The sequence below is a fragment of the Somniosus microcephalus genome, unplaced genomic scaffold (assembly GCF_052327205.1).
Source record: "Somniosus microcephalus isolate GS21.2 unplaced genomic scaffold, FLI_Smic_1.0 unresolved_chr9, whole genome shotgun sequence".
Lineage (NCBI taxonomy): Eukaryota > Metazoa > Chordata > Chondrichthyes > Squaliformes > Somniosidae > Somniosus > Somniosus microcephalus.
In genome coordinates this window covers 42,595,026-42,730,082 of record NW_028225187.1, presented here as the reverse complement: position 1 = coordinate 42,730,082, position 135,057 = coordinate 42,595,026, and the positions used below count along the sequence as shown (strand labels likewise).

Sequence of the window (135,057 nt, the reverse complement as noted above, 5' to 3'; positions counted from 1 at the left end):
TATAGCATGGCCCTGAAACCGCCCAGAGACCCGGACCCCGCAGCACCCGTGTTTGCAGGCTGACATGGCTGCACGATGTCACAAGGACACTCTGTATTACGACACTGACAATGGGACACACACAAAATGACACACAGGAATCCGGAAAGGGTGTTTCTGGCCACACAAATGGAGGGACAGAGAAAGACACTGAAGAAACCAAAGAGAGAGAGAGACAGACAGAGCGATTAACACGAGGCAGAGACAGAGACTGAGGGAAAACCGAGACTGCGAGAGAAACAGAGAGGGAGGTAGACAGCCAGGGAAACGGAGACTGAGATGAAGAGAGAGACTTGCATGAAGGTGCGTTCTGCTGTGCAAAGAAATTCCCTGTAGTGCAAAGATGTTCCCTGTTATATAAAATTGGTCCCTCCTCTGTAAAGATGATCGCTGCTGTGTATAAATTTTCCCTGTTGTTTAGAGATTTTGTCTGCTTTGTAAAGATGTCCGCTATTGAGTAATGTGTTTCCTGTTGTGTAAAGGTTCTCCGTGTTGTGTAACGGGGTTCCGTTTTGTGTGAAGGTATTGCCTGTTGTGTAAAGGCCAAGAGCACCATCTGGTGCTGGCGACACGGCGCTGCAGGAATGCGTTGAGAGAAAGGGTAAGGCCAAGGCTGCTCCAAGTTTGCAGCATTTGCAGCTTATGTTGGTGCGAATAAAGTGTTTTGAAAGTTGTGTTGCAGGTTCTTGTGTTTTTTGCAAGAAGGAAGTTGCTGTAAGTAAAGCATAAATTGTGATAACAAAACCTGACGCACTGAGCCTGAAATTTATCATAATTTAAGAGAAGAGAACAATAGGAAAAATTTGCCCTCCTAATCACAACTTCCCCAGACTAATGGTATGAAAAACACATCTGACTCTCATCCTGAAGTCAGAGTCCAGATCCCCTCCCCACCCTTTTCGTTTGCAGAATGGATCTTCTCTTAACCATGTCTTAATGTAACTTTCGCTGTCTGGATAGGTTCGATTGACAAAAAGATACTGGTGTTAAATTAATTGGATTGCAGCACAGGAACAAATGGGAGGTGCTGTTGAACCGGCAAGATTGGAAGGGCGAACGGGGAAACGACGGAGAGATGACAGCAATGGGGGGCGCGGTCGATAGATTGCAAGAAATGGAAGAAAGAGTAAACGTGGTGTACATCTGAATAAGTGAGAGGCAGCAGGTGTGGGGACGAGTGAGTGAACGGTCTGAATTCAATTGGTTGGGTGACGGTGTTTGTAGTGTTCGGTGCGGGGTTCAGGCCAATTATGGAGCAGAGGAAATTCTGCGATTCGGATCAGCCTGTCAATAGCAACTGAAGGAAAAGGTGACCCAAAACCGGCATGCCTGCCTGGTTTACTGCTGGTGGTGAAGCGACGAAATTTATAAATGTCGCAATATCTGGCAGCGGTGGGATTCGAACCCACGCCCCCCCGAAGAGACTGGAGCCTTAATCCAGCGCCTTAGACCGCTCGGCCACGCTACCACGTAAGTGCGCTAAGGAATCTGAAACTAGTGACTGGTGATTGAAATGTGGCCTGGTCTTGTAAATAGCAGGGGAAACAAACGGAAATTAAATTCGTGGACGGCAAACTCACTTCTGATGCAACCCACTATATCAGAAGCAGCTACGTGTTCACAAGGCAACACTAATAAATAAAAGTTTGCTGCAACACACCCATTGTAAATTTCATTCAAAATTTATCCCTGTTGTGTGTTGCAAGCAGGAAGTTGGTGTAAGTAAAGTGTGATAAAATTAAGTGCGTTTGATTGGGGTAGCAATAGAGCATTTTATTGTTGGTGTATATAAGAATGCAACTAGCAGAAGAAGGCTTACGATCAATCGACCTCTGGGTTATGGGACCAGCACGCTTCCGCTGCTACACTCTGCTGTCGGTTAGCAAACAATCCCGGCTGGTGCTTAGGTTCCGATGCCCCACAGTGCTGTGTGTTAGCGAGACAAATTTCAGCATCCAGCCTGTGTTGAAAACTATAGCATGGCCCTGAAACCGCCCAGAGACCCGGACCCCGCAGCACCCGTGTTTGCAGGCTGACATGGCTGCACGATGTCACAAGGACACTCTGTATTACGACACCGACAATGGGACACACACAAAATGACACACAGGAATCCGGAAAGGGTGTTTCTGGCCACACAAATGGAGGGACAGAGAAAGACACTGAAGAAACCAAAGAGAGAGAGAGACAGACAGAGCGATTAACACGAGGCAGAGACAGAGACTGAGGGAAAACCGAGACTGCGAGAGAAACAGAGAGGGAGGTAGACAGCCCGGGAAACGGAGACTGAGATGAAGAGAGAGACTTGCATGAAGGTGCGTTCTGCTGTGCAAAGAAATTCCCTGTAGTGCAAAGATGTTCCCTGTTATATAAAATTGGTCCCTCCTCTGTAAAGATGATCGCTGCTGTGTATAAATTTTCCCTGTTGTTTAGAGATTTTGTCTGCTTTGTAAAGATGTCCGCTATTGAGTAATGTGTTTCCTGTTGTGTAAAGGTTCTCCGTGTTGTGTAACGGGGTTCCGTTTTGTGTGAAGGTATTGCCTGTTGTGTAAAGGCCAAGAGCACCATCTGGTGCTGGCGACACGGCGCTGCAGGAATGCGTTGAGAGAAAGGGTAAGGCCAAGGCTGCTCCAAGTTTGCAGCATTTGCAGCTTATGTTGGTGCGAATAAAGTGTTTTGAAAGTTGTGTTGCAGGTTCTTTTGTTTTTTGCAAGAAGGAAGTTGCTGTAAGTAAAGCATAAATTGTGATAACAAAACCTGACGCACTGAGCCTGAAATTTATCATAATTTAAGAGAAGAGAACAATAGGAAAAATTTGCCCTCCTAATCACAACTTCCCCAGACTAATGGTATGAAAAACACATCTGACTCTCATCCTGAAGTCAGAGTCCAGATCCCCTCCCCACCCTTTTCGTTTGCAGAATGGATCTTCTCTTAACCATGTCTTCATGTAACTTTCGCTGTCTGGATAGGTTCGATTGACAAAAAGATACTGGTGTTAAATTAATTGGATTGCAGCACAGGAACAAATGGGAGGTGCTGTTCAACCGGCAAGATTGGAAGGGCGAACGGGGAAACGACGGAGAGATGGTGGGTGCGAGAGTGACAGCAATGGGGGGCGCGGTCGATAGATTGCAAGAAATGGAAGAAAGAGTAAACGTGGTGTACATCTGAATAAGTGAGAGGCAGCAGGTGTGGGGACGAGTGAGTGAACGGTCTGAATTCAGTTGGTTTGGTGATGGTGTTTGCAGTGTTCGGTGCGGGGTTCGGGCCAATTATGGAGCAGAGGAAATTCTGCGATTCGGATCAGCCTGTCAATAGCAACTGAAGGAAAAGGTGACCCAAAACCGGCATGCCTGCCTGGTTTACTGCTGGTGGTGAAGCGACGAAATTTATAAATGTCGCAATATCTGGCAGCGGTGGGATTCGAACCCTCGCCCCCAAAGAGACTGGAGCCTTAATCCAGCGCCTTAGACCGCTCGGCCACGCTACCACGTAAGTGCGCTAAGGAATCTGAAACTAGTGACTGGTGATTGAAATGTGGCCTGGTCTTGTAAATAGCAGGGGAAACAAACGGAAATTAAATTCGTGGACGGCAAACTCACTTCTGATGCAACCCACTATATCAGAAGCAGCTACGTGTTCACAAGGCAACACTAATAAATAAAAGTTTGCTGCAACACACCCATTGTAAATTTCATTCAAAATTTATCCCTGTTGTGTGTTGCAAGCAGGAAGTTGGTGTAAGTAAAGTGTGATAGAATTAAGTGCGTTTGATTGGGGTAGCAATAGAGCATTTTATTGTTGGTGTATATAAGAATGCAACTAGCAGAAGAAGGCTTACGATCAATCGACCTCTGGGTTATGGGACCAGCACGCTTCCGCTGCTACACTCTGCTGTCGGTTAGCAAACAATCCCGGCTGGTGCTTAGGTTCCGATGCCCCACAGTGCTGTGTGTTAGCGAGACAAATTTCAGCATCCAGCCTGTGTTGAAAACTATAGCATGGCCCTGAAACCGCCCAGAGACCCGGACCCCGCAGCACCCGTGTTTGCAGGCTGACATGGCTGCACGATGTCACAAGGACACTCTGTATTACGACACCGACAATGGGACACACACAAAATGACACACAGGAATCCGGAAAGGGTGTTTCTGGCCACACAAATGGAGGGACAGAGAAAGACACTGAAGAAACCAAAGAGAGAGAGAGACAGACAGAGCGATTAACACGAGGCAGAGACAGAGACTGAGGGAAAACCGAGACTGCGAGAGAAACAGAGAGGGAGGTAGACAGCCAGGGAAACGGAGACTGAGATGAAGAGAGAGACTTGCATGAAGGTGCGTTCTGCTGTGCAAAGAAATTCCCTGTAGTGCAAAGATGTTCCCTGTTATATAAAATTGGTCCCTCCTCTGTAAAGATGATCGCTGCTGTGTATAAATTTTCCCTGTTGTTTAGAGATTTTGTCTGCTTTGTAAAGATGTCCGCTATTGAGTAATGTGTTTCCTGTTGTGTAAAGGTTCTCCGTGTTGTGTAACGGGGTTCCGTTTTGTGTGAAGGTATTGCCTGTTGTGTAAAGGCCAAGAGCACCATCTGGTGCTGGCGACACGGCGCTGCAGGAATGCGTTGAGAGAAAGGGTAAGGCCAAGGCTGCTCCAAGTTTGCAGCATTTGCAGCTTATGTTGGTGCGAATAAAGTGTTTTGAAAGTTGTGTTGCAGGTTCTTGTGTTTTTTGCAAGAAGGAAGTTGCTGTAAGTAAAGCATAAATTGTGATAACAAAACCTGACGCACTGAGCCTGAAATTTATCATAATTTAAGAGAAGAGAACAATAGGAAAAATTTGCCCTCCTAATCACAACTTCCCCAGACTAATGGTATGAAAAACACATCTGACTCTCATCCTGAAGTCAGAGTCCAGATCCCCTCCCCACCCTTTTCGTTTGCAGAATGGATCTTCTCTTAACCATGTCTTAATGTAACTTTCGCTGTCTGGATAGGTTCGATTGACAAAAAGATACTGGTGTTAAATTAATTGGATTGCAGCACAGGAACAAATGGGAGGTGCTGTTGAACCGGCAAGATTGGAAGGGCGAACGGGGAAACGACGGAGAGATGACAGCAATGGGGGGCGCGGTCGATAGATTGCAAGAAATGGAAGAAAGAGTAAACGTGGTGTACATCTGAATAAGTGAGAGGCAGCAGGTGTGGGGACGAGTGAGTGAACGGTCTGAATTCAATTGGTTGGGTGACGGTGTTTGTAGTGTTCGGTGCGGGGTTCAGGCCAATTATGGAGCAGAGGAAATTCTGCGATTCGGATCAGCCTGTCAATAGCAACTGAAGGAAAAGGTGACCCAAAACCGGCATGCCTGCCTGGTTTACTGCTGGTGGTGAAGCGACGAAATTTATAAATGTCGCAATATCTGGCAGCGGTGCGATTCGAACCCACGCCCCCCCGAAGAGACTGGAGCCTTAATCCAGCGCCTTAGACCGCTCGGCCACGCTACCACGTAAGTGCGCTAAGGAATCTGAAACTAGTGACTGGTGATTGAAATGTGGCCTGGTCTTGTAAATAGCAGGGGAAACAAACGGAAATTAAATTCGTGGACGGCAAACTCACTTCTGATGCAACCCACTATATCAGAAGCAGCTACGTGTTCACAAGGCAACACTAATAAATAAAAGTTTGCTGCAACACACCCATTGTAAATTTCATTCAAAATTTATCCCTGTTGTGTGTTGCAAGCAGGAAGTTGGTGTAAGTAAAGTGTGATAAAATTAAGTGCGTTTGATTGGGGTAGCAATAGAGCATTTTATTGTTGGTGTATATAAGAATGCAACTAGCAGAAGAAGGCTTACGATCAATCGACCTCTGGGTTATGGGACCAGCACGCTTCCGCTGCTACACTCTGCTGTCGGTTAGCAAACAATCCCGGCTGGTGCTTAGGTTCCGATGCCCCACAGTGCTGTGTGTTAGCGAGACAAATTTCAGCATCCAGCCTGTGTTGAAAACTATAGCATGGCCCTGAAACCGCCCAGAGACCCGGACCCCGCAGCACCCGTGTTTGCAGGCTGACATGGCTGCACGATGTCACAAGGACACTCTGTATTACGACACCGACAATGGGACACACACAAAATGACACACAGGAATCCGGAAAGGGTGTTTCTGGCCACACAAATGGAGGGACAGAGAAAGACACTGAAGAAACCAAAGAGAGAGAGAGACAGACAGAGCGATTAACACGAGGCAGAGACAGAGACTGAGGGAAAACCGAGACTGCGAGAGAAACAGAGAGGGAGGTAGACAGCCAGGGAAACGGAGACTGAGATGAAGAGAGAGACTTGCATGAAGGTGCGTTCTGCTGTGCAAAGAAATTCCCTGTAGTGCAAAGATGTTCCCTGTTATATAAAATTGGTCCCTCCTCTGTAAAGATGATCGCTGCTGTGTATAAATTTTCCCTGTTGTTTAGAGATTTTGTCTGCTTTGTAAAGATGTCCGCTATTGAGTAATGTGTTTCCTGTTGTGTAAAGGTTCTCCGTGTTGTGTAACGGGGTTCCGTTTTGTGTGAAGGTATTGCCTGTTGTGTAAAGGCCAAGAGCACCATCTGGTGCTGGCGACACGGCGCTGCAGGAATGCGTTGAGAGAAAGGGTAAGGCCAAGGCTGCTCCAAGTTTGCAGCATTTGCAGCTTATGTTGGTGCGAATAAAGTGTTTTGAAAGTTGTGTTGCAGGTTCTTGTGTTTTTTGCAAGAAGGAAGTTGCTGTAAGTAAAGCATAAATTGTGATAACAAAACCTGACGCACTGAGCCTGAAATTTATCATAATTTAAGAGAAGAGAACAATAGGAAAAATTTGCCCTCCTAATCACAACTTCCCCAGACTAATGGTATGAAAAACACATCTGACTCTCATCCTGAAGTCAGAGTCCAGATCCCCTCCCCACCCTTTTCGTTTGCAGAATGGATCTTCTCTTAACCATGTCTTAATGTAACTTTCGCTGTCTGGATAGGTTCGATTGACAAAAAGATACTGGTGTTAAATTAATTGGATTGCAGCACAGGAACAAATGGGAGGTGCTGTTCAACCGGCAAGATTGGAAGGGCGAACGGGGAAACGACGGAGAGATGACAGCAATGGGGGGCGCGGTCGATAGATTGCAAGAAATGGAAGAAAGAGTAAACGTGGTGTACATCTGAATAAGTGAGAGGCAGCAGGTGTGGGGACGAGTGAGTGAACGGTCTGAATTCAATTGGTTGGGTGACGGTGTTTGTAGTGTTCGGTGCGGGGTTCAGGCCAATTATGGAGCAGAGGAAATTCTGCGATTCGGATCAGCCTGTCAATAGCAACTGAAGGAAAAGGTGACCCAAAACCGGCATGCCTGCCTGGTTTACTGCTGGTGGTGAAGCGACGAAATTTATAAATGTCGCAATATCTGGCAGCGGTGGGATTCGAACCCACGCCCCCGAAGAGACTGGAGCCTTAATCCAGCGCCTTAGACCGCTCGGCCACGCTACCACGTCAGTGCGCTAAGGAATCTGAAACTAGTGACTGGTGATTGAAATGTGGCCTGCTCTTGTAAATAGCAGGGGAAACGAAAGGAAATTAAATTCGTGGACGGCAAACTCACTTCTGATGCAACCCACTATATCAGAAGCAGCTACGTGTTCACAAGGCAACACTAATAAATAAAAGTTTGCTGCAACACACCCATTGTAAATTTCATTCAAAATTTATCCCTGTTGTGTGTTGCAAGCAGGAAGTTGGTGTAAGTAAAGTGTGATAAAATTAAGTGCGTTTGATTGGGGTAGCAATAGAGCATTTTATTGTTGGTGTATATAAGAATGCAACTAGCAGAAGAAGGCTTACGATCAATCGACCTCTGGGTTATGGGACCAGCACGCTTCCGCTGCTACACTCTGCTGTCGGTTAGCAAACAATCCCGGCTGGTGCTTAGGTTCCGATGCCCCACAGTGCTGTGTGTTAGCGAGACAAATTTCAGCATCCAGCCTGTGTTGAAAACTATAGCATGGCCCTGAAACCGCCCAGAGACCCGGACACCGCAGCACCCGTGTTTGCAGGCTGACATGGCTGCACGATGTCACAAGGACACTCTGTATTACCACACCGACAATGGGACACACACAAAATGACACACAGGAATCCGGAAAGGGTGTTTCTGGCCACACAAATGGAGGGACAGAGAAAGACACTGAAGAAACCAAAGAGAGAGAGAGACAGACAGAGCGATTAACACGAGGCAGAGACAGAGACTGAGGGAAAACCGAGACTGCGAGAGAAACAGAGAGGGAGGTAGACAGCCAGGGAAACGGAGACTGAGATGAAAAGAGAGACTTGCATGAAGGTGCGTTCTGCTGTGCAAAGAAATTCCCTGTAGTGTAAAGATGTTCCCGGTTATATAAAATTGTTCCCTCCTGTGTAAAGATGATCGCTGCTGTGTGTAGATTTTCCCTGTTGTTTAGAGATTTTGTCTGCTTTGTAAAGATGTCCGCTATTGAGTAATGTGTTTCCTGTTGTGTAAAGGTTCTCCGTGTTGTGTAACGGGCTTCCGTTTTGTGTGAAGGTATTGCCTGTTGTGTAAAGGCCAAGAGCACCATCTGGTGCTGGCGACACGGCGCTGCAGGAATGCGTTGAGAGAAAGGGTAAGGCCAAGGCTGCTCCAAGTTTGCAGCATTTGCAGCTTATGTTGGTGCGAATAAAGTGTTTTGAAAGTTGTGTTGCAGGTTCTTGTGTTTTTTGCAAGAAGGAAGTTGCTGTAAGTAAAGCATAAATTGTGATAACAAAACCTGACGCACTGAGCCTGAAATTTATCATAATTTAAGAGAAGAGAACAATAGGAAAAATTTGCCCTCCTAATCACAACTTCCCCAGACTAATGGTATGAAAAACACATCTGACTCTCATCCTGAAGTCAGAGTCCAGATCCCCTCCCCACCCTTTTCTTTTGCAGAATGGATCTTCTCTTAACCATGTCTTAATGTAACTTTCGCTGTCTGGATAGGTTCGATTGACAAAAAGATACTGGTGTTAAATTAATTGGATTGCAGCACAGGAACAAATGGGAGGTGCTGTTCAACCGGCAAGATTGGAAGGGCGAACGGGGAAACGACGGAGAGATGACAGCAATGGGGGGCGCGGTCGATAGATTGCAAGAAAGAGTAAACGTGGTGCACATCTGAATAAGTGAGAGGCAGCAGGTGTGGGGACGAGTGAGATGAACGGGCTGAATTCAGTTGGTTGGGTGATGGTGTTTGTAGTGTTCGGTGCGGGGTTCAGGCCAATTATGGAGCAGAGGAAATTCTGCGATTCGGATCAGCCTGTCAATAGCAACTGAAGGAAACGGTGACCCAAAACCGGCATGCCTGCCTGGTTTACTGCTGGTGGTGAAGCGACGAAATTTATAAATGTCGCAATATCTGGCAGCGGTGGGATTCGAACCCACGCCCCCGAAGAGACTGGAGCCTTAATCCAGCGCCTTAGACCGCTCGGCCACGCTACCACGTCAGTGCATTAAGGAATCTGAAACTAGTGACTGGTGATTGAAATGTGGCCTGGTCTTGTAAATAGCAGGGGAAACGAAAGGAAATTAAATTCGTGGACGGCAAACTCACTTCTGATGCAACCCACTATATCAGAAGCAGCTACGTGTTCACAAGGCAACACTAATAAATAAAAGTTTGCTGCAACACACCCATTGTAAATTTCATTCAAAATTTATCCCTGTTGTGTGTTGCAAGCAGGAAGTTGGTGTAAGTAAAGTGTGATAAAATTAAGTGCGTTTGATTGGGGTAGCAATAGAGCATTTTATTGTTGGTGTATATAAGAATGCAACTAGCAGAAGAAGGCTTACGATCAATCGACCTCTGGGTTATGGGACCAGCACGCTTCCGCTGCTACACTCTGCTGTCGGTTAACAAACAATCCCGGCTGGTGCTTAGGTTCCGATGCCCCACAGTGCTGTGTGTTAGCGAGACAAATTTCAGCATCCAGCCTGTGTTGAAAACTATAGCATGGCCCTGAAACCGCCCAGAGACCCGGACCCCGCAGCACCCGTGTTTGCAGGCTGACATGGCTGCACGATGTCACAAGGACACTCTGTATTACGACACCGACAATGGGACACACACAAAATGACACACAGGAATCCGGAAAGGGTGTTTCTGGCCACACAAATGGAGGGACAGAGAAAGACACTGAAGAAACCAAAGAGAGAGAGAGACAGACAGAGCGATTAACACGAGGCAGAGACAGAGACTGAGGGAAAACCGAGACTGCGAGAGAAACAGAGAGGGAGGTAGACAGCCAGGGAAACGGAGACTGAGATGAAGAGAGAGACTTGCATGAAGGTGCGTTCTGCTGTGCAAAGAAATTCCCTGTAGTGTAAAGATGTTCCCTGTTATATAAAATTGGTCCCTCCTGTGTAAAGATGATCGCTGCTGATTATAGATTTTCCCTGTTGTTTAGAGATTTTGTCTCCTTTGTAAAGATGTCCGCTATTGAGTAACGTGTTTCCTGTTGTGTAAAGGTTCTCCGTGTTGTGTAACGGGCTTCCGTTTTGTGTGAAGGTATTGCCTGTTGTGTAAAGGCCAAGAGCACCATCTGGTGCTGACGACACGGCGCTGCAGGAATGCGTTGAGAGAAAGGGGAAGGCCAAGGCTGCTCCAAGTTTGCAGCATTTGCAGCTTATGTTGGTGCGAATAAAGTGTTTTGAAAGTTGTCTTGCAGGTTCTTGTGTTTTTTGCAAGAAGGAAGTTGCTGTAAGTAAAGCATAAATTGTGATAACAAAACCTGACGCACTGAGCCTGAAATTTATCATAATTTAAGAGAAGAGAACAATAGGAAAAATTTGCCCTCCTAATCACAACTTCCCCAGACTAATGGTATGAAAAACACATCTGACTCTCATCCTGAAGTCAGAGTCCAGATCCCCTCCCCACCCTTTTCTTTTGCAGAATGGATCTTCTCTTAACCATGTCTTAATGTAACTTTCGCTGTCTGGATAGGTTCGATTGACAAAAAGATACTGGTGTTAAATTAATTGGATTGCAGCACAGGAACAAATGGGAGGTGCTGTTCAACCGGCAAGATTGGAAGGGCGAACGGGGAAACGACGGAGAGATGACAGCAATGGGGGGCGCGGTCGATAGATTGCAAGAAAGAGTAAACGTGGTGCACATCTGAATAAGTGAGAGGCAGCAGGTGTGGGGACGAGTGAGTGAACGGGCTGAATTCAGTTGGTTGGGTGATGGTGTTTGTAGTGTTCGGTGCGGGGTTCAGGCCAATTATGGAGCAGAGGAAATTCTGCGATTCGGATCAGCCTGTCAATAGCAACTGAAGGAAACGGTGACCCAAAACCGGCATGCCTGCCTGGTTTACTGCTGGTGGTGAAGCGACGAAATTTATAAATGTCGCAATATCTGGCAGCGGTGGGATTCGAACCCACGCCCCCGAAGAGACTGGAGCCTTAATCCAGCGCCTTAGACCGCTCGGCCACGCTACCATGTCAGTGCGCTACGGGATCTGAAACTAGTGACTGGTGATTGAAATGTGGCCTGGTCTTGTAAATAGCAGGGGAAACAAAAGGAAATTAAATTCGTGGACGGCAAACTCACTTCTGATGCAACCCACTATATCAGAAGCAGCTACGTGTTCACAAGGCAACGCTAATAAATAAAAGTTTGCTGCAACACACCCATTGTAAATTTCATTCAAAATTTATCCCTGTTGTGTGTTGCAAGCAGGGAGTTGGTGTAAGTAAAGTGTGATAAACTTACACTTGCTACCCCGTTTGATTGGGGTAGCAATAGAGCATTTTATTGTTGGTGTATATAAGAATGCAACTAGCAGAAGAAGGCTTACGATCAATCGACCTCTGGGTTATGGGACCAGCACGCTTCCGCTGCTACACTCTGCTGTCGGTTAACAAACAATCCCGGCTGGTGCTTAGGTTCCGATGCCCCACAGTGCTGTGTGTTAGCGAGACAAATTTCAGCATCCAGCCTGTGTTGAAAACTATAGCATGGCCCTGAAACCGCCCAGAGACCCGGACCCCGCAGCACCCGTGTTTGCAGGCTGACATGGCTGCACGATGTCACAAGGACACTCTGTATTACGACACCGACAATGGGACACACACAAAATGACACACAGGAATCCGGAAAGGGTGTTTCTGGCCACACAAATGGAGGGACAGAGAAAGACACTGAAGAAACCAAAGAGAGAGAGAGACAGACAGAGCGATTAACACGAGGCAGAGACAGAGACTGAGGGAAAACCGAGACTGCGAGAGAAACAGAGAGGGAGGTAGACAGCCAGGGAAACGGAGACTGAGATGAAGAGAGAGACTTGCATGAAGGTGCGTTCTGCTGTGCAAAGAAATTCCCTGTAGTGTAAAGATGTTCCCGGTTATATAAAATTGTTCCCTCCTGTGTAAAGATGATCGCTGCTGTGTGTAGATTTTCCCTGTTGTTTAGAGATTTTGTCTGCTTTGTAAAGATGTCCGCTATTGAGTAATGTGTTTGCTGTTGTGTAAAGGTTCTCCGTGTTGTGTAACGGGCTTCCGTTTTGTGTGAAGGTATTGCCTGTTGTGTAAAGGCCAAGAGCACCATCTGGTGCTGGCGACACGGCGCTGCAGGAATGCGTTGAGAGAAAGGGTAAGGCCAAGGCTGCTCCAAGTTTGCAGCATTTGCAGCTTATGTTGGTGCGAATAAAGTGTTTTGAAAGTTGTGTTGCAGGTTCTTGTGTTTTTTGCAAGAAGGAAGTTGCTGTAAGTAAAGCATAAATTGTGATAACAAAACCTGACGCACTGAGCCTGAAATTTATCATAATTTAAGAGAAGAGAACAATAGGAAAAATTTGCCCTCCTAATCACAACTTCCCCAGACTAATGGTATGAAAAACACATCTGACTCTCATCCTGAAGTCAGAGTCCAGATCCCCTCCCCACCCTTTTCTTTTGCAGAATGGATCTTCTCTTAACCATGTCTTAATGTAACTTTCGCTGTCTGGATAGGTTCGATTGACAAAAAGATACTGGTGTTAAATTAATTGGATTGCAGCACAGGAACAAATGGGAGGTGCTGTTCAACCGGCAAGATTGGAAGGGCGAACGGGGAAACGACGGAGAGATGACAGCAATGGGGGGCGCGGTCGATAGATTGCAAGAAAGAGTAAACGTGGTGCACATCTGAATAAGTGAGAGGCAGCAGGTGTGGGGACGAGTGAGTGAACGGGCTGAATTCAGTTGGTTGGGTGATGATGTTTGTAGTGTTCGGTGCGGGGTTCAGGCCAATTATGGAGCAGAGGAAATTCTGCGATTCGGATCAGCCTGTCAATAGCAACTGAAGGAAACGGTGACCCAAAACCGGCATGCCTGCCTGGTTTACTGCTGGTGGTGAAGCGACGAAATTTATAAATGTCGCAATATCTGGCAGCGGTGGGATTCGAACCCACGCCCCCGAAGAGACTGGAGCCTTAATCCAGCGCCTTAGACCGCTCGGCCACGCTACCATGTCAGTGCGCTACGGGATCTGAAACTAGTGACTGGTGATTGAAATGTGGCCTGGTCTTGTAAATAGCAGGGGAAACAAAAGGAAATTAAATTCGTGGACGGCAAACTCACTTCTGATGCAACCCACTATATCAGAAGCAGCTACGTGTTCACAAGGCAACGCTAATAAATAAAAGTTTGCTGCAACACACCCATTGTAAATTTCATTCAAAATTTATCCCTGTTGTGTGTTGCAAGCAGGGAGTTGGTGTAAGTAAAGTGTGATAAACTTACACTTGCTACCCCGTTTGATTGGGGTAGCAATAGAGCATTTTATTGTTGGTGTATATAAGAATGCAACTAGCAGAAGAAGGCTTACGATCAATCGACCTCTGGGTTATGGGACCAGCACGCTTCCGCTGCTACACTCTGCTGTCGGTTAACAAACAATCCCGGCTGGTGCTTAGGTTCCGATGCCCCACAGTGCTGTGTGTTAGCGAGACAAATTTCAGCATCCAGCCTGTGTTGAAAACTATAGCATGGCCCTGAAACCGCCCAGAGACCCGGACCCCGCAGCACCCGTGTTTGCAGGCTGACATGGCTGCACGATGTCACAAGGACACTCTGTATTACGACACCGACAATGGGACACACACAAAATGACACACAGGAATCCGGAAAGGGTGTTTCTGGCCACACAAATGGAGGGACAGAGAAAGACACTGAAGAAACCAAAGAGAGAGAGAGACAGACAGAGCGATTAACACGAGGCAGAGACAGAGACTGAGGGAAAACCGAGACTGCGAGAGAAACAGAGAGGGAGGTAGACAGCCAGGGAAACGGAGACTGAGATGAAGAGAGAGACTTGCATGAAGGTGCGTTCTGCTGTGCAAAGAAATTCCCTGTAGTGTAAAGATGTTCCCGGTTATATAAAATTGTTCCCTCCTGTGTAAAGATGATCGCTGCTGTGTGTAGATTTTCCCTGTTGTTTAGAGATTTTGTCTGCTTTGTAAAGATGTCCGCTATTGAGTAATGTGTTTGCTGTTGTGTAAAGGTTCTCCGTGTTGTGTAACGGGCTTCCGTTTTGTGTGAAGGTATTGCCTGTTGTGTAAAGGCCAAGAGCACCATCTGGTGCTGGCGACACGGCGCTGCAGGAATGCGTTGAGAGAAAGGGTAAGGCCAAGGCTGCTCCAAGTTTGCAGCATTTGCAGCTTATGTTGGTGCGAATAAAGTGTTTTGAAAGTTGTGTTGCAGGTTCTTGTGTTTTTTGCAAGAAGGAAGTTGCTGTAAGTAAAGCATAAATTGTGATAACAAAACCTGACGCACTGAGCCTGAAATTTATCATAATTTAAGAGAAGAGAACAATAGGAAAAATTTGCCCTCCTAATCACAACTTCCCCAGACTAATGGTATGAAAAACACATCTGACTCTCATCCTGAAGTCAGAGTCCAGATCCCCTCCCCACCCTTTTCTTTTGCAGAATGGATCTTCTCTTAACCATGTCTTAATGTAACTTTCGCTGTCTGGATAGGTTCGATTGACAAAAAGATACTGGTGTTAAATTAATTGGATTGCAGCACAGGAACAAATGGGAGGTGCTGTTCAACCGGCAAGATTGGAAGGGCGAACGGGGAAACGACGGAGAGATGGTGGGTGCGAGAGTGACAGCAATGGGGGGGGCGCGGTCGATAGATTGCAAGAAATGGAAGAAAGAGTAAACGTGGTGTACATCTGAATAAGTGAGAGGCAGCAGGTGTGGGGACGAGTGAGTGAACGGTCTGAATTCAGTTGGTTGGGTGAAGGTGTTTGTAGTGTTCGGTGCGGGGTTCAGGCCAATTATGGAGCAGAGGAAATTCTGCGATTCGGATCAGCCTGTCAATAGCAACTGAAGGAAAAGGTGACCCAAAACCGGCATGCCTGCCTGGTTTACTGCTGGTGGTGAAGCGACGAAATTTATAAATGTCGCAATATCTGGCAGCGGTGGGATTCGAACCCCCGCCCCCGAAGAGACTGGAGCCTTAATCCAGCGCCTTAGACCGCTCGGCCACGCTACCATGTCAGTGCGCTACGGGATCTGAAACTAGTGACTGGTGATTGAAATGTGGCCTGGTCTTGTAAATAGCAGGGGAAACAAAAGGAAATTAAATTCGTGGACGGCAAACTCACTTCTGATGCAACCCACTATATCAGAAGCAGCTACGTGTTCACAAGGCAACGCTAATAAATAAAAGTTTGCTGCAACACACCCATTGTAAATTTCATTCAAAATTTATCCCTGTTGTGTGTTGCAAGCAGGAAGTTGGTGTAAGTAAAGTGTGATAAAATTAAGTGCGTTTGATTGGGGTAGCAATAGAGCATTTTATTGTTGGTGTATATAAGAATGCAACTAGCAGAAGAAGGCTTACGATCAATCGACCTCTGGGTTATGGGACCAGCACGCTTCCGCTGCTACACTCTGCTGTCGGTTAGCAAACAATTCCGGCTGGTGCTTAGGTTCCGATGCCCCACAGTGCTGTGTGTTAGCGAGACAAATGTCAGCATCCAGCCTGTGTTGAAAACTATAGCATGGCCCTGAAACCGCCCAGAGACCCGGACCCCGCAGCACCCGTGTTTGCAGGCTGACATGGCTGCACGATGTCACAAGGACACTCTGTATTACGACACCGACAATGGGACACACACAAAATGACACACAGGAATCCGGAAAGGGTGTTTCTGGCCACACAAATGGAGGGACAGAGAAAGACACTGAAGAAACCAAAGAGAGAGAGAGAGACAGACAGACAGAGCGATTAACACGAGGCAGTGACAGAGACTGAGGGAAAACCGAGACTGCGAGAGAAACAGAGAGGGAGGTAGACAGCCAGGGAAACGGAGACTGAGATGAAGAGAGAGACTTGCATGAAGGTGCGTTCTGCTGTGCAAAGAAATTCCCTGTAGTGTAAAGATGTTCCCTGTTATATAAAATTGGTCCCTCCTGTGTAAAGATGATCGCTGCTGATTATAGATTTTCCCTGTTGTTTAGAGATTTTGTCTCCTTTGTAAAGATGTCCGCTATTGAGTAACGTGTTTCCTGTTGTGTAAAGGTTCTCCGTGTTGTGTAACGGGCTTCCGTTTTGTGTGAAGGTATTGCCTGTTGTGTAAAGGCCAAGAGCACCATCTGGTGCTGACGACACGGCGCTGCAGGAATGCGTTGAGAGAAAGGGGAAGGCCAAGGCTGCTCCAAGTTTGCAGCATTTGCAGCTTATGTTGGTGCGAATAAAGTGTTTTGAAAGTTGTCTTGCAGGTTCTTGTGTTTTTTGCAAGAAGGAAGTTGCTGTAAGTAAAGCATAAATTGTGATAACAAAACCTGACGCACTGAGCCTGAAATTTATCATAATTTAAGAGAAGAGAACAATAGGAAAAATTTGCCCTCCTAATCACAACTTCCCCAGACTAATGGTATGAAAAACACATCTGACTCTCATCCTGAAGTCAGAGTCCAGATCCCCTCCCCACCCTTTTCTTTTGCAGAATGGATCTTCTCTTAACCATGTCTTAATGTAACTTTCGCTGTCTGGATAGGTTCGATTGACAAAAAGATACTGGTGTTAAATTAATTGGATTGCAGCACAGGAACAAATGGGAGGTGCTGTTCAACCGGCAAGATTGGAAGGGCGAACGGGGAAACGACGGAGAGATGACAGCAATGGGGGGCGCGGTCGATAGATTGCAAGAAAGAGTAAACGTGGTGCACATCTGAATAAGTGAGAGGCAGCAGGTGTGGGGACGAGTGAGTGAACGGGCTGAATTCAGTTGGTTGGGTGATGGTGTTTGTAGTGTTCGGTGCGGGGTTCAGGCCAATTATGGAGCAGAGGAAATTCTGCGATTCGGATCAGCCTGTCAATAGCAACTGAAGGAAACGGTGACCCAAAACCGGCATGCCTGCCTGGTTTACTGCTGGTGGTGAAGCGACGAAATTTATAAATGTCGCAATATCTGGCAGCGGTGGGATTCGAACCCCCGCCCCCGAAGAGACTGGAGCCTTAATCCAGCGCCTTAGACCGCTCGGCCACGCTACCATGTCAGTGCGCTAAGGAATCTGAAACTAGTGACTGGTGATTGAAATGTGGCCTGGTCTTGTAAATAGCAGGGGAAACAAAAGGAAATTAAATTCGTGGACGGCAAACTCACTTCTGATGCAACCCACTATATCAGAAGCAGCTACGTGTTCACAAGGCAACGCTAATAAATAAAAGTTTGCTGCAACACACCCATTGTAAATTTCATTCAAAATTTATCCCTGTTGTGTGTTGCAAGCAGGGAGTTGGTGTAAGTAAAGTGTGATAAACTTACACTTGCTACCCCGTTTGATTGGGGTAGCAATAGAGCATTTTATTGTTGGTGTATATAAGAATGCAACTAGCAGAAGAAGGCTTACGATCAATCGACCTCTGGGTTATGGGACCAGCACGCTTCCGCTGCTACACTCTGCTGTCGGTTAGCAAACAATTCCGGCTGGTGCTCAGGTTCCGATGCCCCACAGTGCTGTGTGTTAGCGAGACAAATGTCAGCATCCAGCCTGTGTTGAAAACTATAGCATGGCCCTGAAACCGCCCAGAGACCCGGACCCCGCAGCACCCGTGTTTGCAGGCTGACATGGCTGCACGATGTCACAAGGACACTCTGTATTACGACACCGACAATGGGACACACACAAAATGACACACAGGAATCCGGAAAGGGTGTTTCTGGCCACACAAATGGAGGGACAGAGAAAGACACTGAAGAAACCAAAGAGAGAGAGAGACAGACAGAGCGATTAACACGAGGCAGAGACAGAGACTGAGGGAAAACCGAGACTGCGAGAGAAACAGAGAGGGAGGTAGACAGCCAGGGAAACGGAGACTGAGATGAAGAGAGAGACTTGCATGAAGGTGCGTTCTGCTGTGCAAAGAAATTCCCTGTAGTGTAAAGATGTTCCCTGTTATATAAAATTGGTCCCTCCTGTGTAAAGATGATCGCTGCTGATTATAGATTTTCCCTGTTGTTTAGAGATTTTGTCTCCTTTGTAAAGATGTCCGCTATTGAGTAACGTGTTTCCTGTTGTGTAAAGGTTCTCCGTGTTGTGTAACGGGCTTCCGTTTTGTGTGAAGGTATTGCCTGTTGTGTAAAGGCCAAGAGCACCATCTGGTGCTGACGACACGGCGCTGCAGGAATGCGTTGAGAGAAAGGGGAAGGCCAAGGCTGCTCCAAGTTTGCAGCATTTGCAGCTTATGTTGGTGCGAATAAAGTGTTTTGAAAGTTGTCTTGCAGGTTCTTGTGTTTTTTGCAAGAAGGAAGTTGCTGTAAGTAAAGCATAAATTGTGATAACAAAACCTGACGCACTGAGCCTGAAATTTATCATAATTTAAGAGAAGAGAACAATAGGAAAAATTTGCCCTCCTAATCACAACTTCCCCAGACTAATGGTATGAAAAACACATCTGACTCTCATCCTGAAGTCAGAGTCCAGATCCCCTCCCCACCCTTTTCTTTTGCAGAATGGATCTTCTCTTAACCATGTCTTAATGTAACTTTCGCTGTCTGGATAGGTTCGATTGACAAAAAGATACTGGTGTTAAATTAATTGGATTGCAGCACAGGAACAAATGGGAGGTGCTGTTCAACCGGCAAGATTGGAAGGGCGAACGGGGAAACGACGGAGAGATGACAGCAATGGGGGGCGCGGTCGATAGATTGCAAGAAAGAGTAAACGTGGTGCACATCTGAATAAGTGAGAGGCAGCAGGTGTGGGGACGAGTGAGTGAACGGGCTGAATTCAGTTGGTTGGGTGATGGTGTTTGTAGTGTTCGGTGCGGGGTTCAGGCCAATTATGGAGCAGAGGAAATTCTGCGATTCGGATCAGCCTGTCAATAGCAACTGAAGGAAACGGTGACCCAAAACCGGCATGCCTGCCTGGTTTACTGCTGGTGGTGAAGCGACGAAATTTATAAATGTCGCAATATCTGGCAGCGGTGGGATTCGAACCCACGCCCCCGAAGAGACTGGAGCCTTAATCCAGCGCCTTAGACCGCTCGGCCACGCTACCATGTCAGTGCGCTACGGGATCTGAAACTAGTGACTGGTGATTGAAATGTGGCCTGGTCTTGTAAATAGCAGGGGAAACAAAAGGAAATTAAATTCGTGGACGGCAAACTCACTTCTGATGCAACCCACTATATCAGAAGCAGCTACGTGTTCACAAGGCAACGCTAATAAATAAAAGTTTGCTGCAACACACCCATTGTAAATTTCATTCAAAATTTATCCCTGTTGTGTGTTGCAAGCAGGGAGTTGGTGTAAGTAAAGTGTGATAAACTTACACTTGCTACCCCGTTTGATTGGGGTAGCAATAGAGCATTTTATTGTTGGTGTATATAAGAATGCAACTAGCAGAAGAAGGCTTACGATCAATCGACCTCTGGGTTATGGGACCAGCACGCTTCCGCTGCTACACTCTGCTGTCGGTTAACAAACAATCCCGGCTGGTGCTTAGGTTCCGATGCCCCACAGTGCTGTGTGTTAGCGAGACAAATTTCAGCATCCAGCCTGTGTTGAAAACTATAGCATGGCCCTGAAACCGCCCAGAGACCCGGACCCCGCAGCACCCGTGTTTGCAGGCTGACATGGCTGCACGATGTCACAAGGACACTCTGTATTACGACACCGACAATGGGACACACACAAAATGACACACAGGAATCCGGAAAGGGTGTTTCTGGCCACACAAATGGAGGGACAGAGAAAGACACTGAAGAAACCAAAGAGAGAGAGAGACAGACAGAGCGATTAACACGAGGCAGAGACAGAGACTGAGGGAAAACCGAGACTGCGAGAGAAACAGAGAGGGAGGTAGACAGCCAGGGAAACGGAGACTGAGATGAAGAGAGAGACTTGCATGAAGGTGCGTTCTGCTGTGCAAAGAAATTCCCTGTAGTGTAAAGATGTTCCCGGTTATATAAAATTGTTCCCTCCTGTGTAAAGATGATCGCTGCTGTGTGTAGATTTTCCCTGTTGTTTAGAGATTTTGTCTGCTTTGTAAAGATGTCCGCTATTGAGTAATGTGTTTGCTGTTGTGTAAAGGTTCTCCGTGTTGTGTAACGGGCTTCCGTTTTGTGTGAAGGTATTGCCTGTTGTGTAAAGGCCAAGAGCACCATCTGGTGCTGGCGACACGGCGCTGCAGGAATGCGTTGAGAGAAAGGGTAAGGCCAAGGCTGCTCCAAGTTTGCAGCATTTGCAGCTTATGTTGGTGCGAATAAAGTGTTTTGAAAGTTGTGTTGCAGGTTCTTGTGTTTTTTGCAAGAAGGAAGTTGCTGTAAGTAAAGCATAAATTGTGATAACAAAACCTGACGCACTGAGCCTGAAATTTATCATAATTTAAGAGAAGAGAACAATAGGAAAAATTTGCCCTCCTAATCACAACTTCCCCAGACTAATGGTATGAAAAACACATCTGACTCTCATCCTGAAGTCAGAGTCCAGATCCCCTCCCCACCCTTTTCTTTTGCAGAATGGATCTTCTCTTAACCATGTCTTAATGTAACTTTCGCTGTCTGGATAGGTTCGATTGACAAAAAGATACTGGTGTTAAATTAATTGGATTGCAGCACAGGAACAAATGGGAGGTGCTGTTCAACCGGCAAGATTGGAAGGGCGAACGGGGAAACGACGGAGAGATGACAGCAATGGGGGGCGCGGTCGATAGATTGCAAGAAAGAGTAAACGTGGTGCACATCTGAATAAGTGAGAGGCAGCAGGTGTGGGGACGAGTGAGTGAACGGGCTGAATTCAGTTGGTTGGGTGATGATGTTTGTAGTGTTCGGTGCGGGGTTCAGGCCAATTATGGAGCAGAGGAAATTCTGCGATTCGGATCAGCCTGTCAATAGCAACTGAAGGAAACGGTGACCCAAAACCGGCATGCCTGCCTGGTTTACTGCTGGTGGTGAAGCGACGAAATTTATAAATGTCGCAATATCTGGCAGCGGTGGGATTCGAACCCACGCCCCCGAAGAGACTGGAGCCTTAATCCAGCGCCTTAGACCGCTCGGCCACGCTACCATGTCAGTGCGCTACGGGATCTGAAACTAGTGACTGGTGATTGAAATGTGGCCTGGTCTTGTAAATAGCAGGGGAAACAAAAGGAAATTAAATTCGTGGACGGCAAACTCACTTCTGATGCAACCCACTATATCAGAAGCAGCTACGTGTTCACAAGGCAACGCTAATAAATAAAAGTTTGCTGCAACACACCCATTGTAAATTTCATTCAAAATTTATCCCTGTTGTGTGTTGCAAGCAGGGAGTTGGTGTAAGTAAAGTGTGATAAACTTACACTTGCTACCCCGTTTGATTGGGGTAGCAATAGAGCATTTTATTGTTGGTGTATATAAGAATGCAACTAGCAGAAGAAGGCTTACGATCAATCGACCTCTGGGTTATGGGACCAGCACGCTTCCGCTGCTACACTCTGCTGTCGGTTAACAAACAATCCCGGCTGGTGCTTAGGTTCCGATGCCCCACAGTGCTGTGTGTTAGCGAGACAAATTTCAGCATCCAGCCTGTGTTGAAAACTATAGCATGGCCCTGAAACCGCCCAGAGACCCGGACCCCGCAGCACCCGTGTTTGCAGGCTGACATGGCTGCACGATGTCACAAGGACACTCTGTATTACGACACCGACAATGGGACACACACAAAATGACACACAGGAATCCGGAAAGGGTGTTTCTGGCCACACAAATGGAGGGACAGAGAAAGACACTGAAGAAACCAAAGAGAGAGAGAGACAGACAGAGCGATTAACACGAGGCAGAGACAGAGACTGAGGGAAAACCGAGACTGCGAGAGAAACAGAGAGGGAGGTAGACAGCCAGGGAAACGGAGACTGAGATGAAGAGAGAGACTTGCATGAAGGTGCGTTCTGCTGTGCAAAGAAATTCCCTGTAGTGTAAAGATGTTCCCGGTTATATAAAATTGTTCCCTCCTGTGTAAAGATGATCGCTGCTGTGTGTAGATTTTCCCTGTTGTTTAGAGATTTTGTCTGCTTTGTAAAGATGTCCGCTATTGAGTAATGTGTTTGCTGTTGTGTAAAGGTTCTCCGTGTTGTGTAACGGGCTTCCGTTTTGTGTGAAGGTATTGCCTGTTGTGTAAAGGCCAAGAGCACCATCTGGTGCTGGCGACACGGCGCTGCAGGAATGCGTTGAGAGAAAGGGTAAGGCCAAGGCTGCTCCAAGTTTGCAGCATTTGCAGCTTATGTTGGTGCGAATAAAGTGTTTTGAAAGTTGTGTTGCAGGTTCTTGTGTTTTTTGCAAGAAGGAAGTTGCTGTAAGTAAAGCATAAATTGTGATAACAAAACCTGACGCACTGAGCCTGAAATTTATCATAATTTAAGAGAAGAGAACAATAGGAAAAATTTGCCCTCCTAATCACAACTTCCCCAGACTAATGGTATGAAAAACACATCTGACTCTCATCCTGAAGTCAGAGTCCAGATCCCCTCCCCACCCTTTTCTTTTGCAGAATGGATCTTCTCTTAACCATGTCTTAATGTAACTTTCGCTGTCTGGATAGGTTCGATTGACAAAAAGATACTGGTGTTAAATTAATTGGATTGCAGCACAGGAACAAATGGGAGGTGCTGTTCAACCGGCAAGATTGGAAGGGCGAACGGGGAAACGACGGAGAGATGACAGCAATGGGGGGCGCGGTCGATAGATTGCAAGAAAGAGTAAACGTGGTGCACATCTGAATAAGTGAGAGGCAGCAGGTGTGGGGACGAGTGAGTGAACGGGCTGAATTCAGTTGGTTGGGTGATGATGTTTGTAGTGTTCGGTGCGGGGTTCAGGCCAATTATGGAGCAGAGGAAATTCTGCGATTCGGATCAGCCTGTCAATAGCAACTGAAGGAAACGGTGACCCAAAACCGGCATGCCTGCCTGGTTTACTGCTGGTGGTGAAGCGACGAAATTTATAAATGTCGCAATATCTGGCAGCGGTGGGATTCGAACCCACGCCCCCGAAGAGACTGGAGCCTTAATCCAGCGCCTTAGACCGCTCGGCCACGCTACCACGTCAGTGCATTAAGGAATCTGAAACTAGTGACTGGTGATTGAAATGTGGCCTGGTCTTGTAAATAGCAGGGGAAACGAAAGGAAATTAAATTCGTGGACGGCAAACTCACTTCTGATGCAACCCACTATATCAGAAGCAGCTACGTGTTTACAAGGCAACGCTAATAAATAAAAGTTTGCTGCAACACACCCATTGTAAATTTCATTCAAAATTTATCCCTGTTGTGTGTTGCAAGCAGGAAGTTGGTGTAAGTAAAGTGTGATAAAATTAAGTGCGTTTGATTGGGGTAGCAATAGAGCATTTTATTGTTGGTGTATATAAGAATGCAACTAGCAGAAGAAGGCTTACGATCAATCGACCTCTGGGTTATGGGACCAGCACGCTTCCGCTGCTACACTCTGCTGTCGGTTAACAAACAATCCCGGCTGGTGCTTAGGTTCCGATGCCCCACAGTGCTGTGTGTTAGCGAGACAAATTTCAGCATCCAGCCTGTGTTGAAAACTATAGCATGGCCCTGAAACCGCCCAGAGACCCGGACCCCGCAGCACCCGTGTTTGCAGGCTGACATGGCTGCACGATGTCACAAGGACACTCTGTATTACGACACCGACAATGGGACACACACAAAATGACACACAGGAATCCGGAAAGGGTGTTTCTGGCCACACAAATGGAGGGACAGAGAAAGACACTGAAGAAACCAAAGAGAGAGAGAGAGACAGACAGACAGAGCGATTAACACGAGGCAGTGACAGAGACTGAGGGAAAACCGAGACTGCGAGAGAAACAGAGAGGGAGGTAGACAGCCAGGGAAACGGAGACTGAGATGAAGAGAGAGACTTGCATGAAGGTGCGTTCTGCTGTGCAAAGAAATTCCCTGTAGTGTAAAGATGTTCCCTGTTATATAAAATTGGTCCCTCCTGTGTAAAGATGATCGCTGCTGATTATAGATTTTCCCTGTTGTTTAGAGATTTTGTCTCCTTTGTAAAGATGTCCGCTATTGAGTAACGTGTTTCCTGTTGTGTAAAGGTTCTCCGTGTTGTGTAACGGGCTTCCGTTTTGTGTGAAGGTATTGCCTGTTGTGTAAAGGCCAAGAGCACCATCTGGTGCTGACGACACGGCGCTGCAGGAATGCGTTGAGAGAAAGGGGAAGGCCAAGGCTGCTCCAAGTTTGCAGCATTTGCAGCTTATGTTGGTGCGAATAAAGTGTTTTGAAAGTTGTCTTGCAGGTTCTTGTGTTTTTTGCAAGAAGGAAGTTGCTGTAAGTAAAGCATAAATTGTGATAACAAAACCTGACGCACTGAGCCTGAAATTTATCATAATTTAAGAGAAGAGAACAATAGGAAAAATTTGCCCTCCTAATCACAACTTCCCCAGACTAATGGTATGAAAAACACATCTGACTCTCATCCTGAAGTCAGAGTCCAGATCCCCTCCCCACCCTTTTCTTTTGCAGAATGGATCTTCTCTTAACCATGTCTTAATGTAACTTTCGCTGTCTGGATAGGTTCGATTGACAAAAAGATACTGGTGTTAAATTAATTGGATTGCAGCACAGGAACAAATGGGAGGTGCTGTTCAACCGGCAAGATTGGAAGGGCGAACGGGGAAACGACGGAGAGATGACAGCAATGGGGGGCGCGGTCGATAGATTGCAAGAAAGAGTAAACGTGGTGCACATCTGAATAAGTGAGAGGCAGCAGGTGTGGGGACGAGTGAGTGAACGGGCTGAATTCAGTTGGTTGGGTGATGGTGTTTGTAGTGTTCGGTGCGGGGTTCAGGCCAATTATGGAGCAGAGGAAATTCTGCGATTCGGATCAGCCTGTCAATAGCAACTGAAGGAAACGGTGACCCAAAACCGGCATGCCTGCCTGGTTTACTGCTGGTGGTGAAGCGACGAAATTTATAAATGTCGCAATATCTGGCAGCGGTGGGATTCGAACCCACGCCCCCGAAGAGACTGGAGCCTTAATCCAGCGCCTTAGACCGCTCGGCCACGCTACCATGTCAGTGCGCTACGGGATCTGAAACTAGTGACTGGTGATTGAAATGTGGCCTGGTCTTGTAAATAGCAGGGGAAACAAAAGGAAATTAAATTCGTGGACGGCAAACTCACTTCTGATGCAACCCACTATATCAGAAGCAGCTACGTGTTCACAAGGCAACGCTAATAAATAAAAGTTTGCTGCAACACACCCATTGTAAATTTCATTCAAAATTTATCCCTGTTGTGTGTTGCAAGCAGGGAGTTGGTGTAAGTAAAGTGTGATAAACTTACACTTGCTACCCCGTTTGATTGGGGTAGCAATAGAGCATTTTATTGTTGGTGTATATAAGAATGCAACTAGCAGAAGAAGGCTTACGATCAATCGACCTCTGGGTTATGGGACCAGCACGCTTCCGCTGCTACACTCTGCTGTCGGTTAACAAACAATCCCGGCTGGTGCTTAGGTTCCGATGCCCCACAGTGCTGTGTGTTAGCGAGACAAATTTCAGCATCCAGCCTGTGTTGAAAACTATAGCATGGCCCTGAAACCGCCCAGAGACCCGGACCCCGCAGCACCCGTGTTTGCAGGCTGACATGGCTGCACGATGTCACAAGGACACTCTGTATTACGACACCGACAATGGGACACACACAAAATGACACACAGGAATCCGGAAAGGGTGTTTCTGGCCACACAAATGGAGGGACAGAGAAAGACACTGAAGAAACCAAAGAGAGAGAGAGACAGACAGAGCGATTAACACGAGGCAGAGACAGAGACTGAGGGAAAACCGAGACTGCGAGAGAAACAGAGAGGGAGGTAGACAGCCAGGGAAACGGAGACTGAGATGAAGAGAGAGACTTGCATGAAGGTGCGTTCTGCTGTGCAAAGAAATTCCCTGTAGTGTAAAGATGTTCCCGGTTATATAAAATTGTTCCCTCCTGTGTAAAGATGATCGCTGCTGTGTGTAGATTTTCCCTGTTGTTTAGAGATTTTGTCTGCTTTGTAAAGATGTCCGCTATTGAGTAATGTGTTTGCTGTTGTGTAAAGGTTCTCCGTGTTGTGTAACGGGCTTCCGTTTTGTGTGAAGGTATTGCCTGTTGTGTAAAGGCCAAGAGCACCATCTGGTGCTGGCGACACGGCGCTGCAGGAATGCGTTGAGAGAAAGGGTAAGGCCAAGGCTGCTCCAAGTTTGCAGCATTTGCAGCTTATGTTGGTGCGAATAAAGTGTTTTGAAAGTTGTGTTGCAGGTTCTTGTGTTTTTTGCAAGAAGGAAGTTGCTGTAAGTAAAGCATAAATTGTGATAACAAAACCTGACGCACTGAGCCTGAAATTTATCATAATTTAAGAGAAGAGAACAATAGGAAAAATTTGCCCTCCTAATCACAACTTCCCCAGACTAATGGTATGAAAAACACATCTGACTCTCATCCTGAAGTCAGAGTCCAGATCCCCTCCCCACCCTTTTCTTTTGCAGAATGGATCTTCTCTTAACCATGTCTTAATGTAACTTTCGCTGTCTGGATAGGTTCGATTGACAAAAAGATACTGGTGTTAAATTAATTGGATTGCAGCACAGGAACAAATGGGAGGTGCTGTTCAACCGGCAAGATTGGAAGGGCGAACGGGGAAACGACGGAGAGATGACAGCAATGGGGGGCGCGGTCGATAGATTGCAAGAAAGAGTAAACGTGGTGCACATCTGAATAAGTGAGAGGCAGCAGGTGTGGGGACGAGTGAGTGAACGGGCTGAATTCAGTTGGTTGGGTGATGATGTTTGTAGTGTTCGGTGCGGGGTTCAGGCCAATTATGGAGCAGAGGAAATTCTGCGATTCGGATCAGCCTGTCAATAGCAACTGAAGGAAACGGTGACCCAAAACCGGCATGCCTGCCTGGTTTACTGCTGGTGGTGAAGCGACGAAATTTATAAATGTCGCAATATCTGGCAGCGGTGGGATTCGAACCCACGCCCCCGAAGAGACTGGAGCCTTAATCCAGCGCCTTAGACCGCTCGGCCACGCTACCACGTCAGTGCATTAAGGAATCTGAAACTAGTGACTGGTGATTGAAATGTGGCCTGGTCTTGTAAATAGCAGGGGAAACGAAAGGAAATTAAATTCGTGGACGGCAAACTCACTTCTGATGCAACCCACTATATCAGAAGCAGCTACGTGTTTACAAGGCAACGCTAATAAATAAAAGTTTGCTGCAACACACCCATTGTAAATTTCATTCAAAATTTATCCCTGTTGTGTGTTGCAAGCAGGAAGTTGGTGTAAGTAAAGTGTGATAAAATTAAGTGCGTTTGATTGGGGTAGCAATAGAGCATTTTATTGTTGGTGTATATAAGAATGCAACTAGCAGAAGAAGGCTTACGATCAATCGACCTCTGGGTTATGGGACCAGCACGCTTCCGCTGCTACACTCTGCTGTCGGTTAACAAACAATCCCGGCTGGTGCTTAGGTTCCGATGCCCCACAGTGCTGTGTGTTAGCGAGACAAATTTCAGCATCCAGCCTGTGTTGAAAACTATAGCATGGCCCTGAAACCGCCCAGAGACCCGGACCCCGCAGCACCCGTGTTTGCAGGCTGACATGGCTGCACGATGTCACAAGGACACTCTGTATTACGACACCGACAATGGGACACACACAAAATGACACACAGGAATCCGGAAAGGGTGTTTCTGGCCACACAAATGGAGGGACAGAGAAAGACACTGAAGAAACCAAAGAGAGAGAGAGAGACAGACAGACAGAGCGATTAACACGAGGCAGTGACAGAGACTGAGGGAAAACCGAGACTGCGAGAGAAACAGAGAGGGAGGTAGACAGCCAGGGAAACGGAGACTGAGATGAAGAGAGAGACTTGCATGAAGGTGCGTTCTGCTGTGCAAAGAAATTCCCTGTAGTGTAAAGATGTTCCCTGTTATATAAAATTGGTCCCTCCTGTGTAAAGATGATCGCTGCTGATTATAGATTTTCCCTGTTGTTTAGAGATTTTGTCTCCTTTGTAAAGATGTCCGCTATTGAGTAACGTGTTTCCTGTTGTGTAAAGGTTCTCCGTGTTGTGTAACGGGCTTCCGTTTTGTGTGAAGGTATTGCCTGTTGTGTAAAGGCCAAGAGCACCATCTGGTGCTGACGACACGGCGCTGCAGGAATGCGTTGAGAGAAAGGGGAAGGCCAAGGCTGCTCCAAGTTTGCAGCATTTGCAGCTTATGTTGGTGCGAATAAAGTGTTTTGAAAGTTGTCTTGCAGGTTCTTGTGTTTTTTGCAAGAAGGAAGTTGCTGTAAGTAAAGCATAAATTGTGATAACAAAACCTGACGCACTGAGCCTGAAATTTATCATAATTTAAGAGAAGAGAACAATAGGAAAAATTTGCCCTCCTAATCACAACTTCCCCAGACTAATGGTATGAAAAACACATCTGACTCTCATCCTGAAGTCAGAGTCCAGATCCCCTCCCCACCCTTTTCTTTTGCAGAATGGATCTTCTCTTAACCATGTCTTAATGTAACTTTCGCTGTCTGGATAGGTTCGATTGACAAAAAGATACTGGTGTTAAATTAATTGGATTGCAGCACAGGAACAAATGGGAGGTGCTGTTCAACCGGCAAGATTGGAAGGGCGAACGGGGAAACGACGGAGAGATGACAGCAATGGGGGGCGCGGTCGATAGATTGCAAGAAAGAGTAAACGTGGTGCACATCTGAATAAGTGAGAGGCAGCAGGTGTGGGGACGAGTGAGTGAACGGGCTGAATTCAGTTGGTTGGGTGATGGTGTTTGTAGTGTTCGGTGCGGGGTTCAGGCCAATTATGGAGCAGAGGAAATTCTGCGATTCGGATCAGCCTGTCAATAGCAACTGAAGGAAACGGTGACCCAAAACCGGCATGCCTGCCTGGTTTACTGCTGGTGGTGAAGCGACGAAATTTATAAATGTCGCAATATCTGGCAGCGGTGGGATTCGAACCCACGCCCCCGAAGAGACTGGAGCCTTAATCCAGCGCCTTAGACCGCTCGGCCACGCTACCACGTCAGTGCATTAAGGAATCTGAAACTAGTGACTGGTGATTGAAATGTGGCCTGGTCTTGTAAATAGCAGGGGAAACAAAAGGAAATTAAATTCGTGGACGGCAAACTCACTTCTGATGCAACCCACTATATCAGAAGCAGCTACGTGTTCACAAGGCAACGCTAATAAATAAAAGTTTGCTGCAACACACCCATTGTAAATTTCATTCAAAATTTATCCCTGTTGTGTGTTGCAAGCAGGGAGTTGGTGTAAGTAAAGTGTGATAAACTTACACTTGCTACCCCGTTTGATTGGGGTAGCAATAGAGCATTTTATTGTTGGTGTATATAAGAATGCAACTAGCAGAAGAAGGCTTACGATCAATCGACCTCTGGGTTATGGGACCAGCACGCTTCCGCTGCTACACTCTGCTGTCGGTTAACAAACAATCCCGGCTGGTGCTTAGGTTCCGATGCCCCACAGTGCTGTGTGTTAGCGAGACAAATTTCAGCATCCAGCCTGTGTTGAAAACTATAGCATGGCCCTGAAACCGCCCAGAGACCCGGACCCCGCAGCACCCGTGTTTGCAGGCTGACATGGCTGCACGATGTCACAAGGACACTCTGTATTACGACACCGACAATGGGACACACACAAAATGACACACAGGAATCCGGAAAGGGTGTTTCTGGCCACACAAATGGAGGGACAGAGAAAGACACTGAAGAAACCAAAGAGAGAGAGAGACAGACAGAGCGATTAACACGAGGCAGAGACAGAGACTGAGGGAAAACCGAGACTGCGAGAGAAACAGAGAGGGAGGTAGACAGCCAGGGAAACGGAGACTGAGATGAAGAGAGAGACTTGCATGAAGGTGCGTTCTGCTGTGCAAAGAAATTCCCTGTAGTGTAAAGATGTTCCCGGTTATATAAAATTGTTCCCTCCTGTGTAAAGATGATCGCTGCTGTGTGTAGATTTTCCCTGTTGTTTAGAGATTTTGTCTGCTTTGTAAAGATGTCCGCTATTGAGTAATGTGTTTCCTGTTGTGTAAAGGTTCTCCGTGTTGTGTAACGGGCTTCCGTTTTGTGTGAAGGTATTGCCTGTTGTGTAAAGGCCAAGAGCACCATCTGGTGCTGGCGACACGGCGCTGCAGGAATGCGTTGAGAGAAAGGGTAAGGCCAAGGCTGCTCCAAGTTTGCAGCATTTGCAGCTTATGTTGGTGCGAATAAAGTGTTTTGAAAGTTGTGTTGCAGGTTCTTGTGTTTTTTGCAAGAAGGAAGTTGCTGTAAGTAAAGCATAAATTGTGATAACAAAACCTGACGCACTGAGCCTGAAATTTATCATAATTTAAGAGAAGAGAACAATAGGAAAAATTTGCCCTCCTAATCACAACTTCCCCAGACTAATGGTATGAAAAACACATCTGACTCTCATCCTGAAGTCAGAGTCCAGATCCCCTCCCCACCCTTTTCTTTTGCAGAATGGATCTTCTCTTAACCATGTCTTAATGTAACTTTCGCTGTCTGGATAGGTTCGATTGACAAAAAGATACTGGTGTTAAATTAATTGGATTGCAGCACAGGAACAAATGGGAGGTGCTGTTCAACCGGCAAGATTGGAAGGGCGAACGGGGAAACGACGGAGAGATGACAGCAATGGGGGGCGCGGTCGATAGATTGCAAGAAAGAGTAAACGTGGTGCACATCTGAATAAGTGAGAGGCAGCAGGTGTGGGGACGAGTGAGTGAACGGGCTGAATTCAGTTGGTTGGGTGACGGTGTTTGTAGTGTTCGGTGCGGGGTTCAGGCCAATTATGGAGCAGAGGAAATTCTGCGATTCGGATCAGCCTGTCAATAGCAACTGAAGGAAACGGTGACCCAAAACCGGCATGCCTGCCTGGTTTACTGCTGGTGGTGAAGCGACGAAATTTATAAATGTCGCAATATCTGGCAGCGGTGGGATTCGAACCCACGCCCCCGAAGAGACTGGAGCCTTAATCCAGCGCCTTAGACCGCTCGGCCACGCTACCATGTCAGTGCGCTACGGGATCTGAAACTAGTGACTGGTGATTGAAATGTGGCCTGGTCTTGTAAATAGCAGGGGAAACAAAAGGAAATTAAATTCGTGGACGGCAAACTCACTTCTGATGCAACCCACTATATCAGAAGCAGCTACGTGTTCACAAGGCAACGCTAATAAATAAAAGTTTGCTGCAACACACCCATTGTAAATTTCATTCAAAATTTATCCCTGTTGTGTGTTGCAAGCAGGGAGTTGGTGTAAGTAAAGTGTGATAAACTTACACTTGCTACCCCGTTTGATTGGGGTAGCAATAGAGCATTTTATTGTTGGTGTATATAAGAATGCAACTAGCAGAAGAAGGCTTACGATCAATCGACCTCTGGGTTATGGGACCAGCACGCTTCCGCTGCTACACTCTGCTGTCGGTTAACAAACAATCCCGGCTGGTGCTTAGGTTCCGATGCCCCACAGTGCTGTGTGTTAGCGAGACAAATTTCAGCATCCAGCCTGTGTTGAAAACTATAGCATGGCCCTGAAACCGCCCAGAGACCCGGACCCCGCAGCACCCGTGTTTGCAGGCTGACATGGCTGCACGATGTCACAAGGACACTCTGTATTACGACACCGACAATGGGACACACACAAAATGACACACAGGAATCCGGAAAGGGTGTTTCTGGCCACACAAATGGAGGGACAGAGAAAGACACTGAAGAAACCAAAGAGAGAGAGAGACAGACAGAGCGATTAACACGAGGCAGAGACAGAGACTGAGGGAAAACCGAGACTGCGAGAGAAACAGAGAGGGAGGTAGACAGCCAGGGAAACGGAGACTGAGATGAAGAGAGAGACTTGCATGAAGGTGCGTTCTGCTGTGCAAAGAAATTCCCTGTAGTGTAAAGATGTTCCCGGTTATATAAAATTGTTCCCTCCTGTGTAAAGATGATCGCTGCTGTGTGTAGATTTTCCCTGTTGTTTAGAGATTTTGTCTGCTTTGTAAAGATGTCCGCTATTGAGTAATGTGTTTGCTGTTGTGTAAAGGTTCTCCGTGTTGTGTAACGGGCTTCCGTTTTGTGTGAAGGTATTGCCTGTTGTGTAAAGGCCAAGAGCACCATCTGGTGCTGGCGACACGGCGCTGCAGGAATGCGTTGAGAGAAAGGGTAAGGCCAAGGCTGCTCCAAGTTTGCAGCATTTGCAGCTTATGTTGGTGCGAATAAAGTGTTTTGAAAGTTGTGTTGCAGGTTCTTGTGTTTTTTGCAAGAAGGAAGTTGCTGTAAGTAAAGCATAAATTGTGATAACAAAACCTGACGCACTGAGCCTGAAATTTATCATAATTTAAGAGAAGAGAACAATAGGAAAAATTTGCCCTCCTAATCACAACTTCCCCAGACTAATGGTATGAAAAACACATCTGACTCTCATCCTGAAGTCAGAGTCCAGATCCCCTCCCCACCCTTTTCTTTTGCAGAATGGATCTTCTCTTAACCATGTCTTAATGTAACTTTCGCTGTCTGGATAGGTTCGATTGACAAAAAGATACTGGTGTTAAATTAATTGGATTGCAGCACAGGAACAAATGGGAGGTGCTGTTCAACCGGCAAGATTGGAAGGGCGAACGGGGAAACGACGGAGAGATGACAGCAATGGGGGGCGCGGTCGATAGATTGCAAGAAAGAGTAAACGTGGTGCACATCTGAATAAGTGAGAGGCAGCAGGTGTGGGGACGAGTGAGTGAACGGGCTGAATTCAGTTGGTTGGGTGACGGTGTTTGTAGTGTTCGGTGCGGGGTTCAGGCCAATTATGGAGCAGAGGAAATTCTGCGATTCGGATCAGCCTGTCAATAGCAACTGAAGGAAACGGTGACCCAAAACCGGCATGCCTGCCTGGTTTACTGCTGGTGGTGAAGCGACGAAATTTATAAATGTCGCAATATCTGGCAGCGGTGGGATTCGAACCCACGCCCCCGAAGAGACTGGAGCCTTAATCCAGCGCCTTAGACCGCTCGGCCACGCTACCATGTCAGTGCGCTACGGGATCTGAAACTAGTGACTGGTGATTGAAATGTGGCCTGGTCTTGTAAATAGCAGGGGAAACAAAAGGAAATTAAATTCGTGGACGGCAAACTCACTTCTGATGCAACCCACTATATCAGAAGCAGCTACGTGTTCACAAGGCAACGCTAATAAATAAAAGTTTGCTGCAACACACCCATTGTAAATTTCATTCAAAATTTATCCCTGTTGTGTGTTGCAAGCAGGGAGTTGGTGTAAGTAAAGTGTGATAAACTTACACTTGCTACCCCGTTTGATTGGGGTAGCAATAGAGCATTTTATTGTTGGTGTATATAAGAATGCAACTAGCAGAAGAAGGCTTACGATCAATCGACCTCTGGGTTATGGGACCAGCACGCTTCCGCTGCTACACTCTGCTGTCGGTTAACAAACAATCCCGGCTGGTGCTTAGGTTCCGATGCCCCACAGTGCTGTGTGTTAGCGAGACAAATTTCAGCATCCAGCCTGTGTTGAAAACTATAGCATGGCCCTGAAACCGCCCAGAGACCCGGACCCCGCAGCACCCGTGTTTGCAGGCTGACATGGCTGCACGATGTCACAAGGACACTCTGTATTACGACACCGACAATGGGACACACACAAAATGACACACAGGAATCCGGAAAGGGTGTTTCTGGCCACACAAATGGAGGGACAGAGAAAGACACTGAAGAAACCAAAGAGAGAGAGAGACAGACAGAGCGATTAACACGAGGCAGAGACAGAGACTGAGGGAAAACCGAGACTGCGAGAGAAACAGAGAGGGAGGTAGACAGCCAGGGAAACGGAGACTGAGATGAAGAGAGAGACTTGCATGAAGGTGCGTTCTGCTGTGCAAAGAAATTCCCTGTAGTGTAAAGATGTTCCCGGTTATATAAAATTGTTCCCTCCTGTGTAAAGATGATCGCTGCTGTGTGTAGATTTTCCCTGTTGTTTAGAGATTTTGTCTGCTTTGTAAAGATGTCCGCTATTGAGTAATGTGTTTGCTGTTGTGTAAAGGTTCTCCGTGTTGTGTAACGGGCTTCCGTTTTGTGTGAAGGTATTGCCTGTTGTGTAAAGGCCAAGAGCACCATCTGGTGCTGGCGACACGGCGCTGCAGGAATGCGTTGAGAGAAAGGGTAAGGCCAAGGCTGCTCCAAGTTTGCAGCATTTGCAGCTTATGTTGGTGCGAATAAAGTGTTTTGAAAGTTGTGTTGCAGGTTCTTGTGTTTTTTGCAAGAAGGAAGTTGCTGTAAGTAAAGCATAAATTGTGATAACAAAACCTGACGCACTGAGCCTGAAATTTATCATAATTTAAGAGAAGAGAACAATAGGAAAAATTTGCCCTCCTAATCACAACTTCCCCAGACTAATGGTATGAAAAACACATCTGACTCTCATCCTGAAGTCAGAGTCCAGATCCCCTCCCCACCCTTTTCTTTTGCAGAATGGATCTTCTCTTAACCATGTCTTAATGTAACTTTCGCTGTCTGGATAGGTTCGATTGACAAAAAGATACTGGTGTTAAATTAATTGGATTGCAGCACAGGAACAAATGGGAGGTGCTGTTCAACCGGCAAGATTGGAAGGGCGAACGGGGAAACGACGGAGAGATGACAGCAATGGGGGGCGCGGTCGATAGATTGCAAGAAAGAGTAAACGTGGTGCACATCTGAATAAGTGAGAGGCAGCAGGTGTGGGGACGAGTGAGTGAACGGGCTGAATTCAGTTGGTTGGGTGATGATGTTTGTAGTGTTCGGTGCGGGGTTCAGGCCAATTATGGAGCAGAGGAAATTCTGCGATTCGGATCAGCCTGTCAATAGCAACTGAAGGAAACGGTGACCCAAAACCGGCATGCCTGCCTGGTTTACTGCTGGTGGTGAAGCGACGAAATTTATAAATGTCGCAATATCTGGCAGCGGTGGGATTCGAACCCACGCCCCCGAAGAGACTGGAGCCTTAATCCAGCGCCTTAGACCGCTCGGCCACGCTACCACGTCAGTGCATTAAGGAATCTGAAACTAGTGACTGGTGATTGAAATGTGGCCTGGTCTTGTAAATAGCAGGGGAAACGAAAGGAAATTAAATTCGTGGACGGCAAACTCACTTCTGATGCAACCCACTATATCAGAAGCAGCTACGTGTTTACAAGGCAACGCTAATAAATAAAAGTTTGCTGCAACACACCCATTGTAAATTTCATTCAAAATTTATCCCTGTTGTGTGTTGCAAGCAGGAAGTTGGTGTAAGTAAAGTGTGATAAAATTAAGTGCGTTTGATTGGGGTAGCAATAGAGCATTTTATTGTTGGTGTATATAAGAATGCAACTAGCAGAAGAAGGCTTACGATCAATCGACCTCTGGGTTATGGGACCAGCACGCTTCCGCTGCTACACTCTGCTGTCGGTTAACAAACAATCCCGGCTGGTGCTTAGGTTCCGATGCCCCACAGTGCTGTGTGTTAGCGAGACAAATTTCAGCATCCAGCCTGTGTTGAAAACTATAGCATGGCCCTGAAACCGCCCAGAGACCCGGACCCCGCAGCACCCGTGTTTGCAGGCTGACATGGCTGCACGATGTCACAAGGACACTCTGTATTACGACACCGACAATGGGACACACACAAAATGACACACAGGAATCCGGAAAGGGTGTTTCTGGCCACACAAATGGAGGGACAGAGAAAGACACTGAAGGAACCAAAGAGAGAGAGAGACAGACAGAGCGATTAACACGAGGCAGAGACAGAGACTGAGGGAAAACCGAGACTGCGACAGAAACAGAGAGGGAGGTAGACAGCCAGGGAAACGGAGACTGAGATGAAGAGAGAGACTTGCATGAAGGTGCGTTCTGCTGTGCAAAGAAATTCCCTGTAGTGTAAAGATGTTCCCGGTTATATAAAATTGTTCCCTCCTGTGTAAAGATGATCGCTGCTGTGTGTAGATTTTCCCTGTTGTTTAGAGATTTTGTCTGCTTTGTAAAGATGTCCGCTATTGAGTAATGTGTTTGCTGTTGTGTAAAGGTTCTCCGTGTTGTGTAACGGGCTTCCGTTTTGTGTGAAGGTATTGCCTGTTGTGTAAAGGCCAAGAGCACCATCTGGTGCTGGCGACCCGGCGCTGCAGGAATGCGTTGAGAGAAAGGGTAAGGCCAAGGCTGCTCCAAGTTTGCAGCATTTGCAGCTTATGTTGGTGCGAATAAAGTGTTTTGAAAGTTGTGTTGCAGGTTCTTGTGTTTTTTGCAAGAAGGAAGTTGCTGTAAGTAAAGCATAAATTGTGATAACAAAACCTGACGCACTGAGCCTGAAATTTATCATAATTTAAGAGAAGAGAACAATAGGAAAAATTTGCCCTCCTAATCACAACTTCCCCAGACTAATGGTATGAAAAACACATCTGACTCTCATCCTGAAGTCAGAGTCCAGATCCCCTCCCCACCCTTTTCGTTTGCAGAATGGATCTTCTCTTAACCATGTCTTAATGTAACTTTCGCTGTCTGGATAGGTTCGATTGACAAAAAGATACTGGTGTTAAATTAATTGGATTGCAGCACAGGAACAAATGGGAGGTGCTGTTGAACCGGCAAGATTGGAAGGGCGAACGGGGAAACGACGGAGAGATGACAGCAATGGGGGGCGCGGTCGATAGATTGCAAGAAATGGAAGAAAGAGTAAACGTGGTGCACATCTGAATAAGTGAGAGGCAGCAGGTGTGGGGACGAGTGAGTGAACGGTCTGAATCCAGTTGGTTGGGTGACGGTGTTTGAAGTGTTCGGCCAATTATGTAGCAGAGGAAATTCTGCGATTCGGATCAGCCTGTCAATAGCAACTGAAGGAAAAGGTGACCCAAAACCGGCATGCCTGCCTGGTTTACTGCTGGTGGTGAAGTGACGAAATTTATAAATGTCGCAATATCTGGCAGCGGTGGGATTCGAACCCACGCCCCCGAAGAGACTGGAGCCTTAATCCAGCGCCTTAGACCGCTCGGCCACGCTACCACGTCAGTGCGTTAAGGAATCTGAAACTAGTGACTGGTGATTGAAATGTGGCCTGGCCTTGTAAATAGCAGGGGAAACAAAAGGAAATTAAATTCGTGGACGGCAAACTCACTTCTGATGCAACCCACTATATCAGAAGCAGCTACGTGTTCACAAGGCAACACTAATAAATAAAAGTTTGCTGCAACACACCCATTGTAAATTTCATTCAAAATTTATCCCTGTTGTGTGTTGCAAGCAGGAAGTTGGTGTAAGTAAAGTGTGATAAAATTAAGTGCGTTTGATTGGGGTAGCAATAGAGCATTTTATTGTTGGTGTATATAAGAATGCAACTAGCAGAAGAAGGCTTACGATCAATCGACCTCTGGGTTATGGGACCAGCACGCTTCCGCTGCTACACTCTGCTGTCGGTTAACAAACAATCCCGGCTGGTGCTTAGGTTCCGATGCCCCACAGTGCTGTGTGTTAGCGAGACAAATTTCAGCATCCAGCCTGTGTTGAAAACTATAGCATGGCCCTGAAACCGCCCAGAGACCCGGACCCCGCAGCACCCGTGTTTGCAGGCTGACATGGCTGCACGATGTCACAAGGACACTCTGTATTACGACACCGACAATGGGACACACACAAAATGACACACAGGAATCCGGAAAGGGTGTTTCTGGCCACACAAATGGAGGGACAGAGAAAGACACTGAAGAAACCAAAGAGAGAGAGAGACAGACAGAGCGATTAACACGAGGCAGAGACAGAGACTGAGGGAAAACCGAGACTGCGAGAGAAACAGAGAGGGAGGTAGACAGCCAGGGAAACGGAGACTGAGATGAAGAGAGAGACTTGCATGAAGGTGCGTTCTGCTGTGCAAAGAAATTCCCTGTAGTGTAAAGATGTTCCCGGTTATATAAAATTGTTCCCTCCTGTGTAAAGATGATCGCTGCTGTGTGTAGATTTTCCCTGTTGTTTAGAGATTTTGTCTGCTTTGTAAAGATGTCCGCTATTGAGTAATGTGTTTGCTGTTGTGTAAAGGTTCTCCGTGTTGTGTAACGGGCTTCCGTTTTGTGTGAAGGTATTGCCTGTTGTGTAAAGGCCAAGACCACCATCTGGTGCTGGCGACACGGCGCTGCAGGAATGCGTTGAGAGAAAGGGTAAGGCCAAGGCTGCTCCAAGTTTGCAGCATTTGCAGCTTATGTTGGTGCGAATAAAGTGTTTTGAAAGTTGTGTTGCAGGTTCTTGTGTTTTTTGCAAGAAGGAAGTTGCTGTAAGTAAAGCATAAATTGTGATAACAAAACCTGACGCACTGAGCCTGAAATTTATCATAATTTAAGAGAAGAGAACAATAGGAAAAATTTGCCCTCCTAATCACAACTTCCCCAGACTAATGGTATGAAAAACACATCTGACTCTCATCCTGAAGTCAGAGTCCAGATCCCCTCCCCACCCTTTTCTTTTGCAGAATGGATCTTCTCTTAACCATGTCTTAATGTAACTTTCGCTGTCTGGATAGGTTCGATTGACAAAAAGATACTGGTGTTAAATTAATTGGATTGCAGCACAGGAACAAATGGGAGGTGCTGTTCAACCGGCAAGATTGGAAGGGCGAACGGGGAAACGACGGAGAGATGACAGCAATGGGGGGCGCGGTCGATAGATTGCAAGAAAGAGTAAACGTGGTGCACATCTGAATAAGTGAGAGGCAGCAGGTGTGGGGACGAGTGAGTGAACGGGCTGAATTCAGTTGGTTGGGTGATGATGTTTGTAGTGTTCGGTGCGGGGTTCAGGCCAATTATGGAGCAGAGGAAATTCTGCGATTCGGATCAGCCTGTCAATAGCAACTGAAGGAAACGGTGACCCAAAACCGGCATGCCTGCCTGGTTTACTGCTGGTGGTGAAGCGACGAAATTTATAAATGTCGCAATATCTGGCAGCGGTGGGATTCGAACCCACGCCCCCGAAGAGACTGGAGCCTTAATCCAGCGCCTTAGACCGCTCGGCCACGCTACCACGTCAGTGCATTAAGGAATCTGAAACTAGTGACTGGTGATTGAAATGTGGCCTGGTCTTGTAAATAGCAGGGGAAACGAAAGGAAATTAAATTCGTGGACGGCAAACTCACTTCTGATGCAACCCACTATATCAGAAGCAGCTACGTGTTTACAAGGCAACGCTAATAAATAAAAGTTTGCTGCAACACACCCATTGTAAATTTCATTCAAAATTTATCCCTGTTGTGTGTTGCAAGCAGGAAGTTGGTGTAAGTAAAGTGTGATAAAATTAAGTGCGTTTGATTGGGGTAGCAATAGAGCATTTTATTGTTGGTGTATATAAGAATGCAACTAGCAGAAGAAGGCTTACGATCAATCGACCTCTGGGTTATGGGACCAGCACGCTTCCGCTGCTACACTCTGCTGTCGGTTAACAAACAATCCCGGCTGGTGCTTAGGTTCCGATGCCCCACAGTGCTGTGTGTTAGCGAGACAAATTTCAGCATCCAGCCTGTGTTGAAAACTATAGCATGGCCCTGAAACCGCCCAGAGACCCGGACCCCGCAGCACCCGTGTTTGCAGGCTGACATGGCTGCACGATGTCACAAGGACACTCTGTATTACGACACCGACAATGGGACACACACAAAATGACACACAGGAATCCGGAAAGGGTGTTTCTGGCCACACAAATGGAGGGACAGAGAAAGACACTGAAGGAACCAAAGAGAGAGAGAGACAGACAGAGCGATTAACACGAGGCAGAGACAGAGACTGAGGGAAAACCGAGACTGCGACAGAAACAGAGAGGGAGGTAGACAGCCAGGGAAACGGAGACTGAGATGAAGAGAGAGACTTGCATGAAGGTGCGTTCTGCTGTGCAAAGAAATTCCCTGTAGTGTAAAGATGTTCCCGGTTATATAAAATTGTTCCCTCCTGTGTAAAGATGATCGCTGCTGTGTGTAGATTTTCCCTGTTGTTTAGAGATTTTGTCTGCTTTGTAAAGATGTCCGCTATTGAGTAATGTGTTTGCTGTTGTGTAAAGGTTCTCCGTGTTGTGTAACGGGCTTCCGTTTTGTGTGAAGGTATTGCCTGTTGTGTAAAGGCCAAGAGCACCATCTGGTGCTGGCGACCCGGCGCTGCAGGAATGCGTTGAGAGAAAGGGTAAGGCCAAGGCTGCTCCAAGTTTGCAGCATTTGCAGCTTATGTTGGTGCGAATAAAGTGTTTTGAAAGTTGTGTTGCAGGTTCTTGTGTTTTTTGCAAGAAGGAAGTTGCTGTAAGTAAAGCATAAATTGTGATAACAAAACCTGACGCACTGAGCCTGAAATTTATCATAATTTAAGAGAAGAGAACAATAGGAAAAATTTGCCCTCCTAATCACAACTTCCCCAGACTAATGGTATGAAAAACACATCTGACTCTCATCCTGAAGTCAGAGTCCAGATCCCCTCCCCACCCTTTTCGTTTGCAGAATGGATCTTCTCTTAACCATGTCTTAATGTAACTTTCGCTGTCTGGATAGGTTCGATTGACAAAAAGATACTGGTGTTAAATTAATTGGATTGCAGCACAGGAACAAATGGGAGGTGCTGTTGAACCGGCAAGATTGGAAGGGCGAACGGGGAAACGACGGAGAGATGACAGCAATGGGGGGCGCGGTCGATAGATTGCAAGAAATGGAAGAAAGAGTAAACGTGGTGTACATCTGAATAAGTGAGAGGCAGCAGGTGTGGGGACGAGTGAGTGAACGGTCTGAACTCAGTTGGTTGGGTGACGGTGTTTGTAGTGTTCGGTGCGGGGTTCAGGCCAATTATGGAGCAGAGGAAATTCTGCGATTCGGATCAGCCTGTCAATAGCAACTGAAGGAAAAGGTGACCCAAAACCGGCATGCCTGCCTGGTTTACTGCTGGTGGTGAAGTGACGAAATTTATAAATGTCGCAATATCTGGCAGCGGTGGGATTCGAACCCACGCCCCCGAAGAGACTGGAGCCTTAATCCAGCGCCTTAGACCGCTCGGCCACGCTACCACGTCAGTGCGTTAAGGAATCTGAAACTAGTGACTGGTGATTGAAATGTGGCCTGGCCTTGTAAATAGCAGGGGAAACAAAAGGAAATTAAATTCGTGGACGGCAAACTCACTTCTGATGCAACCCACTATATCAGAAGCAGCTACGTGTTCACAAGGCAACACTAATAAATAAAAGTTTGCTGCAACACACCCATTGTAAATTTCATTCAAAATTTATCCCTGTTGTGTGTTGCAAGCAGGAAGTTGGTGTAAGTAAAGTGTGATAAAATTAAGTGCGTTTGATTGGGGTAGCAATAGAGCATTTTATTGTTGGTGTATATAAGAATGCAACTAGCAGAAGAAGGCTTACGATCAATCGACCTCTGGGTTATGGGACCAGCACGCTTCCGCTGCTACACTCTGCTGTCGGTTAACAAACAATCCCGGCTGGTGCTTAGGTTCCGATGCCCCACAGTGCTGTGTGTTAGCGAGACAAATTTCAGCATCCAGCCTGTGTTGAAAACTATAGCATGGCCCTGAAACCGCCCAGAGACCCGGACCCCGCAGCACCCGTGTTTGCAGGCTGACATGGCTGCACGATGTCACAAGGACACTCTGTATTACGACACCGACAATGGGACACACACAAAATGACACACAGGAATCCGGAAAGGGTGTTTCTGGCCACACAAATGGAGGGACAGAGAAAGACACTGAAGAAACCAAAGAGAGAGAGAGACAGACAGAGCGATTAACACGAGGCAGAGACAGAGACTGAGGGAAAACCGAGACTGCGAGAGAAACAGAGAGGGAGGTAGACAGCCAGGGAAACGGAGACTGAGATGAAGAGAGAGACTTGCATGAAGGTGCGTTCTGCTGTGCAAAGAAATTCCCTGTAGTGTAAAGATGTTCCCGGTTATATAAAATTGTTCCCTCCTGTGTAAAGATGATCGCTGCTGTGTGTAGATTTTCCCTGTTGTTTAGAGATTTTGTCTGCTTTGTAAAGATGTCCGCTATTGAGTAATGTGTTTGCTGTTGTGTAAAGGTTCTCCGTGTTGTGTAACGGGCTTCCGTTTTGTGTGAAGGTATTGCCTGTTGTGTAAAGGCCAAGACCACCATCTGGTGCTGGCGACACGGCGCTGCAGGAATGCGTTGAGAGAAAGGGTAAGGCCAAGGCTGCTCCAAGTTTGCAGCATTTGCAGCTTATGTTGGTGCGAATAAAGTGTTTTGAAAGTTGTGTTGCAGGTTCTTGTGTTTTTTGCAAGAAGGAAGTTGCTGTAAGTAAAGCATAAATTGTGATAACAAAACCTGACGCACTGAGCCTGAAATTTATCATAATTTAAGAGAAGAGAACAATAGGAAAAATTTGCCCTCCTAATCACAACTTCCCCAGACTAATGGTATGAAAAACACATCTGACTCTCATCCTGAAGTCAGAGTCCAGATCCCCTCCCCACCCTTTTCTTTTGCAGAATGGATCTTCTCTTAACCATGTCTTAATGTAACTTTCGCTGTCTGGATAGGTTCGATTGACAAAAAGATACTGGTGTTAAATTAATTGGATTGCAGCACAGGAACAAATGGGAGGTGCTGTTCAACCGGCAAGATTGGAAGGGCGAACGGGGAAACGACGGAGAGATGACAGCAATGGGGGGCGCGGTCGATAGATTGCAAGAAAGAGTAAACGTGGTGCACATCTGAATAAGTGAGAGGCAGCAGGTGTGGGGACGAGTGAGTGAACGGGCTGAATTCAGTTGGTTGGGTGATGATGTTTGTAGTGTTCGGTGCGGGGTTCAGGCCAATTATGGAGCAGAGGAAATTCTGCGATTCGGATCAGCCTGTCAATAGCAACTGAAGGAAACGGTGACCCAAAACCGGCATGCCTGCCTGGTTTACTGCTGGTGGTGAAGCGACGAAATTTATAAATGTCGCAATATCTGGCAGCGGTGGGATTCGAACCCACGCCCCCGAAGAGACTGGAGCCTTAATCCAGCGCCTTAGACCGCTCGGCCACGCTACCACGTCAGTGCATTAAGGAATCTGAAACTAGTGACTGGTGATTGAAATGTGGCCTGGTCTTGTAAATAGCAGGGGAAACGAAAGGAAATTAAATTCGTGGACGGCAAACTCACTTCTGATGCAACCCACTATATCAGAAGCAGCTACGTGTTTACAAGGCAACGCTAATAAATAAAAGTTTGCTGCAACACACCCATTGTAAATTTCATTCAAAATTTATCCCTGTTGTGTGTTGCAAGCAGGAAGTTGGTGTAAGTAAAGTGTGATAAAATTAAGTGCGTTTGATTGGGGTAGCAATAGAGCATTTTATTGTTGGTGTATATAAGAATGCAACTAGCAGAAGAAGGCTTACGATCAATCGACCTCTGGGTTATGGGACCAGCACGCTTCCGCTGCTACACTCTGCTGTCGGTTAACAAACAATCCCGGCTGGTGCTTAGGTTCCGATGCCCCACAGTGCTGTGTGTTAGCGAGACAAATTTCAGCATCCAGCCTGTGTTGAAAACTATAGCATGGCCCTGAAACCGCCCAGAGACCCGGACCCCGCAGCACCCGTGTTTGCAGGCTGACATGGCTGCACGATGTCACAAGGACACTCTGTATTACGACACCGACAATGGGACACACACAAAATGACACACAGGAATCCGGAAAGGGTGTTTCTGGCCACACAAATGGAGGGACAGAGAAAGACACTGAAGGAACCAAAGAGAGAGAGAGACAGACAGAGCGATTAACACGAGGCAGAGACAGAGACTGAGGGAAAACCGAGACTGCGACAGAAACAGAGAGGGAGGTAGACAGCCAGGGAAACGGAGACTGAGATGAAGAGAGAGACTTGCATGAAGGTGCGTTCTGCTGTGCAAAGAAATTCCCTGTAGTGTAAAGATGTTCCCGGTTATATAAAATTGTTCCCTCCTGTGTAAAGATGATCGCTGCTGTGTGTAGATTTTCCCTGTTGTTTAGAGATTTTGTCTGCTTTGTAAAGATGTCCGCTATTGAGTAATGTGTTTGCTGTTGTGTAAAGGTTCTCCGTGTTGTGTAACGGGCTTCCGTTTTGTGTGAAGGTATTGCCTGTTGTGTAAAGGCCAAGAGCACCATCTGGTGCTGGCGACCCGGCGCTGCAGGAATGCGTTGAGAGAAAGGGTAAGGCCAAGGCTGCTCCAAGTTTGCAGCATTTGCAGCTTATGTTGGTGCGAATAAAGTGTTTTGAAAGTTGTGTTGCAGGTTCTTGTGTTTTTTGCAAGAAGGAAGTTGCTGTAAGTAAAGCATAAATTGTGATAACAAAACCTGACGCACTGAGCCTGAAATTTATCATAATTTAAGAGAAGAGAACAATAGGAAAAATTTGCCCTCCTAATCACAACTTCCCCAGACTAATGGTATGAAAAACACATCTGACTCTCATCCTGAAGTCAGAGTCCAGATCCCCTCCCCACCCTTTTCGTTTGCAGAATGGATCTTCTCTTAACCATGTCTTAATGTAACTTTCGCTGTCTGGATAGGTTCGATTGACAAAAAGATACTGGTGTTAAATTAATTGGATTGCAGCACAGGAACAAATGGGAGGTGCTGTTGAACCGGCAAGATTGGAAGGGCGAACGGGGAAACGACGGAGAGATGACAGCAATGGGGGGCGCGGTCGATAGATTGCAAGAAATGGAAGAAAGAGTAAACGTGGTGTACATCTGAATAAGTGAGAGGCAGCAGGTGTGGGGACGAGTGAGTGAACGGTCTGAACTCAGTTGGTTGGGTGACGGTGTTTGTAGTGTTCGGTGCGGGGTTCAGGCCAATTATGGAGCAGAGGAAATTCTGCGATTCGGATCAGCCTGTCAATAGCAACTGAAGGAAAAGGTGACCCAAAACCGGCATGCCTGCCTGGTTTACTGCTGGTGGTGAAGCGACGAAATTTATAAATGTCGCAATATCTGGCAGCGGTGGGATTCGAACCCACGCCCCCGAAGAGACTGGAGCCTTAATCCAGCGCCTTAGACCGCTCGGCCACGCTAACACGTCAGTGCGCTAAGGAATCTGAAACTAGTGACTGGTGATTAAAATGTGGCCTGGTCTTGTAAATAGCAGGGGAAACAAAAGGAAATTAAATTCGTGGACGGCAAACTCACTTCTGATGCAACCCACTATATCAGAAGCAGCTACGTGTTCACAAGGCAACACTAATAAATAAAAGTTTGCTGCAACACACCCATTGTAAATTTCATTCAAAATTTATCCCTCTTGTGTGTTGCAAGCAGGAAGTTGGTGTAAGTAAAGTGTGATAAAATTAAGTGCGTTGGATTGGGGTAGCAATAGAGCATTTTATTGTTGGTGTATATAAGAATGCAACTAGCAGAAGAAGGCTTACGATCAATCGACCTCTGGGTTATGGGACCAGCACGCTTCCGCTGCTACACTCTGCTGTCGGTTAGCAAACAATCCCGGCTGGTGCTTAGGTTCCGATGCCCCACAGTGCTGTGTGTTAGCGAGACAAATTTCAGCATCCAGCCTGTGTTGAAAACTATAGCATGGCCCTGAAACCGCCCAGAGACCCGGACCCCGCAGCACCCGTGTTTGCAGGCTGACATGGCTGCACGATGTCACAAGGACACTCTGTATTACGACACCGACAATGGGACACACACAAAATGACACACAGGAATCCGGAAAGGGTGTTTCTGGCCACACAAATGGAGGGACAGAGAAAGACACTGAAGGAACCAAAGAGAGAGAGAGACAGACAGAGCGATTAACACGAGGCAGAGACAGAGACTGAGGGAAAACCGAGACTGCGACAGAAACAGAGAGGGAGGTAGACAGCCAGGGAAACGGAGACTGAGATGAAGAGAGAGACTTGCATGAAGGTGCGTTCTGCTGTGCAAAGAAATTCCCTGTAGTGTAAAGATGTTCCCGGTTATATAAAATTGTTCCCTCCTGTGTAAAGATGATCGCTGCTGTGTGTAGATTTTCCCTGTTGTTTAGAGATTTTGTCTGCTTTGTAAAGATGTCCGCTATTGAGTAATGTGTTTCCTGTTGTGTAAAGGTTCTCCGTGTTGTGTAACGGGCTTCCGTTTTGTGTGAAGGTATTGCCTGTTGTGTAAAGGCCAAGAGCACCATCTGGTGCTGGCGACACGGCGCTGCAGGAATGCGTTGAGAGAAAGGGTAAGGCCAAGGCTGCTCCAAGTTTGCAGCATTTGCAGCTTATGTTGGTGCGAATAAAGTGTTTTGAAAGTTGTGTTGCAGGTTCTTGTGTTTTTTGCAAGAAGGAAGTTGCTGTAAGTAAAGCATAAATTGTGATAACAAAACCTGACGCACTGAGCCTGAAATTTATCATAATTTAAGAGAAGAGAACAATAGGAAAAATTTGCCCTCCTAATCACAACTTCCCCAGACTAATGGTATGAAAAACACATCTGACTCTCATCCTGAAGTCAGAGTCCAGATCCCCTCCCCACCCTTTTCTTTTGCAGAATGGATCTTCTCTTAACCATGTCTTAATGTAACTTTCGCTGTCTGGATAGGTTCGATTGACAAAAAGATACTGGTGTTAAATTAATTGGATTGCAGCACAGGAACAAATGGGAGGTGCTGTTCAACCGGCAAGATTGGAAGGGCGAACGGGGAAACGACGGAGAGATGACAGCAATGGGGGGCGCGGTCGATAGATTGCAAGAAAGAGTAAACGTGGTGCACATCTGAATAAGTGAGAGGCAGCAGGTGTGGGGACGAGTGAGTGAACGGGCTGAATTCAGTTGGTTGGGTGACGGTGTTTGTAGTGTTCGGTGCGGGGTTCAGGCCAATTATGGAGCAGAGGAAATTCTGCGATTCGGATCAGCCTGTCAATAGCAACTGAAGGAAACGGTGACCCAAAACCGGCATGCCTGCCTGGTTTACTGCTGGTGGTGAAGCGACGAAATTTATAAATGTCGCAATATCTGGCAGCGGTGGGATTCGAACCCACGCCCCCGAAGAGACTGGAGCCTTAATCCAGCGCCTTAGACCGCTCGGCCACGCTACCATGTCAGTGCGCTACGGGATCTGAAACTAGTGACTGGTGATTGAAATGTGGCCTGGTCTTGTAAATAGCAGGGGAAACAAAAGGAAATTAAATTCGTGGACGGCAAACTCACTTCTGATGCAACCCACTATATCAGAAGCAGCTACGTGTTCACAAGGCAACGCTAATAAATAAAAGTTTGCTGCAACACACCCATTGTAAATTTCATTCAAAATTTATCCCTGTTGTGTGTTGCAAGCAGGGAGTTGGTGTAAGTAAAGTGTGATAAACTTACACTTGCTACCCCGTTTGATTGGGGTAGCAATAGAGCATTTTATTGTTGGTGTATATAAGAATGCAACTAGCAGAAGAAGGCTTACGATCAATCGACCTCTGGGTTATGGGACCAGCACGCTTCCGCTGCTACACTCTGCTGTCGGTTAACAAACAATCCCGGCTGGTGCTTAGGTTCCGATGCCCCACAGTGCTGTGTGTTAGCGAGACAAATTTCAGCATCCAGCCTGTGTTGAAAACTATAGCATGGCCCTGAAACCGCCCAGAGACCCGGACCCCGCAGCACCCGTGTTTGCAGGCTGACATGGCTGCACGATGTCACAAGGACACTCTGTATTACGACACCGACAATGGGACACACACAAAATGACACACAGGAATCCGGAAAGGGTGTTTCTGGCCACACAAATGGAGGGACAGAGAAAGACACTGAAGAAACCAAAGAGAGAGAGAGACAGACAGAGCGATTAACACGAGGCAGAGACAGAGACTGAGGGAAAACCGAGACTGCGAGAGAAACAGAGAGGGAGGTAGACAGCCAGGGAAACGGAGACTGAGATGAAGAGAGAGACTTGCATGAAGGTGCGTTCTGCTGTGCAAAGAAATTCCCTGTAGTGTAAAGATGTTCCCGGTTATATAAAATTGTTCCCTCCTGTGTAAAGATGATCGCTGCTGTGTGTAGATTTTCCCTGTTGTTTAGAGATTTTGTCTGCTTTGTAAAGATGTCCGCTATTGAGTAATGTGTTTGCTGTTGTGTAAAGGTTCTCCGTGTTGTGTAACGGGCTTCCGTTTTGTGTGAAGGTATTGCCTGTTGTGTAAAGGCCAAGAGCACCATCTGGTGCTGGCGACACGGCGCTGCAGGAATGCGTTGAGAGAAAGGGTAAGGCCAAGGCTGCTCCAAGTTTGCAGCATTTGCAGCTTATGTTGGTGCGAATAAAGTGTTTTGAAAGTTGTGTTGCAGGTTCTTGTGTTTTTTGCAAGAAGGAAGTTGCTGTAAGTAAAGCATAAATTGTGATAACAAAACCTGACGCACTGAGCCTGAAATTTATCATAATTTAAGAGAAGAGAACAATAGGAAAAATTTGCCCTCCTAATCACAACTTCCCCAGACTAATGGTATGAAAAACACATCTGACTCTCATCCTGAAGTCAGAGTCCAGATCCCCTCCCCACCCTTTTCTTTTGCAGAATGGATCTTCTCTTAACCATGTCTTAATGTAACTTTCGCTGTCTGGATAGGTTCGATTGACAAAAAGATACTGGTGTTAAATTAATTGGATTGCAGCACAGGAACAAATGGGAGGTGCTGTTCAACCGGCAAGATTGGAAGGGCGAACGGGGAAACGACGGAGAGATGACAGCAATGGGGGGCGCGGTCGATAGATTGCAAGAAAGAGTAAACGTGGTGCACATCTGAATAAGTGAGAGGCAGCAGGTGTGGGGACGAGTGAGTGAACGGGCTGAATTCAGTTGGTTGGGTGATGATGTTTGTAGTGTTCGGTGCGGGGTTCAGGCCAATTATGGAGCAGAGGAAATTCTGCGATTCGGATCAGCCTGTCAATAGCAACTGAAGGAAACGGTGACCCAAAACCGGCATGCCTGCCTGGTTTACTGCTGGTGGTGAAGCGACGAAATTTATAAATGTCGCAATATCTGGCAGCGGTGGGATTCGAACCCACGCCCCCGAAGAGACTGGAGCCTTAATCCAGCGCCTTAGACCGCTCGGCCACGCTACCACGTCAGTGCATTAAGGAATCTGAAACTAGTGACTGGTGATTGAAATGTGGCCTGGTCTTGTAAATAGCAGGGGAAACGAAAGGAAATTAAATTCGTGGACGGCAAACTCACTTCTGATGCAACCCACTATATCAGAAGCAGCTACGTGTTTACAAGGCAACGCTAATAAATAAAAGTTTGCTGCAACACACCCATTGTAAATTTCATTCAAAATTTATCCCTGTTGTGTGTTGCAAGCAGGAAGTTGGTGTAAGTAAAGTGTGATAAAATTAAGTGCGTTTGATTGGGGTAGCAATAGAGCATTTTATTGTTGGTGTATATAAGAATGCAACTAGCAGAAGAAGGCTTACGATCAATCGACCTCTGGGTTATGGGACCAGCACGCTTCCGCTGCTACACTCTGCTGTCGGTTAACAAACAATCCCGGCTGGTGCTTAGGTTCCGATGCCCCACAGTGCTGTGTGTTAGCGAGACAAATTTCAGCATCCAGCCTGTGTTGAAAACTATAGCATGGCCCTGAAACCGCCCAGAGACCCGGACCCCGCAGCACCCGTGTTTGCAGGCTGACATGGCTGCACGATGTCACAAGGACACTCTGTATTACGACACCGACAATGGGACACACACAAAATGACACACAGGAATCCGGAAAGGGTGTTTCTGGCCACACAAATGGAGGGACAGAGAAAGACACTGAAGGAACCAAAGAGAGAGAGAGACAGACAGAGCGATTAACACGAGGCAGAGACAGAGACTGAGGGAAAACCGAGACTGCGACAGAAACAGAGAGGGAGGTAGACAGCCAGGGAAACGGAGACTGAGATGAAGAGAGAGACTTGCATGAAGGTGCGTTCTGCTGTGCAAAGAAATTCCCTGTAGTGTAAAGATGTTCCCGGTTATATAAAATTGTTCCCTCCTGTGTAAAGATGATCGCTGCTGTGTGTAGATTTTCCCTGTTGTTTAGAGATTTTGTCTGCTTTGTAAAGATGTCCGCTATTGAGTAATGTGTTTGCTGTTGTGTAAAGGTTCTCCGTGTTGTGTAACGGGCTTCCGTTTTGTGTGAAGGTATTGCCTGTTGTGTAAAGGCCAAGAGCACCATCTGGTGCTGGCGACCCGGCGCTGCAGGAATGCGTTGAGAGAAAGGGTAAGGCCAAGGCTGCTCCAAGTTTGCAGCATTTGCAGCTTATGTTGGTGCGAATAAAGTGTTTTGAAAGTTGTGTTGCAGGTTCTTGTGTTTTTTGCAAGAAGGAAGTTGCTGTAAGTAAAGCATAAATTGTGATAACAAAACCTGACGCACTGAGCCTGAAATTTATCATAATTTAAGAGAAGAGAACAATAGGAAAAATTTGCCCTCCTAATCACAACTTCCCCAGACTAATGGTATGAAAAACACATCTGACTCTCATCCTGAAGTCAGAGTCCAGATCCCCTCCCCACCCTTTTCGTTTGCAGAATGGATCTTCTCTTAACCATGTCTTAATGTAACTTTCGCTGTCTGGATAGGTTCGATTGACAAAAAGATACTGGTGTTAAATTAATTGGATTGCAGCACAGGAACAAATGGGAGGTGCTGTTGAACCGGCAAGATTGGAAGGGCGAACGGGGAAACGACGGAGAGATGACAGCAATGGGGGGCGCGGTCGATAGATTGCAAGAAATGGAAGAAAGAGTAAACGTGGTGCACATCTGAATAAGTGAGAGGCAGCAGGTGTGGGGACGAGTGAGTGAACGGTCTGAATCCAGTTGGTTGGGTGACGGTGTTTGAAGTGTTCGGCCAATTATGTAGCAGAGGAAATTCTGCGATTCGGATCAGCCTGTCAATAGCAACTGAAGGAAAAGGTGACCCAAAACCGGCATGCCTGCCTGGTTTACTGCTGGTGGTGAAGTGACGAAATTTATAAATGTCGCAATATCTGGCAGCGGTGGGATTCGAACCCACGCCCCCGAAGAGACTGGAGCCTTAATCCAGCGCCTTAGACCGCTCGGCCACGCTACCACGTCAGTGCGTTAAGGAATCTGAAACTAGTGACTGGTGATTGAAATGTGGCCTGGCCTTGTAAATAGCAGGGGAAACAAAAGGAAATTAAATTCGTGGACGGCAAACTCACTTCTGATGCAACCCACTATATCAGAAGCAGCTACGTGTTCACAAGGCAACACTAATAAATAAAAGTTTGCTGCAACACACCCATTGTAAATTTCATTCAAAATTTATCCCTGTTGTGTGTTGCAAGCAGGAAGTTGGTGTAAGTAAAGTGTGATAAAATTAAGTGCGTTTGATTGGGGTAGCAATAGAGCATTTTATTGTTGGTGTATATAAGAATGCAACTAGCAGAAGAAGGCTTACGATCAATCGACCTCTGGGTTATGGGACCAGCACGCTTCCGCTGCTACACTCTGCTGTCGGTTAACAAACAATCCCGGCTGGTGCTTAGGTTCCGATGCCCCACAGTGCTGTGTGTTAGCGAGACAAATTTCAGCATCCAGCCTGTGTTGAAAACTATAGCATGGCCCTGAAACCGCCCAGAGACCCGGACCCCGCAGCACCCGTGTTTGCAGGCTGACATGGCTGCACGATGTCACAAGGACACTCTGTATTACGACACCGACAATGGGACACACACAAAATGACACACAGGAATCCGGAAAGGGTGTTTCTGGCCACACAAATGGAGGGACAGAGAAAGACACTGAAGAAACCAAAGAGAGAGAGAGACAGACAGAGCGATTAACACGAGGCAGAGACAGAGACTGAGGGAAAACCGAGACTGCGAGAGAAACAGAGAGGGAGGTAGACAGCCAGGGAAACGGAGACTGAGATGAAGAGAGAGACTTGCATGAAGGTGCGTTCTGCTGTGCAAAGAAATTCTGTAGTGTAAAGATGTTCCCTGTTATATAAAATTGTTCCCTCCTGTGTAAAGATGATCGCTGCTGATTATAGATTTTCCCTGTTGTTTAGAGATTTTGTCTGTTTTGTAAAGATGCCCGCTATTGAGTAATGTGTTTCCTGTTGTGTAAAGGTTCTCCGTGTTGTGTAACGGGGTTCCGTTTTGTGTGAAGGTATTGCCTGTTGTGTAAAGGCCAAGAGCAGCATCTGGTGCTGGCGACACGGCGCTGCAGGAATGCGTTGAGAGAAAGGGTAAGGCCAAGGCTGCTCCAAGTTTGCAGCATTTGCAGCTTATGTTGGTGCGAATAAAGTGTTTTGAAAGTTGTGTTGCAGGTTCTTGTGTTTTTTGCAAGAAGGAAGTTGCTGTAAGTAAAGCATAAATTGTGATAACAAAACCTGACGCACTGAGCCTGAAATTTATCATAATTTAAGAGAAGAGAACAATAGGAAAAATTTGCCCTCCTAATCACAACTTCCCCAGACTAATGGTATGAAAAACACATCTGACTCTCATCCTGAAGTCAGAGTCCAGATCCCCTCCCCACCCTTTTCTTTTGCAGAATGGATCTTCTCTTAACCATGTCTTAATGTAACTTTCGCTGTCTGGATAGGTTCGATTGACAAAAAGATACTGGTGTTAAATTAATTGGATTGCAGCACAGGAACAAATGGGAGGTGCTGTTCAACCGGCAAGATTGGAAGGGCGAACGGGGAAACGACGGAGAGATGGTGGGTGCGAGAGTGACAGCAATGGGGGGCGCGGTCGATAGGTTGCAAGAAATGGAAGAAAGAGTAAACGTGGTGCACATCTGAATAAGTGAGAGGCAGCAGGTGTGGGGACGAGTGAGTGAACGGTCTGAATCCAGTTGGTTGGGTGACGGTGTTTGAAGTGTTCGGCCAATTATGGAGCAGAGGAAATTCTGCGATTCGGATCAGCCTGTCAATAGCAACTGAAGGAAAAGGTGACCCAAAACCGGCATGCCTGCCTGGTTTACTGCTGGTGGTGAAGCGACGAAATTTATAAATGTCGCAATATCTGGCAGCGGTGGGATTCGAACCCACGCCCCCGAAGAGACTGGAGCCTTAATCCAGCGCCTTAGACCGCTCGGCCACGCTACTACGTTAGTGCGCTAAGGAATCTGAAACTAGTGACTGGTGATTGAAATGTGGCCTGCTCTTGTAAATAGCAGGGGAAACAAAAGGAAATTAAATTCGTGGACGGCAAACTCACTTCTGATGCAACCCACTATATCAGAAGCAGCTACCTGTTCACAAGGCAACACTAATAAATAAAAGTTTGCTGCAACACACCCATTGTAAATTTCATTCAAAATGTATCCCTGTTGTGTGTTGCAAGCAGGAAGTTGGTGTAAGTAAAGTGTGATAAAATTAAGTGCGTTTGATTGGGGTAGCAATAGAGCATTTTATTGTTGGTGTATATAAGAATGCAACTAGCAGAAGAAGGCTTACGATCAATCGACCTCTGGGTTATGGGACCAGCACGCTTCCGCTGCTACACTCTGCTGTCGGTTAGCAAACAATCCCGGCTGGTGCTTAGGTTCCGATGCCCCACAGTGCTGTGTGTTAGCGAGACAAATTTCAGCATCCAGCCTGTGTTGAAAACTATAGCACGGCCCTGAAACCGCCCAGAGACCCGGACCCCGCAGCACCCGTGTTTGCAGGCTGACATGGCTGCACGATGTCACAAGGACACTCTGTATTACGACACCGACAATGGGACACACACAAAATGACACACAGGAATCCGGAAATGGTGTTTCTGGCCACACAAATGGAGGGACAGAGAAAGACACTGAAGAAACCAAAGAGAGAGAGAGAGAGACAGACAGAGCGATTAACACGAGGCAGAGACAGAGACTGAGGGAAAACCGAGACTGCGAGAGAAACAGAGAGGGAGGTAGACAGCCAGGGAAACGGAGACTGAGATGAAGAGAGAGACTTGCATGAAGGTGCGTTCTGCTGTGCAAAGAAATTCCCTGTAGTGTAAAGATGTTCCCTGTTATATAAAATTGGTCCCTCCTGTGTAAAGATGATCGCTGCTGTGTATAGATTTTCCCTGTTGTTTAGAGATTTTGTCTGCTTTGTAAAGATGTCCGCTATTGAGTAATGTGTTTGCTGTTGTGTAAAGGTTCTCCGTGTTGTGTAACGGGCTTCCGTTTTGTGTGAAGGTATTGCCTGTTGTGTAAAGGCCAAGAGCACCATCTGGTGCTGGCGACACGGCGCTGCAGGAATGCGTTGAGAGAAAGGGTAAGGCCAAGGCTGCTCCAAGTTTGCAGCATTTGCAGCTTATGTTGGTGCGAATAAAGTGTTTTGAAAGTTGTGTTGCAGGTTCTTGTGTTTTTTGCAAGAAGGAAGTTGCTGTAAGTAAAGCATAAATTGTGATAACAAAACCTGACGCACTGAGCCTGAAATTTATCATAATTTAAGAGAAGAGAACAATAGGAAAAATTTGCCCTCCTAATCACAACTTCCCCAGACTAATGGTATGAAAAACACATCTGACTCTCATCCTGAAGTCAGAGTCCAGATCCCCTCCTCACCCTTTTCGTTTGCAGAATGGATCTTCTCTTAACCATGTCTTAATGTAACTTTCGCTGTCTGGATAGGTTCGATTGACAAAAAGATACTGGTGTTAAATTAATTGGATTGCAGCACAGGAACAAATGGGAGGTGCTGTTCAACCGGCAAGATTGGAAGGGCGAACGGGGAAAGGACGGAGAGATGGTGGGTGCGAGAGTGACAGCAATGGGGGGGGGCGCGGTCGATAGATTGCAAGAAATGGAAGAAAGAGTAAACGTGGTGTGCATCTGAATAAGTGAGAGGCAGCAGGTGTGGGGACGAGTGAGTGAACGGTCTGAATTCAGTTGGTTGGGTGACGGTGTTTGCAGTGTTCGGTGCGGGGTTCGGGCCAATTATGGAGCAGAGGAAATTCTGCGATTCGGATCAGCCTGTCAATAGCAACTGAAGGAAAAGGTGACCCAAAACCGGCATGCCTGCCTGGTTTACTGCTGGTGGTGAAGCGACGAAATTTATAAATGCCGCAATATCTGGCAGCGGTGGGATTCGAACCCACGCCCTCGAAGAGACTGGAGCCTTAATCCAGCGCCTTAGACCGCTCGGCCACACTACCACGTCAGTGCGCTAAGGAATCTGAAACTAGTGACTGGTGATTGAAATGTGGCCTGGTCTTGTAAATAGCAGGGGAAACAAAAGGAAATTAAATTCGTGGACGGCAAACTCACTTCTGATGCAACCCACTATATCAGAAGCAGCTACGTGTTCACAAGGCAACACTAATAAATAAAAGTTTGCTGCAACACACCCATTGTAAATTTCATTCAAAATTTATCCCTGTTGTGTGTTGCAAGCAGGAAGTTGGTGTAAGTAAAGTGTGATAAAATTAAGTGCGTTTGATTGGGGTAGCAATAGAGCATTTTATTGTTGGTGTATATAAGAATGCAACTAGCAGAAGAAGGCTTACGATCAATCGACCTCTGGGTTATGGGACCAGCACGCTTCCGCTGCTACACTCTGCTGTCGGTTAACAAACAATCCCGGCTGGTGCTTAGGTTCCGATGCCCCACAGTGCTGTGTGTTAGCGAGACAAATTTCAGCATCCAGCCTGTGTTGAAAACTATAGCATGGCCCTGAAACCGCCCAGAGACCCGGACCCCGCAGCGCCCGTGTTTGCAGGCTGACATGGCTGCACGATGTCACAAGGACACTCTGTATTACGACACCGACAATGGGACACACACAAAATGACACACAGGAATCCGGAAAGGGTGTTTCTGGCCACACAAATGGAGGGACAGAGAAAGACACTGAGGAAACCAAAGAGAGAGAGAGACAGACAGAGCGATTAACACGAGGCAGAGACAGAGACTGAGGGAAAACCGAGACTGCGACAGAAACAGAGAGGGAGGTAGACAGCCAGGGAAACGGAGACTGAGATGAAAAGAGAGACTTGCATGATGGTGCGTTCTGCTGTGCAAAGAAATTCCCTGTAGTGTAAAGATGTTCCCTGTTATATAAAATTGTTCCCTCCTGTGTAAAGATGATCGCTGCTGATTATAGATTTTCCCTGTTGTTTAGAGATTTTGTCTGCTTTGTAAAGATGTCCGCTATTGAGCAATGTGTTTCCTGTTGTGTAAAGGTTCTCCGTGTTGTGTAACGGGGTTCCGTTTTGTGTGAAGGTATTGCCTGTTGGGTAAAGGCCAAGAGCACCATCTGGTGCTGGCGACACGGCGCTGCAGGAATGCGTTGAGAGAAAGGGGAAGGCCAAGGCTGCTCCAAGTTTGAAGCATTTGCAGCTTGTGTTGGTGCGAATAAAGTGTTTTGAAAGTTGTGTTGCAGGTTCTTGTGTTTTTTGCAAGAAGGAAGTTGCTGTAAGTAAAGCATAAATTGTGATAACAAAACCTGACGCACTGAGCCTGAAATTTATCATAATTTAAGAGAAGAGAACAATAGGAAAAATTTGCCCTCCTAATCACAACTTCCCCAGACTAATGGTATGAAAAACACATCTGACTCTCATCCTGAAGTCAGAGTCCAGATCCCCTCCCCACCCTTTTCGTTTGCAGAATGGATCTTCTCTTAACCATGTCTTAATGTAACTTTCGCTGTCTGGATAGGTTCGATTGACAAAAAGATACTGGTGTTAAATTAATTGGATTGCAGCACAGGAACAAATGGGAGGTGCTGTTCAACCGGCAAGATTGGAAGGGCGAACGGGGAAACGACGGAGAGATGGTGGGTGCGAGAGTGACAGCGATGGGGGGCGCGGTCGATAGATTGCAAGAAATGGAAGAAAGAGTAAACGTGGTGTACATCTGAATAAGTGAGAGGCAGCAGGTGTGGGGACGAGTGAGTGAACGGTCTGAATTCAGTTGGTTGGGTGACGGTGTTTGTAGTGTTCGGTGCGGGGTTCGGGCCAATTATGGAGCAGAGGAAATTCTGCGATTCGGATCAGCCTGTCAATAGCAACTGAAGGAAAAGGTGACCCAAAACCGGCATGCCTGCCTGGTTTACTGCTGGTGGTGAAGCGACGAAATTTATAAATGTCGCAATATCTGGCAGCGGTGGGATTCGAACCCACGCCCCCGAAGAGACTGGAGCCTTAGTCCAGCGCCTTAGACCGCTCGGCCACGCTACCACGTCAGTGCGCTAAGGAATCTGAAACTAGTGACTGGTGATTGAAATGTGGCCTGGTCTTGTAAATAGCAGGGGAAACAAAAGGAAATTAAATTCGTGGACGGCAAACTCACTTCTGATGCAACCCACTCTATCAGAAGCAGCTACGTGTTCACAAGGCAACACTAATAAATAAAAGTTTGCTGCAACACACCCATTGCAAATTTCATTCAAAATGTATCCCTGTTGTGTGTTGCAAGCAGGAAGTTGGTGTAAGTAAAGTGTGATAAAATTAAGTGCGTTTGATTGGGGTAGCAATAGAGCATTTTATTGTTGGTGTATATAAGAATGCAACTAGCAGAAGAAGGCTTACGATCAATCGACCTCTGGGTTATGGGACCAGCACGCTTCCGCTGCTACACTCTGCTGTCGGTTAACAAACAATCCCGGCTGGTGCTTAGGTTCCGATGCCCCACAGTGCTGTGTGTTAGCGAGACAAATTTCAGCATCCAGCCTGTGTTGAAAACTATAGCATGGCCCTGAAACCGCCCAGAGACCCGGACCCCGCAGCGCCCGTGTTTGCAGGCTGACATGGCTGCACGATGTCACAAGGACACTCTGTATTACGACACCGACAATGGGACACACACAAAATGACACACAGGAATCCGGAAAGGGTGTTTCTGGCCACACAAATGGAGGGACAGAGAAAGACACTGAGGAAACCAAAGAGAGAGAGAGACAGACAGAGCGATTAACACGAGGCAGAGACAGAGACTGAGGGAAAACCGAGACTGCGACAGAAACAGAGAGGGAGGTAGACAGCCAGGGAAACGGAGACTGAGATGAAAAGAGAGACTTGCATGATGGTGCGTTCTGCTGTGCAAAGAAATTCCCTGTAGTGTAAAGATGTTCCCTGTTATATAAAATTGTTCCCTCCTGTGTAAAGATGATCGCTGCTGATTATAGATTTTCCCTGTTGTTTAGAGATTTTGTCTGCTTTGTAAAGATGTCCGCTATTGAGCAATGTGTTTCCTGTTGTGTAAAGGTTCTCCGTGTTGTGTAACGGGGTTCCGTTTTGTGTGAAGGTATTGCCTGTTGGGTAAAGGCCAAGAGCACCATCTGGTGCTGGCGACACGGCGCTGCAGGAATGCGTTGAGAGAAAGGGGAAGGCCAAGGCTGCTCCAAGTTTGAAGCATTTGCAGCTTGTGTTGGTGCGAATAAAGTGTTTTGAAAGTTGTGTTGCAGGTTCTTGTGTTTTTTGCAAGAAGGAAGTTGCTGTAAGTAAAGCATAAATTGTGATAACAAAACCTGACGCACTGAGCCTGAAATTTATCATAATTTAAGAGAAGAGAACAATAGGAAAAATTTGCCCTCCTAATCACAACTTCCCCAGACTAATGGTATGAAAAACACATCTGACTCTCATCCTGAAGTCAGAGTCCAGATCCCCTCCCCACCCTTTTCGTTTGCAGAATGGATCTTCTCTTAACCATGTCTTAATGTAACTTTCGCTGTCTGGATAGGTTCGATTGACAAAAAGATACTGGTGTTAAATTAATTGGATTGCAGCACAGGAACAAATGGGAGGTGCTGTTCAACCGGCAAGATTGGAAGGGCGAACGGGGAAACGACGGAGAGATGGTGGGTGCGAGAGTGACAGCGATGGGGGGCGCGGTCGATAGATTGCAAGAAATGGAAGAAAGAGTAAACGTGGTGTACATCTGAATAAGTGAGAGGCAGCAGGTGTGGGGACGAGTGAGTGAACGGTCTGAATTCAGTTGGTTGGGTGACGGTGTTTGTAGTGTTCGGTGCGGGGTTCGGGCCAATTATGGAGCAGAGGAAATTCTGCGATTCGGATCAGCCTGTCAATAGCAACTGAAGGAAAAGGTGACCCAAAACCGGCATGCCTGCCTGGTTTACTGCTGGTGGTGAAGCGACGAAATTTATAAATGTCGCAATATCTGGCAGCGGTGGGATTCGAACCCACGCCCCCGAAGAGACTGGAGCCTTAGTCCAGCGCCTTAGACCGCTCGGCCACGCTACCACGTCAGTGCGCTAAGGAATCTGAAACTAGTGACTGGTGATTGAAATGTGGCCTGGTCTTGTAAATAGCAGGGGAAACAAAAGGAAATTAAATTCGTGGACGGCAAACTCACTTCTGATGCAACCCACTCTATCAGAAGCAGCTACGTGTTCACAAGGCAACACTAATAAATAAAAGTTTGCTGCAACACACCCATTGCAAATTTCATTCAAAATGTATCCCTGTTGTGTGTTGCAAGCAGGAAGTTGGTGTAAGTAAAGTGTGATAAAATTAAGTGCGTTTGATTGGGGTAGCAATAGAGCATTTTATTGTTGGTGTATATAAGAATGCAACTAGCAGAAGAAGGCTTACGATCAATCGACCTCTGGGTTATGGGACCAGCACGCTTCCGCTGCTACACTCTGCTGTCGGTTAACAAACAATCCCGGCTGGTGCTTAGGTTCCGATGCCCCACAGTGCTGTGTGTTAGCGAGACAAATTTCAGCATCCAGCCTGTGTTGAAAACTATAGCATGGCCCTGAAACCGCCCAGAGACCCGGACCCCGCAGCGCCCGTGTTTGCAGGCTGACATGGCTGCACGATGTCACAAGGACACTCTGTATTACGACACCGACAATGGGACACACACAAAATGACACACAGGAATCCGGAAAGGGTGTTTCTGGCCACACAAATGGAGGGACAGAGAAAGACACTGAGGAAACCAAAGAGAGAGAGAGACAGACAGAGCGATTAACACGAGGCAGAGACAGAGACTGAGGGAAAACCGAGACTGCGACAGAAACAGAGAGGGAGGTAGACAGCCAGGGAAACGGAGACTGAGATGAAAAGAGAGACTTGCATGATGGTGCGTTCTGCTGTGCAAAGAAATTCCCTGTAGTGTAAAGATGTTCCCTGTTATATAAAATTGTTCCCTCCTGTGTAAAGATGATCGCTGCTGATTATAGATTTTCCCTGTTGTTTAGAGATTTTGTCTGCTTTGTAAAGATGTCCGCTATTGAGCAATGTGTTTCCTGTTGTGTAAAGGTTCTCCGTGTTGTGTAACGGGGTTCCGTTTTGTGTGAAGGTATTGCCTGTTGGGTAAAGGCCAAGAGCACCATCTGGTGCTGGCGACACGGCGCTGCAGGAATGCGTTGAGAGAAAGGGGAAGGCCAAGGCTGCTCCAAGTTTGAAGCATTTGCAGCTTGTGTTGGTGCGAATAAAGTGTTTTGAAAGTTGTGTTGCAGGTTCTTGTGTTTTTTGCAAGAAGGAAGTTGCTGTAAGTAAAGCATAAATTGTGATAACAAAACCTGACGCACTGAGCCTGAAATTTATCATAATTTAAGAGAAGAGAACAATAGGAAAAATTTGCCCTCCTAATCACAACTTCCCCAGACTAATGGTATGAAAAACACATCTGACTCTCATCCTGAAGTCAGAGTCCAGATCCCCTCCCCACCCTTTTCGTTTGCAGAATGGATCTTCTCTTAACCATGTCTTAATGTAACTTTCGCTGTCTGGATAGGTTCGATTGACAAAAAGATACTGGTGTTAAATTAATTGGATTGCAGCACAGGAACAAATGGGAGGTGCTGTTCAACCGGCAAGATTGGAAGGGCGAACGGGGAAACGACGGAGAGATGGTGGGTGCGAGAGTGACAGCGATGGGGGGCGCGGTCGATAGATTGCAAGAAATGGAAGAAAGAGTAAACGTGGTGCACATCTGAATAAGTGAGAGGCAGCAGGTGTGGGGACGAGTGAGTGAACGGTCTGAATTCAGTTGGTTGGGTGACGGTGTTTGTAGTGTTCGGTGCGGGGTTCGGGCCAATTATGGAGCAGAGGAAATTCTGCGATTCGGATCAGCCTGTCAATAGCAACTGAAGGAAAAGGTGACCCAAAACCGGCATGCCTGCCTGGTTTACTGCTGGTGGTGAAGCGACGAAATTTATAAATGTCGCAATATCTGGCAGCGGTGGGATTCGAACCCACGCCCCCGAAGAGACTGGAGCCTTAATCCAGCGCCTTAGACCGCTCGGCCACGCTACCACGTCAGTGCGCTAAGGAATCTGAAACTAGTGACTGGTGATTGAAATGTGGCCTGGTCTTGTAAATAGCAGGGGAAACAAAAGGAAATTAAATTCGTGGACGGCAAACTCACTTCTGATGCAACCCACTCTATCAGAAGCAGCTACGTGTTCACAAGGCAACACTAATAAATAAAAGTTTGCTGCAACACACCCATTGCAAATTTCATTCAAAATGTATCCCTGTTGTGTGTTGCAAGCAGGAAGTTGGTGTAAGTAAAGTGTGATAAAATTAAGTGCGTTTGATTGGGGTAGCAATAGAGCATTTTATTGTTGGTGTATATAAGAATGCAACTAGCAGAAGAAGGCTTACGATCAATCGACCTCTGGGTTATGGGACCAGCACGCTTCCGCTGCTACACTCTGCTGTCGGTTAACAAACAATCCCGGCTGGTGCTTAGGTTCCGATGCCCCACAGTGCTGTGTGTTAGCGAGACAAATTTCAGCATCCAGCCTGTGTTGAAAACTATAGCATGGCCCTGAAACCGCCCAGAGACCCGGACCCCGCAGCGCCCGTGTTTGCAGGCTGACATGGCTGCACGATGTCACAAGGACACTCTGTATTACGACACCGACAATGGGACACACACAAAATGACACACAGGAATCCGGAAAGGGTGTTTCTGGCCACACAAATGGAGGGACAGAGAAAGACACTGAGGAAACCAAAGAGAGAGAGAGACAGACAGAGCGATTAACACGAGGCAGAGACAGAGACTGAGGGAAAACCGAGACTGCGACAGAAACAGAGAGGGAGGTAGACAGCCAGGGAAACGGAGACTGAGATGAAAAGAGAGACTTGCATGATGGTGCGTTCTGCTGTGCAAAGAAATTCCCTGTAGTGTAAAGATGTTCCCTGTTATATAAAATTGTTCCCTCCTGTGTAAAGATGATCGCTGCTGATTATAGATTTTCCCTGTTGTTTAGAGATTTTGTCTGCTTTGTAAAGATGTCCGCTATTGAGCAATGTGTTTCCTGTTGTGTAAAGGTTCTCCGTGTTGTGTAACGGGGTTCCGTTTTGTGTGAAGGTATTGCCTGTTGGGTAAAGGCCAAGAGCACCATCTGGTGCTGGCGACACGGCGCTGCAGGAATGCGTTGAGAGAAAGGGGAAGGCCAAGGCTGCTCCAAGTTTGAAGCATTTGCAGCTTGTGTTGGTGCGAATAAAGTGTTTTGAAAGTTGTGTTGCAGGTTCTTGTGTTTTTTGCAAGAAGGAAGTTGCTGTAAGTAAAGCATAAATTGTGATAACAAAACCTGACGCACTGAGCCTGAAATTTATCATAATTTAAGAGAAGAGAACAATAGGAAAAATTTGCCCTCCTAATCACAACTTCCCCAGACTAATGGTATGAAAAACACATCTGACTCTCATCCTGAAGTCAGAGTCCAGATCCCCTCCCCACCCTTTTCGTTTGCAGAATGGATCTTCTCTTAACCATGTCTTAATGTAACTTTCGCTGTCTGGATAGGTTCGATTGACAAAAAGATACTGGTGTTAAATTAATTGGATTGCAGCACAGGAACAAATGGGAGGTGCTGTTCAACCGGCAAGATTGGAAGGGCGAACGGGGAAACGACGGAGAGATGGTGGGTGCGAGAGTGACAGCGATGGGGGGCGCGGTCGATAGATTGCAAGAAATGGAAGAAAGAGTAAACGTGGTGTACATCTGAATAAGTGAGAGGCAGCAGGTGTGGGGACGAGTGAGTGAACGGTCTGAATTCAGTTGGTTGGGTGACGGTGTTTGCAGTGTTCGGTGCGGGGTTCAGGCCAATTATGGAGCAGAGGAAATTCTGCGATTCGGATCAGCCTGTCAATAGCAACTGAAGGAAAAGGTGACCCAAAACCGGCATGCCTGCCTGGTTTACTGCTGGTGGTGAAGCGACGAAATTTATAAATGTCGCAATATCTGGCAGCGGTGGGATTCGAACCCACGCCCCCGAAAAGACTGGAGCCTTAATCCAGCGCCTTAGACCGCTCGGCCACGCTACCACGTCAGTGCGCTAAGGAATCTGAAACTAGTGACTGGTGATTGAAATGTGGCCTGGTCTTGTAAATAGCAGGGGAAACAAAAGGAAATTAAATTCGTGGACGGCAAACTCACTTCTGATGCAACCCACTCTATCAGAAGCAGCTACGTGTTCACAAGGCAACACTAATAAATAAAAGTTTGCTGCAACACACCCATTGCAAATTTCATTCAAAATGTATCCCTGTTGTGTGTTGCAAGCAGGAAGTTGGTGTAAGTAAAGTGTGATAAAATTAAGTGCGTTTGATTGGGGTAGCAATAGAGCATTTTATTGTTGGTGTATATAAGAATGCAACTAGCAGAAGAAGGCTTACGATCAATCGACCTCTGGGTTATGGGACCAGCACGCTTCCGCTGCTACACTCTGCTGTCGGTTAACAAACAATCCCGGCTGGTGCTTAGGTTCCGATGCCCCACAGTGCTGTGTGTTAGCGAGACAAATTTCAGCATCCAGCCTGTGTTGAAAACTATAGCATGGCCCTGAAACCGCCCAGAGACCCGGACCCCGCAGCACCCGTGTTTGCAGGCTGACATGGCTGCACGATGTCACAAGGACACTCTGTATTACGACACGGACAATGGGACACACACAAAATGACACACAGGAATCCGGAAAGGGTGTTTCTGGCCACACAAATGGAGGGACAGAGAAAGACAGTGAAGAAACCAAAGAGAGAGAGAGACAGACAGAGCGATTAACACGAGGCAGAGACAGAGACTGAGGGAAAACCGAGACTGCGAGAGAAACAGAGAGGGAGGTAGACAGCCAGGGAAACGGAGACTGAGATGAAGAGAGAGACTTGCATGAAGGTGCGTTCTGCTGTGCAAAGAAATTCCCTGTAGTGTAAAGATGTACCCTGTTATATAAAATTGTTCCCTCCTGTGTAAAGATGATCGCTGCTGATTATAGATTTTCCCTGTTGTTTAGAGATTTTGTCTGCTTTGTAAAGATGTCCGCTATTGAGCAATGTGTTTCCTGTTGTGTAAAGGTTCTCCGTGTTGTGTAACGGGGTTCCGTTTTGTGTGAAGGTATTGCCTGTTGGGTAAAGGCCAAGAGCACCATCTGGTGCTGGCGACACGGCGCTGCAGGAATGCGTTGAGAGAAAGGGGAAGGCCAAGGCTGCTCCAAGTTTGAAGCATTTGCAGCTTGTGTTGGTGCGAATAAAGTGTTTTGAAAGTTGTGTTGCAGGTTCTTGTGTTTTTTGCAAGAAGGAAGTTGCTGTAAGTAAAGCATAAATTGTGATAACAAAACCTGACGCACTGAGCCTGAAATTTATCATAATTTAAGAGAAGAGAACAATAGGAAAAATTTGCCCTCCTAATCACAACTTCCCCAGACTAATGGTATGAAAAACACATCTGACTCTCATCCTGAAGTCAGAGTCCAGATCCCCTCCCCACCCTTTTCGTTTGCAGAATGGATCTTCTCTTAACCATGTCTTAATGTAACTTTCGCTGTCTGGATAGGTTCGATTGACAAAAAGATACTGGTGTTAAATTAATTGGATTGCAGCACAGGAACAAATGGGAGGTGCTGTTCAACCGGCAAGATTGGAAGGGCGAACGGGGAAACGACGGAGAGATGGTGGGTGCGAGAGTGACAGCAATGGGGGGGCGCGGTCGATAGATTGCAAGAAATGGAAGAAAGAGTAAACGTGGTGTACATCTGAATAAGTGAGAGGCAGCAGGTGTGGGGACGAGTGAGTGAACGGTCTGAATCCAGTTGGTTGGGTGACGGTGTTTGTAGTGTTCGGTGCGGGGTTCAGGCCAATTTATGGAGCACAGGAAATTCTGCGATTCGGATCAGCCTGTCAATAGCAAGTGAAGGAAAAGGTGACCCAAAACCGGCATGCCTGCCTGGTTTACTGCTGGTGGTGAAGCGACGAAATTTATAAATGTCGCAATATCTGGCAGCGGTGGGATTCGAACCCACGCCCCCGAAGAGACTGGAGCCTTAATCCAGCGCCTTAGACCGCTCGGCCACGCTACCACGTCAGTGCGCTAAGGAATCTGAAACTAGTGACTGGTGATTGAAATGTGGCCTGGTCTTGTAAATAGCAGGGGAAACAAAAGGAAATTAAATTCGTGGACGGCAAACTCACTTCTGATGCAACCCACTATATCAGAAGCAGCTACGTGTTCACAAGGCAACGCTAATAAATAAAAGTTTGCTGCAACACACCCATTGTAAATTTCATTCAAAATTTATCCCTGTTGTGTGTTGCAAGCAGGAAGTTGGTGTAAGTAAAGTGTGATAAAATTAAGTGCGTTTGATTGGGGTAGCAATAAAGCATTTTATTGTTGGTGTATATAAGAATGCAACTAGCAGAAGAAGGCTTACGATCAATCGACCTCTGGGTTATGGGACCAGCACGCTTCCGCTGCTACACTCTGCTGTCGGTTAGCAAACAATCCCGGCTGGTGCTTAGGTTCCGATGCCCCACAGTGCTGTGTGTTAGCGAGACAAATTTCAGCATCCAGCCTGTGTTGAAAACTATAGCATGGCCCTGAAACCGCCCAGAGACCCGGACCCCGCAGCACCCGTGTTTGCAGGCTGACATGGCTGCACGATGTCACAAGGACACTCTGTATTACGACACCGACAATGGGACACACACAAAATGACACACAGGAATCCGGAAAGGGTGTTTCTGGCCACACAAATGGAGGGACAGAGAAAGACACTGAAGAAACCAAAGAGAGAGAGAGAGAGACAGACAGAGCGATTAACACGAGGCAGAGACAGAGACTGAGGGAAAACCGAGACTGCGAGAGAAACAGAGAGGGAGGTAGACAGCCAGGGAAACGGAGACTGAGATGAAGAGAGAGACTTGCATGAAGGTGCGTTCTGCTGTGCAAAGAAATTCCCTGTAGTGTAAAGATGTTCCCTGTTATATAAAATTGTTCCCTCCTGTGTAAAGATGATCGCTGCTGATTATAGATTTTCCCTGTTGTTTAGAGATTTTGTCTGCTTTGTAAAGATGTCCGCTATTGAGCAATGTGTTTCCTGTTGTGTAAAGGTTCTCCGTGTTGTGTAACGGGGTTCCGTTTTGTGTGAAGGTATTGCCTGTTGGGTAAAGGCCAAGAGCACCATCTGGTGCTGGCGACACGGCGCTGCAGGAATGCGTTGAGAGAAAGGGGAAGGCCAAGGCTGCTCCAAGTTTGAAGCATTTGCAGCTTGTGTTGGTGCGAATAAAGTGTTTTGAAAGTTGTGTTGCAGGTTCTTGTGTTTTTTGCAAGAAGGAAGTTGCTGTAAGTAAAGCATAAATTGCGATAACAAAACCTGACGCACTGAGCCTGAAATTTATCATAATTTAAGAGAAGAGAACAATAGGAAAAATTAGCCCTCCTAATCACAACTTCCCCAGACTAATGGTATGAAAAACACATCTGACTCTCATCCTGAAGTCAGAGTCCAGATCCCCTCCCCACCCTTTTCTTTTGCAGAATGGATCTTCTCTTAACCATGTCTTAATGTAACTTTCGCTGTCTGGATAGGTTCGATTGAAAAAAAGATACTCGTGTTAAATTAATCGGATTGGAGCACAGGAGCAAATGGGAGGGGCTGTTCAACCGGCAAGTTTGGAAGGGCGAACGGGGAAACGACGGAGAGATGACAGCAATGGGGGGCGCGGTCGATAGATTGCAAGAAATGGAAGAAAGAGTAAACGTGGTGTACATCTGAATAAGTGAGAGGCAGCAGGTGTGGGGACGAGTGAGTGAACGGTCTGAATTCAGTTGGTTTGGTGAAGGTGTTTGTAGTGTTCGGTGCGGGGTTCAGGCCAATTATGGAGCAGAGGAAATTCTGCGATTCGGATTAGCCTGTCAATAGCAACTGAAGGAAAATGTGACCCAAAACCGGCATGCCTGCCTGGTTTACTGCTGGTGTTGAAGCGACGAAATTTATAAATGTCGCAATAAATGGCAGCGGTGGTATTCGAACCCTCGCCCCCGAAGAGACTGGAGCCTTAATCCAGCGCCTTAGACCGCTCGGCCACGCTACCACGTCAGTGCGCTAAGGAATCTGAAACTAGTGACTGGTGATTGAAATGTGGCCTGGTCTTGTAAATAGCAGGGGAAACAAAAGGAAATTAAATTCGTGGACGGCAAACTCACTTCTGATGCAACCCACTATATCAGAAGCAGCTACGTGTTCACAAGGCAACACTAATAAATAAAAGTTTGCTGCAACACACCCATTGTAAATTTCATTCAAAATTTATCCCTGTTGTGTGTTGCAAGCAGGAAGTTGGTGTAAGTAAAGTGTGATAAAATTAAGTGCGTTGGATTGGGGTAGCAATAGAGCATTTTATTGTTGGTGTATATAAGAATGCAACTAGCAGAAGAAGGCTTACGATCAATCGACCTCTAGGTTATGGGACCAGCACGCTTCCGCTGCTACACTCTGCTGTCGGTTAGCAAACAATCCCGGCTGGTGCTTAGGTTCCGATGCCCCACAGTGCTGTGTGTTAGCGAGACAAATTTCAGCATCCAGCCTGTGTTGAAAACTATAGCATGGCCCTGAAACCGCCCAGAGACCCGGACCCCGCAGCACCCGTGTTTGCAGGCTGACATGGCTGCACGATGTCACAAGGACACTCTGTATTACGACACCGACAATGGGACACACACAAAATGACACACAGGAGTCCGGAAAGGGTGTTTCTGGCCACACAAATGGAGGGACAGAGAAAGACACTGAAGAAACCAAAGAGAGAGAGAGACAGACAGAGCGATTAACACGAGGCAGAGAGAGAGACTGAGGGAAGACCGAGACTGCGAGAGAAACAGAGAGGGAGGTAGACAGCCAGGCAAACGGAGACTGAGATGAAGAGAGAGACTTGCATGAAGGTGCGTTCTGCTGTGCAAAGAAATTCCCTGTAGTGTAAAGATGTTCCCTGTTATATAAAATTGTTCCCTCCTGTGTAAAGATGATCGCTGCTGATTATAGATTTTCCCTGTTGTTTAGAGATTTTGTCTGCTTTGTAAAGATGTCCGCTATTGAGTAATGTGTTTGCTGTTGTGTAAAGGTTCTCCGTGTTGTGTAACGGGGTTCCGTTTTGTGTGAAGGTATTGCCTGTTGGGTAAAGGCCAACAGCACCATCTGGTGCTGACGACACGGCGCTGCAGGAATGCGTTGAGAGAAAGGGGAAGGCCAAGGCTGCTCCAAGTTTGCAGCATTTGCAGCTTATGTTGGTGCGAATAAAGTGTTTTGAAAGTTGTGTTGCAGGTTCTTGTGTTTTTTGCAAGAAGGAAGTTGCTGTAAGTAAAGCATAAATTGTGATAACAAAACCTGACGCACTGAGCCTGAAATTTATCATAATTTAAGAGAAGAGAACAATAGGAAAAATTTGCCCTCCTAATCACAACTTCCCCAGACTAATGGTATGAAAAACACATCTGACTCTCATCCTGAAGTCAGAGTCCAGATCCCCTCCCCACCCTTTTCGTTTGCAGAATGGATCTTCTCTTAACCATGTCTTAATGTAACTTTCGCTGTCTGGATAGGTTCGATTGACAAAAAGATACTGGTGTTAAATTAATTGGATTGCAGCACAGGAACAAATGGGAGGTGCTGTTCAACCGGCAAGATTGGAAGGGCGAACGGGGAAACGACGGAGAGATGGTGGGTGCGAGAGTGACAGCGATGGGGGGCGCGGTCGATAGATTGCAAGAAATGGAAGAAAGAGTAAACGTGGTGTACATCTGAATAAGTGAGAGGCAGCAGGTGTGGGGACGAGTGAGTGAACGGTCTGAATTCAGTTGGTTTGGTGATGGTGTTTGCAGTGTTCGGTGCGGGGTTCGGGCCAATTATGGAGCAGAGGAAATTCTGCGATTCGGATCAGCCTGTCAATAGCAACTGAAGGAAAAGGTGACCCAAAACCGGCATGCCTGCCTGGTTTACTGCTGGTGGTGAAGCGACGAAATTTATAAATGTCGCAATATCTGGCAGCGGTGGGATTCGAACCCACGCCCCCGAAGAGACTGGAGCCTTAATCCAGCGCCTTAGACCGCTCGGCCACGCTACCACGTCAGTGCGCTAAGGAATCTGAAACTAGTGACTGGTGATTGAAATGTGGCCTGGTCTTGTAAATAGCAGGGGAAACAAAAGGAAATTAAATTCGTGGACGGCAAACTCACTTCTGATGCAACCCACTCTATCAGAAGCAGCTACGTGTTCACAAGGCAACACTAATAAATAAAAGTTTGCTGCAACACACCCATTGCAAATTTCATTCAAAATGTATCCCTGTTGTGTGTTGCAAGCAGGAAGTTGGTGTAAGTAAAGTGTGATAAAATTAAGTGCGTTTGATTGGGGTAGCAATAGAGCATTTTATTGTTGGTGTATATAAGAATGCAACTAGCAGAAGAAGGCTTACGATCAATCGACCTCTGGGTTATGGGACCAGCACGCTTCCGCTGCTACACTCTGCTGTCGGTTAACAAACAATCCCGGCTGGTGCTTAGGTTCCGATGCCCCACAGTGCTGTGTGTTAGCGAGACAAATTTCAGCATCCAGCCTGTGTTGAAAACTATAGCATGGCCCTGAAACCGCCCAGAGACCCGGACCCCGCAGCACCCGTGTTTGCAGGCTGACATGGCTGCACGATGTCACAAGGACACTCTGTATTACGACACGGACAATGGGACACACACAAAATGACACACAGGAATCCGGAAAGGGTGTTTCTGGCCACACAAATGGAGGGACAGAGAAAGACAGTGAAGAAACCAAAGAGAGAGAGAGACAGACAGAGCGATTAACACGAGGCAGAGACAGAGACTGAGGGAAAACCGAGACTGCGAGAGAAACAGAGAGGGAGGTAGACAGCCAGGGAAACGGAGACTGAGATGAAGAGAGAGACTTGCATGAAGGTGCGTTCTGCTGTGCAAAGAAATTCCCTGTAGTGTAAAGATGTACCCTGTTATATAAAATTGTTCCCTCCTGTGTAAAGATGATCGCTGCTGATTATAGATTTTCCCTGTTGTTTAGAGATTTTGTCTGCTTTGTAAAGATGTCCGCTATTGAGCAATGTGTTTCCTGTTGTGTAAAGGTTCTCCGTGTTGTGTAACGGGGTTCCGTTTTGTGTGAAGGTATTGCCTGTTGGGTAAAGGCCAAGAGCACCATCTGGTGCTGGCGACACGGCGCTGCAGGAATGCGTTGAGAGAAAGGGGAAGGCCAAGGCTGCTCCAAGTTTGAAGCATTTGCAGCTTGTGTTGGTGCGAATAAAGTGTTTTGAAAGTTGTGTTGCAGGTTCTTGTGTTTTTTGCAAGAAGGAAGTTGCTGTAAGTAAAGCATAAATTGTGATAACAAAACCTGACGCACTGAGCCTGAAATTTATCATAATTTAAGAGAAGAGAACAATAGGAAAAATTTGCCCTCCTAATCACAACTTCCCCAGACTAATGGTATGAAAAACACATCTGACTCTCATCCTGAAGTCAGAGTCCAGATCCCCTCCCCACCCTTTTCGTTTGCAGAATGGATCTTCTCTTAACCATGTCTTAATGTAACTTTCGCTGTCTGGATAGGTTCGATTGACAAAAAGATACTGGTGTTAAATTAATTGGATTGCAGCACAGGAACAAATGGGAGGTGCTGTTCAACCGGCAAGATTGGAAGGGCGAACGGGGAAACGACGGAGAGATGGTGGGTGCGAGAGTGACAGCAATGGGGGGGCGCGGTCGATAGATTGCAAGAAATGGAAGAAAGAGTAAACGTGGTGTACATCTGAATAAGTGAGAGGCAGCAGGTGTGGGGACGAGTGAGTGAACGGTCTGAATTCAGTTGGTTTGGTGACGGTGTTTGTAGTGTTCGGTGCGGGGTTCAGGCCAATTTATGGAGCACAGGAAATTCTGCGATTCGGATCAGCCTGTCAATAGCAAGTGAAGGAAAAGGTGACCCAAAACCGGCATGCCTGCCTGGTTTACTGCTGGTGGTGAAGCGACGAAATTTATAAATGTCGCAATATCTGGCAGCGGTGGGATTCGAACCCACGCCCCCGAAGAGACTGGAGCCTTAATCCAGCGCCTTAGACCGCTCGGCCACGCTACCACGTCAGTGCGCTAAGGAATCTGAAACTAGTGACTGGTGATTGAAATGTGGCCTGGTCTTGTAAATAGCAGGGGAAACAAAAGGAAATTAAATTCGTGGACGGCAAACTCACTTCTGATGCAACCCACTATATCAGAAGCAGCTACGTGTTCACAAGGCAACGCTAATAAATAAAAGTTTGCTGCAACACACCCATTGTAAATTTCATTCAAAATTTATCCCTGTTGTGTGTTGCAAGCAGGAAGTTGGTGTAAGTAAAGTGTGATAAAATTAAGTGCGTTTGATTGGGGTAGCAATAAAGCATTTTATTGTTGGTGTATATAAGAATGCAACTAGCAGAAGAAGGCTTACGATCAATCGACCTCTGGGTTATGGGACCAGCACGCTTCCGCTGCTACACTCTGCTGTCGGTTAGCAAACAATCCCGGCTGGTGCTTAGGTTCCGATGCCCCACAGTGCTGTGTGTTAGCGAGACAAATTTCAGCATCCAGCCTGTGTTGAAAACTATAGCATGGCCCTGAAACCGCCCAGAGACCCGGACCCCGCAGCACCCGTGTTTGCAGGCTGACATGGCTGCACGATGTCACAAGGACACTCTGTATTACGACACCGACAATGGGACACACACAAAATGACACACAGGAATCCGGAAAGGGTGTTTCTGGCCACACAAATGGAGGGACAGAGAAAGACACTGAAGAAACCAAAGAGAGAGAGAGAGAGACAGACAGAGCGATTAACACGAGGCAGAGACAGAGACTGAGGGAAAACCGAGACTGCGAGAGAAACAGAGAGGGAGGTAGACAGCCAGGGAAACGGAGACTGAGATGAAGAGAGAGACTTGCATGAAGGTGCGTTCTGCTGTGCAAAGAAATTCCCTGTAGTGTAAAGATGTTCCCTGTTATATAAAATTGTTCCCTCCTGTGTAAAGATGATCGCTGCTGATTATAGATTTTCCCTGTTGTTTAGAGATTTTGTCTGCTTTGTAAAGATGTCCGCTATTGAGCAATGTGTTTCCTGTTGTGTAAAGGTTCTCCGTGTTGTGTAACGGGGTTCCGTTTTGTGTGAAGGTATTGCCTGTTGGGTAAAGGCCAAGAGCACCATCTGGTGCTGGCGACACGGCGCTGCAGGAATGCGTTGAGAGAAAGGGGAAGGCCAAGGCTGCTCCAAGTTTGAAGCATTTGCAGCTTGTGTTGGTGCGAATAAAGTGTTTTGAAAGTTGTGTTGCAGGTTCTTGTGTTTTTTGCAAGAAGGAAGTTGCTGTAAGTAAAGCATAAATTGCGATAACAAAACCTGACGCACTGAGCCTGAAATTTATCATAATTTAAGAGAAGAGAACAATAGGAAAAATTAGCCCTCCTAATCACAACTTCCCCAGACTAATGGTATGAAAAACACATCTGACTCTCATCCTGAAGTCAGAGTCCAGATCCCCTCCCCACCCTTTTCTTTTGCAGAATGGATCTTCTCTTAACCATGTCTTAATGTAACTTTCGCTGTCTGGATAGGTTCGATTGAAAAAAAGATACTCGTGTTAAATTAATCGGATTGGAGCACAGGAGCAAATGGGAGGGGCTGTTCAACCGGCAAGTTTGGAAGGGCGAACGGGGAAACGACGGAGAGATGACAGCAATGGGGGGCGCGGTCGATAGATTGCAAGAAATGGAAGAAAGAGTAAACGTGGTGTACATCTGAATAAGTGAGAGGCAGCAGGTGTGGGGACGAGTGAGTGAACGGTCTGAATTCAGTTGGTTTGGTGAAGGTGTTTGTAGTGTTCGGTGCGGGGTTCAGGCCAATTATGGAGCAGAGGAAATTCTGCGATTCGGATTAGCCTGTCAATAGCAACTGAAGGAAAATGTGACCCAAAACCGGCATGCCTGCCTGGTTTACTGCTGGTGTTGAAGCGACGAAATTTATAAATGTCGCAATAAATGGCAGCGGTGGTATTCGAACCCTCGCCCCCGAAGAGACTGGAGCCTTAATCCAGCGCCTTAGACCGCTCGGCCACGCTACCACGTCAGTGCGCTAAGGAATCTGAAACTAGTGACTGGTGATTGAAATGTGGCCTGGTCTTGTAAATAGCAGGGGAAACAAAAGGAAATTAAATTCGTGGACGGCAAACTCACTTCTGATGCAACCCACTATATCAGAAGCAGCTACGTGTTCACAAGGCAACACTAATAAATAAAAGTTTGCTGCAACACACCCATTGTAAATTTCATTCAAAATTTATCCCTGTTGTGTGTTGCAAGCAGGAAGTTGGTGTAAGTAAAGTGTGATAAAATTAAGTGCGTTGGATTGGGGTAGCAATAGAGCATTTTATTGTTGGTGTATATAAGAATGCAACTAGCAGAAGAAGGCTTACGATCAATCGACCTCTAGGTTATGGGACCAGCACGCTTCCGCTGCTACACTCTGCTGTCGGTTAGCAAACAATCCCGGCTGGTGCTTAGGTTCCGATGCCCCACAGTGCTGTGTGTTAGCGAGACAAATTTCAGCATCCAGCCTGTGTTGAAAACTATAGCATGGCCCTGAAACCGCCCAGAGACCCGGACCCCGCAGCACCCGTGTTTGCAGGCTGACATGGCTGCACGATGTCACAAGGACACTCTGTATTACGACACCGACAATGGGACACACACAAAATGACACACAGGAGTCCGGAAAGGGTGTTTCTGGCCACACAAATGGAGGGACAGAGAAAGACAGTGAAGAAACCAAAGAGAGAGAGAGACAGACAGAGCGATTAACACGAGGCAGAGAGAGAGACTGAGGGAAGACCGAGACTGCGAGAGAAACAGAGAGGGAGGTAGACAGCCAGGCAAACGGAGACTGAGATGAAGAGAGAGACTTGCATGAAGGTGCGTTCTGCTGTGCAAAGAAATTCCCTGTAGTGTAAAGATGTTCCCTGTTATATAAAATTGTTCCCTCCTGTGTAAAGATGATCGCTGCTGATTATAGATTTTCCCTGTTGTTTAGAGATTTTGTCTGCTTTGTAAAGATGTCCGCTATTGAGTAATGTGTTTGCTGTTGTGTAAAGGTTCTCCGTGTTGTGTAACGGGGTTCCGTTTTGTGTGAAGGTATTGCCTGTTGGGTAAAGGCCAACAGCACCATCTGGTGCTGACGACACGGCGCTGCAGGAATGCGTTGAGAGAAAGGGGAAGGCCAAGGCTGCTCCAAGTTTGCAGCATTTGCAGCTTATGTTGGTGCGAATAAAGTGTTTTGAAAGTTGTGTTGCAGGTTCTTGTGTTTTTTGCAAGAAGGAAGTTGCTGTAAGTAAAGCATAAATTGTGATAACAAAACCTGACGCACTGAGCCTGAAATTTATCATAATTTAAGAGAAGAGAACAATAGGAAAAATTTGCCCTCCTAATCACAACTTCCCCAGACTAATGGTATGAAAAACACATCTGACTCTCATCCTGAAGTCAGAGTCCAGATCCCCTCCCCACCCTTTTCGTTTGCAGAATGGATCTTCTCTTAACCATGTCTTAATGTAACTTTCGCTGTCTGGATAGGTTCGATTGACAAAAAGATACTGGTGTTAAATTAATTGGATTGCAGCACAGGAACAAATGGGAGGTGCTGTTCAACCGGCAAGATTGGAAGGGCGAACGGGGAAACGACGGAGAGATGGTGGGTGCGAGAGTGACAGCGATGGGGGGCGCGGTCGATAGATTGCAAGAAATGGAAGAAAGAGTAAACGTGGTGTACATCTGAATAAGTGAGAGGCAGCAGGTGTGGGGACGAGTGAGTGAACGGTCTGAATTCAGTTGGTTTGGTGATGGTGTTTGCAGTGTTCGGTGCGGGGTTCGGGCCAATTATGGAGCAGAGGAAATTCTGCGATTCGGATCAGCCTGTCAATAGCAACTGAAGGAAAAGGTGACCCAAAACCGGCATGCCTGCCTGGTTTACTGTTGGTGGTGAAGCGACGAAATTTATAAATGTCGCAATATCTGGCAGCGGTGGGATTCGAACCCACGCCCCCGAAGAGACTGGAGCCTTAATCCAGCGCCTTAGACCGCTCGGCCACGCTACCACGTCAGTGCGCTAAGGAATCTGAAACTAGTGACTGGTGATTGAAATGTGGCCTGGTCTTGTAAATAGCAGGGGAAACAAAAGGAAATTAAATTCGTGGACGGCAAACTCACTTCTGATGCAACCCACTATATCAGAAGCAGCTACGTGTTCACAAGGCAACGCTAATAAATAAAAGTTTGCTGCAACACACCCATTGTAAATTTCATTCAAAATTTATCCCTGTTGTGTGTTGCAAGCAGGAAGTTGGTGTAAGTAAAGTGTGATAAAATTAAGTGCGTTTGATTGGGGTAGCAATAGAGCATTTTATTGTTGGTGTATATAAGAATGCAACTAGCAGAAGAAGGCTTACGATCAATCGACCTCTGGGTTATGGGACCAGCACGCTTCCGCTGCTACACTCTGCTGTCGGTTAACAAACAATCCCGGCTGGTGCTTAGGTTCCGATGCCCCACAGTGCTGTGTGTTAGCGAGACAAATTTCAGCATCCAGCCTGTGTTGAAAACTATAGCATGGCCCTGAAACCGCCCAGAGACCCGGACCCCGCAGCGCCCGTGTTTGCAGGCTGACATGGCTGCACGATGTCACAAGGACACTCTGTATTACGACACCGACAATGGGACACACACAAAATGACACACAGGAATCCGGAAAGGGTGTTTCTGGCCACACAAATGGAGGGACAGAGAAAGACACTGAGGAAACCAAAGAGAGAGAGAGACAGACAGAGCGATTAACACGAGGCAGAGACAGAGACTGAGGGAAAACCGAGACTGCGACAGAAACAGAGAGGGAGGTAGACAGCCAGGGAAACGGAGACTGAGATGAAAAGAGAGACTTGCATGATGGTGCGTTCTGCTGTGCAAAGAAATTCCCTGTAGTGTAAAGATGTTCCCTGTTATATAAAATTGTTCCCTCCTGTGTAAAGATGATCGCTGCTGATTATAGATTTTCCCTGTTGTTTAGAGATTTTGTCTGCTTTGTAAAGATGTCCGCTATTGAGTAATGTGTTTGCTGTTGTGTAAAGGTTCTCCGTGTTGTGTAACGGGGTTCCGTTTTGTGTGAAGGTATTGCCTGTTGGGTAAAGGCCAACAGCACCATCTGGTGCTGACGACACGGCGCTGCAGGAATGCGTTGAGAGAAAGGGGAAGGCCAAGGCTGCTCCAAGTTTGCAGCATTTGCAGCTTATGTTGGTGCGAATAAAGTGTTTTGAAAGTTGTGTTGCAGGTTCTTGTGTTTTTTGCAAGAAGGAAGTTGCTGTAAGTAAAGCATAAATTGTGATAACAAAACCTGACGCACTGAGCCTGAAATTTATCATAATTTAAGAGAAGAGAACAATAGGAAAAATTTGCCCTCCTAATCACAACTTCCCCAGACTAATGGTATGAAAAACACATCTGACTCTCATCCTGAAGTCAGAGTCCAGATCCCCTCCCCACCCTTTTCGTTTGCAGAATGGATCTTCTCTTAACCATGTCTTAATGTAACTTTCGCTGTCTGGATAGGTTCGATTGACAAAAAGATACTGGTGTTAAATTAATTGGATTGCAGCACAGGAACAAATGGGAGGTGCTGTTCAACCGGCAAGATTGGAAGGGCGAACGGGGAAACGACGGAGAGATGGTGGGTGCGAGAGTGACAGCGATGGGGGGCGCGGTCGATAGATTGCAAGAAATGGAAGAAAGAGTAAACGTGGTGTACATCTGAATAAGTGAGAGGCAGCAGGTGTGGGGACGAGTGAGTGAACGGTCTGAATTCAGTTGGTTTGGTGATGGTGTTTGCAGTGTTCGGTGCGGGGTTCGGGCCAATTATGGAGCAGAGGAAATTCTGCGATTCGGATCAGCCTGTCAATAGCAACTGAAGGAAAAGGTGACCCAAAACCGGCATGCCTGCCTGGTTTACTGTTGGTGGTGAAGCGACGAAATTTATAAATGTCGCAATATCTGGCAGCGGTGGGATTCGAACCCACGCCCCCGAAGAGACTGGAGCCTTAATCCAGCGCCTTAGACCGCTCGGCCACGCTACCACGTCAGTGCGCTAAGTAATCTGAAACTAGTGACTGGTGATTGAAATGTGGCCTGCTCTTGTAAATAGCAGGGGAAACGAAAGGAAATTAAATTCGTGGACGGCAAACTCACTTCTGATGCAACCCACTATATCAGAAGCAGCTACGTGTTCACAAGGCAACGCTAATAAATAAAAGTTTGCTGCAACACACCCATTGTAAATTTCATTCAAAATTTATCCCTGTTGTGTGTTGCAAGCAGGAAGTTGGTGTAAGTAAAGTGTGATAAAATTAAGTGCGTTTGATTGGGGTAGCAATAGAGCATTTTATTGTTGGTGTATATAAGAATGCAACTAGCAGAAGAAGGCTTACGATCAATCGACCTCTGGGTTATGGGACCAGCACGCTTCCGCTGCTACACTCTGCTGTCGGTTAACAAACAATCCCGGCTGGTGCTTAGGTTCCGATGCCCCACAGTGCTGTGTGTTAGCGAGACAAATTTCAGCATCCAGCCTGTGTTGAAAACTATAGCATGGCCCTGAAACCGCCCAGAGACCCGGACCCCGCAGCACCCGTGTTTGCAGGCTGACATGGCTGCACGATGTCACAAGGACACTCTGTATTACGACACCGACAATGGGACACACACAAAATGACACACAGGAATCCGGAAAGGGTGTTTCTGGCCACACAAATGGAGGGACAGAGAAAGACACTGGTGAAACAAAAGAGAGAGAGAGAGACAGACAGAGCGATTAACACGAGGCAGAGACAGAGACTGAGGGAAAACCGAGGCTGCGAGAGAAACAGAGAGGGAGGTAGACAGCCAGGGAAACGGAGACTGAGATGAAGAGAGAGACTTGCATGAAGGTGCGTTCTGCTGTGCAAAGAAATTCCCTGTAGTTCCCTGTTTCTAAAATTGTTCCCTCCTGTGTAAAGATGATCGCTGCTGATTATAGATTTTCCCTGTTGTTTAGAGATTTTGTCTGCTTTGTAAAGATGTCCGCTATTGAGTAATGTGTTTCCTGTTGTGTAAAGGTTCTCCGTGTTGTGTAACGGGCTTCCGTTTTGTGTGAAGGTATTGCCTGTTGTGTAAAGGCCAAGAGCACCATCTGGTGCTGGCGACCCGGCGCTGCAGGAATGCGTTGAGAGAAAGGGTAAGGCCAAGGCTGCTCCAAGTTTGCAGCATTTGCAGCTTATGTTGGTGCGAATAAAGTGTTTTGAAAGTTGTGTTGCAGGTTCTTGTGTTTTTTGCAAGAAGGAAGTTGCTGTAAGTAAAGCATAAATTGTGATAACAAAACCTGACGCACTGAGCCTGAAATTTATCATAATTTAAGAGAAGAGAACAATAGGAAAAATTTGCCCTCCTAATCACAACTTCCCCAGACTAATGGTATGAAAAACACATCTGACTCTCATCCTGAAGTCAGAGTCCAGATCCCCTCCCCACCCTTTTCTTTTGCAGAATGGATCTTCTCTTAACCATGTCTTAATGTAACTTTCGCTGTCTGGATAGGTTCGATTGACAAAAAGATACTGGTGTTAAATTAATTGGATTGCAGCACAGGAACAAATGGGAGGTGCTGTTGAACCGGCAAGATTGGAAGGGCGAACGGGGAAACGACGGAGAGATGGTGGGTGCGAGAGTGACAGCAATGGGGGGCGCGGTCGATAGATTGCAAGAAATGGAAGAAAGAGTAAACGTGGTGTGCATCTGAATAAGTGAGAGGCAGCAGGTGTGGGGACGAGTGAGTGAACGGTCTGAATTCAGTTGGTTGGGTGATGGTGTTTGTAGTGTTCGGTGCGGGGTTCGGGCCAATTATGGAGCAGAGGAAATTCTGCGATTCGGATCAGCCTGTCAATAGCAACTGAAGGAAAAGGTGACCCAAAACCGGCACGCCTGCCTGGTTTACTGCTGGTGGTGAAGCGACGAAATTTATAAATGTCGCAATATCTGGCAGCGGTGGGATTCGAACCCACGCCCCCGAAGAGACTGGAGCCTTAATCCAGCGCCTTAGACCGCTCGGCCACGCTACCACGTCAGTGCGCTAAGGAATCTGAAACTAGTGACTGGTGATTGAAATGTGGCCTGGTCTTGTAAATAGCAGGGCAAACAAACGGAAATTAAATTCGTGGACGGCAAACTCACTTCTGATGCAACCCACTATATCAGGAGAAGCTACGTGTTCACAAGGCAACACTAATGAATAAAAGTTTGCTGCAACACACCCATTGTAAATTTCATTCAAAATTTATCCCTCTTGTGTGTTGGAAGCAGGAAGTTGGTGTAAGTAAAGTGTGATAAAATTAAGTGCGTTGGATTGGGGTAGCAATAGAGCATTTTATTGTTGGTGTATATAAGAATGCAACTAGCAGAAGAAGGCTTACGATCAATCGACCTCTGGGTTATGGGACCAGCACGCTTCCGCTGCTACACTCTGCTGTCGGTCAGCAAACAATCCCGGCTGGTGCTTAGGTTCCGATGCCCCACAGTGCTGTGTGTTAGCGAGACAAATTTCAGCATCCAGCCTGTGTTGAAAACTATAGCATGGCCCTGAAACCGCCCAGAGACCCGGACCCCGCAGCACCCGTGTTTGCAGGCTGACATGGCTGCACGATGTCACAAGGACACTCTGTATTACGACACCGACAATGGGACACACACAAAATGACACACAGGAATCCGGAAAGGGTGTTTCTGGCCACACAAATGGAGGGACAGAGAAAGACACTGGTGAAACAAAAGAGAGAGAGAGAGACAGACAGAGCGATTAACACGAGGCAGAGACAGAGACTGAGGGAAAACCGAGGCTGCGAGAGAAACAGAGAGGGAGGTAGACAGCCAGGGAAACGGAGACTGAGATGAAGAGAGAGACTTGCATGAAGGTGCGTTCTGCTGTGCAAAGAAATTCCCTGTAGTTCCCTGTTTCTAAAATTGTTCCCTCCTGTGTAAAGATGATCGCTGCTGATTATAGATTTTCCCTGTTGTTTAGAGATTTTGTCTGCTTTGTAAAGATGTCCGCTATTGAGTAATGTGTTTCCTGTTGTGTAAAGGTTCTCCGTGTTGTGTAACGGGCTTCCGTTTTGTGTGAAGGTATTGCCTGTTGTGTAAAGGCCAAGAGCACCATCTGGTGCTGGCGACCCGGCGCTGCAGGAATGCGTTGAGAGAAAGGGTAAGGCCAAGGCTGCTCCAAGTTTGCAGCATTTGCAGCTTATGTTGGTGCGAATAAAGTGTTTTGAAAGTTGTGTTGCAGGTTCTTGTGTTTTTTGCAAGAAGGAAGTTGCTGTAAGTAAAGCATAAATTGTGATAACAAAACCTGACGCACTGAGCCTGAAATTTATCATAATTTAAGAGAAGAGAACAATAGGAAAAATTTGCCCTCCTAATCACAACTTCCCCAGACTAATGGTATGAAAAACACATCTGACTCTCATCCTGAAGTCAGAGTCCAGATCCCCTCCCCACCCTTTTCTTTTGCAGAATGGATCTTCTCTTAACCATGTCTTAATGTAACTTTCGCTGTCTGGATAGGTTCGATTGACAAAAAGATACTGGTGTTAAATTAATTGGATTGCAGCACAGGAACAAATGGGAGGTGCTGTTGAACCGGCAAGATTGGAAGGGCGAACGGGGAAACGACGGAGAGATGGTGGGTGCGAGAGTGACAGCAATGGGGGGCGCGGTCGATAGATTGCAAGAAATGGAAGAAAGAGTAAACGTGGTGTGCATCTGAATAAGTGAGAGGCAGCAGGTGTGGGGACGAGTGAGTGAACGGTCTGAATTCAGTTGGTTGGGTGATGGTGTTTGTAGTGTTCGGTGCGGGGTTCGGGCCAATTATGGAGCAGAGGAAATTCTGCGATTCGGATCAGCCTGTCAATAGCAACTGAAGGAAAAGGTGACCCAAAACCGGCACGCCTGCCTGGTTTACTGCTGGTGGTGAAGCGACGAAATTTATAAATGTCGCAATATCTGGCAGCGGTGGGATTCGAACCCACGCCCCCGAAGAGACTGGAGCCTTAGTCCAGCGCCTTAGACCGCTCGGCCACGCTACCACGTCAGTGCGCTAAGGAATCTGAAACTAGTGACTGGTGATTGAAATGTGGCCTGGTCTTGTAAATAGCAGGGGAAACAAACGGAAATTAAATTCGTGGACGGCAAACTCACTTCTGATGCAACCCACTATATCAGAAGCAGCTACGTGTTCACAAGGCAACACTAATAAATAAAAGTTTGCTGCAACACACCCATTGTAAATTTCATTCAAAATTTATCCCTGTTGTGTGTTGGAAGCAGGAAGTTGGTGTAAGTAAAGTGTGATAAAATTAAGTGCGTTTGATTGTGGTAGCAATAGAGCATTTTATTGTTGGTGTATATAAGAATGCAACTAGCAGAAGAAGGCTTACGATCAATCGACCTCTGGGTTATGGGACCAGCACGCTTCCGCTGCTACACTCTGCTGTCGGTTAACAAACAATCCCGGCTGGTGCTTAGGTTCCGATGCCCCACAGTGCTGTGTGTTAGCGAGACAAATTTCAGCATCCAGCCTGTGTTGAAAACTATAGCATGGCCCTGAAACCGCCCAGAGACCCGGACCCCGCAGCACCCGTGTTTGCAGGCTGACATGGCTGCACGATGTCACAAGGACACTCTGTATTACGACACCGACAATGGGACACACACAAAATGACACACAGGAATCCGGAAAGGGTGTTTCTGGCCACACAAATGGAGGGACAGAGAAAGACACTGGTGAAACAAAAGAGAGAGAGAGAGACAGACAGAGCGATTAACACGAGGCAGAGACAGAGACTGAGGGAAAACCGAGGCTGCGAGAGAAACAGAGAGGGAGGTAGACAGCCAGGGAAACGGAGACTGAGATGAAGAGAGAGACTTGCATGAAGGTGCGTTCTGCTGTGCAAAGAAATTCCCTGTAGTTCCCTGTTTCTAAAATTGTTCCCTCCTGTGTAAAGATGATCGCTGCTGATTATAGATTTTCCCTGTTGTTTAGAGATTTTGTCTGCTTTGTAAAGATGTCCGCTATTGAGTAATGTGTTTCCTGTTGTGTAAAGGTTCTCCGTGTTGTGTAACGGGCTTCCGTTTTGTGTGAAGGTATTGCCTGTTGTGTAAAGGCCAAGAGCACCATCTGGTGCTGGCGACCCGGCGCTGCAGGAATGCGTTGAGAGAAAGGGTAAGGCCAAGGCTGCTCCAAGTTTGCAGCATTTGCAGCTTATGTTGGTGCGAATAAAGTGTTTTGAAAGTTGTGTTGCAGGTTCTTGTGTTTTTTGCAAGAAGGAAGTTGCTGTAAGTAAAGCATAAATTGTGATAACAAAACCTGACGCACTGAGCCTGAAATTTATCATAATTTAAGAGAAGAGAACAATAGGAAAAATTTGCCCTCCTAATCACAACTTCCCCAGACTAATGGTATGAAAAACACATCTGACTCTCATCCTGAAGTCAGAGTCCAGATCCCCTCCTCACCCTTTTCGTTTGCAGAATGGATCTTCTCTTAACCATGTCTTAATGTAACTTTCGCTGTCTGGATAGGTTCGATTGACAAAAAGATACTGGTGTTAAATTAATTGGATTGCAGCACAGGAACAAATGGGAGGTGCTGTTCAACGGGCAAGATTGGAAGGGCGAACGGGGAAAGGACGGAGAGATGGTGGGTGCGAGAGTGACAGCAACGGGGGGCGCGGTCGATAGATTGCAAGAAATGGAAGAAAGAGTAAACGTGGTGCACATCTGAATAAGTGAGAGGCAGCAGGTGTGGGGACGAGTGAGTGAACGGTCTGAATTCAGTTGGTTGGGTGACGGTGTTTGTAGTGTTCGGTGCGGGGTTCGGGCCAATTATGGAGCAGAGGAAATTCTGCGATTCGGATCAGCCTGTCAATAGCAACTGAAGGAAAAGGTGACCCAAAACCGGCATGCCTGCCTGGTTTACTGCTGGTGGTGAAGCGACGAAATTTATAAATGTCGCAATATCTGGCAGCGGTGGGATTCGAACCCACGCCCCCGAAGAGACTGGAGCCTTAATCCAGCGCCTTAGACCGCTCGGCCACGCTACCACGTCAGTGCGCTAAGGAATCTGAAACTAGTGACTGGTGATTGAAATGTGGCCTGGTCTTGTAAATAGCAGGGGAAACAAACGGAAATTAAATTCGTGGACGGCAAACTCACTTCTGATGCAACCCACTATATCAGAAGCAGCTACGTGTTCACAAGGCAACACTAATAAATAAAAGTTTGCTGCAACACACCCATTGTAAATTTCATTCAAAATTTATCCCTGTTGTGTGTTGGAAGCAGGAAGTTGGTGTAAGTAAAGTGTGATAAAATTAAGTGCGTTGGATTGGGGTAGCAATAGAGCATTTTATTGTTGGTGTATATAAGAATGCAACTAGCAGAAGAAGGCTTACGATCAATCGACCTCTGGGTTATGGGACCAGCACGCTTCCGCTGCTACACTCTGCTGTCGGTTAGCAAACAATCCCGGCTGGTGCTTAGGTTCCGATGCCCCACAGTGCTGTGTGTTAGCGAGACAAATTTCAGCATCCAGCCTGTGTTGAAAACTATAGCATGGCCCTGAAACCGCCCAGAGACCCGGACCCCGCAGCACCCGTGTTTGCAGGCTGACATGGCTGCACGATGTCACAAGGACACTCTGTATTACGACACCGACAATGGGACACACACAAAATGACACACAGGAATCCGGAAAGGGTGTTTCTGGCCACACAAACGGAGGGACAGAGAAAGACACTGAAGAAACCAAAGAGAGAGAGAGACAGACAGAGCGATTAACACGAGGCAGAGACAGAGACTGAGGGAAAACCGAGACTGCGACAGAAACAGAGAGGGAGGTAGACAGCCAGGGAAACGGAGACTGAGGTGAAGAGGGAGACTTGCATGAAGGTGCGTTCTGCTGTGCAAAGAAATTCCCTGTAGTGTAAAGATGTTCCCGGTTATATAAAATTGTTCCCTCCTGTGTAAAGATGATCGCTGCTGATTATAGATTTTCCCTGTTGTTTAGAGATTTTGTCTGCTTTGTAAAGATGTCCGCTATTGAGTAATGTGTTTGCTGTTGTCTAAAGGTTCTCCGTGTTGTGTAACGGGGTTCCGTTTTGTGTGAAGGTATTGCCTGTTGTGTAAAGGCCAAGAGCACCATCTGTTGCTGACGACACGGCGCTGCAGGAATGCGTTGAGAGAAAGGGTAAGGCCAAGGCTGCTCCAAGTTTGCAGCATTTGCAGCTTATGTTGGTGCGAATAAAGTGTTTTGAAAGTTGTGTTGCAGGTTCTTGTGTTTTTTGCAAGAAGGAAGTTGCTGTAAGTAAAGCATAAATTGTGATAACAAAACCTGACGCACTGAGCCTGAAATTTATCATAATTTAAGAGAAGAGAACAATAGGAAAAATTTGCCCTCCTAATCACAACTTCCCCAGACTAATGGTATGAAAAACACATCTGACTCTCATCCTGAAGTCAGAGTCCAGATCCCCTCCCCACCCTTTTCGTTTGCAGAATGGATCTTCTCTTAACCATGTCTTAATGTAACTTTCGCTGTCTGGATAGGTTCGATTGACAAAAAGATACTGGTGTTAAATTAATTGGATTGCAGCACAGGAACAAATGGGAGGTGCTGTTCAACCGGCAAGATTGGAAGGGCGAACGGGGAAACGACGGAGAGATGGTGGGTGCGAGAGTGTCAGCAATGGGGGGCGCGGTCGATAGATTGCAAGAAATGGAAGAAAGAGTAAACGTGGTGTGCATCTGAATAAGTGAGAGGCAGCAGGTGTGGGGACGAGTGAGTGAACGGTCTGAATTCAGTTGGTTGGGTGATGGTGTTTGGTGCGGGGTTCGGGCCAATTATGGAGCAGAGGAAATTCTGCGATTCGGATCAGCCTGTCAATAGCAACTGAAGGAAAAGGTGACCCAAAACCGGCATGCCTGCCTGGTTTACTGCTGGTGGTGAAGCGACGAAATTTATAAATGTCGCAATATCTGGCAGCGGTGCGATTCGAACCCACGCCCCCGAAGAGACTGGAGCCTTAATCCAGCGCCTTAGACCGCTCGGCCACGCTACCCCGTCAGTGCATTAAGGAATCTGAAACTAGTGACTGGTGATTGAAATGTGGCCTGGTCTTGTAAATAGCAGGGGAAACAAAAGGAAATTAAATTCGTGGACGGCAAACTCACTTCTGATGCAACCCACTATATCAGAAGCAGCTACGTGTTCACAAGGCAACGCTAATAAATAAAAGTTTGCTGCAACACACCCATTGTAAATTTCATTCAAAATTTATCCCTGTTGTGTGTTGCAAGCAGGAAGTTGGTGTAAGTAAAGTGTGATAAAATTAAGTGCGTTTGATTGGGGTAGCAATAGAGCATTTTATTGTTGGTGTATATAAGAATGCAACTAGCAGAAGAAGGCTTACGATCAATCGACCTCTGGGTTATGGGACCAGCACGCTTCCGCTGCTACACTCTGCTGTCGGTTAACAAACAATCCCGGCTGGTGCTTAGGTTCCGATGCCCCACAGTGCTGTGTGTTAGCGAGACAAATTTCAGCATCCAGCCTGAGTTGAAAACTATAGCATGGCCCTGAAACCGCCCAGAGACCCGGACCCCGCAGCACCCGTGTTTGCAGGCTGACATGGCTGCACGATGTCACAAGGACACTCTGTATTACGACACCGACAATGGGACACACACAAAATGACACACAGGAGTCCGGAAAGGGTGTTTCTGGCCACACAAATGGAGGGACAGAGAAAGACACTGAAGAAACCAAAGAGAGAGAGAGACAGACAGAGCGATTAACACGAGGCAGAGACAGAGACTGAGGGAAAACCGAGACTGCGAGAGAAACAGAGAGGGAGGTAGACAGCCAGGGAAACGGAGACTGAGATGAAGAGAGAGACTTGCATGAAGTTGCGTTCTGCTGTGCAAAGAAATTCCCTGTAGTGTAAAGATGTTCCCTGTTATATAAAATTGTTCCCTCCTGTGTAAAGATGATCGCTGCTGATTATAGATTTTCCCTGTTGTTTAGAGATTTTGTCTGCTTTGTAAAGATCTCCACTATTGAGTAACGTGTTTCCTGTTGTGTAAAGGTTCTCCGTGTTGTGTAACGGGGTTCCGTTTTGTGTGAAAGTATTGCATGTTGTGTAAAGGCCAAGAGCACCATCTGGTGCTGGCGACCCGGCGCTGCAGGAATGCGTTGAGAGAAAGGGTAAGGCCAAGGCTGCTCCAAGTTTGCTGCATTTGCAGCTTATGTTGGTGCGAATAAAGTGTTTTGAAAGTTGTGTTGCAGGTTCTTGTGTTTTTTGCAAGAAGGAAGTTGCTGTAAGTAAAGCATAAATTGTGATAACAAAACCTGACGCACTGAGCCTGAAATTTATCATAATTTAAGAGAAGAGAACAATAGGAAAAATTTGCCCTCCTAATCACAACTTCCCCAGACTAATGGTATGAAAAACACATCTGACTCTCATCCTGAAGTCAGAGTCCAGATCCCCTCCCCACCCTTTTCGTTTGCAGAATGGATCTTCTCTTAACCATGTCTTAATGTAACTTTCGCTGTCTGGATAGGTTCGATTGACAAAAAGATACTGGTGTTAAATTAATTGGATTGCAGCACAGGAACAAATGGGAGGTGCTGTTCAACCGGCAAGATTGGAAGGGCGAACGGGGAAACGACGGAGAGATGGTGGGTGCGAGAGTGACAGCGATGGGGGGCGCGGTCGATAGATTGCAAGAAATGGAAGAAAGAGTAAACGTGGTGCACATCTGAATAAGTGAGAGGCAGCAGGTGTGGGGACGAGTGAGTGAACGGTCTGAATTCAGTTGGTTGGGTGACGGTGTTTGTAGTGTTCGGTGCGGGGTTCAGGCCAATTATGGAGCAGAGGAAATTCTGCGATTCGGATCAGCCTGTCAATAGCAACTGAAGGAAAAGGTGACCCAAAACCGGCATGCCTGCCTGGTTTACTGCTGGTGGTGAAGCGACGAAATTTATAAATGTCGCAATATCTGGCAGCGGTGGGATTCGAACCCACGCCCCCGAAGAGACTGGAGCCTTAATCCAGCGCCTTAGACCGCTCGGCCACGCTACCACGTCAGTGCGCTAAGGAATCTGAAACTAGTGACTGGTGATTGAAATGTGGCCTGGTCTTGTAAATAGCAGGGGAAACAAACGGAAATTAAATTCGTGGACGGCAAACTCACTTCTGATGCAACCCACTATATCAGAAGCAGCTACGTGTTCACAAGGCAACACTAATAAATAAAAGTTTGCTGCAACACACCCATTGTAAATTTCATTCAAAATTTATCCCTGTTGTGTGTTGGAAGCAGGAAGTTGGTGTAAGTAAAGTGTGATAAAATTAAGTGCGTTGGATTGGGGTAGCAATAGAGCATTTTATTGTTGGTGTATATAAGAATGCAACTAGCAGAAGAAGGCTTACGATCAATCGACCTCTGGGTTATGGGACCAGCACGCTTCCGCTGCTACACTCTGCTGTCGGCTAGCAAACAATCCCGGCTGGTGCTTAGGTTCCGATGCCCCACAGTGCTGTGTGTTAGCGAGACAAATTTCAGCATCCAGCCTGTGTTGAAAACTATAGCATGGCCCTGAAACCGCCCAGAGACCCGGACCCCGCAGCACCCGTGTTTGCAGGCTGACATGGCTGCACGATGTCACAAGGACACTCTGTATTACGACACCGACAATGGGACACACACAAAATGACACACAGGAATCCGGAAAGGGTGTTTCTGGCCACACAAACGGAGGGACAGAGAAAGACACTGAAGAAACCAAAGAGAGAGAGAGACAGACAGAGCGATTAACACGAGGCAGAGACAGAGACTGAGGGAAAACCGAGACTGCGACAGAAACAGAGAGGGAGGTAGACAGCCAGGGAAACGGAGACTGAGGTGAAGAGGGAGACTTGCATGAAGGTGCGTTCTGCTGTGCAAAGAAATTCCCTGTAGTGTAAAGATGTTCCCGGTTATATAAAATTGTTCCCTCCTGTGTAAAGATGATCGCTGCTGATTATAGATTTTCCCTGTTGTTTAGAGATTTTGTCTGCTTTGTAAAGATGTCCGCTATTGAGTAATGTGTTTGCTGTTGTCTAAAGGTTCTCCGTGTTGTGTAACGGGGTTCCGTTTTGTGTGAAGGTATTGCCTGTTGTGTAAAGGCCAAGAGCACCATCTGTTGCTGACGACACGGCGCTGCAGGAATGCGTTGAGAGAAAGGGTAAGGCCAAGGCTGCTCCAAGTTTGCAGCATTTGCAGCTTATGTTGGTGCGAATAAAGTGTTTTGAAAGTTGTGTTGCAGGTTCTTGTGTTTTTTGCAAGAAGGAAGTTGCTGTAAGTAAAGCATAAATTGTGATAACAAAACCTGACGCACTGAGCCTGAAATTTATCATAATTTAAGAGAAGAGAACAATAGGAAAAATTTGCCCTCCTAATCACAACTTCCCCAGACTAATGGTATGAAAAACACATCTGACTCTCATCCTGAAGTCAGAGTCCAGATCCCCTCCCCACCCTTTTCGTTTGCAGAATGGATCTTCTCTTAACCATGTCTTAATGTAACTTTCGCTGTCTGGATAGGTTCGATTGACAAAAAGATACTGGTGTTAAATTAATTGGATTGCAGCACAGGAACAAATGGGAGGTGCTGTTCAACCGGCAAGATTGGAAGGGCGAACGGGGAAACGACGGAGAGATGGTGGGTGCGAGAGTGTCAGCAATGGGGGGCGCGGTCGATAGATTGCAAGAAATGGAAGAAAGAGTAAACGTGGTGTGCATCTGAATAAGTGAGAGGCAGCAGGTGTGGGGACGAGTGAGTGAACGGTCTGAATTCAGTTGGTTGGGTGATGGTGTTTGGTGCGGGGTTCGGGCCAATTATGGAGCAGAGGAAATTCTGCGATTCGGATCAGCCTGTCAATAGCAACTGAAGGAAAAGGTGACCCAAAACCGGCATGCCTGCCTGGTTTACTGCTGGTGGTGAAGCGACGAAATTTATAAATGTCGCAATATCTGGCAGCGGTGCGATTCGAACCCACGCCCCCGAAGAGACTGGAGCCTTAATCCAGCGCCTTAGACCGCTCGGCCACGCTACCCCGTCAGTGCATTAAGGAATCTGAAACTAGTGACTGGTGATTGAAATGTGGCCTGGTCTTGTAAATAGCAGGGGAAACAAAAGGAAATTAAATTCGTGGACGGCAAACTCACTTCTGATGCAACGCACTATATCAGAAGCAGCTACGTGTTCACAAGGCAACACTAATAAATAAAAGTTTGCTGCAACACACCCATTGTAAATTTCATTCAAAATTTATCCCTGTTGTGTGTTGCAAGCAGGAAGTTGGTGTAAGTAAAGTGTGATAAAATTAAGTGCGTTTGATTGGGGTAGCAATAGAGCATTTTATTGTTGGTGTATATAAGAATGCAACTAGCAGAAGAAGGCTTACGATCAATCGACCTCTGGGTTATGGGACCAGCACGCTTCCGCTGCTACACTCTGCTGTCGGTTAACAAACAATCCCGGCTGGTGCTTAGGTTCCGATGCCCCACAGTGCTGTGTGTTAGCGAGACAAATTTCAGCATCCAGCCTGAGTTGAAAACTATAGCATGGCCCTGAAACCGCCCAGAGACCCGGACCCCGCAGCACCCGTGTTTGCAGGCTGACATGGCTGCACGATGTCACAAGGACACTCTGTATTACGACACCGACAATGGGACACACACAAAATGACACACAGGAGTCCGGAAAGGGTGTTTCTGGCCACACAAATGGAGGGACAGAGAAAGACACTGAAGAAACCAAAGAGAGAGAGAGACAGACAGAGCGATTAACACGAGGCAGAGACAGAGACTGAGGGAAAACCGAGACTGCGAGAGAAACAGAGAGGGAGGTAGACAGCCAGGGAAACGGAGACTGAGATGAAGAGAGAGACTTGCATGAAGGTGCGTTCTGCTGTGCAAAGAAATTCCCTGTAGTGTAAAGATGTTCCCTGTTATATAAAATTGTTCCCTCCTGTGTAAAGATGATCGCTGCTGATTATAGATTTTCCCTGTTGTTTAGAGATTTTGTCTGCTTTGTAAAGATGTCCACTATTGAGTAACGTGTTTCCTGTTGTGTAAAGGTTCTCCGTGTTGTGTAACGGGCTTCCGTTTTGTGTGAAGGTATTGCCTGTTGGGTAAAGGCCAAGAGCACCATCTGGTGCTGGCGACACGGCGCTGCAGGAATGCGTTGAGAGAAAGGGTAAGGCCAAGGCTGCTCCAAGTTTGCAGCATTTGCAGCTTATGTTGGTGCGAATAAAGTGTTTTGAAAGTTGTGTTGCAGGTTCTTGTGTTTTTTGCAAGAAGGAAGTTGCTGTAAGTAAAGCATAAATTGTGATAACAAAACCTGACGCACTGAGCCTGAAATTTATCATAATTTAAGAGAAGAGAACAATAGGAAAAATTTGCCCTCCTAATCACAACTTCCCCAGACTAATGGTATGAAAAACACATCTGACTCTCATCCTGAAGTCAGAGTCCAGATCCCCTCCCCACCCTTTTCGTTTGCAGAATGGATCTTCTCTTAACCATGTCTTAATGTAACTTTCGCTGTCTGGATAGGTTCGATTGACAAAAAGATACTGGTGTTAAATTAATTGGATTGCAGCACAGGAACAAATGGGAGGTGCTGTTCAACCGGCAAGATTGGAAGGGCGAACGGGGAAACGACGGAGAGATGGTGGGTGCGAGAGTGACAGCGATGGGGGGCGCGGTCGATAGATTGCAAGAAATGGAAGAAAGAGTAAACGTGGTGTACATCTGAATAAGTGAGAGGCAGCAGGTGTGGGGACGAGTGAGTGAACGGTCTGAATTCAGTTGGTTGGGTGACGGTGTTTGTAGTGTTCGGTGCGGGGTTCAGGCCAATTATGGAGCAGAGGAAATTCTGCGATTCGGATCAGCCTGTCAATAGCAACTGAAGGAAAAGGTGACCCAAAACCGGCATGCCTGCCTGGTTTACTGCTGGTGGTGAAGCGACGAAATTTATAAATGTCGCAATATCTGGCAGCGGTGGGATTCGAACCCACGCCCCCGAAGAGACTGGAGCCTTAATCCAGCGCCTTAGACCGCTCGGCCACGCTACCACGTCAGTGCGCTAAGGAATCTGAAACTAGTGACTGGTGATTGAAATGTGGCCTGCTCTTGTAAATAGCAGGGGAAACAAAAGGAAATTAAATTCGTGGACGGCAAACTCACTTCTGATGCAACCCACTATATCAGAAGCAGCTACGTGTTCACAAGGCAACGCTAATAAATAAAAGTTTGCTGCAACACACCCATTGTAAATTTCATTCAAAATTTATCCCTGTTGTGTGTTGCAAGCAGGAAGTTGGTGTAAGTAAAGTGTGATAAAATTAAGTGCGTTGGATTGGGGTAGCAATAGAGCATTTTATTGTTGGTGTATATAAGAATGCAACTAGCAGAAGAAGGCTTACGATCAATCGACCTCTGGGTTATGGGACCAGCACGCTTCCGCTGCTACACTCTGCTGTCGGTTAACAAACAATCCCGGCTGGTGCTTAGGTTCCGATGCCCCACAGTGCTGTGTGTTAGCGAGACAAATTTCAGCATCCAGCCTGTGTTGAAAACTATAGCATGGCCCTGAAACCGCCCAGAGACCCGGACCCCGCAGCACCCGTGTTTGCAGGCTGACATGGCTGCACGATGTCACAAGGACACTCTGTATTACGACACGGACAATGGGACACACACAAAATGACACACAGGAATCCGGAAAGGGTGTTTCTGGCCACACAAATGGAGGGACAGAGAAAGACAGTGAAGAAACCAAAGAGAGAGAGAGACAGACAGAGCGATTAACACGAGGCAGAGACAGAGACTGAGGGAAAACCGAGACTGCGAGAGAAACAGAGAGGGAGGTAGACAGCCAGGGAAACGGAGACTGAGATGAAGAGAGAGACTTGCATGAAGGTGCGTTCTGCTGTGCAAAGAAATTCCCTGTAGTGTAAAGATGTACCCTGTTATATAAAATTGTTCCCTCCTGTGTAAAGATGATCGCTGCTGATTATAGATTTTCCCTGTTGTTTAGAGATTTTGTCTGCTTTGTAAAGATGTCCGCTATTGAGTAATGTGTTTCCTGTTGTGTAAAGGTTCTCCGTGTTGTGTAACGGGGTTCCGTTTTGTGTGAAGGTATTGCCTGTTGTGTAAAGGCCAAGAGCACCATCTGGTGCTGGCGACACGGCGCTGCAGGAATGCGTTGAGAGAAAGGGTAAGGCCAAGGCTGCTCCAAGTTTGCTGCATTTGCAGCTTATGTTGGTGCGAATAAAGTGTTTTGAAAGTTGTGTTGCAGGTTCTTGTGTTTTTTGCAAGAAGGAAGTTGCTGTAAGTAAAGCATAAATTGTGATAACAAAACCTGACGCACTGAGCCTGAAATTTATCATAATTTAAGAGAAGAGAACAATAGGAAAAATTTGCCCTCCTAATCATAACTTCCCCAGACTAATGGTATGAAAAACACATCTGACTCTCATCCTGAAGTCAGAGTCCAGATCCCCTCCCCACCCTTTTCTTTTGCAGAATGGATCTTCTCTTAACCATGTCTTAATGTAACTTTCGCTGTCTGGATAGGTTCGATTGACAAAAAGATACTGGTGTTAAATTAATTGGATTGCAGCACAGGAAGGTGCTGTTCAACCGGCAAGATTGGAAGGGCGAACGGGGAAAGGACGGAGAGATGGTGGGTGCGAGAGTGACAGCAATGGGGGGCGCGGTCGATAGATTGCAAGAAATGGAAGAAAGAGTAAACGTGGTGTACATCTGAATAAGTGAGAGGCAGCAGGTGTGGGGACGAGTGAGTGAACGGTCTGAATTCAGTTGGTTGGGTGTTCGGTGCGGGGTTCAGGCCAATTATGGAGCAGAGGAAATTCTGCGATTCGGATCAGCCTGTCAATAGCAACTGAAGGAAAAGGTGACCCAAAACCGGCATGCCTGCCTGGTTTACTGCTGGTGGTGAAGCGACGAAATTTATAAATGTCGCAATATCTGGCAGCGGTGGGATTCGAACCCACGCCCCCGAAGAGACTGGAGCCTTAATCCAGCGCCTTAGACCGCTCGGCCACGCTACCACGTCAGTGCGCTAAGGAATCTGAAACTAGTGACTGGTGATTGAAATGTGGCCTGGTCTTGTCAATTGCAGGGGAAACAAAAGGAAATTAAATTCGTGGACGGCAAACTCACTTCTGATGCAACCCACTATATCAGAAGCAGCTACGTGTTCACAAGGCAACACTAATAAATAAAAGTTTGCTGCAGCACACCCATTGTAAATTTCATTCAAAATTTATCCCTCTTGTGTGTTGCAAGCAGGAAGTTGGTGTAAGTAAAGTGTGATAAAATTAAGTGCGTTGGATTGGGGTAGCAATAGAGCATTTTATTGTTGGTGTATATAAGAATGCAACTAGCAGAAGAAGGCTTACGATCAATCGACCTCTGGGTTATGGGACCAGCACGCTTCCGCTGCTACACTCTGCTGTCGGTTAACAAACAATCCCGGCTGGTGCTTAGGTTCCGATGCCCCACAGTGCTGTGTGTTAGCGAGACAAATTTCAGCATCCAGCCTGTGTTGAAAACTATAGCATGGCCCTGAAACCGCCCAGAGACCCGGACCCCGCAGCACCCGTGTTTGCAGGCTGACATGGCTGCACGATGTCACAAGGACACTCTGTATTACGACACCGACAATGGGACACACACAAAATGACACACAGGAATCCGGAAAGGGTGTTTCTGGCCACACAAATGGAGGGACAGAGAAAGACACTGGTGAAACAAAAGAGAGAGAGAGAGACAGACAGAGCGATTAACACGAGGCAGAGACAGAGACTGAGGGAAAACCGAGGCTGCGAGAGAAACAGAGAGGGAGGTAGACAGCCAGGGAAACGGAGACTGAGATGAAGAGAGAGACTTGCATGAAGGTGCGTTCTGCTGTGCAAAGAAATTCCCTGTAGTTCCCTGTTTCTAAAATTGTTCCCTCCTGTGTAAAGATGATCGCTGCTGATTATAGATTTTCCCTGTTGTTTAGAGATTTTGTCTGCTTTGTAAAGATGTCCGCTATTGAGTAATGTGTTTCCTGTTGTGTAAAGGTTCTCCGTGTTGTGTAACGGGCTTCCGTTTTGTGTGAAGGTATTGCCTGTTGTGTAAAGGCCAAGAGCACCATCTGGTGCTGGCGACCCGGCGCTGCAGGAATGCGTTGAGAGAAAGGGTAAGGCCAAGGCTGCTCCAAGTTTGCAGCATTTGCAGCTTATGTTGGTGCGAATAAAGTGTTTTGAAAGTTGTGTTGCAGGTTCTTGTGTTTTTTGCAAGAAGGAAGTTGCTGTAAGTAAAGCATAAATTGTGATAACAAAACCTGACGCACTGAGCCTGAAATTTATCATAATTTAAGAGAAGAGAACAATAGGAAAAATTTGCCCTCCTAATCACAACTTCCCCAGACTAATGGTATGAAAAACACATCTGACTCTCATCCTGAAGTCAGAGTCCAGATCCCCTCCTCACCCTTTTCGTTTGCAGAATGGATCTTCTCTTAACCATGTCTTAATGTAACTTTCGCTGTCTGGATAGGTTCGATTGACAAAAAGATACTGGTGTTAAATTAATTGGATTGCAGCACAGGAACAAATGGGAGGTGCTGTTCAACGGGCAAGATTGGAAGGGCGAACGGGGAAAGGACGGAGAGATGGTGGGTGCGAGAGTGACAGCAACGGGGGGCGCGGTCGATAGATTGCAAGAAATGGAAGAAAGAGTAAACGTGGTGCACATCTGAATAAGTGAGAGGCAGCAGGTGTGGGGACGAGTGAGTGAACGGTCTGAATTCAGTTGGTTGGGTGTTCGGTGCGGGGTTCGGGCCAATTATGGAGCAGAGGAAATTCTGCGATTCGGATCAGCCTGTCAATAGCAACTGAAGGAAAAGGTGACCCAAAACCGGCATGCCTGCCTGGTTTACTGCTGGTGGTGAAGCGACGAAATTTATAAATGTCGCAATATCTGGCAGCGGTGGGATTCGAACCCACGCCCCCGAAGAGACTGGAGCCTTAGTCCAGCGCCTTAGACCGCTCGGCCACGCTACCACGTCAGTGCGCTAAGCAATCTGAAACTAGTGACTGGTGATTGAAATGTGGCCTGGTCTTGTAAATAGCAGGGGAAACAAACGGAAATTAAATTCGTGGACGGCAAACTCACTTCTGATGCAACCCACTATATCAGAAGCAGCTACGTGTTCACAAGGCAACGCTAATAAATAAAAGTTTGCTGCAACACACCCATTGTAAATTTCATTCAAAATTTATCCCTGTTGTGTGTTGGAAGCAGGAAGTTGGTGTAAGTAAAGTGTGATAAAATTAAGTGCGTTTGATTGGGGTAGCAATAGAGCATTTTATTGTTGGTGTATATAAGAATGCAACTAGCAGAAGAAGGCTTACGATCAATCGACCTCTGGGTTATGGGACCAGCACGCTTCCGCTGCTACACTCTGCTGTCGGTTAACAAACAATCCCGGCTGGTGCTTAGGTTCCGATGCCCCACAGTGCTGTGTGTTAGCGAGACAAATTTCAGCATCCAGCCTGTGTTGAAAACTATAGCATGGCCCTGAAACCGCCCAGAGACCCGGACCCCGCAGCACCCGTGTTTGCAGGCTGACATGGCTGCACGATGTCACAAGGACACTCTGTATTACCACACCGACAATGGGACACACACAAAATGACACACAGGAATCCGGAAAGGGTGTTTCTGGCCACACAAATGGAGGGACAGAGAAAGACACTGGTGAAACAAAAGAGAGAGAGAGAGACAGACAGAGCGATTAACACGAGGCAGAGACAGAGACTGAGGGAAAACCGAGGCTGCGAGAGAAACAGAGAGGGAGGTAGACAGCCAGGGAAACGGAGACTGAGATGAAGAGAGAGACTTGCATGAAGGTGCGTTCTGCTGTGCAAAGAAATTCCCTGTAGTTCCCTGTTTCTAAAATTGTTCCCTCCTGTGTAAAGATGATCGCTGCTGATTATAGATTTTCCCTGTTGTTTAGAGATTTTGTCTGCTTTGTAAAGATGTCCGCTATTGAGTAATGTGTTTCCTGTTGTGTAAAGGTTCTCCGTGTTGTGTAACGGGCTTCCGTTTTGTGTGAAGGTATTGCCTGTTGTGTAAAGGCCAAGAGCACCATCTGGTGCTGGCGACCCGGCGCTGCAGGAATGCGTTGAGAGAAAGGGTAAGGCCAAGGCTGCTCCAAGTTTGCAGCATTTGCAGCTTATGTTGGTGCGAATAAAGTGTTTTGAAAGTTGTGTTGCAGGTTCTTGTGTTTTTTGCAAGAAGGAAGTTGCTGTAAGTAAAGCATAAATTGTGATAACAAAACCTGACGCACTGAGCCTGAAATTTATCATAATTTAAGAGAAGAGAACAATAGGAAAAATTTGCCCTCCTAATCACAACTTCCCCAGACTAATGGTATGAAAAACACATCTGACTCTCATCCTGAAGTCAGAGTCCAGATCCCCTCCTCACCCTTTTCGTTTGCAGAATGGATCTTCTCTTAACCATGTCTTAATGTAACTTTCGCTGTCTGGATAGGTTCGATTGACAAAAAGATACTGGTGTTAAATTAATTGGATTGCAGCACAGGAACAAATGGGCAACGGGCAAGATTGGAAGGGCGAACGGGGAAAGGACGGAGAGATGGTGGGTGCGAGAGTGACAGCAACGGGGGGCGCGGTCGATAGATTGCAAGAAATGGAAGAAAGAGTAAACGTGGTGCACATCTGAATAAGTGAGAGGCAGCAGGTGTGGGGACGAGTGAGTGAACGGTCTGAATCCAGTTGGTTGGGTGACGGTGTTTGCAGTGTTCGGTGCGGGGTTCGGGCCAATTATGGAGCAGAGGAAATTCTGCGATTCGGATCAGCCTGTCAATAGCAACTGAAGGAAAAGGTGACCCAAAACCGGCATGCCTGCCTGGTTTACTGCTGGTGGTGAAGCGACGAAATTTATAAATGTCGCAATATCTGGCAGCGGTGGGATTCGAACCCACGCCCCCGAAGAGACTGGAGCCTTAGTCCAGCGCCTTAGACCGCTCGGCCACGCTACCACGTCAGTGCGCTAAGGAATCTGAAACTAGTGACTGGTGATTGAAATGTGGCCTGGTCTTGTAAATAGCAGGGGAAACAAACGGAAATTAAATTCGTGGACGGCAAACTCACTTCTGATGCAACCCACTATATCAGAAGCAGCTACGTGTTCACAAGGCAACGCTAATAAATAAAAGTTTGCTGCAACACACCCATTGTAAATTTCATTCAAAATTTATCCCTGTTGTGTGTTGGAAGCAGGAAGTTGGTGTAAGTAAAGTGTGATAAAATTAAGTGCGTTTGATTGGGGTAGCAATAGAGCATTTTATTGTTGGTGTATATAAGAATGCAACTAGCAGAAGAAGGCTTACGATCAATCGACCTCTGGGTTATGGGACCAGCACGCTTCCGCTGCTACACTCTGCTGTCGGTTAACAAACAATCCCGGCTGGTGCTTAGGTTCCGATGCCCCACAGTGCTGTGTGTTAGCGAGACAAATTTCAGCATCCAGCCTGTGTTGAAAACTATAGCATGGCCCTGAAACCGCCCAGAGACCCGGACCCCGCAGCACCCGTGTTTGCAGGCTGACATGGCTGCACGATGTCACAAGGACACTCTGTATTACGACACCGACAATGGGACACACACAAAATGACACACAGGAATCCGGAAAGGGTGTTTCTGGCCACACAAATGGAGGGACAGAGAAAGACACTGGTGAAACAAAAGAGAGAGAGAGAGACAGACAGAGCGATTAACACGAGGCAGAGACAGAGACTGAGGGAAAACCGAGGCTGCGAGAGAAACAGAGAGGGAGGTAGACAGCCAGGGAAACGGAGACTGAGATGAAGAGAGAGACTTGCATGAAGGTGCGTTCTGCTGTGCAAAGAAATTCCCTGTAGTTCCCTGTTTCTAAAATTGTTCCCTCCTGTGTAAAGATGATCGCTGCTGATTATAGATTTTCCCTGTTGTTTAGAGATTTTGTCTGCTTTGTAAAGATGTCCGCTATTGAGTAATGTGTTTCCTGTTGTGTAAAGGTTCTCCGTGTTGTGTAACGGGCTTCCGTTTTGTGTGAAGGTATTGCCTGTTGTGTAAAGGCCAAGAGCACCATCTGGTGCTGGCGACCCGGCGCTGCAGGAATGCGTTGAGAGAAAGGGTAAGGCCAAGGCTGCTCCAAGTTTGCAGCATTTGCAGCTTATGTTGGTGCGAATAAAGTGTTTTGAAAGTTGTGTTGCAGGTTCTTGTGTTTTTTGCAAGAAGGAAGTTGCTGTAAGTAAAGCATAAATTGTGATAACAAAACCTGACGCACTGAGCCTGAAATTTATCATAATTTAAGAGAAGAGAACAATAGGAAAAATTTGCCCTCCTAATCACAACTTCCCCAGACTAATGGTATGAAAAACACATCTGACTCTCATCCTGAAGTCAGAGTCCAGATCCCCTCCTCACCCTTTTCGTTTGCAGAATGGATCTTCTCTTAACCATGTCTTAATGTAACTTTCGCTGTCTGGATAGGTTCGATTGACAAAAAGATACTGGTGTTAAATTAATTGGATTGCAGCACAGGAACAAATGGGAGGTGCTGTTCAACGGGCAAGATTGGAAGGGCGAACGGGGAAAGGACGGAGAGATGGTGGGTGCGAGAGTGACAGCAACGGGGGGCGCGGTCGATAGATTGCAAGAAATGGAAGAAAGAGTAAACGTGGTGCACATCTGAATAAGTGAGAGGCAGCAGGTGTGGGGACGAGTGAGTGAACGGTCTGAACTCAGTTGGTTGGGTGACGGTGTTTGTAGTGTTCGGTGCGGGGTTCGGGCCAATTATGGAGCAGAGGAAATTCTGCGATTCGGATCAGCCTGTCAATAGCAACTGAAGGAAAAGGTGACCCAAAACCGGCATGCCTGCCTGGTTTACTGCTGGTGGTGAAGCGACGAAATTTATAAATGTCGCAATATCTGGCAGCGGTGGGATTCGAACCCACGCCCCCGAAGAGACTGGAGCCTTAATCCAGCGCCTTAGACCGCTCGGCCACGCTACCACGTCAGTGCGCTAAGGAATCTGAAACTAGTGACTGGTGATTGAAATGTGGCCTGGTCTTGTAAATAGCAGGGGAAACAAACGGAAATTAAATTCGTGGACGGCAAACTCACTTCTGATGCAACCCACTATATCAGAAGCAGCTACGTGTTCACAAGGCAACGCTAATAAATAAAAGTTTGCTGCAACACACCCATTGTAAATTTCATTCAAAATTTATCCCTGTTGTGTGTTGGAAGCAGGAAGTTGGTGTAAGTAAAGTGTGATAAAATTAAGTGCGTTGGATTGGGGTAGCAATAGAGCATTTTATTGTTGGTGTATATAAGAATGCAACTAGCAGAAGAAGGCTTACGATCAATCGACCTCTGGGTTATGGGACCAGCACGCTTCCGCTGCTACACTCTGCTGTCGGTTAGCAAACAATCCCGGCTGGTGCTTAGGTTCCGATGCCCCACAGTGCTGTGTGTTAGCGAGACAAATTTCAGCATCCAGCCTGTGTTGAAAACTATAGCATGGCCCTGAAACCGCCCAGAGACCCGGACCCCGCAGCACCCGTGTTTGCAGGCTGACATGGCTGCACGATGTCACAAGGACACTCTGTATTACGACACCGACAATGGGACACACACAAAATGACACACAGGAATCCGGAAAGGGTGTTTCTGGCCACACAAACGGAGGGACAGAGAAAGACACTGAAGAAACCAAAGAGAGAGAGAGACAGACAGAGCGATTAACACGAGGCAGAGACAGAGACTGAGGGAAAACCGAGACTGCGAGAGAAACAGAGAGGGAGGTAGACAGCCAGGGAAACGGAGACTGAGGTGAAGAGGGAGACTTGCATGAAGGTGCGTTCTGCTGTGCAAAGAAATTCCCTGTAGTGTAAAGATGTTCCCGGTTATATAAAATTGTTCCCTCCTGTGTAAAGATGATCGCTGCTGATTATAGATTTTCCCTGTTGTTTAGAGATTTTGTCTGCTTTGTAAAGATGTCCGCTATTGAGTAATGTGTTTGCTGTTGTCTAAAGGTTCTCCGTGTTGTGTAACGGGGTTCCGTTTTGTGTGAAGGTATTGCCTGTTGTGTAAAGGCCAAGAGCACCATCTGTTGCTGACGACACGGCGCTGCAGGAATGCGTTGAGAGAAAGGGTAAGGCCAAGGCTGCTCCAAGTTTGCAGCATTTGCAGCTTATGTTGGTGCGAATAAAGTGTTTTGAAAGTTGTGTTGCAGGTTCTTGTGTTTTTTGCAAGAAGGAAGTTGCTGTAAGTAAAGCATAAATTGTGATAACAAAACCTGACGCACTGAGCCTGAAATTTATCATAATTTAAGAGAAGAGAACAATAGGAAAAATTTGCCCTCCTAATCACAACTTCCCCAGACTAATGGTATGAAAAACACATCTGACTCTCATCCTGAAGTCAGAGTCCAGATCCCCTCCCCACCCTTTTCGTTTGCAGAATGGATCTTCTCTTAACCATGTCTTAATGTAACTTTCGCTGTCTGGATAGGTTCGATTGACAAAAAGATACTGGTGTTAAATTAATTGGATTGCAGCACAGGAACAAATGGGAGGTGCTGTTCAACCGGCAAGATTGGAAGGGCGAACGGGGAAACGACGGAGAGATGGTGGGTGCGAGAGTGTCAGCAATGGGGGGCGCGGTCGATAGATTGCAAGAAATGGAAGAAAGAGTAAACGTGGTGTGCATCTGAATAAGTGAGAGGCAGCAGGTGTGGGGACGAGTGAGTGAACGGTCTGAATTCAGTTGGTTGGGTGATGGTGTTTGGTGCGGGGTTCGGGCCAATTATGGAGCAGAGGAAATTCTGCGATTCGGATCAGCCTGTCAATAGCAACTGAAGGAAAAGGTGACCCAAAACCGGCATGCCTGCCTGGTTTACTGCTGGTGGTGAAGCGACGAAATTTATAAATGTCGCAATATCTGGCAGCGGTGGGATTCGAACCCACGCCCCCGAAGAGATTGGAGCCTTAATCCAGCGCCTTAGACCGCTCGGCCACGCTACCACGTCAGTGCGCTAAGGAATCTGAAACTAGTGACTGGTGATTGAAATGTGGCCTGGTCTTGTAAATAGCAGGGGAAACAAACGGAAATTAAATTCGTGGACGGCAAACTCACTTCTGATGCAACCCACTATATCAGAAGCAGCTACGTGTTCACAAGGCAACGCTAATAAATAAAAGTTTGCTGCAACACACCCATTGTAAATTTCATTCAAAATTTATCCCTGTTGTGTGTTGGAAGCAGGAAGTTGGTGTAAGTAAAGTGTGATAAAATTAAGTGCGTTTGATTGGGGTAGCAATAGAGCATTTTATTGTTGGTGTATATAAGAATGCAACTAGCAGAAGAAGGCTTACGATCAATCGACCTCTGGGTTATGGGACCAGCACGCTTCCGCTGCTACACTCTGCTGTCGGTTAACAAACAATCCCGGCTGGTGCTTAGGTTCCGATGCCCCACAGTGCTGTGTGTTAGCGAGACAAATTTCAGCATCCAGCCTGTGTTGAAAACTATAGCATGGCCCTGAAACCGCCCAGAGACCCGGACCCCGCAGCACCCGTGTTTGCAGGCTGACATGGCTGCACGATGTCACAAGGACACTCTGTATTACGACACCGACAATGGGACACACACAAAATGACACACAGGAATCCGGAAAGGGTGTTTCTGGCCACACAAATGGAGGGACAGAGAAAGACACTGGTGAAACAAAAGAGAGAGAGAGAGACAGACAGAGCGATTAACACGAGGCAGAGACAGAGACTGAGGGAAAACCGAGGCTGCGAGAGAAACAGAGAGGGAGGTAGACAGCCAGGGAAACGGAGACTGAGATGAAGAGAGAGACTTGCATGAAGGTGCGTTCTGCTGTGCAAAGAAATTCCCTGTAGTTCCCTGTTTCTAAAATTGTTCCCTCCTGTGTAAAGATGATCGCTGCTGATTATAGATTTTCCCTGTTGTTTAGAGATTTTGTCTGCTTTGTAAAGATGTCCGCTATTGAGTAATGTGTTTCCTGTTGTGTAAAGGTTCTCCGTGTTGTGTAACGGGCTTCCGTTTTGTGTGAAGGTATTGCCTGTTGTGTAAAGGCCAAGAGCACCATCTGGTGCTGGCGACCCGGCGCTGCAGGAATGCGTTGAGAGAAAGGGTAAGGCCAAGGCTGCTCCAAGTTTGCAGCATTTGCAGCTTATGTTGGTGCGAATAAAGTGTTTTGAAAGTTGTGTTGCAGGTTCTTGTGTTTTTTGCAAGAAGGAAGTTGCTGTAAGTAAAGCATAAATTGTGATCACAAAACCTGACGCACTGAGCCTGAAATTTATCATAATTTAAGAGAAGAGAACAATAGGAAAAATTTGCCCTCCTAATCACAACTTCCCCAGACTAATGGTATGAAAAACACATCTGACTCTCATCCTGAAGTCAGAGTCCAGATCCCCTCCTCACCCTTTTCGTTTGCAGAATGGATCTTCTCTTAACCATGTCTTAATGTAACTTTCGCTGTCTGGATAGGTTCGATTGACAAAAAGATACTGGTGTTAAATTAATTGGATTGCAGCACAGGAACAAATGGGAGGTGCTGTTCAACGGGCAAGATTGGAAGGGCGAACGGGGAAAGGACGGAGAGATGGTGGGTGCGAGAGTGACAGCAATGGGGGGGCGCGGTCGATAGATTGCAAGAAATGGAAGAAAGAGTAAACGTGGTGTGCATCTGAATAAGTGAGAGGCAGCAGGTGTGGGGACGAGTGAGTGAACGGTCTGAATTCAGTTGGTTGGGTGTTCGGTGCGGGGTTCAGGCCAATTATGGAGCAGAGGAAATTCTGCGATTCGGATCAGCCTGTCAATAGCAACTGAAGGAAAAGGTGACCCAAAACCGGCATGGTTTACTGCTGGTGGTGAAGCGACGAAATTTATAAATGTCGCAATATCTGGCAGCGGTGGGATTCGAACCCACGCCCCCGAAGAGACTGGAGCCTTAATCCAGCGCCTTAGACCGCTCGGCCACGCTACCACGTCAGTGCGCTAAGGAATCTGAAACTAGTGACTGGTGATTGAAATGTGGCCTGGTCTTGTAAATAGCAGGGGAAACAAAAGGAAATTAAATTCGTGGACGGCAAACTCACTTCTGATGCAACCCACTATATCAGAAGCAGCTACGTGTTCACAAGGCAACACTAATAAATAAAAGTTTGCTGCAACACACCCATTGTAAATTTCATTCAAAATTTATCCCTGTTGTGTGTTGCAAGCAGGAAGTTGGTGTAAGTAAAGTGTGATAAAATTAAGTGCGTTTGATTGGGGTAGCAATAGAGCATTTTATTGTTGGTGTATATAAGAATGCAACTAGCAGAAGAAGGCTTACGATCAATCGACCTCTGGGTTATGGGACCAGCACGCTTCCGCTGCTACACTCTGCTGTCGGTTAACAAACAATCCCGGCTGGTGCTTAGGTTCCGATGCCCCACAGTGCTGTGTGTTAGCGAGACAAATTTCAGCATCCAGCCTGTGTTGAAAACTGTAGCACGGCCCTGAAACCGCCCAGAGACCCGGACCCCGCAGCACCCGTGTTTGCAGGCTGACATGGCTGCACGATGTCACAAGGACACTCTGTATTACGACACCGACAATGGGACACACACAAAATGACACACAGGAATCCGGAAAGGGTGTTTCTGGCCACACAAATGGAGGGACAGAGAAAGACACTGAAGAAACCAAAGAGAGAGAGAGACAGACAGAGCGATTAACACGAGGCAGAGACAGAGACTGAGGGAAAACCGAGACTGCGAGAGAAACAGAGAGGGAGGTAGACAGCCAGGGAAACGGAGACTGAGATGAAGAGAGAGACTTGCATGAAGGTGCGTTCTGCTGTGCAAAGAAATTCCCTGTAGTGTAAAGATGTTCCCTGTTATATAAAATTGTTCCCTCCTGTGTAAAGATGATCGCTGCTGATTCTAGATTTTCCCTTTTGTTTAGAGATTTTGTCTGCTTTGTAAAGATGTCCGCTATTGAGTAATGTGTTTCCTGTTGTGTAAAGGTTCTCCGTGTTGTGTAACGGGCTTCCGTTTTGTGTGAAGGTATTGCCTGTTGTGTAAAGGCCAAGAGCACCATCTGGTGCTGGCGACCCGGCGCTGCAGGAATGCGTTGAGAGAAAGGGTAAGGCCAAGGCTGCTCCAAGTTTGCAGCATTTGCAGCTTATGTTGGTGCGAATAAAGTGTTTTGAAAGTTGTGTTGCAGGTTCTTGTGTTTTTTGCAAGAAGGAAGTTGCTGTAAGTAAAGCATAAATTGCGATAACAAAACCTGACGCACTGAGCCTGAAATTTATCATAATTTAAGAGAAGAGAACAATAGGAAAAATTTGCCCTCCTAATCACAACTTCCCCAGACTAATGGTATGAAAAACACATCTGACTCTCATCGTGAAGTCAGAGTCCAGATCCCCTCCTCACCCTTTTCGTTTGCAGAATGGATCTTCTCTTAACCATGTCTTAATGTAACTTTCGCTGTCTGGATAGGTTCGATTGACAAAAAGATACTGGTGTTAAATTAATTGGATTGCAGCACAGGAACAAATGGGAGGTGCTGTTCAACCGGCAAGATTGGAAGGGCGAACGGGGAAACGACGGAGAGATGGTGGGTGCGAGAGTGTCAGCAATGGGGGGCGCGGTCGATAGATTGCAAGAAATGGAAGAAAGAGTAAACGTGGTGTGCATCTGAATAAGTGAGAGGCAGCAGGTGTGGGGACGAGTGAGTGAACGGTCTGAATTCAGTTGGTTGGGTGATGGTGTTTGGTGCGGGGTTCGGGCCAATTATGGAGCAGAGGAAATTCTGCGATTCGGATCAGCCTGTCAATAGCAACTGAAGGAAAAGGTGACCCAAAACCGGCATGCCTGCCTGGTTTACTGCTGGTGGTGAAGCGACGAAATTTATAAATGTCGCAATATCTGGCAGCGGTGGGATTCGAACCCACGCCCCCGAAGAGACTGGAGCCTTAATCCAGCGCCTTAGACCGCTCGGCCACGCTACCACGTCAGTGCGCTAAGGAATCTGAAACTAGTGACTGGTGATTGAAATGTGGCCTGGCCTTGTAAATAGCAGGGGAAACAAAAGGAAATTAAATTCGTGGACGGCAAACTCACTTCTGATGCAACCCACTATATCAGAAGCAGCTACGTGTTCACAAGGCAACACTAATAAATAAAAGTTTGCTGCAACACACCCATTGTAAATTTCATTCAAAATGTATCCCTGTTGTGTGTTGCAAGCAGGAAGTTGGTGTAAGTAAAGTGTGATAAAATTAAGTGCGTTTGATTGGGGTAGCAATAGAGCATTTTATTGTTGGTGTATATAAGAATGCAACTAGCAGAAGAAGGCTTACGATCAATCGACCTCTGGGTTATGGGACCAGCACGCTTCCGCTGCTACACTCTGCTGTCGGTTAACAAACAATCCCGGCTGGTGCTTAGGTTCCGATGCCCCACAGTGCTGTGTGTTAGCGAGACAAATTTCAGCATCCAGCCTGTGTTGAAAACTATAGCATGGCCCTGAAACCGCCCAGAGACCCGGACCCCGCAGCACCCGTGTTTGCAGGCTGACATGGCTGCACGATGTCACAAGGACACTCTGTATTACGACACCGACAATGGGACACACACAAAATGACACACAGGAATCCGGAAAGGGTGTTTCTGGCCACACAAATGGAGGGACAGAGAAAGACAGTGAAGAAACCAAAGAGAGAGAGAGACAGACAGAGCGATTAACACGAGGCAGAGACAGAGACTGAGGGAAAACCGAGACTGCGAGAGAAACAGAGAGGGAGGTAGACAGCCAGGGAAACGGAGACTGAGATGAAGAGAGAGACTTGCATGAAGGTGCGTTCTGCTGTGCAAAGAAATTCCCTGTAGTGCAAAGATGTTCCCTGTTATATAAAATTGCTCCCTCCTGTGTAAAGATGATCGCTGCTGATTATAGATTTTCCCTGTTGTTTAGAGATTTTGTCTGCTTTGTAAAGATGTCCGCTATTGAGTAATTTGTTTGCTGTTGTGTAAAGGTTCTCCGTGTTGTGTAACGGGCTTCCGTTTTGTGTGAAAGTATTGCATGTTGTGTAAAGGCCAAGAGCACCATCTGGTGCTGGCGACACGGCGCTGCAGGAATGCGTTGAGAGAAAGGGTAAGGCCAAGGCTGCTCCAAGTTTGCAGCATTTGCAGCTTATGTTGGTGCGAGTAAAGTGTTTTGAAAGTTGTGTTGCAGGTTCTTGTGTTTTTTGCAAGAAGGAAGTTGCTGTAAGTAAAGCATAAATTGTGATAACAAAACCTGACGCACTGAGCCTGAAATTTATCATAATTTAAGAGAAGAGAACAATAGGAAAAATTTGCCCTCCTAATCACAACTTCCCCAGACTAATGGTATGAAAAACACATCTGACTCTCATCCTGAAGTCAGAGTCCAGATCCCCTCCCCACCCTTTTAGTTTGCAGAATGGATCTTCTCTTAACCATGTCTTAATGTAACTTTCGCTGTCTGGATAGGTTCGATTGACAAAAAGATACTGGTGTTAAATTAATTGGATTGCAGCACAGGAACAAATGGGAGGTGCTGTTGAACCGGCAAGATTGGAAGGGCGAACGGGGAAACGACGGAGAGATGACAGCAATGGGGGGCGCGGTCGATAGATTGCAAGAAATGGAAGAAAGAGTAAACGTGGTGCACATCTGAATAAGTGAGAGGCAGCAGGTGTGGGGACGAGTGAGTGAACGGTCTGAATCCAGTTGGCTGGGTGACGGTGTTTGAAGTGTTCGGCCAATTATGTAGCAGAGGAAATTCTGCGATTCGGATCAGCCTGTCAATAGCAACTGAAGGAAAAGGTGACCCAAAACCGGCATGCCTGCCTGGTTTACTGCTGGTGGTGAAGCGACGAAATTTATAAATGTCGCAATATCTGGCAGCGGTGGGATTCGAACCCACGCCCCCGAAGAGACTGGAGCCTTAATCCAGCGCCTTAGACCGCTCGGCCACGCTACCACGTCAGTGCGCTAAGGAATCTGAAACTAGTGACTGGTGATTGAAATGTGGCCTGGTCTTGTAAATAGCAGGGGAAACAAAAGGAAATTAAATTCGTGGACGGCAAACTCACTTCTGATGCAACCCACTATATCAGAAGCAGCTACGTGTTCACAAGGCAACACTAATAAATAAAAGTTTGCTGCAACACACCCATTGTAAATTTCATTCAAAATTTATCCCTGTTGTGTGTTGCAAGCAGGAAGTTGGTGTAAGTAAAGTGTGATAAAATTAAGTGCGTTTGATTGGGGTAGCAATAGAGCATTTTATTGTTGGTGTATATAAGAATGCAACTAGCAGAAGAAGGCTTACGATCAATCGACCTCTGGGTTATGGGACCAGCACGCTTCCGCTGCTACACTCTGCTGTCGGTTAACAAACAATCCCGGCTGGTGCTTAGGTTCCGATGCCCCACAGTGCTGTGTGTTAGCGAGACAAATTTCAGCATCCAGCCTGTGTTGAAAACTGTAGCACGGCCCTGAAACCGCCCAGAGACCCGGACCCCGCAGCACCCGTGTTTGCAGGCTGACATGGCTGCACGATGTCACAAGGACACTCTGTATTACGACACCGACAATGGGACACACACAAAATGACACACAGGAATCCGGAAAGGGTGTTTCTGGCCACACAAATGGAGGGACAGAGAAAGACACTGAAGAAACCAAAGAGAGAGAGAGACAGACAGAGCGATTAACACGAGGCAGAGACAGAGACTGAGGGAAAACCGAGACTGCGAGAGAAACAGAGAGGGAGGTAGACAGCCAGGGAAACGGAGACTGAGATGAAGAGAGAGACTTGCATGAAGGTGCGTTCTGCTGTGCAAAGAAATTCCCTGTAGTGTAAAGATGTTCCCTGTTATATAAAATTGTTCCCTCCTGTGTAAAGATGATCGCTGCTGATTCTAGATTTTCCCTTTTGTTTAGAGATTTTGTCTGCTTTGTAAAGATGTCCGCTATTGAGTAATGTGTTTCCTGTTGTGTAAAGGTTCTCCGTGTTGTGTAACGGGCTTCCGTTTTGTGTGAAGGTATTGCCTGTTGTGTAAAGGCCAAGAGCACCATCTGGTGCTGGCGACCCGGCGCTGCAGGAATGCGTTGAGAGAAAGGGTAAGGCCAAGGCTGCTCCAAGTTTGCAGCATTTGCAGCTTATGTTGGTGCGAATAAAGTGTTTTGAAAGTTGTGTTGCAGGTTCTTGTGTTTTTTGCAAGAAGGAAGTTGCTGTAAGTAAAGCATAAATTGCGATAACAAAACCTGACGCACTGAGCCTGAAATTTATCATAATTTAAGAGAAGAGAACAATAGGAAAAATTTGCCCTCCTAATCACAACTTCCCCAGACTAATGGTATGAAAAACACATCTGACTCTCATCGTGAAGTCAGAGTCCAGATCCCCTCCTCACCCTTTTCGTTTGCAGAATGGATCTTCTCTTAACCATGTCTTAATGTAACTTTCGCTGTCTGGATAGGTTCGATTGACAAAAAGATACTGGTGTTAAATTAATTGGATTGCAGCACAGGAACAAATGGGAGGTGCTGTTCAACCGGCAAGATTGGAAGGGCGAACGGGGAAACGACGGAGAGATGGTGGGTGCGAGAGTGTCAGCAATGGGGGGCGCGGTCGATAGATTGCAAGAAATGGAAGAAAGAGTAAACGTGGTGTGCATCTGAATAAGTGAGAGGCAGCAGGTGTGGGGACGAGTGAGTGAACGGTCTGAATTCAGTTGGTTGGGTGATGGTGTTTGGTGCGGGGTTCGGGCCAATTATGGAGCAGAGGAAATTCTGCGATTCGGATCAGCCTGTCAATAGCAACTGAAGGAAAAGGTGACCCAAAACCGGCATGCCTGCCTGGTTTACTGCTGGTGGTGAAGCGACGAAATTTATAAATGTCGCAATATCTGGCAGCGGTGGGATTCGAACCCACGCCCCCGAAGAGACTGGAGCCTTAATCCAGCGCCTTAGACCGCTCGGCCACGCTACCACGTCAGTGCGCTAAGGAATCTGAAACTAGTGACTGGTGATTGAAATGTGGCCTGGCCTTGTAAATAGCAGGGGAAACAAAAGGAAATTAAATTCGTGGACGGCAAACTCACTTCTGATGCAACCCACTATATCAGAAGCAGCTACGTGTTCACAAGGCAACACTAATAAATAAAAGTTTGCTGCAACACACCCATTGTAAATTTCATTCAAAATGTATCCCTGTTGTGTGTTGCAAGCAGGAAGTTGGTGTAAGTAAAGTGTGATAAAATTAAGTGCGTTTGATTGGGGTAGCAATAGAGCATTTTATTGTTGGTGTATATAAGAATGCAACTAGCAGAAGAAGGCTTACGATCAATCGACCTCTGGGTTATGGGACCAGCACGCTTCCGCTGCTACACTCTGCTGTCGGTTAACAAACAATCCCGGCTGGTGCTTAGGTTCCGATGCCCCACAGTGCTGTGTGTTAGCGAGACAAATTTCAGCATCCAGCCTGTGTTGAAAACTATAGCATGGCCCTGAAACCGCCCAGAGACCCGGACCCCGCAGCACCCGTGTTTGCAGGCTGACATGGCTGCACGATGTCACAAGGACACTCTGTATTACGACACCGACAATGGGACACACACAAAATGACACACAGGAATCCGGAAAGGGTGTTTCTGGCCACACAAATGGAGGGACAGAGAAAGACAGTGAAGAAACCAAAGAGAGAGAGAGACAGACAGAGCGATTAACACGAGGCAGAGACAGAGACTGAGGGAAAACCGAGACTGCGAGAGAAACAGAGAGGGAGGTAGACAGCCAGGGAAACGGAGACTGAGATGAAGAGAGAGACTTGCATGAAGGTGCGTTCTGCTGTGCAAAGAAATTCCCTGTAGTGCAAAGATGTTCCCTGTTATATAAAATTGTTCCCTCCTGTGTAAAGATGATCGCTGCTGATTATAGATTTTCCCTGTTGTTTAGAGATTTTGTCTGCTTTGTAAAGATGTCCGCTATTGAGTAATTTGTTTGCTGTTGTGTAAAGGTTCTCCGTGTTGTGTAACGGGCTTCCGTTTTGTGTGAAAGTATTGCATGTTGTGTAAAGGCCAAGAGCACCATCTGGTGCTGGCGACACGGCGCTGCAGGAATGCGTTGAGAGAAAGGGTAAGGCCAAGGCTGCTCCAAGTTTGCAGCATTTGCAGCTTATGTTGGTGCGAGTAAAGTGTTTTGAAAGTTGTGTTGCAGGTTCTTGTGTTTTTTGCAAGAAGGAAGTTGCTGTAAGTAAAGCATAAATTGTGATAACAAAACCTGACGCACTGAGCCTGAAATTTATCATAATTTAAGAGAAGAGAACAATAGGAAAAATTTGCCCTCCTAATCACAACTTCCCCAGACTAATGGTATGAAAAACACATCTGACTCTCATCCTGAAGTCAGAGTCCAGATCCCCTCCCCACCCTTTTAGTTTGCAGAATGGATCTTCTCTTAACCATGTCTTAATGTAACTTTCGCTGTCTGGATAGGTTCGATTGACAAAAAGATACTGGTGTTAAATTAATTGGATTGCAGCACAGGAACAAATGGGAGGTGCTGTTGAACCGGCAAGATTGGAAGGGCGAACGGGGAAACGACGGAGAGATGACAGCAATGGGGGGCGCGGTCGATAGATTGCAAGAAATGGAAGAAAGAGTAAACGTGGTGCACATCTGAATAAGTGAGAGGCAGCAGGTGTGGGGACGAGTGAGTGAACGGTCTGAATCCAGTTGGCTGGGTGACGGTGTTTGAAGTGTTCGGCCAATTATGTAGCAGAGGAAATTCTGCGATTCGGATCAGCCTGTCAATAGCAACTGAAGGAAAAGGTGACCCAAAACCGGCATGCCTGCCTGGTTTACTGCTGGTGGTGAAGCGACGAAATTTATAAATGTCGCAATATCTGGCAGCGGTGGGATTCGAACCCACGCCCCCGAAGAGACTGGAGCCTTAATCCAGCGCCTTAGACCGCTCGGCCACGCTACCACGTCAGTGCGCTAAGGAATCTGAAACTAGTGACTGGTGATTGAAATGTGGCCTGGCCTTGTAAATAGCAGGGGAAACAAAAGGAAATTAAATTCGTGGACGGCAAACTCACTTCTGATGCAACCCACTATATCAGAAGCAGCTACGTGTTCACAAGGCAACACTAATAAATAAAAGTTTGCTGCAACACACCCATTGTAAATTTCATTCAAAATGTATCCCTGTTGTGTGTTGCAAGCAGGAAGTTGGTGTAAGTAAAGTGTGATAAAATTAAGTGCGTTTGATTGGGGTAGCAATAGAGCATTTTATTGTTGGTGTATATAAGAATGCAACTAGCAGAAGAAGGCTTACGATCAATCGACCTCTGGGTTATGGGACCAGCACGCTTCCGCTGCTACACTCTGCTGTCGGTTAACAAACAATCCCGGCTGGTGCTTAGGTTCCGATGCCCCACAGTGCTGTGTGTTAGCGAGACAAATTTCAGCATCCAGCCTGTGTTGAAAACTATAGCATGGCCCTGAAACCGCCCAGAGACCCGGACCCCGCAGCGCCCGTGTTTGCAGGCTGACATGGCTGCACGATGTCACAAGGACACTCTGTATTACGACACCGACAATGGGACACACACAAAATGACACACAGGAATCCGGAAAGGGTGTTTCTGGCCACACAAATGGAGGGACAGAGAAAGACACTGAGGAAACCAAAGAGAGAGAGAGACAGACAGAGCGATTAACACGAGGCAGAGACAGAGACTGAGGGAAAACCGAGACTGCGACAGAAACAGAGAGGGAGGTAGACAGCCAGGGAAACGGAGACTGAGATGAAAAGAGAGACTTGCATGATGGTGCGTTCTGCTGTGCAAAGAAATTCCCTGTAGTGTAAAGATGTTCCCTGTTATATAAAATTGTTCCCTCCTGTGTAAAGATGATCGCTGCTGATTATAGATTTTCCCTGTTGTTTAGAGATTTTGTCTGCTTTGTAAAGATGTCCGCTATTGAGCAATGTGTTTCCTGTTGTGTAAAGGTTCTCCGTGTTGTGTAACGGGGTTCCGTTTTGTGTGAAGGTATTGCCTGTTGGGTAAAGGCCAAGAGCACCATCTGGTGCTGGCGACACGGCGCTGCAGGAATGCGTTGAGAGAAAGGGGAAGGCCAAGGCTGCTCCAAGTTTGAAGCATTTGCAGCTTGTGTTGGTGCGAATAAAGTGTTTTGAAAGTTGTGTTGCAGGTTCTTGTGTTTTTTGCAAGAAGGAAGTTGCTGTAAGTAAAGCATAAATTGTGATAACAAAACCTGACGCACTGAGCCTGAAATTTATCATAATTTAAGAGAAGAGAACAATAGGAAAAATTTGCCCTCCTAATCACAACTTCCCCAGACTAATGGTATGAAAAACACATCTGACTCTCATCCTGAAGTCAGAGTCCAGATCCCCTCCCCACCCTTTTCGTTTGCAGAATGGATCTTCTCTTAACCATGTCTTAATGTAACTTTCGCTGTCTGGATAGGTTCGATTGACAAAAAGATACTGGTGTTAAATTAATTGGATTGCAGCACAGGAACAAATGGGAGGTGCTGTTCAACCGGCAAGATTGGAAGGGCGAACGGGGAAACGACGGAGAGATGGTGGGTGCGAGAGTGACAGCGATGGGGGGCGCGGTCGATAGATTGCAAGAAATGGAAGAAAGAGTAAACGTGGTGTACATCTGAATAAGTGAGAGGCAGCAGGTGTGGGGACGAGTGAGTGAACGGTCTGAATTCAGTTGGTTGGGTGATGGTGTTTGTAGTGTTCGGTGCGGGGTTCGGGCCAATTATGGAGCAGAGGAAATTCTGCGATTCGGATCAGCCTGTCAATAGCAACTGAAGGAAAAGGTGACCCAAAACCGGCATGCCTGCCTGGTTTACTGCTGGTGGTGAAGCGACGAAATTTATAAATGTCGCAATATCTGGCAGCGGTGGGATTCGAGGCAGGTGACTCAACCGTGGATAACAGGGGAAATTAGAGACAGCATAAAATCCAAAGATAGGGCGTATAAAATAGCCAAAAAAAGCGCCAGAGCGGAAGATTGGGAACAGTTTAAGATAGAGCAAAGGAGGGCAAAGGGCATGATCAAGAGGGGCAAAATAGCTTACGAAAACAAGCTGGCGGAAAATATAAAAACTAACTCCAAAAGCTTTTATAAATATATCAAAAGGAAAAGACTGGTGAAAACCAAAGTTGGTCCATTGCAGTCAGATACGGGGGAATATATAATGGGAAATAAGGAAATGGCAGATCAACTAAATGCATACTTTGGGTCAGTCTTTACGAAGGAAGACACAAAAAACCTCCCTGGGATATCGGGAAAAATAGGGACATTGGCAAAGGAGGAACTGACGCAAATCAATATCTCTAAGGATATGGTGTTAAGGAAGCTAAAGGGATTGAAGGTGGACAAATCCCCAGGGCCTGATAACATGCATCCTAGGGTACTGAAGGAGGTGGCCCTAGAGATAGCGGATGCACTAAGGATGATTTTTCAGAATTCATTAGACTCGGGAACAGTGCCGATGGATTGGAGGGTAGCTAACGTTACCCCACTATTCAAAAAGGGGGGTAGGGAAAAAGCAGGTAATTACAGACCTGTAAGCCTTACATCAGTTGTGGGCAAAATGCTGGAGTCCATCATTAAGGATGAAATAGCGGAGCACTTAGCAAATGGGGACAGGATAGGACAGAGTCAACATGGATTTACAAAGGGTAAATCGTGCTTGACTAATCTATTGGAATTTTTTGAGGGAGTAACTGGTAGAATAGATGGGGGAGAGCCAGTAGATGTGGTGTACCTGGACTTCCAAAAGGCCTTCGATAAGGTCCCACATAAAAGATTAGCATGGAAAATTGAGGCTCATGGGATAAAGGGGAAAGTTTTGGCGTGGATAGGGAACTGGCTGTCAGATAGAAAACAGAGAGTTGGAATAAACGGCTCATTTTCTGAATGGCAGGCAGTAACAAGTGGGGTACCACAGGGATCTGTCCTGGGCCCCCAGCTGTTCACAATTTACATTAATGACCTGGATCAGGGAGTCGGATGCAGCATTTCCAAATTTGCAGACGACACTAAACTAGGAGGTGGGGTGGGCTCAGAGGAAGAGACCAGGAAGCTCCAGAGCGATTTGGACAGACTGGGCGATTGGGCGGATAAATGGCAGATGCACTATAATGTGGACAAGTGCGAAGTTATCCACCTTGGGTGCAGGAACGGGAGGGCAAATTATTATTTAAATGGCAATAGATTGGGAGAGGGGGAAGTACAGAGAGACCTGGGTGTTCTTGTACACCAGTCACTGAAGGCGAGCATGCAGGTGCAACAGGCGGTCAAGAAGGCAAACGGTATGCTGGCCTTCATAGCAAAAGGGTTAGAATACAGGAACAGGGATACCTTGCTGCAGCTGTACAGGGCACTGGTGAGACCACACCTCGAGTACTGTGTACAGTTTTGGTCGCCTCATCTGAGGAAGGATGTTCTTGCCATGGAGGGGGTGCAGCGGCGATTCACCAGGCTGATACCAGGAATGGCGGGAATGACCTATGAGGAGAGACTATGTAGTTTAGGGATGTACACACTGGAGTTTAGAAGATTGAGAGGGGACCTCATAGAAGTGTATAAAATTCTGACAGGTCTAGACAGACTGGATGCAGAAGGAATGTTTCCCTTGGCGGGTGAGAACAGAACTAGAGGACATAATTTAAGGATAAGGGCTAAACCATTTAGGACAGAGATGAGGGGGAATTTCTTCACTCAGAGAGTGGTGAACCTGTGGAACTCATTGCCACAGAGGGCAGTGTACGCCAGCTCATTAAATATATTTAAGAGGGAATTAGATATATTTCTACGGGCAAAAGGGGTTAAGGGTTACGGAGAGAAGGCGGGGACGGGATACTGAATTAAAGGATCAGCCATGATCTCATCGAATGGCGGAGCAGGCACGAAGGGCCGAATGGCCTACTCCTGCTCCTATCTTCTATGTATCTATGTATCTATGAACCCACGCCCCCGAAGAGACTGGAGCCTTAATCCAGCGCCTTAGACCGCTCGGCCACGCTACCACGTCAGTGCGCTAAGGAATCTGAAACTAGTGACTGGTGATTGAAATGTGGCCTGGTCTTGTAAATAGCAGGGGAAACAAAAGGAAATTAAATTCGTGGACGGCAAACTCACTTCTGATGCAACCCACTCTATCAGAAGCAGCTACGTGTTCACAAGGCAACACTAATAAATAAAAGTTTGCTGCAACACACCCATTGCAAATTTCATTCAAAATGTATCCCTGTTGTGTGTTGCAAGCAGGAAGTTGGTGTAAGTAAAGTGTGATAAAATTAAGTGCGTTTGATTGGGGTAGCAATAGAGCATTTTATTGTTGGTGTATATAAGAATGCAACTAGCAGAAGAAGGCTTACGATCAATCGACCTCTGGGTTATGGGACCAGCACGCTTCCGCTGCTACACTCTGCTGTCGGTTAACAAACAATCCCGGCTGGTGCTTAGGTTCCGATGCCCCACAGTGCTGTGTGTTAGCGAGACAAATTTCAGCATCCAGCCTGTGTTGAAAACTATAGCATGGCCCTGAAACCGCCCAGAGACCCGGACCCCGCAGCACCCGTGTTTGCAGGCTGACATGGCTGCACGATGTCACAAGGACACTCTGTATTACGACACCGACAATGGGACACACACAAAATGACACACAGGAATCCGGAAAGGGTGTTTCTGGCCACACAAATGGAGGGACAGAGAAAGACAGTGAAGAAACCAAAGAGAGAGAGAGACAGACAGAGCGATTAACACGAGGCAGAGACAGAGACTGAGGGAAAACCGAGACTGCGAGAGAAACAGAGAGGGAGGTAGACAGCCAGGGAAACGGAGACTGAGATGAAGAGAGAGACTTGCATGAAGGTGCGTTCTGCTGTGCAAAGAAATTCCCTGTAGTGCAAAGATGTTCCCTGTTATATAAAATTGCTCCCTCCTGTGTAAAGATGATCGCTGCTGATTATAGATTTTCCCTGTTGTTTAGAGATTTTGTCTGCTTTGTAAAGATGTCCGCTATTGAGTAATTTGTTTGCTGTTGTGTAAAGGTTCTCCGTGTTGTGTAACGGGCTTCCGTTTTGTGTGAAAGTATTGCATGTTGTGTAAAGGCCAAGAGCACCATCTGGTGCTGGCGACACGGCGCTGCAGGAATGCGTTGAGAGAAAGGGTAAGGCCAAGGCTGCTCCAAGTTTGCAGCATTTGCAGCTTATGTTGGTGCGAGTAAAGTGTTTTGAAAGTTGTGTTGCAGGTTCTTGTGTTTTTTGCAAGAAGGAAGTTGCTGTAAGTAAAGCATAAATTGTGATAACAAAACCTGACGCACTGAGCCTGAAATTTATCATAATTTAAGAGAAGAGAACAATAGGAAAAATTTGCCCTCCTAATCACAACTTCCCCAGACTAATGGTATGAAAAACACATCTGACTCTCATCCTGAAGTCAGAGTCCAGATCCCCTCCCCACCCTTTTAGTTTGCAGAATGGATCTTCTCTTAACCATGTCTTAATGTAACTTTCGCTGTCTGGATAGGTTCGATTGACAAAAAGATACTGGTGTTAAATTAATTGGATTGCAGCACAGGAACAAATGGGAGGTGCTGTTGAACCGGCAAGATTGGAAGGGCGAACGGGGAAACGACGGAGAGATGACAGCAATGGGGGGCGCGGTCGATAGATTGCAAGAAATGGAAGAAAGAGTAAACGTGGTGCACATCTGAATAAGTGAGAGGCAGCAGGTGTGGGGACGAGTGAGTGAACGGTCTGAATCCAGTTGGTTGGGTGACGGTGTTTGAAGTGTTCGGCCAATTATGTAGCAGAGGAAATTCTGCGATTCGGATCAGCCTGTCAATAGCAACTGAAGGAAAAGGTGACCCAAAACCGGCATGCCTGCCTGGTTTACTGCTGGTGGTGAAGCGACGAAATTTATAAATGTCGCAATATCTGGCAGCGGTGGGATTCGAGGCAGGTGACTCAACCGTGGATAACAGGGGAAATTAGAGACAGCATAAAATCCAAAGATAGGGCGTATAAAATAGCCAAAAAAAGCGCCAGAGCGGAAGATTGGGAACAGTTTAAGATAGAGCAAAGGAGGGCAAAGGGCATGATCAAGAGGGGCAAAATAGCTTACGAAAACAAGCTGGCGGAAAATATAAAAACTAACTCCAAAAGCTTTTATAAATATATCAAAAGGAAAAGACTGGTGAAAACCAAAGTTGGTCCATTGCAGTCAGATACGGGGGAATATATAATGGGAAATAAGGAAATGGCAGATCAACTAAATGCATACTTTGGGTCAGTCTTTACGAAGGAAGACACAAAAAACCTCCCTGGGATATCGGGAAAAATAGGGACATTGGCAAAGGAGGAACTGACGCAAATCAATATCTCTAAGGATATGGTGTTAAGGAAGCTAAAGGGATTGAAGGTGGACAAATCCCCAGGGCCTGATAACATGCATCCTAGGGTACTGAAGGAGGTGGCCCTAGAGATAGCGGATGCACTAAGGATGATTTTTCAGAATTCATTAGACTCGGGAACAGTGCCGATGGATTGGAGGGTAGCTAACGTTACCCCACTATTCAAAAAGGGGGGTAGGGAAAAAGCAGGTAATTACAGACCTGTAAGCCTTACATCAGTTGTGGGCAAAATGCTGGAGTCCATCATTAAGGATGAAATAGCGGAGCACTTAGCAAATGGGGACAGGATAGGACAGAGTCAACATGGATTTACAAAGGGTAAATCGTGCTTGACTAATCTATTGGAATTTTTTGAGGGAGTAACTGGTAGAATAGATGGGGGAGAGCCAGTAGATGTGGTGTACCTGGACTTCCAAAAGGCCTTCGATAAGGTCCCACATAAAAGATTAGCATGGAAAATTGAGGCTCATGGGATAAAGGGGAAAGTTTTGGCGTGGATAGGGAACTGGCTGTCAGATAGAAAACAGAGAGTTGGAATAAACGGCTCATTTTCTGAATGGCAGGCAGTAACAAGTGGGGTACCACAGGGATCTGTCCTGGGCCCCCAGCTGTTCACAATTTACATTAATGACCTGGATCAGGGAGTCGGATGCAGCATTTCCAAATTTGCAGACGACACTAAACTAGGAGGTGGGGTGGGCTCAGAGGAAGAGACCAGGAAGCTCCAGAGCGATTTGGACAGACTGGGCGATTGGGCGGATAAATGGCAGATGCACTATAATGTGGACAAGTGCGAAGTTATCCACCTTGGGTGCAGGAACGGGAGGGCAAATTATTATTTAAATGGCAATAGATTGGGAGAGGGGGAAGTACAGAGAGACCTGGGTGTTCTTGTACACCAGTCACTGAAGGCGAGCATGCAGGTGCAACAGGCGGTCAAGAAGGCAAACGGTATGCTGGCCTTCATAGCAAAAGGGTTAGAATACAGGAACAGGGATACCTTGCTGCAGCTGTACAGGGCACTGGTGAGACCACACCTCGAGTACTGTGTACAGTTTTGGTCGCCTCATCTGAGGAAGGATGTTCTTGCCATGGAGGGGGTGCAGCGGCGATTCACCAGGCTGATACCAGGAATGGCGGGAATGACCTATGAGGAGAGACTATGTAGTTTAGGGATGTACACACTGGAGTTTAGAAGATTGAGAGGGGACCTCATAGAAGTGTATAAAATTCTGACAGGTCTAGACAGACTGGATGCAGAAGGAATGTTTCCCTTGGCGGGTGAGAACAGAACTAGAGGACATAATTTAAGGATAAGGGCTAAACCATTTAGGACAGAGATGAGGGGGAATTTCTTCACTCAGAGAGTGGTGAACCTGTGGAACTCATTGCCACAGAGGGCAGTGTACGCCAGCTCATTAAATATATTTAAGAGGGAATTAGATATATTTCTACGGGCAAAAGGGGTTAAGGGTTACGGAGAGAAGGCGGGGACGGGATACTGAATTAAAGGATCAGCCATGATCTCATCGAATGGCGGAGCAGGCACGAAGGGCCGAATGGCCTACTCCTGCTCCTATCTTCTATGTATCTATGTATCTATGAACCCACGCCCCCGAAGAGACTGGAGCCTTAATCCAGCGCCTTAGACCGCTCGGCCACGCTACCACGTCAGTGCGCTAAGGAATCTGAAACTAGTGACTGGTGATTGAAATGTGGCCTGGTCTTGTAAATAGCAGGGGAAACAAAAGGAAATTAAATTCGTGGACGGCAAACTCACTTCTGATGCAACCCACTCTATCAGAAGCAGCTACGTGTTCACAAGGCAACACTAATAAATAAAAGTTTGCTGCAACACACCCATTGCAAATTTCATTCAAAATGTATCCCTGTTGTGTGTTGCAAGCAGGAAGTTGGTGTAAGTAAAGTGTGATAAAATTAAGTGCGTTTGATTGGGGTAGCAATAGAGCATTTTATTGTTGGTGTATATAAGAATGCAACTAGCAGAAGAAGGCTTACGATCAATCGACCTCTGGGTTATGGGACCAGCACGCTTCCGCTGCTACACTCTGCTGTCGGTTAACAAACAATCCCGGCTGGTGCTTAGGTTCCGATGCCCCACAGTGCTGTGTGTTAGCGAGACAAATTTCAGCATCCAGCCTGTGTTGAAAACTATAGCATGGCCCTGAAACCGCCCAGAGACCCGGACCCCGCAGCACCCGTGTTTGCAGGCTGACATGGCTGCACGATGTCACAAGGACACTCTGTATTACGACACCGACAATGGGACACACACAAAATGACACACAGGAATCCGGAAAGGGTGTTTCTGGCCACACAAATGGAGGGACAGAGAAAGACAGTGAAGAAACCAAAGAGAGAGAGAGACAGACAGAGCGATTAACACGAGGCAGAGACAGAGACTGAGGGAAAACCGAGACTGCGAGAGAAACAGAGAGGGAGGTAGACAGCCAGGGAAACGGAGACTGAGATGAAGAGAGAGACTTGCATGAAGGTGCGTTCTGCTGTGCAAAGAAATTCCCTGTAGTGCAAAGATGTTCCCTGTTATATAAAATTGCTCCCTCCTGTGTAAAGATGATCGCTGCTGATTATAGATTTTCCCTGTTGTTTAGAGATTTTGTCTGCTTTGTAAAGATGTCCGCTATTGAGTAATTTGTTTGCTGTTGTGTAAAGGTTCTCCGTGTTGTGTAACGGGCTTCCGTTTTGTGTGAAAGTATTGCATGTTGTGTAAAGGCCAAGAGCACCATCTGGTGCTGGCGACACGGCGCTGCAGGAATGCGTTGAGAGAAAGGGTAAGGCCAAGGCTGCTCCAAGTTTGCAGCATTTGCAGCTTATGTTGGTGCGAGTAAAGTGTTTTGAAAGTTGTGTTGCAGGTTCTTGTGTTTTTTGCAAGAAGGAAGTTGCTGTAAGTAAAGCATAAATTGTGATAACAAAACCTGACGCACTGAGCCTGAAATTTATCATAATTTAAGAGAAGAGAACAATAGGAAAAATTTGCCCTCCTAATCACAACTTCCCCAGACTAATGGTATGAAAAACACATCTGACTCTCATCCTGAAGTCAGAGTCCAGATCCCCTCCCCACCCTTTTAGTTTGCAGAATGGATCTTCTCTTAACCATGTCTTAATGTAACTTTCGCTGTCTGGATAGGTTCGATTGACAAAAAGATACTGGTGTTAAATTAATTGGATTGCAGCACAGGAACAAATGGGAGGTGCTGTTGAACCGGCAAGATTGGAAGGGCGAACGGGGAAACGACGGAGAGATGACAGCAATGGGGGGCGCGGTCGATAGATTGCAAGAAATGGAAGAAAGAGTAAACGTGGTGCACATCTGAATAAGTGAGAGGCAGCAGGTGTGGGGACGAGTGAGTGAACGGTCTGAATCCAGTTGGTTGGGTGACGGTGTTTGAAGTGTTCGGCCAATTATGTAGCAGAGGAAATTCTGCGATTCGGATCAGCCTGTCAATAGCAACTGAAGGAAAAGGTGACCCAAAACCGGCATGCCTGCCTGGTTTACTGCTGGTGGTGAAGCGACGAAATTTATAAATGTCGCAATATCTGGCAGCGGTGGGATTCGAACCCACGCCCCCGAAGAGACTGGAGCCTTAGTCCAGCGCCTTAGACCGCTCGGCCACGCTACCACGTCAGTGCGCTAAGGAATCTGAAACTAGTGACTGGTGATTGAAATGTGGCCTGGTCTTGTAAATAGCAGGGGAAACAAACGGAAATTAAATTCGTGGACGGCAAACTCACTTCTGATGCAACCCACTATATCAGAAGCAGCTACGTGTTCACAAGGCAACGCTAATAAATAAAAGTTTGCTGCAACACACCCATTGTAAATTTCATTCAAAATTTATCCCTGTTGTGTGTTGGAAGCAGGAAGTTGGTGTAAGTAAAGTGTGATAAAATTAAGTGCGTTTGATTGGGGTAGCAATAGAGCATTTTATTGTTGGTGTATATAAGAATGCAACTAGCAGAAGAAGGCTTACGATCAATCGACCTCTGGGTTATGGGACCAGCACGCTTCCGCTGCTACACTCTGCTGTCGGTTAACAAACAATCCCGGCTGGTGCTTAGGTTCCGATGCCCCACAGTGCTGTGTGTTAGCGAGACAAATTTCAGCATCCAGCCTGTGTTGAAAACTATAGCATGGCCCTGAAACCGCCCAGAGACCCGGACCCCGCAGCACCCGTGTTTGCAGGCTGACATGGCTGCACGATGTCACAAGGACACTCTGTATTACGACACCGACAATGGGACACACACAAAATGACACACAGGAATCCGGAAAGGGTGTTTCTGGCCACACAAATGGAGGGACAGAGAAAGACACTGGTGAAACAAAAGAGAGAGAGAGAGACAGACAGAGCGATTAACACGAGGCAGAGACAGAGACTGAGGGAAAACCGAGGCTGCGAGAGAAACAGAGAGGGAGGTAGACAGCCAGGGAAACGGAGACTGAGATGAAGAGAGAGACTTGCATGAAGGTGCGTTCTGCTGTGCAAAGAAATTCCCTGTAGTTCCCTGTTTCTAAAATTGTTCCCTCCTGTGTAAAGATGATCGCTGCTGATTATAGATTTTCCCTGTTGTTTAGAGATTTTGTCTGCTTTGTAAAGATGTCCGCTATTGAGTAATGTGTTTCCTGTTGTGTAAAGGTTCTCCGTGTTGTGTAACGGGCTTCCGTTTTGTGTGAAGGTATTGCCTGTTGTGTAAAGGCCAAGAGCACCATCTGGTGCTGGCGACCCGGCGCTGCAGGAATGCGTTGAGAGAAAGGGTAAGGCCAAGGCTGCTCCAAGTTTGCAGCATTTGCAGCTTATGTTGGTGCGAATAAAGTGTTTTGAAAGTTGTGTTGCAGGTTCTTGTGTTTTTTGCAAGAAGGAAGTTGCTGTAAGTAAAGCATAAATTGTGATAACAAAACCTGACGCACTGAGCCTGAAATTTATCATAATTTAAGAGAAGAGAACAATAGGAAAAATTTGCCCTCCTAATCACAACTTCCCCAGACTAATGGTATGAAAAACACATCTGACTCTCATCCTGAAGTCAGAGTCCAGATCCCCTCCTCACCCTTTTCGTTTGCAGAATGCATCTTCTCTTAACCATGTCTTAATGTAACTTTCGCTGTCTGGATAGGTTCGATTGACAAAAAGATACTGGTGTTAAATTAATTGGATTGCAGCACAGGAACAAATGGGAGGTGCTGTTGAACCGGCAAGATTGGAAGGGCGAACGGGGAAACGACGGAGAGATGACAGCAATGGGGGGCGCGGTCGATAGATTGCAAGAAATGGAAGAAAGAGTAAACGTGGTGCACATCTGAATAAGTGAGAGGCAGCAGGTGTGGGGACGAGTGAGTGAACGGTCTGAATCCAGTTGGTTGGGTGACGGTGTTTGAAGTGTTCGGCCAATTATGTAGCAGAGGAAATTCTGCGATTCGGATCAGCCTGTCAATAGCAACTGAAGGAAAAGGTGACCCAAAACCGGCATGCCTGCCTGGTTTACTGCTGGTGGTGAAGCGACGAAATTTATAAATGTCGCAATATCTGGCAGCGGTGGGATTCGAGGCAGGTGACTCAACCGTGGATAACAGGGGAAATTAGAGACAGCATAAAATCCAAAGATAGGGCGTATAAAATAGCCAAAAAAAGCGCCAGAGCGGAAGATTGGGAACAGTTTAAGATAGAGCAAAGGAGGGCAAAGGGCATGATCAAGAGGGGCAAAATAGCTTACGAAAACAAGCTGGCGGAAAATATAAAAACTAACTCCAAAAGCTTTTATAAATATATCAAAAGGAAAAGACTGGTGAAAACCAAAGTTGGTCCATTGCAGTCAGATACGGGGGAATATATAATGGGAAATAAGGAAATGGCAGATCAACTAAATGCATACTTTGGGTCAGTCTTTACGAAGGAAGACACAAAAAACCTCCCTGGGATATCGGGAAAAATAGGGACATTGGCAAAGGAGGAACTGACGCAAATCAATATCTCTAAGGATATGGTGTTAAGGAAGCTAAAGGGATTGAAGGTGGACAAATCCCCAGGGCCTGATAACATGCATCCTAGGGTACTGAAGGAGGTGGCCCTAGAGATAGCGGATGCACTAAGGATGATTTTTCAGAATTCATTAGACTCGGGAACAGTGCCGATGGATTGGAGGGTAGCTAACGTTACCCCACTATTCAAAAAGGGGGGTAGGGAAAAAGCAGGTAATTACAGACCTGTAAGCCTTACATCAGTTGTGGGCAAAATGCTGGAGTCCATCATTAAGGATGAAATAGCGGAGCACTTAGCAAATGGGGACAGGATAGGACAGAGTCAACATGGATTTACAAAGGGTAAATCGTGCTTGACTAATCTATTGGAATTTTTTGAGGGAGTAACTGGTAGAATAGATGGGGGAGAGCCAGTAGATGTGGTGTACCTGGACTTCCAAAAGGCCTTCGATAAGGTCCCACATAAAAGATTAGCATGGAAAATTGAGGCTCATGGGATAAAGGGGAAAGTTTTGGCGTGGATAGGGAACTGGCTGTCAGATAGAAAACAGAGAGTTGGAATAAACGGCTCATTTTCTGAATGGCAGGCAGTAACAAGTGGGGTACCACAGGGATCTGTCCTGGGCCCCCAGCTGTTCACAATTTACATTAATGACCTGGATCAGGGAGTCGGATGCAGCATTTCCAAATTTGCAGACGACACTAAACTAGGAGGTGGGGTGGGCTCAGAGGAAGAGACCAGGAAGCTCCAGAGCGATTTGGACAGACTGGGCGATTGGGCGGATAAATGGCAGATGCACTATAATGTGGACAAGTGCGAAGTTATCCACCTTGGGTGCAGGAACGGGAGGGCAAATTATTATTTAAATGGCAATAGATTGGGAGAGGGGGAAGTACAGAGAGACCTGGGTGTTCTTGTACACCAGTCACTGAAGGCGAGCATGCAGGTGCAACAGGCGGTCAAGAAGGCAAACGGTATGCTGGCCTTCATAGCAAAAGGGTTAGAATACAGGAACAGGGATACCTTGCTGCAGCTGTACAGGGCACTGGTGAGACCACACCTCGAGTACTGTGTACAGTTTTGGTCGCCTCATCTGAGGAAGGATGTTCTTGCCATGGAGGGGGTGCAGCGGCGATTCACCAGGCTGATACCAGGAATGGCGGGAATGACCTATGAGGAGAGACTATGTAGTTTAGGGATGTACACACTGGAGTTTAGAAGATTGAGAGGGGACCTCATAGAAGTGTATAAAATTCTGACAGGTCTAGACAGACTGGATGCAGAAGGAATGTTTCCCTTGGCGGGTGAGAACAGAACTAGAGGACATAATTTAAGGATAAGGGCTAAACCATTTAGGACAGAGATGAGGGGGAATTTCTTCACTCAGAGAGTGGTGAACCTGTGGAACTCATTGCCACAGAGGGCAGTGTACGCCAGCTCATTAAATATATTTAAGAGGGAATTAGATATATTTCTACGGGCAAAAGGGGTTAAGGGTTACGGAGAGAAGGCGGGGACGGGATACTGAATTAAAGGATCAGCCATGATCTCATCGAATGGCGGAGCAGGCACGAAGGGCCGAATGGCCTACTCCTGCTCCTATCTTCTATGTATCTATGTATCTATGAACCCACGCCCCCGAAGAGACTGGAGCCTTAATCCAGCGCCTTAGACCGCTCGGCCACGCTACCACGTCAGTGCGCTAAGGAATCTGAAACTAGTGACTGGTGATTGAAATGTGGCCTGGTCTTGTAAATAGCAGGGGAAACAAAAGGAAATTAAATTCGTGGACGGCAAACTCACTTCTGATGCAACCCACTCTATCAGAAGCAGCTACGTGTTCACAAGGCAACACTAATAAATAAAAGTTTGCTGCAACACACCCATTGCAAATTTCATTCAAAATGTATCCCTGTTGTGTGTTGCAAGCAGGAAGTTGGTGTAAGTAAAGTGTGATAAAATTAAGTGCGTTTGATTGGGGTAGCAATAGAGCATTTTATTGTTGGTGTATATAAGAATGCAACTAGCAGAAGAAGGCTTACGATCAATCGACCTCTGGGTTATGGGACCAGCACGCTTCCGCTGCTACACTCTGCTGTCGGTTAACAAACAATCCCGGCTGGTGCTTAGGTTCCGATGCCCCACAGTGCTGTGTGTTAGCGAGACAAATTTCAGCATCCAGCCTGTGTTGAAAACTATAGCATGGCCCTGAAACCGCCCAGAGACCCGGACCCCGCAGCACCCGTGTTTGCAGGCTGACATGGCTGCACGATGTCACAAGGACACTCTGTATTACGACACCGACAATGGGACACACACAAAATGACACACAGGAATCCGGAAAGGGTGTTTCTGGCCACACAAATGGAGGGACAGAGAAAGACAGTGAAGAAACCAAAGAGAGAGAGAGACAGACAGAGCGATTAACACGAGGCAGAGACAGAGACTGAGGGAAAACCGAGACTGCGAGAGAAACAGAGAGGGAGGTAGACAGCCAGGGAAACGGAGACTGAGATGAAGAGAGAGACTTGCATGAAGGTGCGTTCTGCTGTGCAAAGAAATTCCCTGTAGTGCAAAGATGTTCCCTGTTATATAAAATTGCTCCCTCCTGTGTAAAGATGATCGCTGCTGATTATAGATTTTCCCTGTTGTTTAGAGATTTTGTCTGCTTTGTAAAGATGTCCGCTATTGAGTAATTTGTTTGCTGTTGTGTAAAGGTTCTCCGTGTTGTGTAACGGGCTTCCGTTTTGTGTGAAAGTATTGCATGTTGTGTAAAGGCCAAGAGCACCATCTGGTGCTGGCGACACGGCGCTGCAGGAATGCGTTGAGAGAAAGGGTAAGGCCAAGGCTGCTCCAAGTTTGCAGCATTTGCAGCTTATGTTGGTGCGAGTAAAGTGTTTTGAAAGTTGTGTTGCAGGTTCTTGTGTTTTTTGCAAGAAGGAAGTTGCTGTAAGTAAAGCATAAATTGTGATAACAAAACCTGACGCACTGAGCCTGAAATTTATCATAATTTAAGAGAAGAGAACAATAGGAAAAATTTGCCCTCCTAATCACAACTTCCCCAGACTAATGGTATGAAAAACACATCTGACTCTCATCCTGAAGTCAGAGTCCAGATCCCCTCCCCACCCTTTTAGTTTGCAGAATGGATCTTCTCTTAACCATGTCTTAATGTAACTTTCGCTGTCTGGATAGGTTCGATTGACAAAAAGATACTGGTGTTAAATTAATTGGATTGCAGCACAGGAACAAATGGGAGGTGCTGTTGAACCGGCAAGATTGGAAGGGCGAACGGGGAAACGACGGAGAGATGACAGCAATGGGGGGCGCGGTCGATAGATTGCAAGAAATGGAAGAAAGAGTAAACGTGGTGCACATCTGAATAAGTGAGAGGCAGCAGGTGTGGGGACGAGTGAGTGAACGGTCTGAATCCAGTTGGTTGGGTGACGGTGTTTGAAGTGTTCGGCCAATTATGTAGCAGAGGAAATTCTGCGATTCGGATCAGCCTGTCAATAGCAACTGAAGGAAAAGGTGACCCAAAACCGGCATGCCTGCCTGGTTTACTGCTGGTGGTGAAGCGACGAAATTTATAAATGTCGCAATATCTGGCAGCGGTGGGATTCGAACCCACGCCCCCGAAGAGACTGGAGCCTTAGTCCAGCGCCTTAGACCGCTCGGCCACGCTACCACGTCAGTGCGCTAAGGAATCTGAAACTAGTGACTGGTGATTGAAATGTGGCCTGGTCTTGTAAATAGCAGGGGAAACAAACGGAAATTAAATTCGTGGACGGCAAACTCACTTCTGATGCAACCCACTATATCAGAAGCAGCTACGTGTTCACAAGGCAACGCTAATAAATAAAAGTTTGCTGCAACACACCCATTGTAAATTTCATTCAAAATTTATCCCTGTTGTGTGTTGGAAGCAGGAAGTTGGTGTAAGTAAAGTGTGATAAAATTAAGTGCGTTTGATTGGGGTAGCAATAGAGCATTTTATTGTTGGTGTATATAAGAATGCAACTAGCAGAAGAAGGCTTACGATCAATCGACCTCTGGGTTATGGGACCAGCACGCTTCCGCTGCTACACTCTGCTGTCGGTTAACAAACAATCCCGGCTGGTGCTTAGGTTCCGATGCCCCACAGTGCTGTGTGTTAGCGAGACAAATTTCAGCATCCAGCCTGTGTTGAAAACTATAGCATGGCCCTGAAACCGCCCAGAGACCCGGACCCCGCAGCACCCGTGTTTGCAGGCTGACATGGCTGCACGATGTCACAAGGACACTCTGTATTACGACACCGACAATGGGACACACACAAAATGACACACAGGAATCCGGAAAGGGTGTTTCTGGCCACACAAATGGAGGGACAGAGAAAGACACTGGTGAAACAAAAGAGAGAGAGAGAGACAGACAGAGCGATTAACACGAGGCAGAGACAGAGACTGAGGGAAAACCGAGGCTGCGAGAGAAACAGAGAGGGAGGTAGACAGCCAGGGAAACGGAGACTGAGATGAAGAGAGAGACTTGCATGAAGGTGCGTTCTGCTGTGCAAAGAAATTCCCTGTAGTTCCCTGTTTCTAAAATTGTTCCCTCCTGTGTAAAGATGATCGCTGCTGATTATAGATTTTCCCTGTTGTTTAGAGATTTTGTCTGCTTTGTAAAGATGTCCGCTATTGAGTAATGTGTTTCCTGTTGTGTAAAGGTTCTCCGTGTTGTGTAACGGGCTTCCGTTTTGTGTGAAGGTATTGCCTGTTGTGTAAAGGCCAAGAGCACCATCTGGTGCTGGCGACCCGGCGCTGCAGGAATGCGTTGAGAGAAAGGGTAAGGCCAAGGCTGCTCCAAGTTTGCAGCATTTGCAGCTTATGTTGGTGCGAATAAAGTGTTTTGAAAGTTGTGTTGCAGGTTCTTGTGTTTTTTGCAAGAAGGAAGTTGCTGTAAGTAAAGCATAAATTGTGATAACAAAACCTGACGCACTGAGCCTGAAATTTATCATAATTTAAGAGAAGAGAACAATAGGAAAAATTTGCCCTCCTAATCACAACTTCCCCAGACTAATGGTATGAAAAACACATCTGACTCTCATCCTGAAGTCAGAGTCCAGATCCCCTCCTCACCCTTTTCGTTTGCAGAATGGATCTTCTCTTAACCATGTCTTAATGTAACTTTCGCTGTCTGGATAGGTTCGATTGACAAAAAGATACTGGTGTTAAATTAATTGGATTGCAGCACAGGAACAAATGGGAGGTGCTGTTCAACGGGCAAGATTGGAAGGGCGAACGGGGAAAGGACGGAGAGATGGTGGGTGCGAGAGTGACAGCAACGGGGGGCGCGGTCGATAGATTGCAAGAAATGGAAGAAAGAGTAAACGTGGTGCACATCTGAATAAGTGAGAGGCAGCAGGTGTGGGGACGAGTGAGTGAACGGTCTGAATCCAGCTGGTGAAACTCCACAGCCCCCCTGTATAAGACCCCCATATCTCCATCCCTGTATAATCCTGCCCGCCCTGTCAATCTCCCTCCCCACCGCTGGTGAAACTCCACAGCCCCCCCTGTATAAGACCCCCATATATCTCCATCCCTGTATAATCCCCCCGCCCGCCCTGTCAATCTCCCTCCCCACCGCTGGTGAAACTCCACAGCCCCCCCTGTATAAGACCCCCATATCTCCATCCATGTATAATCCCCCCGCCCTGTCAATCTCCCTCCCCACCGCTGGTGAAACTCCACAGCCCCCCTGTATAAGACCCCCATATATCTCCATCCATGTATAATCCCCCCGCCCTGTCAATCTCCCTCCCCACCGCTGGTGAAACTCCACAGCCCCCCCTGTATAAGACCCCCATATATCTCCATCCATGTATAATCCCCCCGCCCGCCCTGTCAATCTCCCTCCCCACCGCTGGTGAAACTCCACAGCCCCCCTGTATAAGACCCCCATATCTCCATCCCTGTATAATCCTGCCCGCCCTGTCAATCTCCCTCCCCACCGCTGGTGAAACTCCACAGCCCCCCCTGTATAAGACCCCCATATATCTCCATCCACGTATAATCGCCCCGCCCGCCCTGTCAATCTCCCTCCCCACCGCTGGTGAAACTCCACAGCCCCCCCTGTATAAGACCCCCATATATCTCCATCCACGTATAATCCCCCCGCCCTGTCAATCTCCCTCCCCACCGCTGGTGAAACTCCACAGCCCCCCCTGTATAAGACCCCCATATATCTCCATCCATGTATAATCCCCCCGCCCGCCCTGTCAATCTCCCTCCCCACCGCTGGTGAAACTCCACAGCCCCCCCTGTATAAGACCCCCATATATCTCCATCCATGTATAATCCCCCCGCCCGCCCTGTCAATCTCCCTCCCCACCGCTGGTGAAACTCCACAGCCCCCCCTGTATAAGACCCCCATATATCTCCATCCATGTATAATCCCCCCGCCCGCCCTGTCAATCTCCCTCCCCACCGCTGGTGAAACTCGTGAAACTCCACAGCCCCCCCTGTATAAGACCCCCATATATCTCCATCCACGTATAATCGCCCCGCCCGCCCTGTCAATCTCCCTCCCCACCGCTGGTGAAACTCCACAGCCCCCCCTGTATAAGACCCCCATATATCTCCATCCACGTATAATCCCCCCGCCCTGTCAATCTCCCTCCCCACCGCTGGTGAAACTCCACAGCCCCCCCTGTATAAGACCCCCATATATCTCCATCCATGTATAATCCCCCCGCCCGCCCTGTCAATCTCCCTCCCCACCGCTGGTGAAACTCCACAGCCCCCCCTGTATAAGACCCCCATATATCTCCATCCATGTATAATCCCCCCGCCCGCCCTGTCAATCTCCCTCCCCACCGCTGGTGAAACTCCACAGCCCCCCCTGTATAAGACCCCCATATATCTCCATCCATGTATAATCCCCCCGCCCGCCCTGTCAATCTCCCTCCCTACCGCTGGTGAAACTCCACAGCCCCCCCTGTATAAGACCCCCATATATCTCCATCCATGTATAATCCCCCCGCCCGCCCTGTCAATCTCCCTCCCCACCGCTGGTGAAACTCCACAGCCCCCCCTGTATAAGACCCCCATATATCTCCATCCATGTATAATCCCCCCGCCCGCCCTGTCAATCTCCCTCCCCACCGCTGGTGAAACTCCACAGCCCCCCCTGTATAAGACCCCCATATATCTCCATCCATGTATAATCCCCCCGCCCGCCCTGTCAATCTCCCTCCCCACCGCTGGTGAAACTCCACAGCCCCCCCTGTATAAGACCCCCATATATCTCCATCCATGTATAATCCCCCCGCCCGCCCTGTCAATCTCCCTCCCCACCGCTGGTGAAACTCCACAGCCCCCCCTGTATAAGACCCCCATATATCTCCATCCATGTATAATCCCCCCGCCCGCCCTGTCAATCTCCCTCCCCACCGCTGGTGAAACTCCACAGCCCCCCCTGTATAAGACCCCCATATCTCCATCCCTGTATAATCCCCCCGCCCTGTCAATCTCCCTCCCCACCGCTGGTGAAACTCCACAGCCCCCCCTGTATAAGACCCCCATATCTCCATCCACGTATAATCGCCCCGCCCTGTCAATCTCCCTCCCCACCGCTGGTGAAACTTTATTTTGCCCCGTGTGTGAATCACTCACTTACCTGATGAGGCTCCAAATCACAACTCTCTTTAATTTGCTTTATTTCACGTCCAAACAAACAAACAATGTAAAACACTCCCCCCGCGCCGAGCACAAAATGGCTGACCCCCCGCACCGAGCACAAAATGGCTGCCTCCCCACGCACCAAACACAAAATGGCTTCCCCCCTGCACCAAGCACAAAATGGCTTCCCCCCTGCACCGAGCACAAAATGGCTGCCTCCCCGCGCACCAAGCACAAAATGGCTGCCCTCCCCCCGCACCGAGCACAAAATGGCTGCCTCCCCCCGCACCAAGCACAAAATGGCTGCCCTCCCCCCGCACCGAGCACAAAATGGCTGCCTCCCCCCGCACCAAGCACAAAATGGCTGCCTCCCCCCTGCACCGAGCACAAAATGGCCGCCTCCCCCCTGCACCAAGCACAAAATGGCTGTGGCCGCTCACTCAGTCGGTGGCTGTATAATGAGTGTCTGGAACCTAATTGGAGAGAGATTGAGAAGCCTGGGAATACAGGAGGGTGAGAGTGTGAGATGGGGGGGCAGTAGAGACCAGAGGGGGGTGCAGACGTGGAGCAAGAGATGACGGACATTCCCAACCTTCACGGACAGTACCGTCCCGGCTCCGGGTATGTTCCTCACTGCAGGAAGATGTTTCCCCCTCCCCCCAACCCCCATCAGTGTAGTGGGAAACAAAACCTGAGCTGGGTGTCCCTGAACAGAGAAAAGACACACAGAGATTTGGGTGACATAGGAGGCCATTCAGCCCTTCGAGCCTGTCCCACCAGTGTTAGATTGTGGCTGATCTGCACCTCGACTCCACCTACCCACAGGAGCGAGGCAGAGACGTAGAGGGAAAGAAACTGTTTGACTTGGCGTTATACAACAAACCGGGTGATGGTGAATCAGCCTCCCGTTTCACATCTCGCCCTACTGTAACATTGATGGAAATCAACCTCGGGAGAGATGTGACGCAGGATTCTGGTTTATTGTCACTGGGTTCACACTGTGGCACCGGGTCAACATCTGGCCCAGTGAGAGGGACTGAGGAGCAGAAAGCAGAGATACGGAAAGTGAGAAGGACAAAGAGGCAGAACAGAGTGAGAGGGAGCGAGATTGGGAATAAGAGAGAGGGAGCCAGAACCAGTGAGAGGAGCGGAGAGCAGAAGGCAGAGAAACTGAGATTCAAAATAGAAAGACAGGCAGATGGACAAAGAGAGAGGGAGAGAGTGGCTGGCAGAGAGAGAGAGAGAGAGAGAGTTAGGGAGAGAGATACTGAAATAGAGAGTTGGAGATCGAGAAAGACAGAGAGTGCTGCAGAGAAAGAGTTGGAGAGGCAGAGATATCAAGAAAGATGGAGATAGAAAGAAGATTGGAGAGGGAGATGAAGGGATGCAAAGATTGACGTTGCAGGAAGAGATGAAGAACAATGGAGAGAGAGAGAGACTGACGGAGAGATACAGATATAACGAAAGATGTGTCGATACAGAGATGTGACTCGAGAGGGAGGGAGGTGGAGAGTGGAATATACAGCTTACATTGGGCGATCTGGAGAACTAACTCCAGTGGAAATTCAAGCCCCCCGATGTGTCTACGGGGACAGGTGTCTCTGACTGACTGTACAGCCTGGCCTGCGTGTGTCTCTGTCACTGGTCCCAGGCTGTAAGGGACAGACAGAGAGATGGGGAAATAGGGGGAGAGAGAGAGAGGGAATTGTACAAGTTTACAGCACAGAAGGAGGCCATTCGGCCCCTCGTGTCTGTGCCGGCCGATTTATAAAGCTATCCAGCCTAATCCCACTCTCCTGCTCTGGGTCCGTCGCCTTATCGGTTACGCCACTTCTAGTGCATATATGGCCCCTGGTTATTGACCTCTCTGCTGGGGGAGAGCAGTCCTTCCCATCCACTCTATCTAGGCCCCCTCATCATTTTATACACCTCCATTTAACCTCCCTCAGTCTCTATTCCAAAGAAAACCAACCCAGCCTATCCAGTCTTTCCTCATAGCTAATAAAGGAAAGTATCTAGTCTGCCATCTTCAGTGCCTTTTCTACAGAGGTAACGAGAGAGAGAGGGTGGTGCAGAAAGATGTACAAGTTACATTGGGGGGAGCAAGCGATGGCAATGAATCGCGGGGTGATAAACAGACACATTGGGGGCCAGGCAGGCAGCCTGTGCTGAGGGGGCCTCGGTCACTCTCCTCCCTCTGAAGGAAGCACTTCTCCAGGATTCCACCTCCCAAAAGACTCTCTCTCTGCATTGTCACGTTGTAGCTTCTGGAGAGAGAGAAATGAAAATTGATTAAAAGAAATCACGCAATGAATTAAAAAAACTACATGCACAGCTCTGACCCAGGAAATTGAGTTTTTTTTTGCTGATTTGTCATCATTTACTGGTTTCTAAAAATGTCCCAATCCTCTGGCCTAACACTAATCTTGGCAACATTGCCTGCCTTTTCTTTCAATGTGATCCCATCTTTAACTCCCTTAGTTAGCCACGGATGGTGCATCCTCCTCGTAGAGCCTTTCTTTCTCACTGGAATACACCTTTGCTGAGATTGATGAAATATCTCCTTAAATGTCTGCCACTGCTGAGCTAGCGTCTTACCCTTTCATCTATTTTCCCAGTCCGCTTCAGCCAACTCTCTCCTCGGACCCTTGTAATTGCCTTTATTTCAGTTTAGGACACTAGTTTCAGACCCAAGTTTCT

General features: G+C 47.0%; 44 non-coding genes across 44 annotated transcripts; all 44 read right to left on the bottom strand.

The window, feature by feature from the left end:
* Positions 1-7,472: 7,472 nt before the first annotated feature.
* trnal-aag (transfer RNA leucine (anticodon AAG)) lies at positions 7,473-7,554 on the bottom strand. Its single transcript has one exon. It is a non-coding gene; the product is annotated as a tRNA-Leu (tRNA).
* Positions 7,555-9,474: 1,920 nt separating this feature from the next.
* trnal-aag (transfer RNA leucine (anticodon AAG)) lies at positions 9,475-9,556 on the bottom strand. The gene has a single exon. It is a non-coding gene; the product is annotated as a tRNA-Leu (tRNA).
* A 1,919-nt stretch (positions 9,557-11,475) lies between these two features.
* Positions 11,476-11,557, bottom strand: trnal-aag (transfer RNA leucine (anticodon AAG)). The gene has a single exon. It is a non-coding gene; the product is annotated as a tRNA-Leu (tRNA).
* A 1,927-nt stretch (positions 11,558-13,484) lies between these two features.
* On the bottom strand, positions 13,485-13,566 carry trnal-aag (transfer RNA leucine (anticodon AAG)). The gene has a single exon. It is a non-coding gene; the product is annotated as a tRNA-Leu (tRNA).
* A 5,969-nt stretch (positions 13,567-19,535) lies between these two features.
* trnal-aag (transfer RNA leucine (anticodon AAG)) lies at positions 19,536-19,617 on the bottom strand. Its single transcript has one exon. It is a non-coding gene; the product is annotated as a tRNA-Leu (tRNA).
* Positions 19,618-21,544: 1,927 nt separating this feature from the next.
* Positions 21,545-21,626, bottom strand: trnal-aag (transfer RNA leucine (anticodon AAG)). Its single transcript has one exon. It is a non-coding gene; the product is annotated as a tRNA-Leu (tRNA).
* Positions 21,627-23,553: 1,927 nt separating this feature from the next.
* Positions 23,554-23,635, bottom strand: trnal-aag (transfer RNA leucine (anticodon AAG)). The gene has a single exon. It is a non-coding gene; the product is annotated as a tRNA-Leu (tRNA).
* A 1,925-nt stretch (positions 23,636-25,560) lies between these two features.
* On the bottom strand, positions 25,561-25,642 carry trnal-aag (transfer RNA leucine (anticodon AAG)). The gene has a single exon. It is a non-coding gene; the product is annotated as a tRNA-Leu (tRNA).
* Positions 25,643-27,569: 1,927 nt separating this feature from the next.
* trnal-aag (transfer RNA leucine (anticodon AAG)) lies at positions 27,570-27,651 on the bottom strand. Its single transcript has one exon. It is a non-coding gene; the product is annotated as a tRNA-Leu (tRNA).
* A 1,925-nt stretch (positions 27,652-29,576) lies between these two features.
* On the bottom strand, positions 29,577-29,658 carry trnal-aag (transfer RNA leucine (anticodon AAG)). Its single transcript has one exon. It is a non-coding gene; the product is annotated as a tRNA-Leu (tRNA).
* A 1,927-nt stretch (positions 29,659-31,585) lies between these two features.
* Positions 31,586-31,667, bottom strand: trnal-aag (transfer RNA leucine (anticodon AAG)). Its single transcript has one exon. It is a non-coding gene; the product is annotated as a tRNA-Leu (tRNA).
* Positions 31,668-33,594: 1,927 nt separating this feature from the next.
* trnal-aag (transfer RNA leucine (anticodon AAG)) lies at positions 33,595-33,676 on the bottom strand. Its single transcript has one exon. It is a non-coding gene; the product is annotated as a tRNA-Leu (tRNA).
* A 1,927-nt stretch (positions 33,677-35,603) lies between these two features.
* On the bottom strand, positions 35,604-35,685 carry trnal-aag (transfer RNA leucine (anticodon AAG)). The gene has a single exon. It is a non-coding gene; the product is annotated as a tRNA-Leu (tRNA).
* Positions 35,686-37,600: 1,915 nt separating this feature from the next.
* Positions 37,601-37,682, bottom strand: trnal-aag (transfer RNA leucine (anticodon AAG)). Its single transcript has one exon. It is a non-coding gene; the product is annotated as a tRNA-Leu (tRNA).
* Positions 37,683-39,601: 1,919 nt separating this feature from the next.
* On the bottom strand, positions 39,602-39,683 carry trnal-aag (transfer RNA leucine (anticodon AAG)). Its single transcript has one exon. It is a non-coding gene; the product is annotated as a tRNA-Leu (tRNA).
* A 1,928-nt stretch (positions 39,684-41,611) lies between these two features.
* Positions 41,612-41,693, bottom strand: trnal-aag (transfer RNA leucine (anticodon AAG)). Its single transcript has one exon. It is a non-coding gene; the product is annotated as a tRNA-Leu (tRNA).
* A 1,919-nt stretch (positions 41,694-43,612) lies between these two features.
* trnal-aag (transfer RNA leucine (anticodon AAG)) lies at positions 43,613-43,694 on the bottom strand. The gene has a single exon. It is a non-coding gene; the product is annotated as a tRNA-Leu (tRNA).
* A 3,929-nt stretch (positions 43,695-47,623) lies between these two features.
* On the bottom strand, positions 47,624-47,705 carry trnal-aag (transfer RNA leucine (anticodon AAG)). Its single transcript has one exon. It is a non-coding gene; the product is annotated as a tRNA-Leu (tRNA).
* A 1,927-nt stretch (positions 47,706-49,632) lies between these two features.
* trnal-aag (transfer RNA leucine (anticodon AAG)) lies at positions 49,633-49,714 on the bottom strand. Its single transcript has one exon. It is a non-coding gene; the product is annotated as a tRNA-Leu (tRNA).
* Positions 49,715-51,629: 1,915 nt separating this feature from the next.
* Positions 51,630-51,711, bottom strand: trnal-aag (transfer RNA leucine (anticodon AAG)). The gene has a single exon. It is a non-coding gene; the product is annotated as a tRNA-Leu (tRNA).
* Positions 51,712-57,696: 5,985 nt separating this feature from the next.
* trnal-aag (transfer RNA leucine (anticodon AAG)) lies at positions 57,697-57,778 on the bottom strand. The gene has a single exon. It is a non-coding gene; the product is annotated as a tRNA-Leu (tRNA).
* A 1,943-nt stretch (positions 57,779-59,721) lies between these two features.
* trnal-aag (transfer RNA leucine (anticodon AAG)) lies at positions 59,722-59,803 on the bottom strand. The gene has a single exon. It is a non-coding gene; the product is annotated as a tRNA-Leu (tRNA).
* Positions 59,804-61,746: 1,943 nt separating this feature from the next.
* On the bottom strand, positions 61,747-61,828 carry trnal-aag (transfer RNA leucine (anticodon AAG)). The gene has a single exon. It is a non-coding gene; the product is annotated as a tRNA-Leu (tRNA).
* Positions 61,829-65,798: 3,970 nt separating this feature from the next.
* trnal-aag (transfer RNA leucine (anticodon AAG)) lies at positions 65,799-65,880 on the bottom strand. Its single transcript has one exon. It is a non-coding gene; the product is annotated as a tRNA-Leu (tRNA).
* Positions 65,881-69,837: 3,957 nt separating this feature from the next.
* trnal-aag (transfer RNA leucine (anticodon AAG)) lies at positions 69,838-69,919 on the bottom strand. The gene has a single exon. It is a non-coding gene; the product is annotated as a tRNA-Leu (tRNA).
* A 1,945-nt stretch (positions 69,920-71,864) lies between these two features.
* Positions 71,865-71,946, bottom strand: trnal-aag (transfer RNA leucine (anticodon AAG)). The gene has a single exon. It is a non-coding gene; the product is annotated as a tRNA-Leu (tRNA).
* Positions 71,947-75,903: 3,957 nt separating this feature from the next.
* On the bottom strand, positions 75,904-75,985 carry trnal-aag (transfer RNA leucine (anticodon AAG)). The gene has a single exon. It is a non-coding gene; the product is annotated as a tRNA-Leu (tRNA).
* A 1,943-nt stretch (positions 75,986-77,928) lies between these two features.
* On the bottom strand, positions 77,929-78,010 carry trnal-aag (transfer RNA leucine (anticodon AAG)). Its single transcript has one exon. It is a non-coding gene; the product is annotated as a tRNA-Leu (tRNA).
* Positions 78,011-79,944: 1,934 nt separating this feature from the next.
* On the bottom strand, positions 79,945-80,026 carry trnal-aag (transfer RNA leucine (anticodon AAG)). The gene has a single exon. It is a non-coding gene; the product is annotated as a tRNA-Leu (tRNA).
* Positions 80,027-81,960: 1,934 nt separating this feature from the next.
* Positions 81,961-82,042, bottom strand: trnal-aag (transfer RNA leucine (anticodon AAG)). Its single transcript has one exon. It is a non-coding gene; the product is annotated as a tRNA-Leu (tRNA).
* Positions 82,043-83,976: 1,934 nt separating this feature from the next.
* On the bottom strand, positions 83,977-84,058 carry trnal-aag (transfer RNA leucine (anticodon AAG)). The gene has a single exon. It is a non-coding gene; the product is annotated as a tRNA-Leu (tRNA).
* A 3,959-nt stretch (positions 84,059-88,017) lies between these two features.
* Positions 88,018-88,099, bottom strand: trnal-aag (transfer RNA leucine (anticodon AAG)). The gene has a single exon. It is a non-coding gene; the product is annotated as a tRNA-Leu (tRNA).
* A 3,959-nt stretch (positions 88,100-92,058) lies between these two features.
* On the bottom strand, positions 92,059-92,140 carry trnal-aag (transfer RNA leucine (anticodon AAG)). Its single transcript has one exon. It is a non-coding gene; the product is annotated as a tRNA-Leu (tRNA).
* Positions 92,141-94,059: 1,919 nt separating this feature from the next.
* trnal-aag (transfer RNA leucine (anticodon AAG)) lies at positions 94,060-94,141 on the bottom strand. Its single transcript has one exon. It is a non-coding gene; the product is annotated as a tRNA-Leu (tRNA).
* A 1,919-nt stretch (positions 94,142-96,060) lies between these two features.
* On the bottom strand, positions 96,061-96,142 carry trnal-aag (transfer RNA leucine (anticodon AAG)). Its single transcript has one exon. It is a non-coding gene; the product is annotated as a tRNA-Leu (tRNA).
* Positions 96,143-98,066: 1,924 nt separating this feature from the next.
* Positions 98,067-98,148, bottom strand: trnal-aag (transfer RNA leucine (anticodon AAG)). The gene has a single exon. It is a non-coding gene; the product is annotated as a tRNA-Leu (tRNA).
* Positions 98,149-100,082: 1,934 nt separating this feature from the next.
* Positions 100,083-100,164, bottom strand: trnal-aag (transfer RNA leucine (anticodon AAG)). The gene has a single exon. It is a non-coding gene; the product is annotated as a tRNA-Leu (tRNA).
* A 3,928-nt stretch (positions 100,165-104,092) lies between these two features.
* Positions 104,093-104,174, bottom strand: trnal-aag (transfer RNA leucine (anticodon AAG)). The gene has a single exon. It is a non-coding gene; the product is annotated as a tRNA-Leu (tRNA).
* Positions 104,175-106,108: 1,934 nt separating this feature from the next.
* Positions 106,109-106,190, bottom strand: trnal-aag (transfer RNA leucine (anticodon AAG)). The gene has a single exon. It is a non-coding gene; the product is annotated as a tRNA-Leu (tRNA).
* A 1,915-nt stretch (positions 106,191-108,105) lies between these two features.
* Positions 108,106-108,187, bottom strand: trnal-aag (transfer RNA leucine (anticodon AAG)). The gene has a single exon. It is a non-coding gene; the product is annotated as a tRNA-Leu (tRNA).
* A 1,934-nt stretch (positions 108,188-110,121) lies between these two features.
* On the bottom strand, positions 110,122-110,203 carry trnal-aag (transfer RNA leucine (anticodon AAG)). Its single transcript has one exon. It is a non-coding gene; the product is annotated as a tRNA-Leu (tRNA).
* Positions 110,204-112,118: 1,915 nt separating this feature from the next.
* trnal-aag (transfer RNA leucine (anticodon AAG)) lies at positions 112,119-112,200 on the bottom strand. Its single transcript has one exon. It is a non-coding gene; the product is annotated as a tRNA-Leu (tRNA).
* Positions 112,201-122,259: 10,059 nt separating this feature from the next.
* On the bottom strand, positions 122,260-122,341 carry trnal-aag (transfer RNA leucine (anticodon AAG)). The gene has a single exon. It is a non-coding gene; the product is annotated as a tRNA-Leu (tRNA).
* A 5,964-nt stretch (positions 122,342-128,305) lies between these two features.
* Positions 128,306-128,387, bottom strand: trnal-aag (transfer RNA leucine (anticodon AAG)). The gene has a single exon. It is a non-coding gene; the product is annotated as a tRNA-Leu (tRNA).
* Between the last annotated feature and the right edge of the window lie 6,670 nt (positions 128,388-135,057).